The sequence below is a fragment of the Aedes albopictus genome, chromosome 1 (assembly GCF_035046485.1).
Source record: "Aedes albopictus strain Foshan chromosome 1, AalbF5, whole genome shotgun sequence".
Classification (NCBI taxonomy): Eukaryota; Metazoa; Arthropoda; class Insecta; order Diptera; family Culicidae; genus Aedes; species Aedes albopictus.
The window spans coordinates 56992589-57136767 of NC_085136.1; the positions used below are offsets into that span (position 1 = coordinate 56992589).

Below are 144179 nucleotides of genomic sequence, written 5' to 3' on the forward strand. Positions count from 1 at the left end.
CGAAACTGGAAGCATTTTCTCATTTTTTCAATTTTTGATTTTTTATTAAATAACGAAGAAATATTTTCAAAATCGGTTTTCGTGCACATGTATGGATCAAGCTATCTTCTGAATTTTTTTGAGGTGGAAAATGTTTTCCATTTTTGCAGGAACCATTTTTTTTATGGAATTTTGTCAAAAAATGGTTTCTGCAAAAACGAAAAACATTTTCCACTACAAAAAAATTCAGGAGATACCTTGATCCATACTCTACATGTACACGAAAACCGATTTTGAAAATATTGCCTCGTTATTTAATAAAAAATCAAAAACCAAAAAGTGAGGAAATGCTTCCAGTTTCGCCTTAATACATCTCGTTCTCTGTAACCAATGCTCCGATTAAGTTGAATTTGTCCTGAAATTCTCCAACATCTTTTATTTTGGCTGCAAAAGGTCGACGGTCAAAAGATCGAAGGATCAAAAAGTCGAAGCATCGAAAGGTCGAAGTAAAAATAAAAAGGGAAGATTCAAATATTACGTTACGTCCATCATTTTTCGGGTTTTCCAGACCCCCCTGCCCCCTCTGTCACGCAATTTCCATATACCCAATACACGTACTGTCACACTTTTCTAGACCCCCCCCTCCCCCAAATGTTGGACGTAATTTTTGAACGTTCCCAAATCAAATTGGACCACAGGTTATAAAACAACTACACTCCCGATCAAAAGTTTGGGTTCACCCCCTCAAAAACATGTTATTTTTACAGGCCCATATTTCCGCCAGTTTTCGCTCGGCCTCATTCAAAAGATAATAAGTCAAAGAAACTTTGAACATGATTCAGGTGAAACTTTTACAAAAATATATGAAAACTTAGATTAAAGTTGCAAAATTTTCTAAAAAATAAATAAAAACTTACGGCAGTGTCGCTGGAAATTGGGTCGACCAATTTTTAAGATGAGAACGCTAATATAACCTATTGAACTGCTTTTTACCGAGCTAAGCTAAAAAATCAAGGAAAAAAGTTATATAGTAAGTTAACTCTTGATGACATCGACCAAAAGTTTGGTTTACATTTTTTTTAATTACACGGAAAAGAATGCTGCGGTAAAAATTACCATATCAGGGGGTAAAATTGAGCGCTACCTACCAACAATTTTCAGCGGACAACAATGTCTGATCACGCCACCCACATATGCAGTTGATTTTACTATATTTCAATTGAAAGGCTTTTCTGTTATTTTTACCATGTCTGTAGTATTTTGATATCCTTGCATTTTACTACAAAAACAGTCAATTTAACAACATTTGGATCGATTTGGTGCAGTAAGTTTAACTACATTTTGTGTTATTTATAATATACGGTTGTGCAGTCGCTTTGTATGGTAATTCAGTGCAAAATTTAAGCCCCAAACTGCTGTTCATAAACAATAAATATAATGTCGAAAAAAATGTGCCCTAAATGATTTCGGATTTTATGTTTAACGGTTACGAACAGCAGCGACGGGCTTGGTGGTCTAGTGGCTACCGCTTCTGATTCGTATGCAGAAGGTCATGGGTTCAATCCCTGGCCCGTCCCTCTCATCCTACTTTGGATCTTTCTATCCACTTTCTCTCTTCTCTACATATACAATTCATGTATATTCATATGTTCATAGCCATCGCTAGAACCACAAACGAATTGCAAAAAACTCGTTCCCCTTCCTTCCAACTTCCACAGCACAGTGTATATAACGCCTACAAGTTATATGCAACCAAAGCGAACTGCGCCGCTTGACCTTCATAGTATTCACCACACAATCTATCAGCTTACGAGCACTATATACAGTATCGGACAATAAAAATGCACCAAAGCCATTTTCCCATACAAACTAGACAGCTTTGGATTGCCATATCTCAGTTATGTCTCAACCGATTGATTTCATTTTTCTGTGACGAACTACAAAACATTTCAATTTTCAAAAACCATTGAAAAAGTTCAGTGATAACTATTGATACAAAAGTTACAGATAGGTTGAATTTTGACAATAAAAATGCACCAAGACAAAAAATTGTGTAGCCTAAAATGCTGAAGTCAGATAGCTATGGTGTCTTCAGCAAATTTATTGGTCGTCACACAAGAAACATATTTGCCGAAGACACCATAGTGATTTGATTTCAGCATTTTTTGCTACATAATTTTTTGTCTTGGTGCATTTTTATTGTCAAAATTCAACCTATCTGTAACTTTTGTATCAATAGTTACCACTGAACTTTTTCAATGGTTTTTGAAAATTGAAATGTTTTGTAATTCGTCACAGAAAAATGAAAACAACCGGTTGAGACATAACTGAGATATTGCAATCCAAAGTTGACTAGTTTGTATGGGAAAACGGCTTTGATGCATTTTTATTGTCCGATACTGTATATCCCCTATCCATGGATCGCATCACCGAGCCAACGGTGACTTTCAGATCTCTCATTCCCCCCTTTCCGTCTAACAAATACCCCAATCCGTGCTGGTTGTGGGAATGCAGAGGTGATCTCGGTCTTTAGTAGCAACAACCAGCACACTCTAACATTCCTTTCCCTTCCCAACTGACGATAAGGACGTGGCCGGCGCCGTTATTGATCCAAAATGTATGAGCTGCTTAAATTGCACTTTGAGAATAAGTGGAGTGTCCCAGCCCTTATTCGTTTGGATCTCAGTGCAATTGGTACCAGCTCAGATCCATCACGGAGGAACAACTATTGACATGTATAGTCAGATTTGATCGTTTGATCGTTGATCGTTTTTTACTTAAATTATCTCACGATATGTATGACGGCTGATGATTCTGGAGTTTGCAAAGAAAAATAAGAAATTTTGGTGAAATTTGAACCGATTGTCCGTTTTACCCCCAGAGTCTGATTATGTTAAAATTATTTCCAAAACTTTTTTTTTCTAAACTATTTTTTTTCCGTCAAACATATTCTCCTACGTGGTCTTCATTGGTTTAGGGTATAAAATTTGTAATAATTTAAAAATAACTAACGAGAAAACCTTAGCCATAATAAGCACATTTTACATTATTTCCGATTTTTCACGTGATTTTATAAAGTTTTTGTTATTTTGTAGAGGTTTATTTTATTTTAATGTTCAAGAACAGCAGATGTATAATGGTTAGGGTGGCTCAAGCTTGTATGGCAAACCCACATGTCAAAAAGTTCGATGGGCCCCCTTCTCATTTTGTTCTATATGACGCCACGATACTCTGGTCAAATTTTCAGCTAAATCCGTTAACATTAGGGCGGTGCTAAACTCGTTTGAAGTTTGTATGGACGTTTATATGGGAAAACATCGTTTTTTTGCAGTTTTCTTCGTAGGGGTTCAAATTTTCCTTAAAACACGTTATCGATCCCATAGAAATATAGCCTGGGATATGCCGAAAAACTTTGTCGAAGACCGCAAAGTGATCAGACACTTGCGAAAAAAGCTATAGCCTAGACAGTACGGGCTCATTCAATGAGATTTTATTGCTATTGTTATTCCTTTACATGTTAAATGCTAAGCACCATCAGATAATCTGCACGTAATAACTTTTGTCACGAGTGTCGGATCACTTTACGGTCTTCGGCAAAGTTTTTCGGCATATCCTAGGCTGTATTTGAACGTCATTAGTTAGATCGTTTTGGACAAAAAATTTCAATTTATGAGAAAAATGCAAAAAAGCACTTTTTTCCATATATAATTCCATACAAGTTTCAATCGCAATGTGGGGTACGGGGACTAGGGTGGCCCACACTTATATGAAAAACATTTTTTTTTAAATGCCAAGTCTTACCTCCTGAATAGGTTGTTTTGGACTCCCAGAAGCTACGTTCAAAATTTGAACAAAATCGGTTAAGCCTAAGGGGGCGCTCAAAGTGCTTGAAGTTTGTATGGGAAAACGTGGCCAAATGTATGCAGAAATCTTAAGTTTTCGATTCTCGCCGCTAGGTGGCGCTGTAAGCGTTTAAGGATAAAACCCTTTGGTATTAGTGTAGGTGACTATATGCCAAACAACTTTGCCGATGTCCGCAAAGTAATCCGGTGCCTGTGATAAAAGTTGTATCCTAGGCAAAGCGAGGTAAGACTTGGAATTTTTCAATTTTTTTTCCAGGGTGTGGACCACCCTAACGGGGACGCAACCAAAAAGCTTTTATTCCAAAAAATCGACCTTGTTGACCCAGTCTCATGCTCATGCTCAAAATACTTTTGTACATCCTTGTTAGGAAAAATATATCCTTTGGAAAGATATCCCACAATATTGTGACCCCAAGCCTTAACATTTGTAGAAATTCCTGTTCTTCCACCTTTGCTTCATCAATCAAACAAAACCTGTTCTTTTCATGTAACGTTGTCATGAAAAACTTCGTTAAGTACTGTTCCTTTGAATTCCACTAAGAATTTGCATCCTTTGACAGATACGTATTTCGACCTCAACTGTAAGGTCGTCTTCAGTGTCTTGTACTTGACTCGACTACAAGACACTGAAGACGACCTTACAGTTGAGGTCGAAATACGTATCTGTCAAAGGATGCAAATTCTTAGTGGAATTCAAAGGAACAGTACTTAACGCGATTTTCTTTTACTTACAGATATTCCCCTAACAAGCCCAGGTTAATCATCATGAAAAACTTGTTTCAATTCACCTCCACATATCGGTAACGGTTGTATTGCTGGTTGCTTTTAAATACGGATTTTTGATGCACTTTAGCTATCACATTATTTTTGTGCTCGGGCACGGTTGCCACCTCCGATTTAAAAAAATACACGGTTCACAAACTTTTTCCACGAGAAGACATGCAAACGCTGCATAGCTGGCCACCCGGCAACTACTGTTAGTGAGAAAAACAGAGAGAAATTCGAACCGGAGAGTTGTCACTGGATGAGAATCAAAACAAAATCAAAAAAGAATGAGGTAAATCATACACCACGTGCTTATCTGTGACATTTCTCGACGTCAAAATGCTGTCAGTAAGCACGGTTGCACTTATCGTCACACTTTTTAACCGTCACACTTTAATACTGTGCAGTTCGATTTGGTGTGAACAGTGCAATAACCATATTCAAAGGAAGGCTTCAGAACATTTGGTCAAAATGACTTTTTGCCTTTCTCGTACACTAGCTGGGCTGGAAAGGGTATAAATTCACTCCAAAAACTTTTTTTTTGTCAGAAAACCACATTTTCCAATCAACTCAATCCGACGAAATGAGATGATGTCTGTATATGTGTATAATTAGACCTTTTCATAAAAAACATTCTGGAATTCAACCAGTCCCCCCCCCCCCCACATCTGAATTCTAATGCTAAAACAAACTTCTGGTCAAATTTTCAGCTAAATTGCCATTCCGTGGCCACTAACTTGGATATGGTTCACCATCTTGGGTTTCCAAATGGCGTCAGATATTCATTTTTAAGCTCTACTCATGAAGCCCGATCGATCGATACCCATATTGCATGGTATCATAGCTCAAACTACCATTCCGTGACCGCTATCTTTGATATGATCCGCCATCTTGGATTTCAAAATGGCGTGAAATATCGATTTTTGACTTCTACTTATCAAACCCGATCGATAGATACCCATATTGCATGGTATTATAGATCAAACTACCATTCCATGGCCGCCATATTGGATATGGTCCGCCATCTTTGTTTTCAAAATGGCGTCGAATATTCATTTTTGAGTTCTACTCGTGAAGCCCGATCGATAGATCCCATATTGCATAGTATCCGAAGCAGCATTGCCGTTAAAAAGCATATATTCTGGAGTTTTGACCGCCATCTTGGAACCTAAGCCGCCATCTTGAATTTCAATATTTTTGCTACCACCTCCACATCCTAAGGAATGTGTATACCAAATTTGATTGAAATTTTTTGACGCATTTTAGAGTTATGCCTATGTTCCGGCATACATATATACATACTCACATATATATGAACATACAAATAGATAAACATACAAACATATAAACATTCAAACGTATAAACATACAAACATAGAAACATACAACTTTTGTATGTATTGATTAACAACTCTGCCGAAGAAATGAACTGTAAATTATTGCCTTTAAAGGAACGTAAATTCATTAGGCCTTATTATTGTAAAATTGTGTAATAAATAAATGTCATTTGGAATAGGAATGAGAAGAATTAAGCGAGTCGCACAATTTCGTACAGGGGATAGACAAAATGATCGGGACAGGCAAAATTTTCACTTTCCAAAAAATGTTCAACTAGCTGTAACTTTTCGAAAAGTGCATCAAATATTTTCAAATTTTTACTGTAAGTTCTTCAACTAGTTGTGTATCAGTGAACAAAATTTGGAAAAGATCGGACAATTCTTCACGAAGTTATAAAGATTTTTGAAAAAGATAAAATCATCCGATAGCCAACTTTGAGCTGTTATATCTCCGGATTCAATGAACCGATTGCAATGAAATTTTGACCATTCATGACTTATATAATGAACTCTGGAAAACATTTAACTTAACTTGAAATTTTTAACAAGCGAAAAAGTTATGGAGGTTTTATTTTTTTCACGATTTTTTAGTAAATTGGTCTATTTTTAATATGCATCCCATTACTTTTTCAATTTATTGACGGTTATGTTGTTACTTTCCTTCAAAACGCATTTATATATAAGTCAATTAGAGGGAATTTAAATGAACTATAATTTGCATCTTGAATTTTGAAACGATGTTGATGTTTTGGATAATTTGGTGTTTTATTAGAAAAAAATTCTAATCATAATAATTTTCTTCCGTGTTAAGAATATCAAGTTAAGTCAGTGGTTTTTCAAAGCTCATTATATAAGTCATAAATGGTCAAAATTTCATTACATTCGGTTAATTGAATCCGGAGATATAACAGCTCAAAGTTGGCTATCGGATAATTTTACATTTTTCAAAAATCTTTATAACTTCGTGAAGAATTGTCCGATCTTTTCCAAATTTTGTCCACTGATACACAGCTAGTTGAGGAACTTACAGTAAAAATTTGAAAATATTTGGTGCACTTTTCGAAAAGTTACAGCTTATTGAACATTTATTGAAAAGTGAAAATTTTGCCTGTCCCGATCATTTTGTCTATCCCCTGTAGGTAGTACAATCCTAGACCGCTGTTATGAGGATTGCCTCCTGTCCCCCGTCCGAACTATAGTCCAAAGATTTGGGACTAATCTCTGACTCTTAGACAAGACTGACGCAATCCTTCAATGGTCAAGAACTGTCCTGGCCACGTCCTTGCGACTGCTGAGGGAAGAGAAAGGATGGTTAGTTGGGTACCTAAGAAAGATGTAGACAGCTCTATGATCTCTCAGGCCTCACGGGAATTTGGGTGTTGTTAGTGGAAGGGTAAACTCCAAAGGATTCATTCGGTTAACGCTCAGGCGCACAAATTAATGTTAATTTCTTGATTTTGCTTTGGCTGGCCGAGCGACGTGGAAATACGTACGCGTCTATTGGTTTCGTTTTCGCATGAGACAATAGACTCACCCCTAACAGGAGCGATGCATGCACAACAAAGAACAACACAGTACTCCTAGGATGTAAAAAAGTATTTTGAAGAAAAAGTATTAGGGGGACTCACTAAGCAGATTAATTTGTTGCGTAAGCCATGATTTTTTGCTTATTTGAAATGTTTCATGATTTTGCGAATGAAATAATCGAAGATGCCTTGGTGATCGCGACGTTTAATCAGTTTAGTCAGTTTACGATGTTTAGTGATTCCCCTTATTGATGTCGAAGTGTAATTCCATTTTTTGATAATTTAGGTGGGAGTAATTTTAGTTGCAATGTCTGACAGAGTCCTTAGAGAAACATACAGTGTATCAAACAATTGTCCGTACAGCAATTTTTTTGTCAAAATAATTTTTCATTCAAATGTTAATAACTTTTTTATGCGTCAATCAGAAACGCTGAAATTTTGACCAATCATGAATAATATATTAAAGCTTCATTAGTTAAATTTTAAGCGAGATCGAATAAGTTTTCTGAATGTCATAGAACTTTTAGTAAAACTTATAAGATTTTTGAACACATTTTTAAAACATTATATCTCAATATGTACTTGATGATTTTTTTTTCAATTTTTTTTTGTGTTGCATCTTATACCTAAGGCTTTCATATGCAGCCATGTTTGCGGTTTTATATTCACTACAAACAATATGAAAAATGTGCGTATGTAGTTGACGATGTTTTAAAATTTACCATATTTTGCACATATAATCTGCCAAACGTTTTCCACCAATAAAAGTGCATTAACTGAACGAAAGATCCATAGGACCTACTCTTCATATGTAGTTTAGTAGGTCCTGTATAAAAATATTACATTAAGAAAATTTAAAAAAGTTGAAAACACTTGGCACTTTTATTGATCAAAATATGATAAATTCCCAAATGACACTCTGAACAAATACAGATTTTTCATATTTTTGTAGTGAATATAAAACCTTAAACAAAGCTGCATATGAAAGCCTTAGGTATAAGCTGGAACACGAAAAATATTGAAAAAGTTTCATCGAGTACATATTAAGATATAATGTTTTAAAAATGTTATTCGATCTCGCTCAAAATTTTACCAATGGAGCTTTAATATATGGGTTATAATTGATCAAAATTTTAGCGTTTTTGATTGACGTATAAAAAAGTTATAATCATTTATAAATGAAAAATTATTTTGACCAAAAAATTGTTATACGGACAATTGTTTAATACACTGTAAAATAGAAGACTTTATAGACGAACCATAATAGAGTATCTTGTAAACAGGGTAATTTATGCGAAAGCTCCAAATGGAATTAAAGCAAAACTCCTGCAGCATTCTCTGGAGGTTTGTGGGTAGAGTTTTTATTCGTTCTAGAAAATAAAAATAAAAAGTTTTATCTCAATTGATAGGGATGGTTATGGCGTCTTTCCAACAGAAAACCGAAAGTTCTGAAAACAACTCCTAGTGAAAGTTCATGCAGGAATAGAAATTTAGTAGTAGAAAAGGAAATCGTTGAAAACTTTTTAGTAAAATAATGCATTCTTGCAATATTCGTCAACACTTCTTCTGATCTTCTTGGCGTACATCCAACCTGAAACAAAGCCTGCTTCTTAGCTTAGTGCTCTATAAGCACTTTCAAGTTATTGACTGAGAATTTCTACCACCAATTGCCATTTAGATCCTGAACCGACTTGGAATCAAGACCGTCGTCACCCTCAGCATGGTCATGGTGAATGCCTGTGTGCTTACCTAAATGTCATTAATTATCTTGAAAGAAACTTTTGACCAAGTATTCTAAAATCTATGTGATTTTTCATCACATTTTCATAAATAGTTTAAACAGTAGTATAATTAATTGTCAAATTTATATTATGCATTTTTAAACTCAGGGTGGCTGCACGTGGCTGTCTTGCCCCGTCTTCCTCTACCAACCTATTAGCGCGTTCACAGTGAAACGTACACGCTAAGATCAGTTTACCTTTTTTTCCAAGAAGTGCACAACCGCAAATATGCGTAAATGATACTCAAGTATAGGTAAACAGAACTCAAATATGGATAATGTGGACACAAATATAAGTAATTGTAACCCAAATATGGGTTAATATTACCTATAAATGCGGTTGTGCACTTTTCCAAAATATGAGTTCAATTTACCCATATTTGCGTAAAGTTTACGCAAATTTGAATAAAATTTACCCATATTTTAGAAAAATTGGTAAACGTGTACGAGAACGCAGCTTTGCGCCTTTCGTTATACAACGGGCTACAGCTAAAATCAAAAACTGCATATGAGGAGACTAGTGAAATGTGATCTGAGAAATAAACCCGCAATATTTAATATAATTTCGGTAATTTGAATATAATGAACAACAGATAACATTTGTTTAGGGGATTAGTCAGCTCGTCAACGAGATTGTGACAGAAATAGGGGTGATGAAGAGGGATGTTTAACATTCTTCGCGGAGATAGAGTAAGGAGGTTGTAGCCTTTACTGAGAGTGGAACAGAAAAATTTACCATCTCAATAGGACAGATCAGTGAAGTACTATATTTGTAGTAATGAGCTGAATTTTAGTATGGTGAGAAGGTCAATTCTCCGTTTCTGCAATGAAATGGTGCAAAACGCGTGGGTATTATGATTCCTTGCCTAATTCGATGCTGTTTGAGCAAAACTTTGGGCAACAATGTTGTTGTTTTCTCCGTTTCTTGCAACATAAACAACATAGTTATCCAACGTTTTGCTCAAACAGCATCAAATTAGGCAAGGAATCATAATACCCACGCGTTTTGCACCATTTCATTGCAGAAACGGAGAATTGACCTTCTCACCATACTAAAATTCAGCTCATTACTACGAATCTAGTACTACACCAAACGTGCCCCATTGAAATCCAAGATTTTCAACTTTAAATGGGTCCACGTACCCGAAACGGTAAGTGCGCGGGTATTCAACTATTCAGCAAGACCATGACCATGGTGACGGGCTCGATTCCGGGTCGGTCCGAAAACCTTCTGTAATGGAATCTTCCTTGACTTCCTTGGGCGTAGAGGATCTTCGTGGTTGCCACACGAAACGGTCATTGCCATCAGAGATAACTATCAGTTAATAACTACGGAAGTGCTCATACAACAATGAACTGAGAAACAGGCTTCGTTTTAGTCAGGACCTTACATCAAGAAGACGTTTCCAACCATACCAACCGAACAAACATAGAGTAAGGTGGGGCAAAAGTTCGACCTTAGTTGAAAATTCAACTTTTTTCAAGAAATCGAAGCAGATAAAAATAAATGAATACCATGTGGTGATTCTACCATCCATGAGCTAAAATTTTGCTGAACAAAGTTACGCCAAATGTCTTTTCTCACTAATTCCATCATTTTTAGAGATAATATGTACATTTTGCAAAATTTTAGGTTTTTACCTAAAGTTGCTACATGACTCGAACTCTTGCCCCACAATTCGAACCTTTGCCCCACTATGTGTAAAATACGATTTCCAAATCTTTTTTGCAAAAAGTTATACATGCTAAAGCATCTTCAAAATATACCTAGTTACGCCCCAAAATAAAATATCGAGTTCGATTTCATTACAATTCCATTCCATGCGTTGGAAGGACCATCGCATATTACAATTTTTTGATCAAAAACCAACATTTTGTCATAACTTTTCGAAATATTGATCAATTTTCATAATTTTTGGAGTGAAAGACTTTTTTTCAAAAAGGCTTCGAACAACCTTGAAATCCGAAAGAAATAATTTGAATTGAGCTCAAAAACTTCAAAAGAAACTCTTGCCCCACTCGAACTTTTGCCCCACTTTACTCTAAACTCATTAAATCCTAAATTGAAGCCTGACTAAGTGTTATGCTGAACACTTTTAATCACTACTTCCTTCTCACTGACTCACTGAGAGTCTCGATCCCCGTAATCACCATTTCCAAGCTTCATTGACCGACAGTAGGCCACTAGTGCGAATCCACGCAAGCGTGGCTGCGCTGCGGCCACATACCGCTCTACAGACCGAATTCCGCCCTGCGTGCCATACGCGCATTTCTACGCCCGTCTCTATTAGCGCGTCAAACCCGTTCGTTCACAAGCTTCTTTACCAGGTGTGTGTGTGTACCTGCTTGTTTGGGGTTGTCTTTCAGTGAAGTGGTCGCACAACTGAACTGGCTGTAATAATAGTTATTATTAATAATCGATGTAATTCAATTTGCCCTTAGCACTTTCGGTGAAGCGCGTCAATTTTCCAAGTGGCGTACGGCACGCGTACACGTGTTGCTGCGTTGATGGGTGATCGACTTGTTCGTCACCCGCGACAACTGATGTAGGAAGCGCTTCCGATTGATCAATTATGGGGTCCTGTACCATTTGGGCAGGTGTACCTATTTTGGGCACTTGCTTCTATAACTAAGTCAATTTCAAACCGATTGATTTGACATTTTGTATAGAGTTAGGCACGTACAGTATCTAACTCTGTACAAAAAATCAAATCAATCGGTTCGAAATTGACTTAGTTATAGCGGCAAATGCCCAAAATAGGTACACCTGCCCAAATGGTACATTACCCTACCTACCCAACTTGCTAGCTGGTGACGAACGTGATTGTCTCATAATGCCATCACCGTTCGTCTGAGGTGATCTTTGGTCGAATGCCGGGCAACTTTTTTCATATAATTCATGGGCAAAAAGTTTTTGTGACAATTTGAAAACTTGTACCCTTTAAATGAATTTAATGCTGAGGCTAGATTAAGAATAATCCCTCTGATTACCAAGCAGTACTTTGTGAAATAGGGTTCAAAAATTCCTAAAACTATCATACATACAACTAAAGTTGCATAATTAAGGTGTTGTGATGGTTTTCAGAATCTCCTTAGAACGTTTTTGATTTTTTTTTCGTTTTCTCTTCTTGCTCATTTTCTATTTCGTATTCTCTTTACTAACTAGTATAGAATGTTATCAACGGAGAGCTTACTTTGTCTTTCTAATTCATTGTTGTTGTATCTTATGTGGACTGTTTACTTCCCATTTCCTCGATAAACCATATCATACTCCTCGGTGAAGCGTCATTACCGGTGTCGCTTCTACGATCGCCAATCAAACGATAAGGTCTAGCTTTCGACGATCCATCCGGTCGGCACGGCTTGGCCGTCATAGACCGACCGGCGTCATTGTATTTACAGCTTCTAAAAGCTGTTGTTCAAATATAGTGCCTATTGTCGGTTAATTTATTGACAGAAGAGCTCCACCCTTCAAGAAAAACCGAAGGCTAGACTCACCCGCCGGTACATCATTTTCGAAAAATTAAAATGTGGATCATGGCTACAGGGCATGGCATATGGTGTGTAGCGATACATCCTTAATCAAATGCAAAACGGTGGAAAGTGGCCATGTTGTTGGCAGAACGACAAGTTCAGTGTTGAGGTTGATTTGGTTAGAACGGTAAATTCCATCACTTTCCCTGAGCATCGTGTTTGCGGCAGGAAGTGCTCGGCGCCGGCAGCCGGTTTGGTTAACACCTAATGACGCTCTAATGATTAACGATCGCGTGAAACGTACATACAAAACAAATTACACGTGTTTCGGAGTTTTTATCTAAGCACCTAATCAAATTTCAACAATCGCGCAACAATGATGACAATCCCACGAGACGCGACAACGAGAACGGACACAACACGTTTTGATCTTACTAACGATTAACCGAAATGCCCGAAACCGGTCGGCAAAAAAGGTAATTATTAATCCTTTTTAATCGTTAGTAAGAACAAAACGTGTTGTGTCCGTTCTCGTTGTCGCGTCTCGTGGGTGTAAATAGCTCTTACGTGTGCACAAACCCAAGAAATTGAGTGAAATGATGACAATGTCGCAACCCGTATTTGTTGCGACAATCCGATCAATGCGACATAAGTTTGTTCCAACTTGAACAGAATTTTTTTTTATCTGTATTAACGAGATGTTTAGCCCTAGGTTAGCTCATCTCGGGACCCACGCTTTACTTCCCTTCCGAAGGAAGAACTCACATTTTACGAGTTTTTCGGGAGTGGGATTCGATCACAGGTCCTCGGCGTGTTAGTCAAGTGTTCTAACCATCACACCAGGTCCGCTCCACCTTGAACAGAATACGATAACAATCGTGACCAACGAGTTTAGAGATTTTGAAGCCTTGCATTGCGATTTTCTAGGGGTAACTTCGCGTTTGTAAATACTGCAACGCTGTTGAAGGTCTACATCAAACAGATTCAATTTTGTGTTAGAATTAATCGATTGTTCAATGTTCAAGAGTTGAAAACTATTCAACAAATTTAACTTATGTTTTGTCACCAACAAAAAAAATTTAAGATCATGTCATTAAGAATATTTGATGATACTTTAAGAGGAATCCTTGAAGAAATCTTTGGAGGAATCGCAAGGGGGATTTCTATAGGAATGCTCAGGAAAATATCTGGATGAATTCTTGAAATGCAAAGAAATACTTGCACAAACCTTTGAAGCAATACCAACAAGAATATTTAGAGGACCCATCAGATATTTGTGTAAGAATTCCAAGAAAATTTCTCCAAAAATTTCTCTTGTATTGCCTCCTCGGGACTGCCTGATGGGTTTCCCAAGAAATTTTTGGTGAGATTGCTGTAGACTGGGATTGCAGAGTGTTCTCAAGCATTTTCAGATGGTATTTCTGCAGCTATTGTTCTTAGGAATCCTCCATGAATTTCTGAAGCATTTCTACTTAACAGGAATTGCAGAATTCCAGCAAGACTTCTTGCAGGGTTCCCAGCACGAATGCCTAAAGAAATCACAGAAGTATTCCAGGAACAATTTCAACAATTTCAAGAGTATTTGTGGGAAGCTGAAGAGAATTTCCAGTAAGATAAGAACACCTAGCTAAAATCCATGAATCACATGAGGAATTCTTGAAGGAAACCCAGCAGTAGTTTTTGATTTTTCCACCTATTTACCCATTCGCGGATATACTAGCCGATCTCGGTATTTTACCAAAATTTAATCAATAAATAAAAAAAACGTTAAGTTATAAACTTTACCGAACTTTATTATACACCCGATTCTTCTACTCGTGCAAAAAAAAAAAAAAGAAACCGGTGGACCTAGTGTGACAGACAACCGATAACATATTACCAAAGTTTCGGTAACAAATGCTAAACGTTCATCAGTTCAGATATCGGTAAAAATTACAAAACGTGACCAGCTGTTTTGTTATGTTCAAAGTTTTGCGAAGACGAGGGTAATGTAAAAACTTTGGCAGATTCTTACATTTCACATATTATTCACGATATTCTGCGCATTGTCTAATCATAATTAATAAAGAACCTTCCCTTGTCAGAAGGAGCACTGTAAGTCGGTTAATAATCGTGACCATCACCCAGTTGGAGTCTGCTGATGAATGAGCTCTTCGGCTTAGATACCAAGCCATATCGTGACACCAGCTGATAAGCTTGCAGACCAAGGCCCACTGCCATAGCCGTAGCCAGATGGCAAAAATATGGTCCTTTTCACCCAGCCGGTTGCGATTCATCCATGTTTTTGAAACCAGCATCAGTTTCAGGGCAAACATTTGATTTAGGCGTGATTTACGAGTAACAATGTTTGCCTCTTATTCAGAATCCTAATTACGAGCTAATTCATACACGTTTTCGTTAAGAGTAACAAATATCAACTGACAAAATAACTTTTTGTTACGTTTGCCCTAGTATTTTAGAAAATTATATTTTTTGTTGGGATAAATATTTTGCCTTTTTCAATTGTTTGTCCTGATTATTTGGGTACCAACTTTAAGCTGTCAGTGTTGGCTCACTTTTTTTCGACTCAGGTGACAGCCACGTGTTTTCACCAGTTTATTTTTAAATATTTTTACAGGTTGTCCTCCTGCCAATCGCGTAGCTGGTCACTGCCCATATTTGCATAGTCGATGTAAGCGCCACTGTACTTTTCAACATACTTTTGGAATTTTAACAATGAATAAATATGGATTTCGAAATTTTTACCACGTTGACATCTAACTAAGAGTTAGATCTTGTGATCTATTGACTAAAACTGGCCATAAATATGCACATGCGTTAGATATAAGCTTTTGTACGGCGGCGTTGCCAGTGGTGGTTACATCGACTATGCGAATATGGACACTGGAGAGGGGCTGGGCTCAGGAAACCAGGTCCTTGCAGTATCATTCACTTCCTTCCCCTGAAAATTTGCCATGTTTCTTTATATGAAAATGAAGAAAGACACTGTGGTTCAGTGTTATAATGACAAACAATAGTTGTAATCAACTTCAGTAAACGTGCGTAAATGAATGAGGACTCTATTTGTGCCTGGACTGATGAAAATCAGTAATATGCACCTACTTATAAAATGTCGGCACGGTAAAGGCTGGGTATGCTGCGCAATTCAGATCCCATTGTGATCCACTAGCCTCTGCCCAGCAACTCCTATCCCTACCTCCTCGCGGTACCGGCTGGAAACTATGCGCAACCTTAGGGAAGATCGGGTAACCAACCCCGGTGGGAACTTTGGCCATAGGCTGACAGGGAAGGGGGTTTGCTTCGTCAAACCTGAGCGTATTTTCTCCAGGAGGAGCGGCTCATAACAGCGTCTGATCCCTATGTTAGGGGCGGCTGATCTACGTCCGAGTGCCAGGTAAGGACTCTAAGCTCAACTGTGCACTATGGTCCAAAAATCATTGTAACGGAAAATCAGCAACAGAATAATACGAACCGAGACCAACGGCAACGACCCCAGCGAACAAAAAGGACTTGCGATTGGAAACTCGGTACGTGGAACTGCCGATCTCTCAACTTCATTGGGAGCACCCGCATACTCGCCGATCTACTGAAGGACCGCGGGTTCGGCATCGTAGCGCTGCAGGAGGTGTGTTGGACAGGATCCATGGTGCGATCGTTTAGAGGTAATCATACCATCTACCAGAGCTGCGGCAACACACGCGAGATGAGAACAGCTTTAATCGTGATGGGTGATATGCAGAGGCGCGTGATCGGTTGGTGGCCGATCGACGAAAGAATGTGCAAGTTAAGGATCAAGAGCCGATTCTTCAACTTCAGCATAATAAACGTGCACAGCCCACACTCCGGAAGCACTGATGATGACAAGGACGCATTTTACGCGCAGCTCAAACGCGAGAACGATCACTGCCTAAGCCACTACGTCAAGATCATAATAGGAGATTTAAACGCTAAGGTAGGCCAGGAGCAGGAATTCAGACCGATGATTGGTAAGTTTAGCGCCCACCAGCAAACGAACGAAAACGGCCTACGACTCATTGATTTCGCCGCCTCCAAAAATATGGCCATACGTAGCACCTTTTTCCAACACAGCCTCCCTTATCGTTACACCTGGAGATCACCACAGCAGACGGAATCTCAAATCGACCACTTTCTGATTGACGGATGGCACTTCTCCGACATTATCGACGTCAGAACCTATCGTGGCGCCAACATTGACTCCGACCACTATCTGGTGATGGTCAAACTGCGCCCAAAACTCTCCGTTATCAACAATGTACGGTACCGGAGACCGCCACGGTACAACCTAGAGCGACTGAAGCAATCGGATGTCGCCTCAGCATACGCGCAGAATCTCGAAGCCGCGTTGCCAGACGAGGGCGAGCTCGATGAGGCCCCTCTAGAGGACTGCTGGAGTACAGTGAAAGCAGCCATCAACGACGCAGCCGAGAGCACCATCGGATACGTGGAACGGAATCGACGGTACGAATGGTTAGACGAAGAGTGCAGAACGTTTTTGGCGGAGAAGAACGCAGCCAGGGCGGTAATGCTGCAGCAAGGGACCCGACAGAACGTGGAGCGTTACAAACAGAAGCGGAAACAGCAGACCCGCCTCTTTCGGGAGAAAAAGCGCCACTTGGAAGAAGCGGAGTGTGAAGAAATGGAACTGCTGTGCCGTTCCCAAGAAACACGGAAGTTCTATCAGAAGCATAACGCATCCCGCAACGGCTTCGTGCCGCGAGCCGAAATATGCAGGGATAAAGACGGAGGCCTCTTGACGGACGGACGTGAGGTGATCGAAAGGTGAAAGCAGCACTTCGATCAGCATCTGAACGGCGTGGAGAACGTAGACACGGGAGCCCACGGCGACGGAGGAAACGACGACGCCAGTGCAGCGGAGGACGGAAATGAACCATTCCCACGCTGAGGGAAGTTAAGGATGCCATTCACCAGCTCAAAACCAACAAAGCAGCTGGTAAGGATGGTATCGCAGCTGAACTCATCAAGATAGGCCCAGAAAAGTTGGCCACCTGTCTGCATCGGCTGATAGTCAGGAAACCGAACAGCTACCGGCGAAGTGCAAGAAAGGGGTAATCTGCCCCATTCACAAGAAAGGCGACCATTTGGAATGTGAGAACTTCAGGGCGATCACTATTTTGAATGCTGCCTACAAAGTGCTATCCCAGATCATCTTCCGTCGCCTGTCACCTAAAACAAATGAGTTCGTGGGAAGTTATCAAGCCGGCTTCAACGACGGCCGGTCGACAACGGACCAGATCTTTACCGTACGGCAAATCCTCCAAAAATGCCGTGAATACCAGGTCCCAACGCACCACCTGTTCATCGACTTCAAAGCGGTATACGACAGTATCGACCGCGCAGAGCTATGGAGAATCATGGACGAAAACGGCTTTCCTGGGAAGCTGACTAGACTGCTTAAAGCAGGGGTTCCCAACCTTTTTGAGGTGGCGACCCCCTTTAATAATTATCGAAACATCTGCGGCCCAAAGAAAATTTTTGGAAAAAAATATCAATTAAATTAACGAAACTGAGTTTTTTTTGGGTGCAGTGACGTAGCCATAAATTTACGGTGGTAGAGATTTTCGACGATCATTGATACGTTTTTTTTACTAGACGCTCACATTTCGTAAACAATGATGTCATGTACATTCAATTTGAGTCGTAGCTGAAAAATAGCGGCGCAGCCGAAATTTTTTTCTTCTGAAAAACGCCTTCAAAAAATTTCTTCCTCAAATTGTGGTTTTTGGGGGTGGCGGTATATGAAATAGAATAAAAATTTAACATTTTTTTTTGGTAACATCGCGGCTTCCCTGGACTGGCTTCACGGCCCCCTAGGGGGCCGCGGACCACCGGTTGGGAACCCGTGGCTTAAAGCAACGATGGACGGTGTGCAAAACTGCGTAAGGGTTTCGGGTGAACTATCTAGCTCATTCGAATCTCGCCGGGGACTGCGACAGGGTGATGGACTCTCATGCCTACTCTTCAACATCGCTCTGGAAGGTGTGATGCGACGAGCCGGGCTCAACAGCCGGGGAACGATTTTCACAAAATCCGGACAATTTGTGTGCTTTGCGGACGACATGGACATTATTGCCAGAACATTTGGAACGGTGGCAGAGCTGTACACCCGCCTGACACGCGAAGCAGCAAAGGTCGGACTGGTGGTGAATGCCTCAAAAACAAAGTGCATGCTGGTAGGCGGAACCGAAAACGACCGGATCCGTCTGGGTAGTAATGTTACGAAAGACGGGGATAATTTCGAGGTGGTGGAGGAATTCGTCTACCTCGGATCCTTACTGACGGCTGACAACAACGTGAGCCGTGAAATTCGGAGACGCATCATCAGCGGAAGTCGGGCCTACTACGGGCTCCAGAAGAAACTGCGGACGAAAAAGATTCACCCACGCACCAAATGCACCATGTACACAACGCTAATAAGACTGGTGGTCCTCTACGGGCACGAGACATGGACCATGCTCGAGGAGGACCTACAAGCACTCGGAGTTTTCGAGCGACGCGTGCTAACGACGATCTTCGGCCGGAGAAGGATGAACCACGAGCTCGCTGCACTTTACGGCGTACCCAGCATCCAGAAGGTGGCCAAAGCCGGAAGGATACGGTGGGCAGGGCATGTTGCAAGAATGCCGGAAAACAACCCTGAGGCGAAGCATTATTTTTTGTTTTTCCAGTACACGTAAAGGAATAATATCAATAATGAAATCTCAATACTTCGCCTCAATTTGCCAAGGGTATAACTTTTTTCACAGACGTCGGATCACTTTGCGGTCTTCGATAAAGTTTTTTGGCATATAGTAACCTACAATAATACCAAAGGGTTTATTCATTGAACACTTACAGCGCCACCTAGCGGCAAAATTCGAAAACTTAAAATTTCTGCATGCATTTGGCCATGTTTTCCCATACAAACTTCAAGCGTTTTAAACCTTAGGTTTACTCGATTTTTCTCAAATTTTGAACGTAGATTCTAGGAGTCCAAAACATCTGATTCAGGAGGCAAGACTTGGTATTTTTCGAAATTTTTGTTTTTCATACACACTTATGCCACCCTAATGCCAGTGAAACACACATGTGGACAGCTATTGACCAACCCGGCTGACCAGCTGAAATGCTGGTTCGAGCACTTTGGAAACCTTTTTCAAGTGTCGGTTACGCCATTAATACCTCAGCATGATTCGCCAAGGGTTCGACGTATTACCCATGTCAAAACCGAAGCTACATCATTGCAGGAGATAGAAACAGCCATCCGTAGCTTGAAATCGAACAGGGCCCCGGGGGTCAATCGCTTATCAGCCGAAATGCTCAATGCTGACCCCGTATTGAGTATCTGCACAAGTGCTGCATTCTTCGGCAACATATGGGAAACCGCGACATTTCCGGTCGACTGAATGCAAGGCGTCTTAGTAAAGGTAACCGAAAAGGGTGACCTGACTGTATGGGATAATTGGCTGGGTATCATGTTACAGTGCATCGCATAGTCCTCCGCAGTGCATTCTCAAAGTTCTCTGCAAAAAGATCCATAACCGAAGAATACAGACGAAGATTGACGCAACTCTCCGACGGCAGCAATCAGGATTCCGTCAAGCTCCGTATCATCTTGGAGCAAATCAATGAATTCCAAGAAATTCTCTACCTGGTGTTCATTGATTACGAAAAAGCCTTCGACCGTCTCAATCACGAAAACATGTGGGAAGCCCTAAGGCGCAAGGGTGTCCTTGAGAAAATTATCGGCCTCATTGAAGCACAGTACAGAGCATTTTCGTGCAGAGTACTGCACAACGGTGTTTTGTCCGATCCCATCCGGGTCGTTGCTGGAGTGAGGCAAAGATGTATACAATCACCGTTACTGTTCCTAAGGCAGCATCCATTTATTACGTAACGTCAAAATCGCAATTTTCCGACCCCCCTCCCCCACCGTAACGCTTTTTTGTATGAAAATTCTAAAATTTTTGTATGAGTCGTAACGCTAGGCCGTACTCCCCCCCTCCCCATAGAGCGTTACGTAATTTGTGGACGGTGCCTAAACGTCATCGACGAGATCCTGGTAGACGTGATTAATGTTTGATGATCTTGCCAATCGCTCCTCGGCCGCAGGGCTTACCATCAACGTCAATAAAACCAAATCGTTGGTCAACCCAAGGTCAACCCTTCCAGCTTTACGGTAGCTGGAAAAGCAGTGGAGAATGTTGAAAGCTTCCAATATCTTGGTAGCCAAATGGCGGGCGATGGCGGCCCAAGATCGACATAGGTGCACGGATCAAGAAGGCGAGGGCTGTTTTTGCGAGTTTAAAAATGTGTGAAAAAAAAAAACAACCAGATTAGTTGACGCACCAAAATCTGAATTTTCAACACGAACATAAAATCTGTGCTGCTCTATCAGTGGAGAATACTCAACGGCAGCAGTTGTTCACCAATAGATGCCTGCGGTACTTGATTCATGGTTAAATTGCATGGTGGCCTCACAATTGGATCTCTAACGTGAAGCTTCATCGTCGATATCATCAAATGCCGATAGCGACAAAAATTCGGGAGCGAAAGTGGCCACACCCATACGCGAGAGCGGGAACAAAATCTGTAAGTAAGCGTTACATTGGAACCCATCAGGACATCGCAGCAGAGACAGACCCAGAGGCTCATGGCGGCGCAGCCTCAACAACGAAATCAAGCAAGTCGACAGAAATTTGACATGGCCACAGGTCAAGTCGATGGTGGGCAATCGCCGAGGATGGAGATCTTTCAATTCGACACTCTGCACCACTGTGGGTGCTATTCAAAGTAGTAAGTAAGTAATTCGCCGGTAAAGCCAACCAGCCCTACGCTCGGTGGTAGTGTAAGCCTGACTGCCTGACAGAGTTCGTCGGCACGCGCGCTTACACGTCGTAATCGCTTCGTTCAGTGCCAGTTTAGCCACCATGTAGGCTTCATTTCTCTCCATTCTACCCTCATCAGTGCGAACTCTTGTGTTCTTCTCTTAGGTCTTAGTCAATATGCGTGGAGTTCTGTGATTTCTGGGTACAGTCATTGCACAATTATGGGTCACTCTGTCACAATTATTAGTCAGTCAGTTCACCATGCTATTCAAATGCAATTGACCCATAAATGTGCTATGACTGGACCACCAGAACACCGATCGGCACCCATTTCTCTGTAAAGTTTCGACTATATCTGCACTAGACAGATAGTCGTTGTTACCCTTCATTAGCAATTGCTGCACAATTATTGGTTTGTTGAAACTCGAGGTCAGCCATCCCCGATGGCTATGGATGAACCACGACTATGGCCGTCTTCTTCTGTGTTTAACCCTGTACTGAATCCAGATGATCACTGTGAGTGTACCCATCGTCGACCCTCCAGTCTGAGTTAGGGTTCAGACCTGGATTCCAAAAGTTCACATCGATATGGACTCTGTAGGTATATTCGTCGCCTACATTTGCGACAGTTTAGCCATAGATTCGAGTAGAACCCAGCGTCTTGCGTTAGTCAAGCAGCCACCCCACTCAACTGCCCAGGCATTGAAGTCTCCACCAATGACCACTGGGCTCAATCCCGCTGGTACACCTTGGTAGCGAAACTAGCGTGGACGAGAACTGGTCAATCAGCCACCTGAGGGGGGTGGTGGTAATAGCAACTGCAGTAGTACTCCCTATTGATCTTCGCTATTGCAAAGTCCTCGCTCGACGTGAAAATAATTTCCTGGACTGGAAACCGACCAGTTGTACAGTTGTCAGGGGGATGCGGTAGTAGGGTGATATCTGTATTTGTCTCCGAGACTGACTTCCACATCAACTGTTTTGCGGCCTCACAGTGGTTGATGTTCAGCTGCGTAACCTGTACTATCTTCGGCTATTCTGTCCTCCATGTGTCCCTGGACATATAGGCCCACCTATCGTATGGCCCTTGTTCGACTTGTAAATCGGACAGGTTGGTGCCGAGTGGCCATCCCTGGGGATGTGGCCCTCTTCTCCTCATTTCCTTACTCGTAGACTTTTGACTTTACATTTTTTTTCTATTGAGAATAGGATTTGGAACGACGAATATTTCCGAAGGAAAGACTTGAACTCAAGAGGTTATGGACCCCGCGCGGCGAGAACTAGTCTAAGGCACTCCGCAATTTTCCAGAGCTGGCTACGAAAACTGGAAGTTTCGCGTTGAAAAGTTCTTGAAATCAGTTGGTTTACTGGAATTCCTAAGTCAAGATGTCCCCCATGGCTCCCGAAGCAGCGAAGTTCAACGAAAAGGATGGCAAGGCGTCAAACTGGATAATTTCCTTAATTCATGATGAGCTACTGGACCTGATTCGTGAGAAAGAAACTGCGAAGAAGATTTGAACAACTTTAGAAAACGTGTACGCAAAGAAATCTGTGGCATCTCAAACGCTAATCCGGACGCAATTGGCGAAGCTGAAAATGATGACTGAAGGATCGTCGGTGAGGGACCACCTCAAGATTTTCGACGAACTGATCCGGCAGTTGAAATCGGCTGGCGCAAAACTGGAAGAGGGTGACCTAGTGTCACAACTGTTCGTCACACTTCCAGAATCTTTTGATCCCTTGGTAACCGCATTGGAGAATCTGGAAGAGGAGAAGCTGACCCTGGACGTAGTGCGTGAACGATCTGATGACAGATGCTGGTGATGAAGTTCGTTCGTCGGATCCAAGCAGAAACCCGAACAATTCAACGGAATCTGCAATAAGTGCATGATGCAAGGACATACAGCCAGAAACTGTAAGGTGAAGAAGTCATCCGACGAACCTGTGATCTTTTGTGGGGGAAAACCGGGTGTACTTCTGACTGACAGCATACCTCGTAGCAACTGTGAACAGGTAATCAGCTTCAAGATGGATTCTGGTGCAACAGATCATCTCGTGAAATCGAATGATTATTTTTCAACGTTGGAAAAGCTGCTGCGGCCTGTGGAGATAAGCGTTGCCAAAAACGACCAGTCCATCGTTGCTTAGCACAGAGGATCGATTGTAGGAGTCAACCGACATGGTGTTAAGATGGTAATACGCAATGTGCTGTATGCGCGAGATCTACGTGACAATCTGCTCTCGGTGAAGAAAAGGGCCGCAGCAGGTGTCGTAGAGAACTTCAAAAGATCGTCGGCGGAAATGAAACTACAAGGAAAGATGGTTGCGGTTTGTCCGTTGCAAGAAAGTTTCTACGCACTGGAATTATCAATCAGGCAGCATCTAAGAAGTTTTCCACCTGGAAGAAAGCATAGAACCACCGTCGATGGAATGGAACCAGAGGGGGGGAAGACCAACCGATACTAATCCGTGCCTCAGGATATCGTCCAAGCGAAGCAGTAAGCCTAAGTACATCAACCCCGGAAAATGGTCAAGAAGCATTAGCGCAGTGGATGATGATCCTGACATTGAAAATGAGACAGTGAAGCCGACTTGACTAAGTGGAAGATGTGTTTGGGATAAATGCAAGACCGTCCGATTAAGAGGGGGTGTTGAGAAACGTAGTAATCGATGCCTAAGCCAGGTTGCTTGGGTAGACACCTAGCAACCTGTTGTTACGGAAGCTCAATAAGGCTATCCATGAGACAGATGCGATCAGCTGATTTCTTTTGTTTACCATGTATTTTTGACATACGATGATCGGGGTGACAGTTGAACACAAAGGAATTTGTTAAGCACCGACGACACTTGACGAAACTTTGGTAAGTTGTACTCACACTATGTTTACATTTTTGGCTGTCACCCCCATCGCGAAAAGTCGTCATGGATTGCCTTATAGCATCAACCGTTTTTTTTTCTTCACTCCTGTATCAACCACCAACCCATCAAGACGTATTCAATAAAAACTTTATTTCGTTCTCGTTAAACCACTCCGTGTTTTCTCTGAACTCAAGATTTTCAAAATCATGAACAACTAAAATTCCAAAGAAATCCTCACACCAAACAATTCCGAAACAATTTTGTAATTATTAATGTCAACATCAACAACAGTCTCACCATAAACAGCAGCACGTGCTTTATCTCCACTGTACCCAAAACACGGCTGAAAAACTCCAAACAAGCTGCGATGAAGCCATTCTCTAACGACCGGATAAATGAGCCTTCACCGTCAAAGAGGTAAACGATTCTGCTCATCAGCGCCACCCGACAAAACACAATAACAAACGAACCACGGCAATCAGTTGCATAGTAGGCGTCCGTCGTCGGTGGCTGAGTTTTACTTTTATCAAGGTACCCATTTCACCAGGTTGTAACAGACCAGGCGAAACCTCGCAGAAGGCCATGCTCCACGCTCGAATCACCGTTGGCTCGGTTGAAACATAGTAGCTGCTAGCCATCGAAACAGTTTTCCACCCTGTGTGTAGTAGGCAGGGGGCACCCACGTTTTAGTCCATTTTCAACCACCAACCGAAACGGATTGCTTCGTTCGGAAAACTGCAAAAATTCGAGCAATCAACGCGCGACGATCACCGGACGATACCTATCTATCGTTCTACGTTTCCCATACATTAACGCTAGTAATTCTCACGCGGAAGTCTCGCTGGAACCAATTGGGCATCTTCTTCGTCACCGCTGGCTGTTCCGCACAGTTTGCATTTTTGACCCGACTGCAGCCTCAGTCAGTGGCGCAGCATCATCTTCCACACCGGATTGACATTTAATAAATTGTTGTACATATGATTCTTTGTTGTACCGAGAGCTCCGATCGAATGTAATCTCCCGTGGCTGCTGCGCGGTAACGATCGCGCATCGATCGCAGAACGAGTTTTGCCTATGTGGAGCTGCTGAGCAGAGTCAAGGATATATCAAAGTGACCGTTGACTGGCATCTTCGATCATCGGTTGCCTACCACCATCTCCACGCCTGCTGAGAGGATCGCGAAATCGTAAAGAATTTTCTGTTACTTGATAGCCAGCGTGGGGTGCGCTCGGAAGCGGGAATTCTTTCCGGTGAATCGTTTTCGTTGATTGTGCTACTGTGCTACAAAGAACCGTTCGGAAAAGGGCAAGATATGATCTTTGGTGCGCGGAGACAAGCATGAAGAAAGTTCTTAAACTAGTCGTTCGAGTTGGTGAAGATTTAGTACAGTGTTGTGCAGTGCCGGGATGGCCTCGAATCCGATGAAGACGGAGAAGATTGCGATGATCGTGGTGATCGTAGTGGGTTCCCTGTTGTCAGTAGTGCACAATGACCCAGTTCGGAGGTTTCAAAAAGTGACAAAGATCGAAGAAGATGAGTCCACCACCAAGATTCAGGACTTGGAGTCGAGTGTCGAGGAATCGTCGACTCCGGTTTCGGACTTCACACACAGTGAAGCACGCAGCAATGCGACGGACAATGAAGCGGACAGTGTTGGGATCAGTACAGTGATGGTGAAACTGAAGCATTTTGGAACGAAGAATTTTACGTTTCTGGAGCCGGATCATATACCGATCAGTGATTTTATGGGTCTAGACGAGAATGTGGATCTGGAGTTGCTGTTTAGCGAGCAGATGGGTGCAGATCACAAGGATAGCGGAAATCCCGTGGAAAATGTTGTGGTACGTGATGGTTTAAAAATATGATTTTATGAGGTGCCATTCAAACTGTTCTTGAGTTCAAAATAGAAAAACTACAGTGCTACATGGGCGAAAGATCCTATCACCGTTTTACTTAGTTGAGTTGCATGTCATAAGCTTATCATATTTTGAAACTAATGTAAGATCAACAGACACTGCAAGATGCCTTAAAGAGGTTTTGGAAACCCCAAATTGTTTTGTAGTCCAGAATCTTAAACCTTTTCTTTCCTTTCCTTTATAAATTTAATAAACCGCATAACTGAGGAGTGAAGTTTCCCGTAAAGAAGAGTGGTGTTGAATCCAAATACTTAAGCTTCAAATCTACGTCAGAAGGTATTGCATCTAAAAGCAATTTCGCCCTGTAGATTATAGATGTTAATAAGTATCATCGGAGAAGTTAAAATCTTCCAAGGCTGGTGAGGAAATAATCAACATACCTTCAACTGTACCTTCTCCATTAATAAAATATAGAAAAATAATTGACAAAACTAACTACAGAAGTAACTAGTTACGAATTTCTGAATGTGTTATGACAGAAGCTAAAAGAATGTCTTGGAAGATTGCTAACTAACTCCTGAATGTATTTTTGACAGAATTTCTTTCAAAATGTGGCTTAACTTTATTGAGAGGTCTTAAGAGAAAAAGTATTATTTAGACTTCTTGCAAAAGCCCGATATGAATTTATATTACACGGAAAACAATCGATGTAGTTTGAAACAACTAACACGTTTGTTGAATTTCAAACAAAATAATTAGTCATTTTTGAATAAGATTTTGTTGTACTAAACCAGAAATTGTCGTTTGAAACAAACAGGCAGGTTTGTTGTTTCTACCTATAGAAATTACCACAAAACAACAAACTTCATCGATTGTTTTGAACCAAAAATTAGTTGTTTGTACCTCTCCTAGTGTATTTTACTGATAATCTTGGCCTAGTAAAAAGATACCAAGCTGGCGTCATTGACAAAATCGTACAAATATTGAGAGCAGCTTACGTGAAAAAAAAATCCGGTACGAAATCATCCCACTAGATCCCTTGCAGGTTTTCTTCAGGGATTTTTTCACAAATACCCACACATCCAGGAATTTCTTCAGGATTTCCACAGGATGCCTTCAAGGATGTTCAAGCAGTTGCTTCAGGGCTTCTACAAAATTCTCACAAAGAATTCCATCATTAATTGTTTCAGGGATTCCAATACGGGTACCTCTAGGAGTTCCTCCCGGGTTTCTTTCAGATATCAATACAAGAGCACTTTCAGTAATTGCTCCCGAGGTTCCTCCAGGAGTTTGTCTAGGAAGCCCACTTGATATCCCTCCGGGAATTATTCCCGAAAGTGCTTCAGGAATTTCACCAGCTATTCATATAAGGATTCTTACAAAAATTCTTCCCAGGATTCATCCCGGGATTCCAACAAGTATCTCTGCCAGGGTTCCTCCAGGGATTCTTCCCGAAATTTCTCCAGAAGTTCATCTAGGAAATCAAATTGAAATTGCTTCGGGAATTCTTCCGGTAGTTGTTATAGAAAATACTTAAAAAACTAGGAATTTGTATGAGGATTCTTCCAGAAATTATTCCCAGGTTTCCTACATGAATTCTCCCCGGGATTCCTACCTAAATTCTGAAAATCTCAAATTTACATACGTTATAACCCTCACGTAAAAAGACACACTGATATTTACATTCCATTTTATAAGATTTACATAAAAGAATATCGTACGTAGAGGGTACGTTGAGCTGATTATGGTGGAGGTATGTATCCCATAATATCCCGAGCAGAGGAGAATAGCAAATTAATAACTGTGAAATAACATAACCTGTTTTTATATCTTGTTTGTTATTATTATATTATCAAGACATTGCTTCTTCATAACATCTTTTGTTGGACAATATTACTTTGTTATGATCATGGTATTGGCACAGACAAACAGACGTAACACTTCGAACATTTTTCGACTCAAATCATAGTCACGAAAACATATTCGCCCAATGCTAAAAGGCCTATGTTTGGCCGACCACCAACTAGGTGGCGGTAATGAGCAAACGTCAAGCTCAAACAAAAACGATGCGAGCGCCACGGTTGGGCAGTTGGCCAACTATCAAATTTTGAAAATGACCGTTAAATCGGTGTACGATGTGAATTACCAGAGTGTTACGTCTGTTTGTCTGTGGTATTGATATGCATTCATCGAATAACATATGAATAATATGTTTTGTTGTAAAACAAGTTTAGTTATTATTGAACCATTGAAAGTGTTTGAATCATTGCAATCTGTGATGTGGAGCTTGTGCATATTCTATCATCAGTTACACTTTCTCTTTTTTGTGGCATTACATCCTAACTGCAACAGAGCCGACTTCTCAGCTTAGCATGTTATAAGAACTTTGACAATTATGATCTGTTTTTATTTGTTTTTTCAGTAACGAATACAGATACAGAGTAAACATAAATCAGCGGAGATAAATCCAAGCGAACTTTCTCCAAAAGAACATAATGACACAAAGAGACGAACCAGCTATGGGCTGAAAGTCTCTTAAAGAAAGACAAATCAATCAATCAATTAATGCCACGATTCCAATAACGCCAAAGAGCCATTTTTGGAGACATTTCAGGCCAAACATGTCTAAAGGTCCTATCTGCAGAAGAGAGGCTCTCTTTGGTTACCCTCACATTCGTTAATATCTCAGCTGTTTATTTGTATTACGATTGACTCCTTGCATTGAACGATGGTCAAAACAATCGTCTTTTGATTTGTACTGCAAAAGTAGTTGAAACGTGTACCATTATATTGCAATAATTAAAAGAGAAAGTGAACAAAGAGAGCCTCTCAAATGCAGATAGGACCTATTGAAATGTTTGGCCTGATTTGATCAATTGAATTCCAGAAGGAACTTATTAAAAGTTTTCGTGGAAAAATCTCACAAATCGCAGAATAATCTTCTGAAAGACTTCAAACATATTTTGGGGTGAATTTTTCAAAAATAGCATCCAGGAGCTCTGAAATATTGCTTTCTGGGAATCGGGGTCTTTGAACCGCATAATCTGGATTTCCACACAAAAATATATATAGCTAACTAATTTTGTTTTGGGATTATTATCAATAACGTTTAAAGTTCAAAATTTGTTATTAAAATATTTTCCACATTCATTATTATTGACTTGTTATTGAACCAACTAAACATGTTATTAAATTGGTCTTCCAGAAACTTTTTTTTGTTATGATATTTGTTTTTTTGCCGCTTATGACAGACAAGTTTATAACATAATATGTTATGGTAATAACATAAAAACAACTGATTATATTATTCAGTTATTTTGCAAAAATAACTCATTTTATTATGCTGTTGTTATTCCCTTCTGCTCGGGTATTTTAAACTTTTATTTCGTAAACAGCAATGAGCAATTGTATCCCTAGTTTAAAAATAGCGGCGCAGCCGAATTTTTTTTTCGCCAGTAAGCGCTTTAGACTGAAAATTTGTTCTAAAAATGATTGCATGGGGGGGGGGCGTTTGGGAGCTTCTTAAACCCTAAGCCCCCCCCCCCCCTCGTGTCTACGCCAGTGAATGTACATCAGGGTGCTTACTATTTATAGAGATGGTGTCTACGGCACAGTTATTTCGCATCATGGGCCTCTATAGAATAATAATAATAATAGAAACTAGTGACTTGTGATTACATGGTTGAGTAATGCAATTAGTTTGTGTTTTATAGTGAATTAAGAGTGTACCAATAGAATATATCGACACATAACCCACCCATTATCCTTACCAAAATGATGCGCTCATTCTCGTTGGCTACACGAATTCACAAATTTATGGGATACAGTTATCTGCACCCAGGAAAGATTATAGTGTCTATATAACATCAAAAAAGGTATCCTTGACCGTTGAAAACCCCTCCCAGAGACAATTTCTGGCTACGCTACTGTGTACATTAGATATAAAATGTGCATGTTACCCAATGGTACGCCGTCCAATGGAAGAGTTTCGAATCGAATGGCTCATCAACTGCAAATTTTCGACCTACCAAACAACTTTGCCAAAGACAGCACGTTTCCACGTAATTAGGATTCTTAGGATTCGTCTACAGAAGTGAGATTTACCTTATTGTTTGGATGCGTCTTGTCCGCAGGTTTAGGAATGTTCCATCCTTCTGATTAGAGGCATTTATGAATGTTCTGTAGCGGCACCTAGGCCCTAGCGGAAACTTTCCGAACTAAATTGATCATCATTGCATATGCCTTGACTTACTTAACATCTTTGCTGAAAACATCACTTTTTATAAGTAGGGATCACGGAATACGTGTGAATATATGTGGATTCCAATGGACTCCAGCGCCCCAAAACGAACCTTCATTTAAGGTACATATTATTTTAAGGGTGAATAATATAACTGAAATAAGTATAGCCCGGCACAAATGGCTGAAGAAAGTGTACGGCACAAATTTTCCAAATGGAGGAGAACGTGCCTCTGAAGCTGACCTACTGATACCTGATGAAGTATAACCCGGATTCGCTGGTTGGGTCACGACTGCGCCCCGATTAGCGAACCGTGTTCATTCGTTGGGGCAACTGTCAACTGATCGAAATGCTCTAGACTAGACACACGCAAGTGACGAAAATTACGTCACTAAACACTCACATGCTTGCACAAACGTTCTGTATATAGGAGCTGCTATGCGACAGCGGTCAGACGTCGAACTCGTTTTGATATCAATTTTGACATCGACAATGCTTTTTAGTTGGGTTTTGCCCCAACCAGCGAACATCCAACTAACGAACTAATCGGGACTGTATATGGAAACAATAAAGAGTTGCCACTGTAACACCCTGGACCACCCTTATTTCACATTTTTGAAAAAAAAAATGTTCGAAAAATATGAAGAAACTTGCCCGAAGACAGCATATAGCGAAAATTAAAAGTTTTAGTTTCTAATCGAATTTCCTTAGAAAAAACGGTTTTCGTCCAATATTTTTTGATTGGATGATTTTATCGGAATATGTACTTTGTTCTGAACACTTTTTATTGTACGTAACCACACGTTTTTGTCGAAGACGACAAACTCGTATTTCTTATATTTTCGTTCTTAGGGCTCCTTTTCTATAAAAAAAATGTCTTTTTTTAAATTTAAACGCTTTAAACAAAAAAAACCCTTTTTCGTTTTTCACCATTGAAAGGTGAAAATTTGATCATTTGATCAATACAAAAAGATTGGAAATCGACTGGCGCCATTTTGAGATATTGAGTGTCAAAAAAGGCCATTTTTATAAGAAAACCATGATTAACTTTTTCAATTGAGGATATGAAATTTTGCTGCCTTTGGATAAAATGTTGCATATTAAATTGCTCGGAACATTTTTTCTGCGAAAAATCAATGTATGATAAATTATTGAAAAAATGCTTTTTTTGGAGTGTCACCCTATTTTTTCTTTAAAAATAATATCTCTGAAACCATAAGCGATATCAAAATGGTATTATTTTTGGGTAAAGCTGTTCAGAATTGAGTAGTTTTTAACTTTGTAGAACATTTTATTGCTCTATATGGAAACAATAAAAAGCTGACATTGTGATCTTGAGAAACATTTGGACCACCCTAATTACACATTATTGGAAATTAAAAAAAAAGTACGAAGAAACTGGCCCGAAGACAGCATAAAGTTAAAACTAATAGTTAAGCCGTAAATACTTTTTTCCAGGTAAATACGGCCCTCGGACCATTGTGCATTGTACACTGCCCAAGTAACACACATGTTATATATTAGTTACGACAGCGCAAGTTTTGGTTGTAAAAAAGTTAATTTAACGTAATTCTAACATTGTGTTAAAATAACGTCAAATAAACTTCTATACAACCAAAACTTGCGCTGTCGTAACTAATATATAACATGTGTGTTGCTTGGGTGGATCCCTTTTGAAAGCCATGGACTTTTTGAAACACTGGAACGTCTTTAAGGCTGCTGGAATCCCGTGAAACGCCCCTGAAATGTCTTGATATGCCTCTGAAGCCCTCCAAAATCTCTCGTCCAGTTGGCTTTCAGACAAACTTCACCATAAAATTTCCTAGCCATTTACCCTCCTTAACCCTTAGGGGCTGTCGATTAATTACGTAAGGAAATTTTTCCGATTTTTTCGACACCACCTAAATATTTTTGTATGGCGCGTAAGATTTTCCAAACCCCCCCTCCCCCCATAGACCCTTACGTAATTAATGGACAGCCCCTTATGGGTCTGGCAAAGTGCTGGGTACCTTTTTCGATTTCAAATCTCGATATTTAAATGATTATTGAGACTAGGAAGTAGAAACTCTGCTAGATCTAAGGACTCGTGAATATATGTCTATATATAAAAATGCAGTGGCATACGTGGGACCACGCATAACTTGCAAACGTCCGATTTGAGTCGGGTTTGTTTTGTTCCGTTAGTTTTCACCCAAGGAAGGTTTATGAGGCAAAAAACATGTAAAAATTAAAAAAAAAGCTAATTCAACTAAGAAACTCATTATCTACGATAACAGATTTGGTTGGACCAATCACCGTGGATTTTGGAAAATGCGCATACTGGGGAGCATATTCTTATACCATATTGAAACCCACATTGCTGAGTCTAGGATACCTTAAAATGTTTATGGCCAACTATGGCCCCATGGGAAGCGTATTCCGAAATTTCAGCTTCAAAGTCAACACGTTTTATAATTCCAGGCTGGTCAGATACTATATGCTGAAGCAATTTTAGGATGATTGGTACCGAGATTGCTGCTAGCATACCGAAATGCCCGTGCATCGTATTATATAAAAACATGGACCCGGAATTTCGGTATTTACGGTTACCGGACCGGTCCAACCGAATACTTTTTCGATAGATAACGAGTTTCTGAGTTGAATAAGCCAAAAATAAATAAAATAGGTGAAAAATTAAAGGAGATATGATAATTTCAATTTCGTGGGTACCCGGGTACCCTGCCAGCATTCTACGGGTGTTTTTGTTTTTGCTAGCCACACTACAGTTAAGCCATGTGCTTCCATGACAACCCATGACAGCCATTATTCACGGATGAATCCGTGGAAGAATTCCTAAATGAATTCCTGCGGGAATAGCTGGAGAAAACCCTGGTGGATTCCTTAGAGGAATCCTGAATTTCTGAAGAAACCTCTTGAGGTATTCCTGGAGGATTCCTAAGAGACATTTCTGGGGAAATTCTTGGGAGAATCCCTGGAGCAATTTCTGGAGGAACCATTGGAGGAATGTCTGGAGAAACTTCTGGATGAATTCCGGTCGGAATCCCAGGAGGAATTTCTGGCTGAACTTCTACACAAATTCCTGGCAGTATCCCAGGAGGAACTTCTGAAGAAATCCCAAGATGAAATTCCGTGGAACTATCTCTGGAAGAATTCCTGGAGGAATCCCTGAATAAATTCCTGGAGGAATCTCAAGATGATTTCTGGGGGGAATCCCTGCTGAAATTCCTAGAGAAATTCCTAGAGGAATTCCCAGAGGCATCTCTGAAGAATCTTTGAAGGAATACATGGAAGAATTACTGGTGGAATTTCTGTTGAAATCAGTGAAATAATACTTGGATGAATCTCTGGAGAAATCCCTGAAGGAATTCCAGGAGGAAAAATCCTGTACAAATTCCTGGAGGAAACCCGGACAAATTCCCGGAGGAATCGATGGAAATTCCTGGATGAATTGCTGTAGGAATTTCCGAAAAAAAAATCATAGATCAATTTATTCCTGGAGAAATTCCTGAAGGAACTCCTGAATAAATACCTGGAGTAATTCCTGGAGAAATTCTTGGAGGAATTCCTGGAGAAGTGCCAGGATAAAATCCTGGAGGAATGTCTAGAGGAATACCTGGAATAATTCCTGGATAAATTAAGGGAGGAATTTCTGGGGAAATTTCTGAAACAATCCCTGCAGAATTTTCTGGAGGGCTCTTAAAGAAATCGGTGGAGGAATACCTAGAGGAATCTCAGGAGGAATGCATGCAGTAATCTTGTAATAATTGTTGCTGGAAGCATTCCTAGAGAAATTTCTAGAGGAATTCCCACAGAAAATCTCTGGAAGAATCCTTAGAGGAATACCTGAAGGAATGCTTGGTAAATTACTGCAGGAATTTTTGTAGGAATACCTGGAGGATCTCCTGAAGAATTTACTGGAGAAACTGCCATAGTAATTGCTTAAGGAATTCCTTGGAGAATTCCTGAATCAATTCCGAGAGGAGTTTCTGAAGGAATTCCTGGAGTAATTCATGGCGGAATTCCTGGGGTGATACCTGGTGAACTTCTTGGTATTCCTGGAGCAGACCCTGAACGAAATCGTAGATGAATGCCTGGAAGTATCCCTATAGGAATCCCTGGAGGAGCTCCTTGAGGAATACCTGAAGCTATTCGCAAAAGTATTCCTAGACCAATCCCTAGAGGATTCCGTAGAGAAATTCCTGAAGGGATGCCTGGAAGAACCCCTGGAGAAATTCCTGGAGATATTCATTTTTTTTCATTTATTTAGTTAACATCAAATTCATGATAATACTGAATCAACAATTTGCCGCCATAATACTCGATTTGCAGCTGCAGCTCTCCAACGTCGGTCACACCCAACACTCGCCAGATCACGCTCCACCTGGTCCGCCCATCGTGCTCTCTGCGCTCCACGCCTTCTTGTACCAACCGGATGGTTAGCAAACACCAACTTTGCAGGGTTGTTGTCCGGCATTCTTGCAACATGCCCTGCCCACCGTATCCTTCCAGCTTTAGCTACTTTCTGGATACTGTGTTCGCCGTAAAGTGCAGCGAGCTCGTGGTTCATCCTTCTCCGCCACACACCGTTCTCCTGAACGCCGCCGAAGATCGTCCTTAGCACCTGTCGCTCGAAAACTCCGAGTGCTTGCATGTCCTCCTCGAGCATCGTCCACGTCTCGTGCCCGTAGAGAACCACCGGTCTTATTAACGTCTTGTACATGGTGCATTTGGTGCGGGGGTGAATCTTTTTTGACCGCAGTTTCTTCTGGAGCCCATAATAGGCACGACTTCCACTGATGATGCGCCTTCGTATTTCACGGCTCACGTTATTGTCAGCCGTTAGCAAGGAACCGAGGTAGACGAATTCTTCTACCACCTCGAAAGTATCCCCGTCTATCGTAACATTGCTGCCAAGGCTTGTCCTGTCTCGCTCAGTCCCACTTACCAACATGTACTTTGTCTTAGCCGCATTCACCACCAGTCCGACCTTTGCTGCTTCACGTTTCAGGCGGGTGTACTGTTCTGCCACCGTTCCAAATGTCCTCCTAGCAATAATATCCATGTCATCCGCAAAACATACAAGTTGGCTGGATTTCGTGAAGATCGTACCCCGGCTGTTGAGCCCGGCTCGTCGCATAACACCTTCCAGGGCGATGTTGAATAGTAGGCAGGAAAGTCCATCACCTTGTCGTAGTCCCCGTCGAGATTCAAATGAACTGAATAGTTCACCCGAAATCCTTACGCTGTTCTGCACACCGTCCATCGTTGCTCTTATCAGTCTAGTCAGCTTCCCGGGAAAGCTGTTCTCGTCCATAATTTTCCATAGCTCTGTGCGGTCGATACTGTCGTATGCCGCTTTGAAGTCGATGAACAGGTGATGCGTTGGGACCTGGTATTCACGGCATTTCTGGAGGATTTGCCGTACGGTGAAGATCTGGTCCGTTGTCGACCGGCCGTCGATGAAACCGGCTTGGTAACTTCCCACGAACTCATTTACTTTAGGTGAAAGACGACGGAAGATGATCTGGGATAGCACTTTGTAGGCGGCGTTCAAATTCCTGGAGATATGCCTGAAGAATTCCTGCAGGAATCTTTAGATGAATTCCTTGAGAAATCTCTGCAGGACCTGGAGGAATCTCTGGTTGAATTCCTAGAGGAATTCTTGGACAAATCTCTGTAGGAAGTTTTATAAGAATATCTGCAAAAAAATCCCGGAGGAATCCTGGGAGGAATTTCTGGATGAATCCCTCGAGGAATTCCTGGAGGAATCCCAGGAAGAATTCCTGAAGAAATCCAAGCTTCAATTTCTGAGGAGATTTCAGGAGAAGTTTCTGAAGAAATCCCTGGGGAAGTACTGAAGAAATTCCTGAGGAAATCCTGAAGGAATCCTAAAAAGAGTACGTACAAGCACTCTTGAAGGAATCTCTGCGGCAGCGTCTGAAGGCATCCCTGGAGGATTTCCTGAAGAAACCCCAGGAGGAATGTCGGAAGCAATCCCAAGAGGAATTCCTAAGGAAATCTCTAAATAATTCCTGGAGGAAGTTTAAGATTGATTACAGGATGTCCCTGAAAGAATAACAGAGGGAATTAACGGGTGATTCGCTGGAGAAATTCTTGGAAGAGTTCCTGAAAAAACTCCAAGAGGAATCTTGGAAGCAGTCCCATGAAAAATTCCCTTGTACATTCCTATATGAATCTCAGGAGATCTTTCTTAGCGAATCCCTAGAAAAATTTCTGTAGGAATCCCTAGATAAAAAAAATCTGAAAAATCCATGTCTGTAGTAATTTCTGGACAAATTTTCGAAGAAATACTTGGATGGACTCCTAAAGATTTTTTTGTACAAAATTTAAAGCAATTTCTGAATAATTTTTTAACAATCTCTAGTATTTTTTTTAATTTAGAGACATTTCTGGAGGAACCTCTAAAGATATCCCAGAACAAATCCCTGAACAAATGTCTGGCGGAATCACTAGATGAGTTCTTAAAGGAATCACTGGAGGAATCCATGATGGAATCACTGCAGAAAGCTATGGAAAAAATCCTGGATGAATTTTTCATGCTCATATAGTTTACGAAACTCGGAACAAAACTAAAACAGTCATTTTGGTTCCTCAAAACTGCAATGCCGATTTGTATATTCAAATATGCGGTGCCATGGCCATCTCAAAAGTAATCTCAAGTCAGCAACCCCCCCCCCTTGGCCCCTTTCAGAAAAAAAAATCCTAGCTACGCCAATGATTATATGACATTTTGCGTGGATCCGCGTTGTATATTGCTCTCAACATATTTTTTTTTTGTTTAAAGTGCCAAATATTCTTGAACATCTTTGAAGACATCATTTCAGTCCTACAAACCGTATTCGAGTTACAACTTTTGGAAGAAAATGTGGTGTTTTTATGAATTCTTTACAAATGTTCGACAAAAATGCATTCTTGTATTTGCTGTGCTACCTATTGTCTAATCCTTCACGATTCACTTAATAAAAACAGCTCGCAATCCATAGTTTGATAAACGCTGGTGTAGACCACAATGGCCCTTTTAATTCCGTACCTGACAAGTTAAGTTAAGCTTGACATCGGTATTGCCATTCCAACGTACCATAGATTATCAGTTAATTGATCGCATATTTTTCGCAACATGGGAGGAAGCAATTAGCCAAAATATAGAAACGCATGAATTATACATTGGGTGGTCAGCGAATAATTAACTCTAATAGGTTAGAACGCTAATTATTCAGAACAGTTCAAAATTAAATTCTCCGTATCAGAGTTGATGGAATTGCGGAACCGGTAATGATTCGCCCAATTCGATTCGAAGTATTAATTATAGCGTTAAATCATCATGGCAATAACATTTTTCATAATGTTTCACATCACAGTTCACGCAAGATCTGATACCTGAAATAATAATTTCCATCTATTCCAGCTCCAGATCGAAGACTACGATGACGAAGGGAACTCTCAGAGCTATTTTCTTCACTCTTCTCCGTACTCCGAAAGTAAGTAGGCACAAAGTAGGCTAATTACCGAACCACAGGGAGGAGGAGGCCACGCTTGACCGATTCCGGACAAATAGACACACACCGGGTACGGTGTTGGATCGAAGGAGTCTTGCACCATCACGTAACTCTTGTAACACACGTTCGCAGGTGGTGTGAAAAGAAAAAAAAACCCTACAAACTGGTGCGGAGTTGTACTTTCAGCACCAATTTCCCTTCAGGCGGAGGTGTCTGGGTTGCGCCACTGTCACTATCATTGTACTTCACCCACATATTATACCACGTCTCTGTATCACGCATGTATATAAAACCGCTTCACTTTCCGTTTCTCTTTGGTGGCTGAATGGCAATTGTTGGGTCTTTCTATGCTGGGACACCCTAAGACCCGTCCAATGAAACCTCACCCTGTTCATCGACATCGACCGTCTCCTCGCGAGTTACAGGCTTCTTCCGGGACGTCCTTCAGCGGCTAGGGGTGTACAAGTACATCATGGACTACCAGGAGGATCAACAGCGAGAACCAAAGGTGCCTCATCGATTCCATTCGCATTTTATCGACACACCGAGTGGCGGCATCCGTAATCTTCCGAATCATTTCGTTGACCAGGTGACTCCATCGTCAGGCTCCTCGACGAAAAAGCCTCCCAAGCCGCACAAGGCCCACGGTGGAGGGCTGTTCAACCAGTTCAAGCAGCGCATCAAAGCGATCTATCCGGGCACGGTGTGGTGCGGCGATGGCAACCAGGCCAAGAGCGAAAACGACATCGGGTTCTTCTACCAGACCGACGTGTGCTGCCGGGCGCATGATCTCTGCCCGACGGCCATCTCAGCCGGGGAGCAGTTCAACCGGCTGAAGAACAATGGATATTTTACCAGGTGGGTGTGGGGTGGTTACAGGGGTTAGAGATGGACATACTGTACTGATGGTTCTCATGGGTTGGGACCATTTGGGCAGGGAGGCCTATTTTGATAACTTTTCGCTATAACTCATTCTAACACATATTAAATGACGTGTTTTTTTTTCTACATAAGTTCCTCCAGGACTGCTTTTGAATTTATTTCGGTTGATTTTCTTTAATTATTTAAGAATTTATTTAAAATTTTTACAGATATTCTACAAAGGACTTTTCAGGAGCCTTCCAAAGATTTCAACCGTAATAAATTGTACAAGAATGGGTTTTTCATAAGTTATTTCATGAATCTCTCAAGAGGCACTTCCGAAAATTCTTCCAGAAATACTTCTAAATGTTCCTTGAGGAATTCTCGAAAAATTCGTCCCAGATTTTCTTCTGATTTTTTTTTTTCAAAATACTTAGAAGTATGTTTCCAAAGATTCATTGAGATATTCCTCCAAAAATTTCTCCAAGTTTTTTTTTCAAAAATTCTTCCGATGTTAACTTTGAAAAGTCCCAAGTAACAATGAATGCTGAGCAATGAGAGTATTAACTGGCTGGTTAATAGTGTCAATGGCTGAACACAATGACTGCTGAATATTAGTCTGAAGTATGGCTTATTCAACCTCTTCAATCAGCAATACAGAGATGGCTGAATATCAAGTTGAATAGAATATTTTGCATCTGTTTTTTTTTTTTTGTTGGTTTTAATTGGTTTTTCTCGGTGATGTTGAATGTCATTAAAAAAAAACATATAACGTTTCAACCTACTTTTTGGTTTTTTCGGTCATTATCAGAAAAATTCCGCCGCTCGTTCGTCTTCCATGATGACGACCGATAAAATAAAAAAGTAGGTTGAAACGTTAACCCTTTATAAGGCAGTGGCAACTATATTGCCACCTTATATGCAATTTTTTTTCTGTACGTTTAGAAAATTTTTACATCTTCTGTTTTAACTGATGGACACATTAGGCCTTTGTGAACACTCATGATTTTTTGAGCCATAACAAATATGAATGGGCTTTTTTAGAACAAAATGTCTCTCCAAAAACTGCCATTTTTGAGTGCATGAAGGTTTATAAGCTCGAAATTCTGTTATGGTGAGCGAATTGAAAATCGAATGATGGGGAATGAAAGGCCTATGTTCCTTTTACTTGTGGACAAAATTTCAACTTGATTGCTTCATTACTTTTAGAAACTCAGCCTTTTGAAAAAATGTACTATAATAAATGGGCATGTACTAAAATTGCCATATCGTCCAAAATAATTGACCAACCGAGTTCAAATCCACACAAGTAACTCATGAATATTAGGGAATAACCTGTCAAAAAATCAGCATGATTGATAAACGCATCACAAAAAAAAACAACATTTTAAACTTTGTTGACAAAAAGTTGAAATTTAGACCTTTTTTTTCATATAAAATCGACCATCGAATTTTTTGAAAATGAAAACGTTTTTATTCATTACACCACATGTACTGTATATTCCAATGTAGAACGAGTGGGTTCCGTGCCTGGTTCTCTCGGCCTTATAAAGGGTTAAATGTTTTTTAAATGACATTCAACATCACCGAGAAAAACCAATTAAAACCAACAAATAAAGTAAACGACGATCAAAACCAATGAAAGATTATGCATCTGTGTAACCAGTTCAAAACATACATCAAAATGTAGTATTATTCATCTGATGTTTAACCTTTGATCAAATAATTTTTGACAGCTAATCCAAGCAAGTTTTCGTAGAGTTCAATTAGCTTCTTCAGCCTCAATACAGGCTTAGTTCAACTTATGTTCTTGATTACAAAGACGCAACAAGTTATGCTCTCATATGCGAAGACATGTATACGTGAGTGGTGTAGGTGCTAAGGTGAGTGACTATCCATCAGGAGGTCCGAGTTCAATTCTCAGTTTTTGCACAGATTGATGTATACAACCCTAAACAACTCTTCTGGAAATAGAAAGCAACAGGGTGGCCACTCAACCGGGAATTCCGGGAAAACCGGGAAAAACCGGGAATTTGCTTAGAACATAAACCACCCTTAAAATTGAAGGTCCAGGATAATAATTTCTATTGCATCTACATGAGAATCATTATTTTTTCTTAAACATGGTCAATATTTTTGTAATCTAAAGATACTATATCGCAGGTACTAGATGCAGAGTTCAAAACTTAATCATAAGAGTTATTTTAGATTTTTCTTATATTTTGATTTTAAATCTTGGACTTTTTTAATAGAACTGTTGTAGAAAATAACATTTGTTTTTGAAAAAGCTAAGGTATAAATGGAAAACTTTAAATAATTTGTCTTGGGTAGAACAGTCAGTGTATTTTATCATTACAGAAAAAAATATTGCCATATTAAAAAAAATACCTTATTTTACCGCAGTGTTCCTTTACAATTACAAATGTGTATGATTTTAGAAATTCTGTTAAATCGATCGCCTTCAAGAATTTCATAACTTTTTTCCAGTATTCCATGTTGGACATGTTCTTTAGATAGTATACAATCGATTCTTCCAGGTTGCCTAACATTTCTCTTGATGATAAACCAAGGTTTTCTTCGCAGATTCTCCTAGAGATTCCTCCAAACGTTCATTAAGAGATTTAACAAGATATTTTCCCAGGGATTGCTTGAAACGTCTTACAAGTAACTTTTCCCAAACAATTCAACCATATCAAGCAGTGTTACCAATAATTTCCTTTTTTTTTCAAGAAAATTATTGATAAAATTATAAACAATTTCTAAAGACGTTCTTAAAGATTTTACATGCTTTTCGTCAAATACAATTCCAACTATATTTTACCTATTTGAATCCTCCCAGGGATTTCTTCAGGAGTCCCTCTTTCATTAGTATACTGTCAAGCATCTCAACAGTAAACATTATCAAGGAATCCTTTAATAATTATTCCAGAGAAACAGTTTTTACATTCCAAATTACCTTTACAAGTTTCTTCAAGAGATTTTTCGAACAATCTCCCAGGGATTGCTCCAGTAGATTCTCGAGAAATTGATTTGAGATTTTATTTTCAAAAATTTCATTTGGCATTTCTATTAGAAATCTCTACCCTAACTTTTAATAGAGCATATCTAATATGTATAAAATTCCGAAAATACTTTCTTGAGAAATATTTTAAGTTTTTAAGACTAGAGAAAATATTGGCTTCTTACTAAATGTGGCCTATATTGGATTTTGTTTTTCCACCAAAGATGCTCTAATAGCAGGGCTCATTCGCTTCTAATTGTTAGGCATGGTTTAGTTTTCGCTTTGTTCGAGATTTTACTAACGTTTTCTGAATTTTGAATGTTGATAACTTGCACATAACAAAAGAACTTTAGGTACAAAAAATCGCATTCAAGTATTTTTATGTCATTTTGAGCGTTAAACAGTTCAAGCTTAAATCATAAAATTGAACAGTTATGGTGTTATGTTGTTGGGGAATTCAAAAAATATATAAATGAAAATTTATAAAAGCCGCTATAAATTGTCAACCTGCTAGAACGCGATCAATTGAGCCAAAAGTCTACTTCACTTGGGCTGTTTATGATGAATGATATTTTTTGACATTGTTAGACCTTTGACAATGGTGCGCTTCCAGTAAGGTTAAATTGTTTACAAAATCAGAAAAGTGAAAAAATAGAAAATAGCAATATCAGTGTTCCGATTTAAGCATATAAATCAATTTCTAAAAAACCGGGAAAAAATTTTAGGTACCGGGAAAAACTGGGAAAAAACCAGGAATTTATTTTACCGAGTTGAGTGGCCACCCTGAAGCAAATAGTAAAAATGGGCTTACGAAAGTGTTTTTTTTTTTTCATTTTTACAGAATAAATAAATTTAATGCATTACTGTTTAAGCGCATATTTAGTCTTAAATCAGCCTTTCAATGAACCTTAAATCAGCTACATGTTGAATTAAATAACCAAAATTGAATGTTTGGGAGCTGAATGAAGGATTGTACTTCTTGTGCTCAGCTTTTGTTCAAATGAAGGCTGCTTTAAATTAGATGAAAACACGTTTGTAAAGCATCAAATTTTTACCTGGGGTATTCAGCAGTTCCTCCAGGATTTTTTTTGCGAAAATTTTTCTTTTAATGAGCAGTTTTTCTGAACATTTTTTAAGAAATACTTTCAAGAATATTTCTTAAACTCTTCCAGAAATTCATTCAGCAATTCACTCAGGGATTCCTTTAGGATTTCGGCAGGAATTCCTCCAAACATTCTACCAGTTATTCTTGAAAAAAAAAATCCCCAAAAATATTGTCAAAAAATATTTTGGATTTTATTCTAATGACTCACCAGAAGTTTTTCTAATAACTGATCCAGTAATTTTTCCAAATACCTCTACAGAAATTCGCCAAGAGCTCATTTTGCTTAGGGTTTCATTCCGATAATTGTTCAGATAGGCTTCCAAAGCACTGCTTCGGGAATCCACCAGAAAACTTCGACGGTTGTCACCAAGATTTCTTTAGAAAATTATCACAGCAATTCTTCGAAGTACTTTAAGAATTAAAAAAAAACTATCCAGCGGTTTCGGCACGGAATTCAAAGATTGCATTTGAAATCACTTCAAGGAGATTTTTGGATCTTTTCCGTGAGAGAAATACTTGATGAAATTCTTGAATGTATCTCAGAGAAATTTTAAGAAGAATCGTTGCAGATATTATTGGAGGAATTATAAAAAGCTTTTGAATAATTCTTGAGGGAATTTTTAGAAGGATTTCAAATGAAATCCTGAGACGGATTTCTGGAGAAATCCTTGAAGGCATCAATAAAGAAAGCCTTACAGAAATACCTGGAGGAATCTGTTAAGAACTTCTTGGAAGAAATCTTGAGGGAATTCCTGAAGGAGAATCTGAAGCAACTTTTCCTTGAGAAATCTTTGAGAACACGATTGCACAATGTCCGCTTTTCATTTCGGGTCGGGTAATACAAATTTAATCGTTTGGGTTCTTTGGACTGAGAAAGATAGAATCTCCATAGCATACCATTTCCAGTCGAAAACCTCCATCAAACAATATGTTTAATATACATTCTTCTAAGGGAATCCTCCAGAAATTCAATCTGAGGATTCCATCAGAACTTCCTGCAATGGATTCCTCCAGGAAATCCTTCTGAAGATTCATTCAGAAACTCCTTTGGAAGATTTTGCCAGAAATTCTGACAATTCTGACAGAAATCTATGGATTCCTCCAATATTCCTTTTGAGAATTTCGAGAGCAATTCCGTGTGGGAAATCCATCAGAATATTTCAGGCCAAACATGTCTAAAGGTCCTATCTGCAGAAGAGAGGCTCTCTTCGGTTTCGCTCCCTTTCGTTAATATCTCAGCTGTTTATTTGTATTATCATTGTCTCCTGGCATTGAACGATGGTCAAAATAATCTTCTTTTGATTGGTACTACAAAAATAGTTGAAAATGTACCATTACATTGCAATAATTGAAATAGAAAGTGAACACAGAGAGCCTCTCAAATGCAGATAGGACCTATTGAAATGTTTGGCCTGATTTGTCTGGGAACTCCTGCACAAGCTGCATTTACGGATACCTGCTGGAATAGCGATTTTTAAAAGGTATCCTCCAGAGTGCCTCTCGGAGTTTCTTCCAGAAACTTCTTGTAGGGATTCCTCCTTAAATTCTAAAGAGTCAAACCAGTCAAGGGCTGAAAGTCTCTATAATATAGCTAAATCAATCAATCAATTATTAAATTCTATCTGAAGATTGCTTCAAGAATTTCTTCTAAGGATGTCTCCAGAAACATTATCTGGGGGTTTATCTAGGAAGGCCATCAGGAGAGAGCTTCAGGAATTCCTACAGTGAATTCCTCCACACTATTATTCGGGAGATTCCCTCAGAAGGAACTTCTGGAGGTTTCTCATAGAAGACTCTCTTAGAAGATTATCATGAGAAGCTCTTGGCGGATTTCCAGGAGTTCTGGTAGGTATCACAGTATAATCCGGGAGAAATGCTTAAGACTATTCTGGAGGGAACCCAGCAGAAGTTCATAGATAATTCTCAGATGGAATCTTAGAGGAAATTCCTGTAGGTATCACAGGAAAACTACAGAAGAAATTATTTAACAAAATTCGGAAGAACTTCCTAAAAGAATAGCAGAAAACTCCGAGTAGATTCTTAGAAAAAAAAAACTCCTGAAATATGCCTTAAGGAAGATCAAAAAGAACTTCTTTAAAATCCCAAAAGAAACTCCTGAAGTGTGCCTAGAAAGATATGCTGAAAGAATTCCAGAAGGAGCTTATGAACGAATCCCACAAGTAACTCCTAGAACATTTTCACAAAGAGTTCCAGAAGAATGCCAGGAAGGCTCCCAGAAGGGACTTACATAATTTATCCTAATTTATGGAGGATTTAAGAAAGATTTTTAGACGATTAGAAGATTTTCGGAAGGAACTCCTGGAGCATTTTCAGAAGAAGTTCTCCGAGGGAGGAATCCCAGTTGAAAAATTCGTTAGAAGATTCTGGAGGAAATCCAGTAGAAGTCCATGGATAATTCCCAGATCGAATCCCAGAAGAAATTTCTGTAGGAATCCCAAAAAGAGCATCGGCAGAAATTCCTGGGCGCATCCAAGAAAGATTTCTAGAAAGTATACCAGAAGAAAAAACTCTTGAAAGAATAAAAAATAGCTTTTTTTGAGGAATTGCAGGAAGAATTTCTGAATAAGTCATTAGTGATTACATGAAATAACTCTATAACATTAACTAAAGGAATCTAAAGAAAGCAATGTATTAAGTATAGAAAAAACCTGTACAAAGGGGGGAGGTCAAAAATTCCCAGTTTTGGCGTGACATACTTAATGAATGATCCCTTACATGAATCTAAAAATGAACTCCTTGAGATATTCACGATGGATTCCCGTAGTAGAAGCTTATTACTGAAGGAATTTGAGGAAAAAAAACATGTGGATGAATTATAGAAAGTACTTTTGAGGAATCTTAAGAGAAAACTCTTTGAAAGATACCTTAAGGACAAACGTCATGAAATCCCGCTTCAACAGTGCATCAGAACTTAAAACGCACAAATTTCTTGAAGCAAGTTTCAAACAACAGTGCATTTTATTATTCGGTTCTTGTTCACTTGTAATAAGCTTGAAATAAGAAGCTCAGGTGCGCTGATTTTGTTTACGAAGAGATTTGTGCCCTCAAAATCGTGAGTAGGTGTCAAAGTCGGCCATTGTGGCGACCATTTTGGGATTCTAACAAGTCTGACCTTAAACGTCCATTAACTCTTTTGTCCTTAAACTCGCCTTAAGTAAGTTCTCCAGCTCCTATGAATACAGTTGAATTCTATGTATGTAACATAACCCGAGCAGAAACGAATAACTGTCAAATAACTGCAGCATACCAAAGTCAGGTATCATACCAAGACAAGGTATTGGTCGGTTATCCAGATATTGAAAATAACATATGTTGGTATTTTGTACGTGTTGATAAAATACCTCAAAAATTATTGGTTTGGTGTTGAGGGTTGCTTGAGGTATTATTCAATTGTGGAAAAATCGCTATTTGTATGGAACAATCGCCGATTATTATTTAGGTCTTGCCATACCTGATGTCATTATTCACAAGTTATGCACAGAATACACACCGGTTATTATTCTAGGTATTTACGTCTTATGCAGGGATTCTTAATACCTCATTCAGGTTGTAGGTATTCGGTTTTTCATACCTGAGTTTGGTATTCCTCAGCTATTTTCTCCTGCTTGAGTATTCAATAGAATTCACTCAAACGGCTTTTAACTGAATGAAAGATTTAGTTTTTTTAGTTTTTTTCGTTGGAATGAACGGTTAGATAAATCGAAAAAAAAAAATCTGGCGATCAAGGTTACAGGTAACATGTCACTTCAAGAGGTGGAAGTGCAGTAAATAATTTCTAACATTGTAAGGGTAGTTAATGTGACTTTGGTGTTATTTTGACATTTGTGTTGGGTTTGCCAGCATTTCGAAATAGCAGTTTACATTGAGCGCGAATCACTTTAGTTCGATTTGTTATATGATTGTCATAACCTGATCAAAATTTGGAAAATCACCCTATGTTGTTTATTTTTTGGGTGTTCTTTTTTAAGAATTGTTTGAACAATCACACCGAGAACTTTTTCAAAAAGAACCTGAGAACTTCTCTTGGAATTGGAGAATCTAATGTTGGAAATATTGTTTTTAAAATTCCATACAAAAAAGCAATTTCAAAGAGCTGGACTGCTGCCCTAATGCTTGATTGTTTCACCCAGTACCAATCGCTCCCTAACAAACTAAGATTTTATCTTTTTTTTATTCCCGCGCTTATGGGCACTTTGATTCGAACCTTGTTTGTCGTGCAGATTTGAATATGCAGTTGTTTTTATACAACTGAAAATCCCAAAAGACTCCTACGGAAATTCTTCAAAGGATGCCTCCAGAAATACTTCCAAGGATATTACCTTTTTTTTCGAAGAATTCTACAAGCAATTGCTCTACGAATTCCTGCAGGAATTTTTCCAACGATGTAAAACAAATCCAAGAACTTCAGAAACTCTGTCAAAGATTTCTGCAGGAATTTTCAGGAAGCTTTTTTAAGCATTCCTCCAGAAAATCCTTCATGAAATCCTTCATGATATTTTATATCAAACATTTCTTCAGAGATGATTTTAAAGATTGTTTGGAAAATCATTTACTCTAAGGATTTCTCCCACATTTTTTCCAAATATTCCCTCAGAAATTCTTTCAAGGATTCCTACAGAAATTCAGACTTCTCCAGTATTTTTTTTTATTTCTTGCCTCAGCGCTTTCTGTGAACATTAACATTGAGCAATTCCTTTAAGCGTTCCTGCAGCAACTCTTCCAAGATTTTTTCCAACAATTCTCGCGAAAGTATTTCCGAGAATTCTTTGAGAATTTTTTTCTATAACTTCCTTCTTTCTTCTTTCAAATTTCCTGGAGTTTGAAAATAAAAAAAAAATAACATTATCCGGGATTTTTTTTTCCGAAAATTATCCCAAGTTTTTGTTGAGAAATTATTTTAAAGACTTCCTATGGAACTCATTTCGGAGTTCCCTCAAGATGTTTTTGAAATCCTGTGGGAGTCCTTTAAAAGACTCCTTCAGAAGTTATGCCAAGGATTCCTCCAGGAATTTACATATGGGCTTGGTCAAGATTTTGCAGGTATACAATAATTTCTGAAAGAATTCTTCAAATGATTCCCTAAGAAATACATTCAAGGTTTTCCAGATATTTTCAAATATTCGTGAAGCGTAGAGAGAAACTGGAATAATATTGATTATTTTCGCTGAATTCCTCGGTCTAGGTACAGCCAAAACGACTGTAGGGCAACACAAAACAAATCGTATTGAATGTCCCTTGACTGAGAAAGCTAGCAAAAATAATCAATATTCGTAAAATTTGCGTAGACTTTACTAAAGATACTGTTAGAGATAACCTTTGAAGAAAACTTAGAGAAATCGCTGTAGAAATTTTTGGAGAACACATTAGAGGAATTTCTGGAAGAACCCTTGAGTTGGTGTTAAAAGCACTCTCCTGAAATCCATGATCAGAGAATTTTTAATAGAAATTCATGAACAAATACTTTAGGGAATCTACTAAGAATTTTTTGAATGAATCCTCGGGAAAATTCCTGGAAAAAAATGCGGAGAGGATTTTTTTCATAAAAATCATTTATAGAATTCTTAAAAAAAGTGTGTGATGCATTAGCATAAATTGCATTTAATTACGATAATAAAAACTAACTAAAATTTTCAACAAAAATTTTGGGCCATTCTTGAAAAATTTTAGCTGGAATTCTAGTAAGGATTGATGCATGAATCCTTACCTAATTTTTTGGAGGATCTCCAAGGGAGAATTCTTGTAAATCTGGAACCTAAGGGAAATGTGGAATTGCTTGTGAAATTCGCGAAAGATGTTAGAAGCATTCACGAAAATCCTTGAAATAATTATAGAAGAAAACATTGAAAGAAGTTGAAAGGATGACGGGCTTGGTGGTCTAGTGGCTACCGCTTCTGATTTATATGCAGAAGGTCCTGGGTTTAATCCCTGGCCCGTCCCTTTCCTCCTACTTTGTATCTTTCTATATACTTTCTCTCTGCTCTCTACATATACAACTCATGTATATAAACATGTTCATAGCCGTCGCTAGAACAGAAACGGGTTGAAAAAGCCGTTTCCCTTCCTTCCAAACTTTCACAGCACAGTGGTCACAATCCTATTAGAAAACGCCTACAAGTTATGCAATCAAGCGAACTGTGCCGCACATCTTCAAAAATAATAAAAACACACAATTCTATCACCTTACCCTGGTATCCACACACCAATGTGTGAACCTTCTGCCAACCAATTCCCACCAACACTCCAACATCCGCATGAATTTGTGCTGGCGCAGAGGTATATTCGGCCAGATGTGGATACAAACGATTGCAATCATCACTTCCTTACCCCTTCCCCACATTGACCTGCAACCTGACGTGGCAGGCGCCATTGTCGCCTAAAAATAGAAGATCACCAACGCTCACACACTGAAGATGCCTGCTAGTCCCGGCAGTTATTCTCATTGGTCCTTGTGTGAGTGTAGCTGGTCTGGCGATACTGGAGTAGCATCCACGGGCGGTCAATCAAGCTCAAGCTCAAGAAAACATTGAAAGAAGTTCTCGAGAAATCTGAGAAACTCCAAGACGAATCATTGAATAATCCTTGAAGAAATACTTGGCGAATTTCGAGGTGGAATTCTTGGAGAAATCCACGTGAGGAAACCTAAAGAAAAACAGAAGTACATTGCCGAATCCATTGGATAAATTTCTTGAAAATGGAAGGAAATCTTGGATGAATCCTTGAAAGACTTCTTATTCTTCTTCTTATTAGAAAAAACTCGGAATAACTGATGCAGAACCTCCTGAAAAGTTTCTTGGCCAAATACTTTCTTTTTCAGGAAGAATTGCCTGAGTAACTTCCAGTAGAAATTCCGGAAAAATACCCGAAGAGGCATCTGGAAGAAATCAGTGAGGGATATCTGAAAGAGTTTCTGAATAAACTTTTTAAAGAGTTCCTTGTGAAGTTTCTAAAAGAAATTCCGTGTGAAATTCTGGAAAAGTTATCGACAAAAAAACTTAAAAGAATTCTCGACTGATCGAATGAATTCTAAGAAGAGGTCTATAATGATTCCAAATAATTTTCTGGAATAAACTCTGAATGAACGTTTAGAAGCATCGCTGAAAAACGTTTAGGAATTTGAAGGAAAAATCTCCAACATTTTTTTTTTGAGAATTGCTGAAAAACCTGTTCATCAATTCTGGAAAATAAAGAAAAGTTCTAGGAAGGATACCTGGAAGAATTCTTGGAGCAAGTTTGTCATATTTTGAAAAATTCCAGGAGAACCTTCTGAAAGAACCGTGGTTTTCTAAGAGAATTCTAATTGCGGGACCCAGAATCAAAAGGGTGTAAGGATCATTTTGTCGATTTAAATATATGCTGAGCATATAGAAACATTCTTGAGTTTTCAAGCTTTCAGGAACTTTTTTCAGATTCTTTTTACGATGATTAGAAAAATTACTATAAATCGTGGAAAATTGGGTCGATTTTGAAACTCCATGCATTTTCAAACCTCAATTACTTGAAAGTGGGTTTTTGTCTCTTACACCCTCTTGCTTCTAACCCCCTCAATTGTAATTGTGACAGAGTGACCCATAATTGTGCAATGACTGTAAGTGATGCGACTCATGCGACTCATGCGAACCATAACACTTATATTTATGTTGACTGAAACATAATTCAAGTTGACGAACGAATCACAGAATTGTTTTTTGAACAAGTAATTATGTGAAACATGAAATGAGTAAAGAGGCCGACACTTGAACGTTCCAACAATTGTTAAATTTTTTTATATAAATATTTAATCCTTGAATTCATCGAGGAACAAAATCGAGAGGGACAATGATAATGGGCATTAGTTGCCATAGGAATTAGCTAGATTGACTTCTAATCAAGTGATTCAATAGATAATCTATTGTTTAACTTTTCTAGTGCACCATGATGGGAACATCTCGCTGGCATAGTGAGGGCTGAATTTTTATTAAAAATGAATCATGAAGAGGAAACGTTAAATGCACCAACCTGAAGGTGGTGGGAGCATAGAGTATTTTCGAGCCTCCCACATCATACAAATGCAAAATTTTAAACGATCAAATCGTAAATGCAAAATGGTAGTTAAGATAGAAAGCTCTAAGTTAATAACTTTGAAATGACCTTACAATTACTAAACTGAGTAGCAGTTGGAAGTTCTAACTTGGAACGTTAAACCAAGGAGAAGAATTCATTCTACCAAACATTCAATAATACTGAAAAATATGTGATCGAATAAAAGCCGCGGAAATAAAAGCGTAATAAAATGACATTCACTTTTTTGTCTTACAGATCTCATTGCGACTGCGATAAGCAGTTCTACAACTGTCTAAAAAACGCCAACACCTTAGTATCAAACCAGATCGGTTACACCTACTTCAACCTGCTCAAGCCACAGTGCTTCCGTCATGAACACCCAAAGGTTGCATGCTCAAAAAAGTAGGTATCCCAAAATCGTTAGACTGGTTCGAATTTTAATAGTTTTCCTATTTCTTTTAGGGTCAAGGGCAAATGCCTATCGTACGTGGTGGACGAAACCCAGGACAAGTTGTGGCAGTGGTTCGACAACCTTACCTACTGATGCAGTTACAAACTAACCATTCCTTTACAGGGTGCATTACAAATTTGTGTGTGTGGATGTGTGTGCATGCACGTAATCATACACAGCTACGTCTGAGACGTAGTCTTATTTATTAAAACTATAAACCGTGGACTCCTCCAAGCAGGGAGTTCTACCCAAACCCAACAAAACGTTCCAGTAGACTGGACTAAAAAAGCAAAAAGTGTGCAATTGTGATACAAAACCGAAACAAAGCAAGTGTTGCCAAATATACCGTAAAGTAAGCTGTGGAGCTGGCATTTCTCATTCGTCCAATTAGATGGCAGATGGCTTGGTGTGTAGTGTTAAGTGCATTGCGCAGGATAAGCCCTATTTATGCTGAACAAGAACCGCCAGCACATGTGCCGTCGTTCGTGTCCACCGAGCTACTAAGTTGACGACTGGTTATTAGATTATGGTTATTTACGGTTGGCAGTCAGTGGGGTCGGTTGTTTGTAAGCAACAAAGCGTCAAGCGCAAGACATACTTGGCGCTCTTGCATGTTGGGGTGTAAAAAACGGAGGTAGCATTCCGTCACTTTCATTATCATTACCACGGATGAAGAATCGAAGCAAACGGCACGCATGCCCCACCCGGCAAGGGTTGAAAGAAAGGTTATGTAAAGCTGTTCGTTCACCTGATAGGAAAACCGAGTTTGATGGGCAATGACGGAAATTTGACGGTAGGGATAGGGTAGTTTTGAAATAATAAAAGTAAACACAAACATTTACTGTACCCATCATAGTTTCAAACTATGATTAACCCTAGAATCAGCGGATAAACATAACTAACTATGCATTGAAGAAACATTGAAGAAACTAGTTTCTTTACTTTCTTCGTGGAAGGAAGGGAATGTTAATTCAGTGTACAAATAATATCCTTTCCACGCAGAAAATTAGCCGACCCCGTTTGGAAGCAGTCCTATCCATCGCTAGAACCAAACCGACAGTTAAATCATATAAATGCAAAATATTGACTAGGATTCATACTTTTCTTTCAATTCAAGCCAACTCATGATTAAGGTACACCGGGGCAAGTTGAAACGGGTGGGGCAAGCTGAAACAGCGGGTAAACATGATGTTTTCTAATGATGATAAACAGTTTGATCGCCATAACACAATGTTTTTGATTCAAACAATCTTTTAGGGAAGGAAAAAAAATCCAAATGGTATTGAAATCTATTTCAAAACTTCGTGTTTCATCCAGAGTTGATGTACACGTGCTGTAGTCCCATGTACAGGAGCCACATTGCAGGCAAGCTCCCAGGAGCACAGTACATTTTGAGACTGAAAGTGGTGCGCCTCATTTTTCTCAAGATGTGTTTCATGAGCTACGTCTCATGCGCTGGTTAAATTAGAAAATTTCACGACAAAAACTTCCTAAACGAACGAGAATTGAAACCTTAACCTTTGCATTGAGAGTCCCTAGTCGTATCGCATAGACCAACTAGACACTTGCGTTGTGTACGGAAAAAAGTTGTTGAGGTTCTTCGTTACCAAGAAGTTGTTTTTCATCTTAGATACCAACAGCTCACGCAGCGCATGAGACGAGCTCCCCGTGAGCAATGTGCCTACCCAAGTAACCAAAAGTTCAGATAAAAGGGTACTTTATAAGCTAAGCAGCTTGTTCAAGGTTGCTCATTAGCCTTCTAAGCAGCTTCATTTTTAAGTAATTTTGGAACTTGAAAGTTCACATAAGCACGCTGGATAGCCTTCTAAGCAGCTTCTGACAGAACTTTGACAAAATTCATGCAGAAACAAATATGTGTTTTTCAGAATCTCAACCCTGTTGGTGGGTTTGTGATTCACGTCTGGAAATTGCTTCTGATAATTATATTTTCACACATGTCGCTGCTATGTAGATTTGAACTGGATCCTCCTGCGTGATAACCTGCTGACTTACCGCTGCGCTGCTGAAGACACTTGACAAAGTCAAGCTAACTTCACTACTGTACAAATGTGCAAAACTAGCTGCCGACAGAAAATCGATTCAAGTCAGACTTTACCTGCTGTCCACTCAATCACAGCTGTAGTACTGTGGTAGAGCATAGGGTTCTCACGCAGCGACTATCGGTTCGAATCCGATGGGCGGCATTTTTTTTTTGCTTAAGCCTAGTATTTATTGATTTGATACATTCATATTTGTCTTTTATTCGTTTATGCTTAAAAAGTTGTTTTCTATAAAAGAAATAAATTTAATCCTCATTGAAACACAATGCTACTGAACTGAACTTCTATGAACTTGAAAGTTCCGACAAAGTTCCGCGTAGCATCTTAAGCAGCTTTAAAGTTCCGCGAAGTTCAGATAAAGCTCCGAATGGAACTTTCTGGCTGCTTAAGAGGCTAACAATGAGCCTTGCCGGAACTTGTGACCGAAGTTCCAGCAAGGCTCATCGTTAGCCTCTTAAGCAGCCAGAAAGTTCCATTTGGAACTTTATCTGAACTTCGCGGAACTTGAAAGTGCATTTTGTCATGGGAAGCGGAATTTTTGGTTACTTGGGTAGCTCACACCCACCAGATTTTCGTGAGACTCCTAGCAGCGCAGCACACTGCGATTTTGAAGAGCTGGGAGACAATTTGGTGGGAGGCTCGCTGTCACATTTATGTACACATGAGCAATGGGAAACTCTGGTTTCATCTTGCCCCACCCGTTTCAACTTGCCCCGGTGTACCTTATTCGAGTTCCAGAAAAATTCTCTCATGAAATAAATTATTTTGAAAATCTGGATTTTATCCATAATTATCAAACGTTTCATTCTCGAAAAGTTTTTCTCTGAGAGCGCCACTTCAATCTTATCTTAAAAGATTTCTCCAGTGCTTTTTTGACGTTTCCTTTACATTTTTTCAAGGATTATTGTAGGAATTGTACCAGAGATTCTTCTAGGTATTTCTTCATGAGATTTTCCATCAATAATTCCACTAGCGATTGATCCAATACTTCAAACTGAAATTATTCCAAATATTTCCGTAGGAATTTCTTTCAGTAAATTTTACCGGAGATTATTCAAGAAATTAATTCTGGAATTTCTCAAATATTTTGAACCAAAAATCCTTTAGGAATCCATCCAAGGATTCTTTCAATGGTTCGTCCAGAAATTACTAAAGACATGCATTCCTTCAGACTTTTTCCAAAAAGTCCTACAGAAATTCTTTAAAAAAGTTCTCCTAAATTTTCCTAAGGATCATGGAATTGCTTCCAGAATTTTTCAAGGATTTTCTGCAGGAATTCCTCGAAAAACTCTTGTAATTGTTCCAGGAAAAACTCCAGGGATTATTTGGAACATTGCTTGTGATTTCTTCAGGTTTTCCTCCTGGCATTCTATCAGAAACTCATCCAGGAGTTGATCCAGGACGTCCCCCAGGAATTCAGGCAGGGATTTCCTTAGGAATTCCTCTTGGGGTTTCTCCAGGAATTTGTCCAGAGATTCTTCCGGGCACTGCTACATGGATTCAATGAGCTTCTCCACGAACCCTTATAAGGATTCTTTCAAGATTTCTCCAAAAATTGTTTCTACGAATTCTTCAGTATTTCCTCCTGGATTTTTTTTTTTCAAAAACTCCTCTAGGAACTTCAGCAGTAGGGTTGGGCTTATTTAAAAAAAAATCTCCGGGATATGATTTCTCAAGTGGAAAGTGGGGATCTGGAAGAATTCCTGGAGGAATCGCTACAGGAACTCCTGGACAAATCACTACAAGGAATTCTCCAGGAATTCTTCTAGCGATTACTCTAGAAATTTCTCTAGAGATTTGTCCAGGAGTTCCTTTAGCGATTCCTCCTGGCATTCCTCCAGGGCATTCCTTCTGGAATAGCTCCAGTGATTCTTCAAGGAATTCCTCCAGGAATTTCTCCAGGGATTTCTCTGGGAATTCCTCGAGATTCCTTCAGGCATTCCTGCAGGGGCTCCTTCAGACATGCCTCTGGGGAATAATGTAGTGATTGTATAGGGATTTCTCCTGATATTCCCTTAAGCATTCCTTCAGGCATTCTTCCAGGAATTCCTCCAGACATTCCTTCAATTTTTGCAGGAATTCATCCAAGAATTTCTTCAGGAATTACCCCAGGAACTCCTCCGCGAATATCTCTAGAAATTCCTACAGAAAATCTACAGAAATTTCTTCAGGAAATCCTGCAGGGATTCCTTCAGAAATTCCTCCCAAAAATCATCCAGTTATTCCAAGAGATTTTTCAGAGATTCCTCTAGGAATCTCCTACACAAATTCCTCCAGGAGCTCCTTCAGGAGGTCCTTCGGGAATTCCTCCAAGAATTCCTCCAGAGGTTTCTCCAGGAATTCCTCCAGGAGTACTTTCAGGAGTTCCTCCAGGTGTTCTTCCAAGCATTACTCCAGGAGTGCTTTCAGGAGTTCTTCCAGCAGTTCTTCCAGGAGTTCCTTTAAAAGGTCCTCCAGGAAGTCCACCAAGAATTCCATCAGAGATTCCTTCAGGAAATGCTCCAGGAAATCTTTCAGAGATTCCTCCATGAATTGCTCCACGAATACCTACAGAAGCTTTTACAGGGATTCCTAGAGGAACACCTACAGGAATTCCTCCAGACATTCTTACCGGCATTCCTCTAGGAGTTCTTTCAGGAGTTCCTGCGGCAGTTCCTTCAGGATAGTCTCTAAGGTTCCGGGTCATTTGGCCGAACACCGTTTGACCGAATGCCGTTTGGCCAAACGCCATTTAATCGAAAGGGTCTTTTGGCCGAACGCCATTTGGCCGAATGCCGTTTGATCAAAAAATAAATGGTGAACTGAAGTGACCATGTCACATTCCGCATCAGTATAATTAGCAAGGACAGCCCATGGTTCAAAGAAGAAAAAATCTTAGATGAAATATTGGCAGTTCCAGCGCAAACTAATCTCTGCATGTCAAAACTAGAAAGAATAGCCTATGATTAAAAGAAGCAAATATTTCTGATCATCATATTGGCAGTTAAAATGTCAAGAACTTCCTCTAAATTCCTTTGGTCATAATTCGGTAAAACGACCCATTCGGCCAGATGACATTCGGCCAAATGGCCGGACACCGTCTGTAGGCATTCCTCTAGAATTTCATCCAAGAATTTCTCTAGGGACTCCTCAAAGAATTCCTCCAGGAAATACCCCAGGATTTTTTTCACGAATTTATCTAGAAATCCTTCAGGAATTTCTCCACGAACCTACTCCACTAGGATTTTTTTTCAGTAGGAGTATTTCGAATGAGATTCCTCAAGATTCCTCCAGGTACTCCTCCAGCAATTTCTCTAGAAATTCCTCCAGGGATTCATGCAGAAATTCTTCTAGGAATTTGCAACGGAATTTCTCAAAAGATTTCTTCAGAAATTTCTCCAGGGATTCCTCCAAGAATACCTCTAGGGATTCATGCAGGAATTCCTTGAGGATTTTTTCCGCGAATTGCTCCTGGAATTTCTCTTGGAATTCATCCAGGGATTCATCCAGGAATTCTTCCATGTATGCTTTCAGAAATTTATTGAGAGGTTTCCTTCAGGCATTCTTCAAAAAAAAACTGGGGCATTTGTCATAATAGATCTAAAAACTGGTCGCAGTGACTTATATACCCAACCCAAGGAATAAATAAATGCAATCTTGCAGGAATTCGTCCAGGAACCCCTTCAGGAACTCATCCAGTGATTCATCCAGGAATTCCAACAAGAATCTCTCCAGAAATTCTTGCAGGGATGGCTTTAGAAATTCCTCTAGAAATTCCTCCAGAAATTTCGCTCTTTATTCAAAAAAAATTTCAAAGGTTCTTTTAAATATTTCAGAAATAATTTTATTATCTTTTCCACGAAATCAAGCAAGTCGACAGAAATTTGACCTGGCCACAGGTCGAGGCGATGGCTGGCAATCGCCCAGGATGGAAATCTTTCAATTCGGCCCTCTGCACCACCGTGGGTGCCCAAACAACATTCCATTATCTTTTCCAGGGATACACCCAAGAATTTCTTCAGGATTATCTGCAGATATTTTTTCGAATAACTTCAAGGATTTCCAGAGGAATTTCTCCAGTGAATTATATTGATATTTTTTAAGACAATTCCAGAGGGATGCATACAGAAGCCAGGGAAATCTCCCAGAAGTCATTCATATTTTTTTCACAATTATCTCCAAGAAATCTTATAGGAGTTCATCCACGGATTTGTTCAGGAATCCATCCATGAACCCCTTCAAGAATTTCTTCACAAATTGGTTTTGCGATTCTTTCAGGAATATATTCTGAAATTCTGTTTTTCTCCAAGAAATCTCTCAAGCAGTTTTCCATTGTTTATTTTTCAAGAACTCCTTCAGAGATTCATCTAAGAGATTTTCCTGGGATGTTTTGAGAGTGTTCCTCTAGAAAGTTTTCCTTCAACAATTGTTTTAGAGCTTATCCTAGGATTTCTTCAGGAATTTCAACAGGGATCTCCTTAAAGGGTAGGGATTTTTCCAAAAATTCTATTGAAATTTCTCCAAAAAGTTGCTTAAAAAATTCCATTCAGGAAATCTCTCCAGCAGGTTCTTCAGGGATTCCGCTAGAAATTCTTGCAATAAATCCTCCAGGAATACTTCAGAACAACACACATGTCACGATTGTGCGATATTTGCCAAAAAACCGTTCGCCAGGAAACCATTCGCCAGAATGTACCATTTGCCAGAATACTATTTACCCGAAAGTACCATTTGCAAGAATGTACCAACCCCCAGAATTTAATATTTCCTAATTTTCTAAGAATGAATTGAAACCAAAAATGTCTATTAACATAAAATATGTCGGCAGTTTCAATATTTAACACTAATTCAATTTTTTAGAGCAGTTAATCACTTCGATGTAATTAGGTTATAAGTGCATAGATTCATACATCTTGTACGGTGAAAAGACTGCAGGCCGAAGTCTAGTTGACTGAATGGTCAATGGGTAGAATGGTGATCACGAATCGTTATTTAGTAGTTACGGAACAGAAAACGGAAAGGTTTTTAAATTTGTTAGGTTTTCCAATAATTAGCTAATATGTACTTCTACAATATTAGTATTGATTTATTATTTTACCGTAATCAACAATTAATTACAAACATGAGTCTTACAATGTAACTAGGAAAAACAGCCTATGCTTAAATGAAGGAAAAATGCACTAGTTGATCATCAGCAGTTTCGGTGCAATAAACAATGTTTCTACAGTGAAACTAGTAAATCTAGTTTAACTGTAAAAATAGTTTTCTGTTTTCTTCTTGCGATGTTCAAATAGCAGGGTGTCCATTCAAATTCAGTTTTCCGATTCCCTGATTTTTCCCGGGTATGGACAAACTTCCCGGGTATGAACTATCGTAAATAATTGTTCTAATAGGACACTACTCAGTGCATTTTCATACACATAACTTCTATAACTTGATACCAATTTTGAAGATTTCGTGACTCCAAAAATTATGATTTGAAGAAACTAACAAACTACACAATTACCGACGTTAATTTTGATGGAGATACAATCGTAGCAACTCAATGTTACTGTTACCATGCATCGTTTACAGTAGCAACTATTGATATCAGCATAATAATGTAAAATTTGTTTAATAAAGCTCATTCTCAATTGTTCTCTCAACCCGAGTAGAGGTTTTTTCTTCAAGCTAGATATATCTAACAAATTTACCTTTCTTATGCGAACATTGAGATAGAAGTTGAAAAGGTCCTTCGTATAACATATTATTGAAATTAATTTCTGGTCTTCAAAGAAAATTATGTATCAATTCGTCCCCTTAATGCTAGATCTAGGTAACTGGTTTGGCGAAATCGCAAGCAATTTGTTTACATCTGAACCTAGATCTGAACGAACACCACGATAAACAAAAGTTTGCCAATTGATACTACGAAAACACATATTAAATCATCTTTTAAGACCAACAAAGAGATTGTTTTATAGCAGGATAAGTTTTACCAGCAATGTTTACCCGCACTTTCCAAAACGAGTTACCTAGTTCTAGCATTAAGGGGGCGAATTTTTTTATACATTTTGTGATAATCTTTATGAAAATTTTTGTTCTGCTTCCATCGTCATTTTAAACAATGTATTTGCTGAATCTAAAATCTTTTGACACCGATTTTCTCCGAATTTTATAGAGAAACTTTTGAGTTCTTCTTCAATAATATCACAGAGAACAGACATCCAAGTCCAGTTCCGAAACTGTGTAAGGAAACTAACGACCATTTGAAATCGGGAACACAAGTAGCAATAGCGTGGCGCTGCAATCGGTTAATTTCCTATACTAATTTAATGCACCCAAATGTTTCAATTCACAATTGACTGTGGCAATATGGTGTTTGGTGGCGTTAATGTTGTCATCGTGTATTGGTTTGCAACCTTACTCAAGTAAAGATTAAAATCTGTACACAACTTTCCGAATGAAATTTGTTCTAGCCTGGATGTCTGTTCTCTGTGATAATATCTAGAGGATATTCAACAGTTCTTCCTTCAGGAAGTACTTCATGGGTTCTGCCAAAAAATCTCCCGAAAGTTGCACCTGCAACTTCTTTTAAAAAGTTGTGTTTGCCTTAAATATATTGCCGTAAAAATATCAAATTAGAAATTTCTAAATGGATTCCATCAGAGAGTCTTCCTGTGTTGTACTTGCTCTTCAGATTTTTATTTGAGTTTTGCCTACAGCTTCTCCAAAACTCTGTATAGAAGCGGATCGGTACAATCAGTCAGGCATTTTCAAGAATTTCCTCCTTGATTGCTGAAAAAGAGATAAGATTCAAACCCTTTGGAGCCGGAAGGGACATGACCCCGGCGATGAAACCGACGATAACAAACGTTTTCGATACCGGCGAGGTTACTGCAGCAGTGGCGGAACTATACGGCTCCAAAGGGTTAAGAGATCTGGCAGATTATATAGAGTTTCACTAAAAATGTCACCAGAATTCCTCCAGGAACTGACATATTTTTTTCTTCACACGTAAAAATCGCTTCCTCTACAATTGGCTTTTCTGTCCGGATAAATTATGAGCGGGGTGATTCTATTACATCCGACGTTTCGGCCTTTGGTTTGGGCCTTCTTCAGGGAGGTTATAGGGATACCGCTACTTGTTTGTCGTCGGTTGCGATACCCCTATAACCTTCCTGAAAAGGCCCAAACCAAGGGCCGAAACGTCGGATGTAATAGAATCGCTCATAATTTATCCGGACCGAAAAGCCAATTGTAGAGATATAAATTTTGCTGATCATTCGAGTTCTTCATCAGTCGAGAAGTTTCCACAATTAGCGTAAAAATCTTTTTGCCGGAGGTACCATCTGCAGGTTTAAAGAGTTCTCCCGGAATTCTGAGTGGGCCTGCGTGGACTTCTTCGGTATTTTGCTAGAATCTTGCTGTCAGGATTTTCCTAGCAAGACTCAAAAAGTTCTTCGAGAAATCTTTCAGAAATCTGATAATTTCGCCTAGGAAGTATACAGATTTCTTTTACATGAATTTATCGAAATCCAACATAAACCACCAACATTCCTGAGAAGGCAGCCTTTAAACAAATGATCAACAGGAAACTGTTAATGTTGCTATTGTTGCTGGCAACACTGCCTGCCGTATATCACAGCGGACGACTGGATATGTCAAGCGCACAAAATGATAGGTTTTTGGTCTCAATGTGATGAATAGAGAGATGGCTGAAGAAGAACGCGGATTCAGTTGTATTTGCCGTTTATTACTGAACTATCAGAAATGTGTAAACAGTTTAAAAGCAGTGTTTGAACCTATTACTAAAGTTGATCCTAAATCTAAAGTAGTTACAATGAATTCTACATTAACTTAAATACTATATCACAGTGAGTAATCACAGTTATTTATCTAAGCGTAATTGAATTAACCTAACGTTATATTGTAGTCAAACGAAAAAGATGAACATTGAGGCAAGGGACTGAACCTACAAGCTCTAAACCGATAATTGTAAGTTTAATGAAACTCATTTATGGAATTCTGTTAAAATGCTATTTCTAATAAACTTTGCAGCTTTTAGCTGCTTCGCACCCGAGCTACGGAGATTGCGACCTGCTCATTAGAAATCGGAGAAAATCCCCCCTCTTTGTTCCCGCAACACTAAAAGAATTATCGGCACGATGAGCGCTATGTCAACGGACAGATATTCGACCGAACATACGATACGAACGGGAAGCTGCGTCAATAACTCGCGCCCCGTAATAACTCGGTTCGACGGGAACCGCAACACTCATTATGCGGTAAATGAAGTCAACGAAAACAAAATCTCCGCTCGTATGGCCCTCCTATTAAAACACCACGAAGAGCAGCGCGCACTTCAGCGACGCGTGTGGGAAGCGGAAAGACGAGCCTTAGAGCAGGAGAAACGATTGATTAAGAAAAAATACAGTTTGCTGATGGAACAGTCCTCAAAACGACGAGGTACGAGCAAACGAAGCCAGGTAGCCAATACCGCCGTAGAGGCAGCGTTGCCAACCTTCCAGATTTATCTGGATTTATCCAGATTTTTGAGGTCTCATTTTGCAAAAATCTGGAAGATCCAGACATTTGTTTTCGGGATTTGTAAGGTTTTTCTCGGAATTTGTAAGGTTTTTCCCGGAATTTGTAGGTTTTTTTACACGATCCAGACTTTTCCAGACAAAACTTCCTAAATCATCCAGATTTCTCAAAAATTGACCTGGCGACCCTGCGTACACCGATAGGATTCAGCAGCGGAATACCAGCGCGTCTCCACAATCGATTCCAAATGATGATAACATAATCAACGACAACGGTATATCACACGCAGATACCCCAGCAAGGACCAAACCAACCGTCGTTTCTTCCACTCCGCCGGTGCCCCGAAGCCCATCAAGTTTGAAGACTAAACAGATGAGTCTGAACAGTCATAACTACGATCACCATACCACACCTAATTTATCAGCTTCGGAAGAAAACAAATGTCGTTTATCGATAGAAGCCGAAACGGGCTGCAGTACGGATGGGAAGCTATTGAGAGCGCCTCCCAACTTTGTGGCCCCGAATGTGCCTGACCCAGCTCCTCCTCCCTCACGGTTAGAAGAAGGTTTGACATTTTGCAAGAGAATCTGTGACTTGGATCTATACGCAAAGGTGTTAAAACTTAATGGTTTGTTGTGTGATCAATTGCTGCTTAAGAAAAGAAATGCGGCGTACCAATGCAGACGTGAGAGCGACGGTGAATATCATGTTCGAGATGACGATTCGGTTGGAGCAGTTAGTAACCGAAGGAAGATGAAAATCGCCGGGCTGTACCATCGTTACTCCAACATGCAAGCTGGATCTCATCACAGATCAATCAACATTTCGGGGGACACTTTTCCTCGTCTACTGGACCTGTCTAACGATTACCTTCGCCATGAAACGGATCAACACAAATCAATATGTGCAGTGCTAAATGGATCAAATGTTCTCCAACTGCACTGTATCGTAGCTCCTTTACGAGGTAAAAAAGGTAAATTCTGCTTTCGTTGTCACATTCGCCGTCATCAGCCCGACTGCTCACGAAAATGTCGTCAACGAAATCAAGTATTTTGTTATGTCCACGTACCATATCACATCAGCCACAGGCACACGTTGGAGAAGAAATGTGAATTTTTGGGAATTTGTACAAAGCACTTGAATGGTGAAGTGGAGTGGGGCATGTTGGGCAATAGAGCGAGTCCTCCTGGGATCAAGGACAAATTGGCATGCGCTGCCAACAAAAGCCATGACCTTTTCGTGTATGCTACTTTCTATGCAAGCACACTATCGACGATGAGCCTGGTGTTGATTTCAACTGGTCCGGGGCATTTGTTGGGTGTCGGTGCCGATAGAATGCTGCCACGTTCTTCGAATCTCAGGACCTTTCCGAATGTATCAACAACAGGTTTAGAAAGGATACTTGGTGAAAACTTGGATCGTCGTTCCTATCACAATCGACGTGCTATTAGAAGGTTTATCATAGATTCGATCTGTAGACATGGTAAGAACGAAGATGAGCAAGAAGGAGATGACGATCGACAGCAATATCAACAACGATTGCTCAATACCAAACACGGTGATGGTCATAAGAGTCGTCGAATTACTGCCAGTTACAACTGTTGGAGGGACAATAAGAATGAACAGTTGGATGATAGGGCACCACAGTACTTTACGAGAACTATTGATTATTGGTGCACCAGTAAAACTAGATATTTGGGTGAAAGTAAAACTGGAACAACTGCTGTGGCCAGTGTTACGGGGAGGAGAATGTTGCTGGCAACACTGCCTACCGTATATCACAGCGGACGACTGGATATGTCAAGCGCACAAAATGATAGGTTTTTGGTCTCAATGTGATGAATAGAGAGATGGCTGAAGAAGAACGCGGATTCAGTTGTATTTGCCGTTTATTACTGAACTATCAGAAATGTGTAAACAGTTTAAAAGCAGTGTTTGAACCTATTACTAAAGTTGATCCTAAATCTAAAGTAGTTACAATGAATTCTACATTAACTTAAATACTATATCACAGTGAGTAATCACAGTTATTTATCTAAGCGTAATTGAATTAACCTAACGTTATATTGTAGTCAAACGAAAAAGATGAACATTGAGGCAAGGGACTGAACCTACAAGCTCTAAACCGATAATTGTAAGTTTAATGAAACTCATTTATGGAATTCTGTTAAAATGCTATTTCTAATAAACTTTGCAGCTTTTAGCTGCTTCGCACCCGAGCTACGGAGATTGCGACCTGCTCATTAGAAATCGGAGAAAATCCCCCCTCTTTGTTCCCGCAACAGCTATCATTGTATTCAAAACTTGCTTGGCATTAATGCAGTACAGACAGACACCATAAACATTTTTCCCGGTGCCTTTTACAATTTCCCGTGTTTTTCCCGTATTTTTCCCGGTGATTTCAAATTCCCGGGTTTTTCCCGGTTTTCCCGTATTCACTGTAGGACAAGCTTTTGGCATTTGTGGTTGATTATGTAAGATCAATAAAGCAACATTAGTATTGTAGAACTAGAAGTAAATTATTGAAAAAATAACATATCTATAAGTCAGTTCCTGTTCCTGTATTTACAAGAAGGAAAAATTCATGGGTAAAACACAGTTGCTCCAATTCCAACAATTATTATAACAGTCTAAATAGAGAAAACGAAAAAAAAACATGACCATTCGGCGTAATTTTTTTGACCTAAAGACCTTCGGCCAAATGCCAAAAAAAGCACCGGGGGAGCGACACTAGTTGCCAAGCCGAAAAAAACCCAAAAAAAGCCAAAAAAAAAGTCGAAAAAAGCGGTAACACCCGCAAAACTTTTGCTGGTTTTAGCGACTTTTTTGGGCTTTTTTTCAGCTTTTTTTGAGGTTTTTTGGCTTGGCAAAACTAGTGTCGCTCCCCCTGAATGATACTAAAATTCTATAACAGTAGTCCGAGTCGGCCGAATCGTTAGGCCGGATGCCGTTTGCCCGTACCATGATCAAAAGAGTTCAAGGAAGTTTTTGGCATTCTAACTACCAATATGATCATCAGATATATTTCCTTTTTTAATCATTGGCGTTTCTTTCTAAAAATGATTTTCAGGGCTTAGTTGGCGTTGAAACTGAAAATATTTCATCGAAAAACTTTCCTTTCGAATTATAATGAGACGGAGAACAGTAGCATGGTCACAAGTATATTATTCATTTTCGGCCAAACGGCATTCGGCCACATCACCCAGAACCGCCCAAGCGCCACTAGCCGTAATACCATAAGCCCAAATTTGCTAAGTTCACATGTTACAATCACTGTCGTAAGGGCATATATTGGTTCGAAATGGCACAAATAAACTAGAAAATTCGTCTAGAAAGAACAGCAGATGATTAAACGAAGGAAAAACTCTGCTGGAATTATTAGAATTAATTTCCCCAAGAACAAGCTTTTCATAATATTCAGTAAAGGGATATTCGGCCTTATGACACATTCAAGTTTGTGACATTCGGGGTACTCGCTTTCGGGCAATAAAAGTCGGGCTAATGATGTAGGTAAACCGTCATTTAAGTTATTATTTCTATGTATTTTAAGCGATGATCCAAAAGCATATTCATGATGATGCGTTGATCAAAAAAATCACGTCACGACAAGCTTACTAACTCTATTGTTTATGATTCTCGATTGACTTAAGTGTGTGATCAACAAATTCTGGGTAATTTTATTATTTGGCATAAAAATTATGATTTGTAGTGATCATGTTATTGATCCATAATAAGAATGAGCCTAAAAGAATCGCTTTCAATTGAAAGAAGGAAATCTTTGCAAAATATAAGAAAAGCCGAAAATTCCGTATCAATAAAAGCTGGAAAAACAGCCTATATTTTGAAGAAGGGAATCTTTGATCATAAGGCCTGTACTCGAAAAATATGCACCACTGAAAATAGTGTATAACTTTTGATTGAACGCATCCAAACAGCTGATTTTTGAAACAGTTACTGTATAGTATGTGTAGATGATGCCATGAAAATCGGTAAAGTATTGGCGAAGATATCTCAGACGCAAAAAATGAGATTTTTTTAATTTTGTGCGAACGAAGATTTAAAAAAAATATTCTTTTTTTACATTTTGAGGTAATTTCATTCATATTTAATCTGACCTATAAAATGTTGTGGTCGTATATGTGGCCAAATATCGCAATAATCAAACATGTTTTCTCTTGTGACATATGAAGTAAATCAGACCTGAATCATTCGAATTTGAAGTAAATTAGATCTGAATCATTAAAATATGATGTGATCCAGATCTGTTTCACTTGAATATGAAGTAAATCATACCTGTATCACTTGAATATGAAATTCAGACCTGGATCACTTAAATATAAAATGGAGCAGAACCAGATCACTTAAATATGAAGAAAATTAGACCTGAATCTCTTGAATTTGAAGTGGATCAGATATGAATTACTTGATATTAAATTAAGACCTGGATCACCTAAATATGATTGAATCAGACATAGATCACTTAAATATGAAGAAAATCAGACCTGAATCATTTGAATTTGAAGTGAATCAGACATGAATCATTCAAATTTGAAGTAAATTAGACCTGAATCATTAAAATATTATGTGAACCAGATCTGTTTCACTTAAATATGAAGTAAATCAGTCCTGAATCACTTGAATATGAAATTAAGACCTGGATCACTTAAATATGAAACGAATCAGACCCAGATTACTAAAATATGAAGAAAATCAGACCTGAATCACTTGAATATGAAGTTAATCAGACCTGAATCACTTGAATATAATGTGAAGTAGGCTTTAATCTCATGAGTATGATGTCAATCAGACCATAATTACTAATGAGTGGATCAGATCTGAAACATTTGAATATGATGTGAACCAGACCTGCATCACTTGAATATGAGTTGAATCAGACCTGGCTCGTTAAAATATGAAGTGAATCAGACCTTAATCACTTGAACATGAAGAGAATCAGACCTAAATAATTTGAATATGATGTGAACCACACATAGATGACTTGAATATGTAGAGAATCAAACCTGAATCACATGAATATGAAAAAATCATATCTGGATCATTTGAATATATGTGAACCAGACCTGAATCACTTGAATATGAATTAAATCAGACCTGAATCTCTTGAACATATCACTTAAATATGAAGAAAATCAAACCTGAATCATTCGAATTTGAAGAAAATCTAATTAGACCTGAATCATTAAAATATTATGTGAACCAGATCTGTTTTACTTGAATATGAAGTAAATCAGTCCTGAATCACTTGAATATGAAATTCAGACCTGGATCACTTAAATATGAAATGAATCAGACCCAGATTACTAAAATAAGGAGTGTATCGGAAAGTAGTTGAAAATGTTCAGGATGCTCTATCTCGAAGCTGGGTTGGTCTTTTCATTTCGGTTCTTCTATGAAATCTTCACAATATAGTTAAGTTTAGAACAGCTTGGAAAAATTTGGGAAATGTTTAGTAATATTGAAAATATGGTTAAATGAGTACACCTCACAAAATAAAAATCTGCACAAAATGCAATTTTGTTAAGATTTTTCAACATTTCAAAAATGTGTAGTGAATAAAATTTGTACGATAAAAAATCTGAAAAATATTGATGCTTGTTAACAATTATGTACACATAACATATCATTCAACACCGACTTTCAAAATTCATATTTTCGATAGAAAAATCTCCTATATCTACAAAATGGTCCATTCCAAAAACGTATATTTTTTGGTCAAACTTTGAAGCTCTGGTTTTAATATCTTAAAAGGTCATATATTTCCATTTTTTGCTCTAACTTACTCGTCCATAATATAAAAAACATACCCTATTTGAAAAAATGCGAATTTTTCATTTTATGTATTTTTTATTTGCGTAAACATGATTTGGAGGAGTATATAAAAAAGGGGTTCCTCAAAAATGGCCTTTTCTCATTTTTAAGAATTGTACTTAAATGCAGTGGGGATTTTTCTTGAAAAAAATAATTTGCCTATATCATGAGGATTCTGGAGCTTATTATATTTGCACAAAAAAGTTAACAATTTTCGAACATTATCGAACTTTTTTCGCAATTTCAATTTTTAAGAAGGTGTGCAAAAATTTAAAAACATGTGTTCAGTAATCAAGGTTAAAAACCCAATTAAAAGAACATTTTTAGAAAATCATTAAAGCCATTTCTTTTTTCAAGGATTTATACAGTATCTCCAAAAATAAAATTTATTAAAAGTTGTATTAAACTATTTTTGAGGCTATTGTAAACATTTTCAACTACTTTACGATACACTCCTTATGAAGAAAATCAGACCTAAATCACTTGAATACAATGTGAACAAGACTTGCATCACTTTAATATGAAGTAAATCATATCTAAATCACTTGAATATAATGTGAAGTAGTCCTGAATCTCATGAATATGAAGTGAATCAGACCATAATTACGAATTAGTGGATCAGATCTGAAACATTTGAATATGATGTGTACCAGACCTGGATCACTTGAATATGATGTGGATCAGACCTAGGTCACTTAAATATGAAGAGAATCAGACTTGAATCACTTGAATATGAGGTAAATCTGACCTGAATCACAAGAATATGAAATTATGACCTGGATCACTGAAATATGAAGTGAATCGGAGTGAATATGAAGAAAATCGGAACTGAATGCTCACCACCATCACCTAGCTACAGAATTGCGAACCAAACTGCTTGTCTTTACGAAGCAAATGATTTTCTGAATAACTTTACCGAAGTATTAAACTTTCTATCTTTTCTGGATCCCGAGATAGAGCTGGTTAAAAATGCTCATTTTCACATGTCCACTAGTGTCACCTAGTGGCAGAATTGTGAACCGAACTGTTTGTCTTTAAGATGTCAACGATCTTCTGAACAACTTTGCTGAAGACTGAATCTTTGCTAACTCCACAAAGCATTTTACTGATTGAGCTAAAATTGTCTCCAGAACTTTTAATAAAAGGTCCTTCATAGTGAATATAACTATGACGGTAACTGTTTCAAAGACTTTCGAGTGGTTTTTAGCGGTTTAATCTTTTCGGGGGTTAAAAAACAACTAGGTATGTGTTCTACTTCCTTCTGTAAATCACTCTTTCTTTCTTAATAAACGTTTTAACACTAAACTTTCAATTCTGGAAACTCACGATAAATGAATGTGTAGTGGGTATTTTGTTTTTTTTTTCAAGCTCTGTTACTTAACTTAGGTCCAAATTTTTCGCTTAAATGATGATTTTTTTTATAAATTGTTTCCATTGAATAGACGCAACATATATCCTCTAGAAAAAGAACACAATATTGAGGTCCCAGGGCCGCCATGTGAGATCTTTCAGCCTTCAGCAATTATGCAAATGATCACTCGAAAAAAAGTTTCACCGTTCATTTGAAGATTTCATCAGAAAATTTAATATTGTTTATGCAACAAGCTATTTTTTATCACATTGACGTTTCTTCTCCATGATTATTTATAAATATTCTCTTTCCACCATAATATTCTCAACTACATTAGACTAGTTCTGAAAACTTTTCTAGATGCTGAATTTCATCAATAGCAATCTTCTGACGGTTGTTAACAGAGATTTCTTCAGACAACAATTTAGAAACTATTCCAACAATTTCTTCAGAAATTCCAGAAATACTTTAGTAGTATTTAAGTTTTGGTAGTTTTGTGTGATAAGAAGACCCCAAAAATTAAATTTTTAGACCATCATGACCCATTTTCTTCGCCTAACACTTCTGGAACAGTTTACACTACTACACTCTAACTGCGATAATACCTCTACCAGATGTCTCCACGTATTTGACAAACACAGCCGCCAACTGTACGTAAACTGCAACTCATTGAACCGGCAAAACATAGCACTGACTGACTGACTGACCGAACAGCTTCTAGACAGACGAACGGACGAAGGGAACGACGAACGACGCCATTCATCCACAGGCTTGTTTCATCAGTTTAGTTTAGTGTTCAACTGCCACTCCCGTCAAGCGGACGTATCTATCCAGAGGCATCACAACTTCCGACGAGAAACCTCCAAGAGTGCTGAGATTAATCATTCCAAGATGAAACTATTCGACAACATCAACGAGGACGTCTACCGGGCCTACGTCTTCTGGGCATCGGTCCTGGTCGTCAAGATGCTGGTCATGTCCGTCCTGACCGGAATGCAGCGCTTCCGCAAGAAGGTGAGTCCATTTTGTGCCGGCGGGTCAGGTTGAGTTTTTGTCGTGTCGTCCTCGCTAATTGCGGTGGACGAAACTCGGTGGATGGAGGTTTTCAACGTCCAACGTGGCCGAATTAGTGATAATCGTTATCGAAGAATTCGTCGAGAAGCGAAACTGCCGCCATCAAGCGTGCGAGGGCGCCCTATTACGCAACAACTCTTGATTGTGTATGCAAACAAAGATGGCCATGACCGTTGTGCATTGATGCCGTTGTTTTTTTTTTCTCCAGCGTTTCACACAGCCGGTTGGCTTGCTTCGATCAATTTATGCGAGCTTTCACGATTCTTTTAACGAATGCTGCATGCTCGGGCTCAATAGGCTCAATCGCTTGAAATTGAGATTTGATTGTTTTAGCGATACAATGATTATACGTTTAATCACGCATACTGTCATCAGAGGAGAAAAAAACATGACTTGCAAGTTCATTTAGCAGCGTCATCCTATTGAAGCTGTTCTCCTGGTGGAATTCTAATAGGAATTTTCTTTCAAAACGCATTACAGGCTTTCGTCAACCCGGAAGATATCGCCAGAACGCCCAAGCTGAAGCTGAAGACTGATGATCCGGATGTGGAACGTGTGCGTCGGTAAGTAACCATATTCATCGAAAAAGTTTAGATTTTGCTGATCTCAGTTAACAGATTTACGAGGAATCGGAAACTTTTTCACACCGAATCTAGTTACCTGCTTTAGCTCTACCGAATTACACAGTCCAATTTCCTATTAGGATTTTGATAAAAGCTTGACAGTAAAAATTTTAGTGATTTTGGAAATAAATCAATTTAGCTGCATCAGCTACAGGGATATTGCCAATCCGTTTACTGAGATCGATTCTATTGTTTGAATATACAGTGGTTCAAGGAGAAACGGCAAAATTATAGAAATTTTTTTCTTCCAGCGCCCACTTGAACGACCTGGAGAACATCCTGCCCTATTTCGTGATCGCCTTCTTCTACATCCTGACCAACCCGGAGCCCTGGATCGCTGTCAACCTGTCCCGTGCCGTTGCCATGTCCCGTATCGCTCACACATTGGTCTACGCCGTGGTGGTCATTCCACAGCCGGCCCGTGCCGTTGCCTGGCTCATTCCGTACGCTTCGAGCTTCTACATGGCCTTCCAGACGCTGTTGCATTTCCTGTAAAACTGCTTCATCCATCCAAGCAAGCTGACTAGTTTTAAGGGTTTATGGTGTCATAAGAACCGTTTAGATCTAAGGTGCGTGTGAATTCATTCTAAAGTCTTAACATTTTCGTCGACAAGATTGAAGCGATAACTCAGGATACGTGTGTAAGGTAATTTGTAATAAATAAAAACGGAACAAACAAACCTCCCAAGTCGTATCATTTCAACATTAAGCGATAGCGGTGGCACCAGCTGCTCGATTTGTGCTGAATCAGCAGTCAAAGTGTGCTTAGATTAGCATCCACATACTGTAATCGCTCCGGCATTTAGATAGTAGGAATTTCATAGCGCTGATCAAAGCAAGCGATAAGCAAAGCCTACTTTATAGAAGCTTGAGCGAGTGAATCGACTGAATTTCACGCTATGCATTGAAACATGAATTGATCACTCGAACTGAGAAGCTCTGAAACATCTTAACCGGCTAAGCTACACACACAGCTAAGCCAAGATAGGAAGAAAACGAAAACACGCTTTCTAAACACATAAAAATTCATGCAACCCCCGAAAAATCTCTCCACTTCCGAGCCACATCTTTCAGTTCGAATCCACCTGTTGTGCGTTAAACAGCCAAAATAAGAAACTCTAAAAAAATACTCGGTATACTGTACATACTAGGAACACGTCACCATGTCGAATCTACTGGATCAGGTGAATCCGGAGCTGTTGCGTACGTACGCCTTCTGGAGTGTGATTCTGGTGGCGAAAATGCTGCTCATGTCGCTGTTCACCACGATGACGAGATTCAGGAAGATGGTAAGTGATAATTGTCAGATATGCACAATTGGAAACAGTTGAAGTGGTTGATATATTCTCAATCATTTGTGGTATTTTTTTTATAAAATCACGAGGTGAATTCAGTATCTAGGTGAATATATTTACAGACCACAATGGTTGCATACTAGAGGGTGAGAAATGGTGAAAACTAATCTTACATACAAGCTTTCAAAGTCAACGAAGACGTCTTTCATGCAACAAACTGTGATGTTTTCTAGGTTCGATTTTTAGGAAATCGATGCCTTGTTACTATTAAAAATTAAGTTATAATTTTCGAGGCAGATTTGATGAAGTTCGATTACAAACCAAAACACCAAAGTAGAATTGGAGATAATAGCGCTGGTTTTGCATTGGAGCGACAACATCTTCGCACTTGCAAGGGCAAGTTATAGTTTTTTTGGTCAAGCTTGTGCCCCTAAAGTTTCTATTATATTTGGATAGGTTTTATCAGATGTGTAAAGCTTCCCTGTCCGATAAATTAAAAGGGTCAACGAATAACTTCAAAGTATTTTAAAAATCCGGCAAAATCATGAAATAAGTAGCGTCATCCGGGGTAATATTGATCAAAATGCTCGATCTATCTTGATTGATTCCCTTGTTTAAGCAAACGTTACATGTGTTATATTTCTAAAACAAGTACTGACCCTCTGAGTATGTGTTAAGTTATTTTTAAGCTAATACTTTATTTTGTTGATTTGGGGTAACATTGCATTGATTACCTAAGTGAACAATGTTCATTTGTGTTGCAAATATCCTTACCTACTTGTAGTGTTCTCACCAAGTTCCCAAACTTTTTTTTTCGGAGCAGTCAAGATAATTCAAATCATCAGTTCTGTAGCCATACACAAAACTTACCTTGCTTTCCGTTCATATTTTGAAACCTTCAATTCATAAATATCCAAAAAAATAAACACAGATTTCACTTTTATAACCACAAACAATTTATTCACCAAACAAACCGTTCTACTTTACCACGTCCGATCGCGCCAAACATCGTTCACAAACTGCTGGATTACCGTTCCACTGGGCTGTACCTTTCCGTATCATTTTTCCTCTTCATTCTTTTACCTTCCTTTCATACTCGCCTTCCTTTTCTCCCCTCCGAGTCGTCGTCGGCGCACCGTCGCTCGTCGTCGTCGAGTCGGACCGTCGCTCGTCGTTGTCACAACGACGCATCGTGCTTTTCGAACACCCGCATCGATACCAGAGCGCGCAATGTTCGAAAACTCAATAGGGCTGTACACCATGTACACTCAATAAAATAAGAACAGGCGAACTATGTTTTTTCAATCAAAACATTTTCTCTACCCAATCTATATCACTACAATCGCCTTCTTCTCCATAATCTTCAGTATAATAATAAAATACAATCAACAAAGTAAACAATATATAGCATTTTAATATTTTTTTTTTAAATCTGAAATAACATACACCTAATGCTAAAACATCTGAAGTTAATCTTCAATGCCAGTAATAACAAAGATTAGAGCCTTTTCAGTATGTTTTTCGATATTATAAACTCGATGTTACTTCCACAGCATGTGAACAATTATGTGCCTGACCAGTAATAAAATAATACAAATAGACAAAAAAAACTATCCAATGAATTATTTGTCAAATAACATTTTTTTTACATAATTTATTAAAACTTTTAATCAACAAGCCATTAGTATTTGTGGAAGCTTCTTGCCTTCTACTAACAATGTTTGTGCATGTTATCAATAAGAATGAAAAGACATAACAAAAGTTTTATATTATTTGCAACCTAAAATGTACAAAATCTATTTTTTTCTTAACATTGAAATATATTTTCTTGTTATTAAGCAAAGTACAATAATTCATTCATAAATAAAACAAATATTGAAGTTTTAACTTTGCGGAAGCGAAACTAAGAGATCCTTTTTTTATTGTTTACACATTGAAATAGTGAGACAATGGTACTACTATTGTGCTTTATTATTTTTCAAAATCAGAATGGAATGGAATAAAAATACTGTAATAGGTGTGACACGCCAATCTTCCTCGTAAAAGATAAACCAAATGAATCACATCCAGGCAAAAGTATGGTTTAGCAATCCAGAACTGTTGGTAACGCTGGGCCTCTAAGCACCAAAATTCAACCCAACATAAGAACTACCTAGAATACCTTATTCATTTATGAACCTAATACGTAATTTATCAAACCTTTTAAAATTCTTCTACATTATGAGCATTTTTCAGATTTTGAAATTAAAATAAATCTTCAATAGTCGATTCAAGTGATCGTTGTTTTTTTTTTTTAACGATTATAATTTAAACTTTAACTTTACGAAAAATTAAATTTTTAGTCTGTTTCCGTCATGGTTTTCCCCGAATTACAAGTGGCATTTTTTTAACGTAATTTGTCCTGATTATAGGAACCCTAATCTGGGAAAAATGCATACACGTACGTGTAACATCTGATAGACCATTAGAATAAATCCAACGCAAATCTAAATTTATTAGTTCTTTTCCAGCTGCGACACAGATACAGGTTTTGATTTGATATTGTAATGCAAAGCCCTAAAAATTGTATTTCTTTCACATTTAAATTCAAATTTATTGATAACATTAATTCCAACTCGGTATAAAATGCGATGCTTGATTAAGTCATATACATTAAAGAAGAAGGGATTTTTAGATAGAAATCTCTTATACAGGGTGCGGCAGGAAAAAATGCGAAAAGTTCAAGGCACTATTGCACGCTAAATTTGGGATATATATGACTATTTTTCCATGACAGTGTATCAGTCAATGTCTATATTCTAGCACTGCAAAATAAAAATAAACATATTTGATGTTTAACATGTGATAATGTAAGCCTAATAAGCGGGTATCAAAAAACTGCGCGCCCAATGGTCATTAAACAAAATGACTATAACAGTAACAAAATTTGCTTATATTCGATGAACAACCAGACCAAACTGATCCAGAGCCATGTAGTTTCACATACTAGATGAAATAAGTACATATATTTGATGATATTGTAGAGCAAATTAAAAATTTTGTTTTGCCAGATACGAAATTTAGCGACCTGTGTACTTTTCTGCGGTTTTAAAATTTTGATTGTCTTCAGCTTCAGGCGCCGCCCTGTAAATGTTAGTGACCAAAATGGAAATTTTTTAAATTTATTTTTCAGAAAACTAGCCTATTAGAGATCATGGAACGTTGAAACATAGATTGGTTAACGTCAAATGGACGAAAATGAGGTTTGAAGTTGAAAAACACTTTCGCATTTTTTCCTGCCGCATACTGTAAATATTAGCTTGCAACTTGATAAAACTATTATTTATTTCGAATAAAAGAACACAACTTAAGTTTCCTTATAAACCGAAGCGATCGATTGTTCTACATCTAAATTTACATCGCGAATCAAATTCGAATATCATCAAATTTAAATTTAGTTCACATATAGTCTACATAAAATTTGTCTTTCTTTAAAATCAATTAATGCCAAACACAAAAGCACACAATAAATACAATATTATCGCTTATACAAATGAGGGTATCATTTATTAACAAATCTCAGTAGATGTAGTTATTTTTGCATGACTGAAAAAAATATGTATTCTTACATACATGCAGAAACCTTGCATAGCTACTGCGGGAATAATTCACATATTTCGAACAATGATTACAAATAAAGCTATGTAATAGAAATTTACTCACCCTTTTTGTTTTTTTTTTTTTTACAAAACAAATAATAAATTGACATGCTGTTTTTTTTAAATCACTATTTTTTCTGAACTTCCACACATATATATCAAACTAGCTGTACCCGGCAAACTTTGTTTTGCCTACTGCGTTTTTTTGACGTTTCAAGTTTCTAGCCAAGACCAAGTCCCCGGTAAAAATGTATGGAAGATCGATTTTCAAAAACTCGCAATTTTTCCATGTTTTTTTTTTGCCTCATAAACCTTCCTTTGGTGAAAACTAACAGAACAAAACAAAGACGACCCAAATCCGACGTTCCATTCGTGAGTTATACGCGGTCCTACGTATGCCACTGCATTTTTATATACATATAGATATATCTTCGCAATTCAATATAAATGATAAATATTAGTAAATTAATAACAGTAGGAGAGGCTGTTCTTATGGGGCTTTGAATTACGAACTTCACAAATGGCATATGTAGGTATTGATTTAGTACACAAATTTGAAACTTCTAACCCCATGTAAATGTCGACTTGAAACAAGGCGCCTAAGCAATCAAATTTCAATTAATGTATTTGAATTTTTAACAAACCATTAACATTTCTGTCCTACTATAAAAATATAAAACACAAAACGCCATATCTTCTCTTGAAATTTAACAATTTGATCGTCATAAAAATAAATTGAAAGTGGTATTCATCACCTATCCTTTATTTATATGTTCCTAAAATATTGCCTAACCTCATAAAACTAACAGTAAATCTTAATTAAAACCTAATACATTGACTTGGATATTGTGTTTTATTTCCAGCTGTCATGTTGAGAAAACTGTTACTTGACACTTGCTCTATAACTGTTACTTTGTTTTTTTTTTACCTCAGTAAGCTCAAAATAAATATTCTTTTACCATGAAACAAATGCAGCTGATATTAATAATGCTCGTATTGTTGAAACTTTCTAGGCTTCAGCAAATCAAATAATTTCAAGTAACCCTCTGGTCCGTTGAAAGTTATAACAAGCAAAATAAGTCATGTACCAACAAATTAATGACAGGACAGTTACAGTTAGACGAAACACAAGACCAAAAACGACCAAATTAGTTTCCCCCTGAAGAAGACACTAACCCCGTGTCGAAACGTTGGGCAAGTAATAAACATCGTTTGCTGATTTCAAGTAACGTAAAAACTGTGTTACCAAGATATACCTCTACCTTTGTAAACTTATGCATTATACTAAACAAAAGACTATTTTCGAGGATGAAACATATCACGCAAAAATTATACAACCAGTATCAAAAAAAAAGGCTGGCAAATCTCCATCACTTAATTTTCTATTGTACACAATTAACGCATTGCACTCTGAAGTGAAGTTTTTTTGGGCTCCAAAAGTATGTATCAAATGTCATGTTCGTCTCTCAGGGATTCAAATCTGTTCATTTTGAGTGAATGGAGTGAGTTAATTATCAAACTAGCTGTCCTGGAAAATTTTGTCTTTTCAATATTGTGGGGGCTTTACATTTTTTGAGTTCATTGCAGCACTACAATCTGAAATTTTATTGTTTCATTTTATGCTGAATCTCTTCCAGCTCATTAAAAATTAGCACTTTAACAAAGTTTCTACTTTTTCAGATGATTTTTGTAACTTTTCTACATATGAACACAGTTTTCCTGAAGACAATGCTGATCGGTTCATCAGTCTATGAGTTGTATTGCCTCAAAGGGAATTAAAAAATATTTTTATACATACAGATTTATCATTATCTATAAATTTACAACTTCAACTGTTTCTACAATTTACATAAGCTGATTTGGAGACCGCTTGTATGGTGGAGATTTTTTTTTATCATGTGTCATATCAATGAATTACCAACAAATATCTCAATTAACATATTCTTCTTTGAAGTACTCCATCAATGCTAAATTTTGGATATGTTTCGTGTCTGGACCGTGTGAGACCCCGAATTTGTTCAGCAAGTGTTAAAAATTCAAAGATGCATGTTGCATTTCATCAGCCAATAATGAGAATGTTCTGAATGGTAGTGTTTGCCATACTTACATTAATACATATTAAGAAAATCCTCTTTAAGTTAACTGTTTCTCATTATACAGGTTCTATTGTCAAAAATCCATAACCATAATTTTGTAACTGCAACTCCATAGACTAATTTCATGTATTTTAATTACCACAGAAAATCGTCTCATTTTTAAGGTCCATTTGTGTACCCAGAAATAGTGATTACTGTGTATATTTTCTGTTATTTATCCTCTGTACAAATTGAATTAAACGTGCTACACGGCTAAACTAGTAACTGGCGTAATAATAAATTATCTACAGAACATTGTTACCATTCCAACGTTAGTACCCCTTTTAATCTTTTTAAAGTCCAGAGGGCGAATTCCACTGAACGACCTTATAGAAAATTGTGTTTAAACCTGCTTCCATCACAAACCAACAGTTCTTGTGTCTATATTTCTTCCCATAAGAAACCACAGTAGCTGATATTGAGACTGTATCTACGAGTGAAATTGGCAAGGCTCCAAATACTTTTATAAACTGTAAAAAAACATTCAAAAGTTCATTTATCTCAAGAATTTGTACAAGATAATCTTCCTTCAATATTATTCTTAAAAGGAAACATGTTAGACTACAAAATTATTGATTAGGTCACAAGTCATCCAAAGTTTTACATTATAGTATCTAAAACTTGGAACACTTTATTTTAAGAAAGCTTTGCACGGTTGAGTTTCAAATTCAACCGGCATGCTCTATCCAAAAGTAACCGCAACAGCTTATATTAATACTGCTTTGATGATCGGAGAATGCAAGTCTCCGAAAATATCGACAACGCTTACTAAAAACAACAACAAATCCTCTTCTCCAATTATTTTTTTTACCCCTATTCTACTCTTTTGTTCTCTTAAGAATAGTCTATTTTACGAAACAACAGCAATGTTGATATTGATATTCACGGGCTTAGACGCGACCTCCTGTCAAATTTTCATACATGAAAAGAACGATCATCTGATCAAAACGTCTCGTAAAATGGTTCAAATACAACAGCACCCTAAATTACATGCTGTTCCATCCAGCTGGCCAGGTTTTGAAATTATTTATCAAATAAAAAATCAGAAAGATATCAACAAATATTTCTGAAAATAGGGTTAAGTACTGTTCCTTTTAATTCCACTAAGATTTTGCACATTCCACTAACACACTTAGATTCATTATCATCATATATGTCTGTTTCTGTCATATTGATCCAGTAAGATTCGAATATTATAAATCATGTTAACGGTTTCATAGTTGGAGCTTGCCAGGCTCCAAAGTATCTATGAAGCGTTAAAACAAAAAACAAGCAAACATCAACCATGCCTTACACTTACACACATACAATGCACATGAATACACATTAAAAAAATATATATATTTATAAATCCTTATGTCTAATCAATCACATATTTCACGCAAAAGAAACCACTGATCTTGATAATGGTTTAATGAGTGGAGTTTGCCAGACTCCACTGGTAACCATTGAGATTAACTAGGGTAGTTTTACGATAATTGTTCAGTAATGTAGCTTTTTTTTTTGCTACTTTTCCTTACGTTTTTTCTACTTTATAACCATCAGATCCAACTCTCATAACTATCGCTTTGTTGTTTGTACTTCTGTGAGACCTAACTCATAATGAGACGCTGAACATAATCATTGCTAGAAGGCTTACTTGTTTTACTTCGTTAAGCTGGTTTGTTATTCGTTTGTTAGATCTAGCTCTGTTGGATACCCTGCACAGGATCCCTGAAAGCACTACTTGCTTTACCTTTTTAGTTGTTCTTTTCTACTTCTGTGAGACCTAACTCATATGGAGACGCTGCACAGAATCTTCGTTAGAAGAATCACTTCCATCTCTCCAATTGGACTGTTTATTTTAATTTTGCTTTTTTTTTTAATTTCTGTAAGACCTAACTCTTATGGAGACGCTACACAGAATTATTGAGAGTGCAACTTGTTCACAATCCCTTTTTTTTGTTACTTTTCTTCTTCTGTGAGACCTAACTCATATGGAGACGCTGCACAGAATCATCGTTAGATGAATTGCTTCCATCTCTCCGATTTGTCAATTTATTTTATTTTTGCTTTTCCAACTTCTGTGAGACCTAACTCTTGCGAAGACGCTACACAGAACCATTGAGAATGCTACTTGTTCACAATCCTCTTTTATTGTTACTTTTCTTCCTCTGTGAGACCTTAATCATATAGAGACGCAACACAGAATCATATGTAGAAGACTTACTTGTTTCTCTTCGATATGCTTGTTTTATTTTTGTTTGTACTTCTGTGAGACCTAACTCTTATGGAGACGCTGCACAGAAACATTGAGTGCTACTTACAAAACCTTGCCTTTTTGTTGTACTCTTTCCATCTGTGAGACCTAACTCATTTAGAGACGCTACACAGAAACATCGGTAGATGATTTAATTCTTTCTCTTGTTGCTTTTTTTGTGAGACTATACAGAAGAACACGGAAACACCACAGAGGCTGGAAGTACTATTCGCTATATAGAAATATTGCACAAAATCGTTAGGCGTGCTACTCGTTTCATTTTGCTTTACGTACCTTTTCTACTTCTGGGAGATACAACATAACAGGCATTGAATACACAGAATTATCTCATAATGCGTCAAAATGTATTATATTAAAATTAAAACTTTATAGATAACTAGATCGTTGAAACAAGGCTAACACAATCCAAAATTCTAACTATATTCTCAAATATTGGTACATCCTTTTCTACTGCATCTGAACATATTTCTTGATTCAAAGCCACATCACACTCGAGGATCGTTATAGTAAGAATTGCTATGTACTTGTATATTTTCAGTTCTGTGCCCCTGCTTTGGTTTGTTATATTCGAAAACAACCAAAATAAATCGTCAAACAGTCGTTTAGTAAATCGAAATCAATAGAATTGAGAGCCCTGTAATACAATCAATATCATATCGAAAACTTATCCCAAAACTCATTTATATTGAAAATAAGCTGTCCGGCAAACTTTGTCTTGCCAAAGTGTTGTGATTTGACAACTGCTGAGGTCATTGATACACCGCACTCTAGATTGGCTTCATTTAGATCGTGTTTATTTTCCTACCAGTTTAAAAAAAAAATAGAACTTTATCAGTTTTCTTTCTTTTTGATGCTTTTCGTATCTTTTCTACTTATAAACACAGCCACCACGAATACGACTCGAACCATGCAAGAGTCCTGCTGATCGGTTGATCTGTCAAGAGTTTTGTTGCCTCAAAGGGAAATTTTTATTCAAAATGACACGTACTGTCTCAAGTTCAATTCAAACCAAACTTCGTTTTTAAATTAACTCTCATTCAAAAACCAAGCACTTTTCATTTGCAGTTATTAGACATTCAACATTAACATATTGTGTGTTGAGTATCCATACATACATTTCCACTCACACTTTTCTATATCCGTCATATCCAATCCACTAAACATAGCACTCAACTTGATTTAAACCACCATTAAGGTAGACAAAAGTATCCAATTTGATTCAAACTCAATCGTTATTTATAACAGAAACAACAATCTTACACTACAATCCATATACGGTTACAATGCACCTCAGTAGTTCATGTAAAGAATTGTTTACATTTAACTAGAGAACACAAAAAGAACTATCCCATACAATCCGGTCGGCCAATACCTCTAATCTTAATGAGAATACTCAAAACTTCGATCAACTCACACTTTCCAGTTAAACTTTCCTCAAATGGTGTGCAATATATTATCGAAGTATTTGAATTATTGCTCTGGCTCAACATAATATACAACCCGCAGCAAAAGTCACTACATCACAGCATTGCGCAACTTCTTCATTTTCCCCTCCAGCCAAACAAATTTACTACCGTCTGCGCCATGTAGTGTTCTCACCAAGTTCCCAAACTTTTTTTTTCGGAGCAGTCAAGATAATTCAAATCATCAGTTCTGTAGCCATACACAAAACTTACCTTGCTTTCCGTTCATATTTTGAAACCTTCAATTCATAAATATCCAAAAAAATAAACACAGATTTCACTTTTATAACCACAAACAATTTATTCACCAAACAAACCGTTCTACTTTACCACGTCCGATCGCGCCAAACATCGTTCACAAACTGCTGGATTACCGTTCCACTGGGCTGTACCTTTCCGTATCATTTTTCCTCTTCATTCTTTTACCTTCCTTTCATACTCGCCTTCCTTTTCTCCCCTCCGAGTCGTCGTCGGCGCACCGTCGCTCGTCGTCGTCGAGTCGGACCGTCGCTCGTCGTTGTCACAACGACGCATCGTGCTTTTCGAACACCCGCATCGATACCAGAGCGCGCAATGTTCGAAAACTCAATAGGGCTGTACACCATGTACACTCAATAAAATAAGAACAGGCGAACTATGTTTTTTCAATCAAAACATTTTCTCTACCCAATCTATATCACTACAACTTGGGGGCCCCGATTTCGAATATGTTGTCCGAATTCTTACAAGTTGTTTACTTATTGAATTATTTTAGGACTAAAATTCTCTAAATCTCGAATAACGCCTCAATGTAGGCAATGGCTTAAGGAATTGAACGCCTACTTTTAATAAATCGTATATTTTGTTGAAAAGGAGCACTTTCATAAAAGTTTTGTTTATGAAATTCGACTCTGGGATATCATGTTGAGCCTGTACAGTGATTTCGAACTTTATATTGTATCTAACAATCATGCCAAGCATGAATATTTGAGAATGTATCTACAGCTGTGTTCATAAAAACAGCAGTGAAAGCCGTTTTCCATACAAAAAGACCAACTTTGGCATGTTGTAACTTTGTTCTCCTATGAGCGATTGAGCTGAAAATTTGACAGCGAACTACAAATACGGTGAATACTTTAATAGCAAAATCTAAGAATTTTCAAAGCACGTTGAAAAAATTTAAACACTATGTGAAATTGATCAAAATAATAGCACACGCCACTTGGGCGGTGGCTTTAATATTCGTCTGTTTGCCACTGAACCAATTGACTGGAAATGTTGTACACGGGTAGATACTATACCTATCTCACTGCATTCCAAAAATTGTGTCAATTGGTTCAAATTTGACTGTGTTATAGCGAAAAACAGACGAAAATAGAAGCCACATCCCAAGTGGCGCGATTCCCTAGTTGTCAAAAACAACAAATTATTTTCCACAAATGAAACAAACTTTGAAAATCTAAAAGATTTAATAATCATAATGACTTCATCTATTTATTAATTTTGGTCAAACCTGAATGTGATAAATACACTTTGAGCCATGCAGTTGGTTTGACGTTTACACACGATAAAAATGAAATGGGCAGAAACGAAATAAATCGAGTCGATTTTTCACGCCTAAAATTTATCACTTTTGTGTGGTCGATTTGTTCCAAGATGCCCTTCTCTTCTCTGCCCCAATGCACAACTAGGGTTAAATAGCAAAAGTTTCCTGTAAGTTTAATACTTGCAGATCTGCTGATAGGTTTGTAGGGGCCCCTTCGTTATTATTAAGGGTTTTTGGAATGGGCATACAGATAGCTCATTTGAAGTCCTCTTAATAACAATTGTAAATGTGCTAACTTTATTCAAGTAGTTTAGTTAATTTAGTTTTGATTAGTTTGATGATTACTCTTTGTACCTACAGAGACCGCAAATTCAAGAAAAAATGTGCTAGGAAACAAAATAAAGTTTTACGAAATTCAGTAAAAGTAAAACTCATGAGTACCGGACCAGAAGCACCTAACAAGATAATAACAAAATTATAACAACCGTTGTTATAAATAGCAGAAGATGATATAGTTTTGTTGTAAGGATTTTCAATCATGACAGAATCGTAACAAAATTTGATATTATTTTAGAAACAAGATTATAACAAAACTTGTTTCATTTATTCAAACAGATGTATAACAACATTTGTTATACTAATGCATTATAATATAATTGCCTCTAACATAATTCCAAAACACATTTACTGTATTGGGTTTCTCATTAATGTTTAGACTACTGTGATAATATGAGAATCCACTAAATCATCATTTCCCAGCGGCATAGCAAACTAATCAAACTATTTTTGTTTAACCGTTGTGCATCCGACGCCCCTGTTATGAACTCTACCGAACTTGTGTACGCTAGCCGCTGCGAAGTCGTGTGCGGAATTCGACTGTGATAATAATGAATTTGGGCCGAGTCTAAATGGGTGCAAATGTCGCAATAATCTTTGTTATATTTTTTAGCAAATAATTCAAAATTTGTTAGATTTTTTGTGTTGTCCCGGAAAAGGTTGATATTTTTTGTTATTTTGGTCACTCGAGCCAAGAAATTTATAACAAAACTTGAAATAAATTTGTTTTGAATTATATAACAGAACTTGTTATAATTTTGTTATGATTTCACATATCAAGTCTAACAAAATTTGATACAATCTTGTTATGATTATATCTCAACTTGTTATATTTTTCTTTAAATTGGAACGAGTTTTGTTAGGTTTTTTGTTATTTAAAATACTAATAGTGCATGTTTTAAAACAACCCTTGTTATAAAAAATCATTGTAACAAAATAACACAACCTGTAATAATTTTTTTTTGCACATCCAGTCGGGTATTATGACGACGTCCAGACATAGCTTTTGACTTAGCTTAAGGTAGCAGCTGAAATTCAGAGGCACCTTTTATGAAAATTAAGATCTGAACATAATAATAGTTTGTCGTTTTTTTTGCTCTCGTATAAAAAAAAATAAGTGCAATTAACGTAATCCAACTAGGTATTTCTTTCAAAGTATTTTTTTTTGTTACATTCCTTGAAGGGATTCCGCGGGAATTCCTTCGGGCAAGGTAAATGCTTACCTTGTCTTCGGGGATATCTTTTATGATTTATCTAGCAGTTACTTCAAAGACTTATACGAAAAAACCTTTGAGATTAACTTAAGAACTTTTTCAGGGATTGCTTTGGAAATTCTTCTAAGTTTTGATTTAGGAATACTTACAATAATGATTCCTTCAGGAACTCCTCCAAGCATTTCTTCAGGAACTTTTGAAAAAAGCCTTCAGGGATTTTTTTCAGGATTTTTTTCAAGCATTCATTCAGGAATACCTTTTCGGATTATTTTATGAAGTCCTTCAAGGAATCCTTCACATGAACCTTATGAAATTTCTCCAAGAATTCCTTTAGAGATTTATCCAAGAAGGAATCTTGCAGGAGTTCCTCATGGAAAATATATTTCATGAATTTCTGAGATTATCCTTAAAGCTATAGCCATACCTGAAAGGATCCTTTTTTCTAAAAGATTTTCCAAAGGAATTATAAGGAATAATTAATTATACTATCAACTTTATAACTATATTGGGTTGCATTCGCATTTTATTACTGTAATAGTTTTCCACGCTATTTAGGTCAGGAAAGGACTAGCCAGCGATTAATACTCATTCAAAATATTCATTACCATTATATTGATATTTCCATATTTCAATGCTATATTCCATCACAACAAATTATACTATTGACTATATAACATAACTACGCGGGGTCGGGAGGGTGCATCAGGGCATCATTACAGTTGTAACTGTATGACGGAGTGGATTGCCAGTCGGTGTGTGGTGAGAAGTAACTATAACATCCTTGTAGATATGTTCTTCTATCCCAACAGTTGCAATGGATTTGACGCGCCCTTCTTGAAACAAACCATCCCGTAGAAAGCCTAACAAGTAATGTGAATTTCATTATTCACCCTGCTGGATCATACTGCTGGAAGGAGATTCTCTTAAACCCGCGGATTTCGCGTAAGTGTCTCTACTTACGGGTCCGCCACACCCCCTTTTGGCCCTTCATACAGCGGTATGTTGAAATCAGAGTGGTAATGTAATTTGATCTTTACTGTTAAGTGGAACTGCATGCAGAGCAAGACTCAAGCTAGGATGGTGGCTACATACATACATACATAAGATTTTCCAAAGAAATTTTGGAGGAATTCCTGACGGAATCCTTTTAGAAATGCTTTCAGGAATTGTTTGGAGGAGTTTCTAAAGAAATTTTTGAGTAATGAAGATAAATTCCAAGATGTGTTCTGAAAGAATTATTGGGTTGATTTTGGAGGTATCTTCAATGGTATTTCTTGAAGTAGTACTAAAAGTACTAGGAGTACTTTGAGGATTTACGTAAAGGATTTCTAAAGAAATTTGCGGAAGAACTAATGATAAAAAGCCTATATTATTTCTCAAAGAAATCAATGGCGAAATCCTCAAAAAAATCCTCTCAAATTCTCAAATCAACAAATAATCTTTAAAAAAAAAATGCCATTTTTTTCCTTGGGTGCCCAAGAAACAGAACTAGTTGAATAACAGTTTCTTAAACTAAAGTTTGCTTAAGAGTGGTTTGTTCCACTCCTGTACAGCTTAAATGTTTGTTGGGTGATATTCTGCCAAAGGTCTTGGGGGATTTTTTGCGGGGTCCAACAAATTTGTGCAGGAATCCTTTGAAAGTTCCATGAACGAATCTTTGCTACGTGACAAAGAAAAAAACCTTGGAGTACAATATTAAACCTTTACTGAACTTTCTTAAAGGATTCTCGAACGAATTGTGAAAGAGGACTTGAGAAAATCACCTAAGGAATCTTTGGACGATTTCCTACAGCAATTATTGGAACAAATTGAACAAATTCGTAAGAAATCCTTGAAAGTGTTTTAAGAAAAAACGTTTGAAGCATTGGAATTCTTGAAAAAAAAAATTCTCGAAGGAATGTCCAAAGGACTCCTCTTCGCTGTAGCAACTTTCGAAGCAAATCTTGGAGGAATTTGTAAAGAAGTCCTTGAAGTAATTCCTAAATAAATCGCAAAAGGTATAAAAGAAAGAGTTATTGGAGTTCCTTACTTGGAACAAATGCTTGATGAAAGCGTAAGAAACATTTTTAAAAGTTTCTATTCATCCATCCGATCCAGACGTAACGGGTGTTATGGCTAAAAAATATTCAAATTGCTGATGGAAACCTTGGAAGAATATTTAACCTTCCGTAACTCGCGCGGTTGGCCACCACCGTCAGCACCACGCTAAGGCTGAGTACAAAAAGCGAGATTTTTTCAACGTGTTGTACAAAATGCAACGGCGCGTTCGCTCGAGGATTAAGGGATTAATTGAAAGAATCCCAGTAAAATTCTTTAGATGAATTTCTGTGGGAATTCTTGACGAAATTTTTACATTTTTTTCATAAGAATTTCTAAAGTATTTCACTGGCATTTTTTTTTTGATCTTTTTCAATAATTACTTTGGAAATCCTCTTCAGCAAATACTCTGAAAATTTCCTTCGGGAATTGCATAAGCTATATTTTTCTGAATTCTATCTGCATTATTTTTAGAAAATTTCTTTGACAATTCTTTTGGAAACTGTCTCAGCTATTGTTTTGTTTCTTATTTTCTCGGAGATTTTTCTAAGCGTTTTTTTGTAGGAATTTCTAGAGGAACCATCAATAAATCTTGGTGAAATTCTTGACTGAGGTGCTTGATGGAACCTTTTTCAAAAGGTTTCTCGAAAGAATTTTGAAGGAATTTAAACAAAAATCGCAATAGAAATTTTAAGAAGAATTCCCAGAGGAATGCGTGGCAAAAATTTCTGAAGTAATCCTTGGGAAAACTCCTAGAGTTGATGAGTATTAAAGAATTCGTTGGAGGAATTCCAGAAGTATTTTTCGAAAGGATTCCTACAGAATTTTCTTAGAGGAACTTCTGAATTAATACTTGGATTTTTTCAAAATTATTATCCAATGGATTCTTTGCAAATTTCTTGGAGAATTTCTGGAATGAATGTCTTAGTGAAACCTTAGCGAAACTTCTTGAAGAGTCCTCACGGATTTTTTTCGAAAACAAAGCGTTGCAGTAATTTTTGAAGGAATCCTTAAAGGAATTTCTGAAGGAATCTTTGAAAAAATATAATAAATTTTCAAAAGAACGCCAAGATGAGTGATGAATGCTAGAGGAAATGCCAAGATAAATTCTTGGAGAAATCTCTGAAAGAGTTATGTGAGGTAATAATTGAGAAATCCTTGAAAAATCAGTGGAGAAATAGTTAACTTCTGTGGAAAAATCATCAAAGAAACATTTGGATGATCTCCTGAAAAAACCATAAAGGAATATTTGAAGAAATTCTAGAAGGACTTCTCTTCATCTGGCGGAATTCCAATATAATTTCTTGAAAGAATTATTGAAAATTTTGTTGTAATAATTTCCTCTGGAATTTCTCAAGAATACTACTATAATATAGATGAATCCTCAGAATTATTATTAATACAATTCCTGGCGAACTTCCTGAACAAATGTTTCGAAGTACTTTTGCAAACTTCCTCGAAAACAGCATTGTAAGAATTCCTGAAGGAGTGGTTAGAGAAATACTGAATGACATGCTTGCATTACCCACTTAAAATATTCTTGAAGACAAATTATTCTACAAGAAAGATTTTTTTTAGAAAACGGTAAAGTAATCTTTACAGGAATTCCTAAAGGATTACTTGGTGCAATTTGTAAATAAATTGTTAAAAAAAAATATGACATAATTTTTAGAAAAACACGCAGAAAAAACTATGTTAAAATCAAAAATAATTGAGGTTAATTAAACTAAATTGTCAATTTGTTCAGACCACAAAAACAAAACTGTATGGAACAAATCGAATTAATTAATTGAAGGGCTTTCTTTGCCTGCCATTCCATGAATTTGTATATTGTGAGGCAAGTACAATGATACTCCATGCCCAGGGAGTCGAGAAAATTTTCCCGACCGGAATTTCAATTCCCGACTTTTTCCCGCATTTCCCGAAATTCCCGAGTCTGTGGCCACCCTAATGTATGCATCTATTAGATAACATACGCTCCCGAAAACAACGGGATTTCGTGGAGACATTCAGTAAACCTTGCCTTTTTTGTAGGAGGAAATCTTGTTTGATGTTGCAGCTGGAACTTGTGAGTTTTGTTTATGTTCTCGACGGCAGAACGGAGGGCTCCTCAATGGGTATTGTCGAAACAAATGTGTAATTGAGTTAGTTTACAAAATTAAAATTTTAGTTTTAAACATTTTCTCAGTTTACCGAATAAACATGAATATGTTTGTTTCAAACGAGCAAAATTTGTCTCCGTGATTGATGGAACACCGGGATGCATCGTTGCATAAAGCCCCGAAGAAATTCATAAAGTAATACAGAAAATATTTGTTTACCTTCCGTCAGTCAGTTGGCCACCACTGCCAGCAACACACTAATGCAGAGTACTAAAGGAATGAACTAAAAGGCAAACATCTGTTTGATAATACAATCCCAGGGAGTTTGTTTTGGGAGCATCATCTTCTCCAAGAATTTTGATATGCATAACAACATCATAATTTAACGGTACAAATTATGATCCGATCTCGGTCCAGTCATACGAAACAACATCGTTCTCCACGAATCGCTTGAAAAAAGTTCAACAAGTGCCGTTTTTTGTGACGTCCGTGTATAGCTGATAACACTTTTATGACATCTTTAATGATGATTTCATTCCCTATGCAAGTTTATCTACACAGTAGGATGCATTTCACCGACACCACGGAAATTTTTCGCGAGCCTCATTGCCGAGTTCATCTCTAAAATTAGTCCATATCGTCGTTCAGCAATTTCTTATCACTTTGCGAACTTTGTGGTGGCCATTGGCCAGTCGGGAATCCTATCAGATCCAATCAAATTGTTGGAAGGTGCTTAACAACACCACACCCAAAGCAAACATCCCGCTTCCGGGGACATAGTCACGGAATATTACGTGCGCCGATTGCTCGGTATTTGTGGTACTTTGACTGCTCCCTGGACCCAAACAAGGCCATAAATATTCCAATCCAGTGGCGGTGGCGCCCGTACTGATATTGCTTTTGCATTTCGTCATAAATTTGTTTTCGGCGATTTTTTTTGTCGCACGTGATGATGACGAATGACAACTCACCCTTTACGGCTATACGATTCGCCGTTGTTCGTGAGAGGGGATAAGAGATCTTTGCGTAGGTTTAAGCCACACGCTCATCATGACTCTGCGGATTCAATCGAACGGAGATCTCGTTAGCAGAGTTGGAGGCAAACTGCGGAAAGTAGGACCAATTAGCAAGTTCTTTTTCTAGATTGGGTACAGAGGATTGTAACTTTGGACTGATCTGATGTAATATTGATTTAATCCATTTCTTTTGATCATATCGAAAGAAGAGAGGTATGAAAAAAAAATGATATTAGCTGGAGATGTACAACGTAATTAAACAGCAGAAAATAAAAATTTATCCAGTCCAGTATCTATTTAGTCTAGTAGTTAAGGCTATGGATTACCGCCACGAGTGGTCAATCGACCAACTACTGAATATTTGAATCAACCGTTAAAAAGGTGATCGATGGGAATCGATCGGAGTATGACGTCTGTTTTTCTGTGTTGATAGTTTCACGAATTAGCTGCAGCCCTGAGAGCTTATGTATTAACTTTTTTACAGTTTTATATCGGAGACATGGGATGATGATTGTTCTCCGAAAAAATGTACGTTAAGACAGCATGGGTTGCATTGCGTTTGCCAACAGCAATCAATCTGCATGGACAACAATGATCATTACAGGATGCTTTGGATGCTTTGGTATAGCCGGTGGATCACTTGGTTAGGTAAAACAAACGTCAAGTATTTTAGCGAAAATTTCTATAATTAGTTAGCCAATGATGAAGGATGCTGATGTCTAGTCTAGTCTAGTCTAGTCTAGTCTAGTCTACACATACACAGCCATTCATTGAAAGAATCCTGGAAAATGATAGAATCGACTACTTCTATAATTTTTCTTGTCATTATCAATGCTTGCAGCACATCGGGGATGTAATACAAGAATTGAAGCGGCCAGGCCTACTGTGCAGCGTTTTTTTGTGGATATTGATACCACGATAATGCTATAGAACGGGGACATCTCGTACCAACCGCTCAGCATAGTATATAGTATAAACGTGAAGTAAATTCGTTGGGAGTGACTTTGCTAAGAAAGTTAATGTCACTCCGTCGATGGTCTTCCTCCTGGGATGGGACATAGGAATTTGACCCTCATGTCCAGGCTCGAAAGCCTAGGCTTAAGCGCCATTACTCGCTCTCTGAAACGAGAAAAAAGCAGTGTGGCCCCTTCCCCTTCTAATAAAATAATGCATCTAATAATTGTGATTATGGTATGGACAACAACATGATTTAAATCAGAACGAACTCACCAAATTCATCAATTAGAGTGCGTCGTTCATCAGCTACAGAAACGGATTTCGTTTTCTTCTGATCAGCCAAACTATTTTTCTTCAAAAGAAGCTGAGAAAATGTTACATTTATCCGCTACCAACAGCATCTTCGGCAGGCATGTCAGGTTCCAAAAGGTTTTGGTGTAACTTCTCAGTGCTTTTACTTTAACGGTTTGTCTTTTCCTAGCCCGCGATCTTTGGTAAATATTTAAACACCCATAAAAACACAAACAAGGGAAAAAAATATCCGGCGTGAAAAAAAATACTGCAGGAAATGCTAACACGTCGCGCGCATTCACTGACTATTGCGATCCTTTGCACTGCCCTTCAGACTTTTCATGCATAAACACTTGAATTTTCTAAATAAACTAACATACAATCATTTTCATACAAATCATTTCCACACATTCACGCAAATACACGTTTTGTTTTTAACGCAAATGCAATTTTCGAGTCTAAACGCACATCACAACTTCTACAACAATTACCACTTTACTTAAATTCCCTTCCTACTTCACTCTTCATTCATTTCTAATCAACATATTCCATTGACCGAATCCTCCGCAAAACATTTCATCAATGAGTCGTTTTTCAACAACCCGGGCCATCCCTTACTGACCACTTCCTAGAATCTTCTCACAGCATTTCCGGCAGAATTCTATTTGAATTATTTCATCAAACAGCTTTCCCGGCGTGATCTGAAGGCACCAAACAACCAAACCAGCCGCATCACCACCTTGTCGGTCGAATGTAAAAGCCCGCGGGTGATGATTTTGGACTTTGGATACTTTTTTTTCGTCCCACTGGTAACACTTAAAGGGCACCACGATAGAAAGTAATTGAAAAAAAAGGCAGTTGCAAAAAAAACTATCCGCCGAATTGATCCATAACCAATGATGAAGGATGCTGATGTGGGTCTAAATTCTAGAATTTCCAATATGCTTACTTTGAGTTCTTGGGATATACACCGTGGTGCATATTTTTTTTCTGTTCGGACGAGCCACTGCGACCAGTATTTAGATCTTTTGTGGCAATACCCGTATCTGTGTGGAGCGGACCTGGTGTAATGGTTAGAACACTTGACTATCACGCCGAGGACCTGGGATCGAATCCCACTCCCGACAAACTCGCAAAATGTGAGTTCTTCCTTCGGAAGGGAAGTAAAGCGTGGGTCCCGAGATGAACTAGCCTAGGGCTAAAAATCTCGTTAATACAGATAAAAAAAAAAAAAAAATACCCGTATCCTAAGTATTTAGTACATGTCGTACTACTCCATTGTCATTGAGAGGCAATGGAGCATCGATTTCTGTACAGATCTAGTTTTGTTACCTCAGAGATTCGAGAAATCGAATGTGATGAGAAAGTACCGTTTTCACAGGGATATAAATCCCAGCGAAAGAGTGCCCTTAATCACACACAATCGATTCGATTTCTGAGAAAAACAAAACGGAAGAATTGATATTTGTCCATGCATCGGAACTCTGGCTTCATCCATGTATTGCTTCTAGTACAACATTGAAAAACCCGGGGCCTTGGGCTAGTTGCAATAAATTAATAAATGCAATTTTAGAAACTGTCACTAGTAACAAGGGCTTTGTACCATGAATCCTTATTACCAAAACGCATTTCCCTAGCTTAACGAGTTGGATGTCACCAGGGTTCAGTTTGCTAAATCTTACTCCGTAACGCAACCCAAAAGGGAGATCTACCCACGTTACGGGCTCCGTTAAAGGTCGAACATGTTTTAAACCCCCTCAACCATTCATCCCTCAGCACGGGTCGCCTGACACTTTGGATTGGAGTTCCCTGTTTGGTGGACTTTACCCCCGGAACAGGGGGTCCGTAGTGCTATTCTAAGCCGGCAACTACACGGGCAGTGGTGCATAATTGATCGGACAAACATCGATTTTCATACAAAATGGCCAAGTTTGGGATGCTGTAACTTTGGTTTGCGTTGATGGATTGAGCTCAATTTTTGACACGAAACTAAACAGCGGCACGTGTGTAAATCAAAGGGGTACCGCTGTCCGATAACTTTTGCACATTTTGAACGCCTTGCCACGCCTAAACCTGTGAACGAAAACATTTTGTACTTAGTATACTTAAAATTCAGCATATTAGTAGTTCCGTGTCAAAAATTGAGCTCAATCCATGAACGCAAACCATAGTGTCCGATCAATTATGCACCACAATGTAAGTAATCTTGGCGAGTTTCCAGAAGCGGTTTATCTGCCAAAACTTGTTGAGAAAATAGCTGAAATAGTGGAAGACCTTTGACAAACTTTATGAAGGAATTAACGGCGAATTTCTAAAAGAAATTTTACTCAAAATGGTTTCAATATTCCTGGGGGTTATGATGATAAGGTTTCTGGTGGGTTAGAATATATACAGTAGACCTGTTCACTTTTTTTGACCTACCCGTGTCACATCAAATTATCAATCCACATGCAAAAACAAGTCTTCCGTCCAAAAATGAGCCAAATTGATAAAGGTTTAGAGGTGTATCAAATCGATTTTGTGTTTTTTCGAGCATTTTCACGAAAATGTACTCCAATATCCAGAAAATTGTACCGAAAACATCGTTAAAATATAGTTGGAACAATACTCTACAACTTTACCGAAGACACTACGGTGTTTAAATTGCTTATTTCAAAGGTATTCAACAATTTTCGTTAAAAAATCGCGAAAAAATACAATATTTTTACGGTTTTTCATGTAAGTCATGTAAATTTACATTGTTTTACGTGACTAATTTAATTAGCTATTGCTCCTATGTGTTACGAACATTTCGTCCATACATCATTTTAGTGTAGGAATTCGTTTTCATTGACTAATTATCAATAGTATGTCACGTTGATACTAAAAATCGCATAGAGTTGCCAGCACAAAATTAAACAAAGTTACCCATGATTAAAACGTCATTACATTTCTTTGTCGCATCTGCATCAGTTTCAATTTGGTGTAGATGGTTGAGCATGAGACGGCCGATTCGAAGATTCAAGGTTCGAGCCCTGGAATAGGATTTTTTGCGTCTCGATCCAGCTATAAGTTAATGAGACTACGCTCTGTATCTCATTGCAATTTGGCATCATAGCCTTGTTTCTAAACCGTAGAGTGCATAGTAAGAATGAAGTTTCCCTTTATCGTGTTGTAGTTGTGTTGCTTGTGGTTAGATAGATGCAAGTAATCTCCACAGTTGTATGATAAATTTTGCATCCAGAAGCAGTTCCATCATCGTATTGAATTGTTTTACCTAAATTAATCGGTACCAAACAGATGTCCAATATTTCGTCCAGCTGATCTCGTCGACACGATTACTTGTCAACAAGTAAACTAAATATCTAGCTAGTCCTGGAATGGGCTTAATTGGCAGGTCCCGATCATCATTATTTGGGAGATGGCGTGTAAGTCATGGCAGATTCATCATCCTAACTGCTACAAAGAAAAAATAATATTATGTATTTGAGCTTGAACCTGGGACCTTCTGATCCGCAGGCTCGAGCCTTATCATCTGCACCATTTCTCTCTCTCTCTCTTCTTGGCGTAACGTCCTCATTGGGACAAAGCCTGCTTCTCAGCTTAGTGTTCTATGAGCACTTCCACAGTTATTAACTGAGAGCTTCCTCTGCCAATGACCATTTTGCATGCGTATATCGTGTGGCAGGCACGAAGATACTCTATGCCCAAGGAAGTAAACACACTTAGAATAAATTACAGTATTCGGTGAAAAAAATCACCGAAACTGGTCTGTAAACAAGCAAACTACAGTGTTACGGCGAAATCGATGAAATTGCAGGAGAAAATCGGTGAAATCTAAGAAATCACCGAAGAACCGGTGAAATCAGACAAATTTACAGGAGACCTGTGAATATTTTACCGAACAGATCGGTGATGGGACTATTTTACCGTACTACTGTAAAATGCGTTTGACAGCCACGCCGACAGTTTCGAGCATCAGTTCTATTACAATTTGCGCATCATCTCCAAGCAAGACTCTCTTGTCCAGTGGCAGCAAGTGTGGTTCCTGATCAGAAGGTCATATATTCATTCCCATCATCGACGTTTTTTATGAAAATATTGTTTTTTGTGCTCGCATAAAATCGCCGTAAATTTGTAAAATTTACCGTACGTTCAGTGATATTGAGAATTCATTTGTAAACAAACATACCGAACGTTCTGCGATTTTTACGGTTAATTTGTAAAAAGTACCGAACGTTCCGGTAATTTTGACAGATGCATTTTCCTGAGATTCGCAGTACGTTCGGTGGTTTGAAAAATCACCGAACTTTTTACCGTACGTTCAGCTGTTGATATTACGGTAATATTTTACCGTAATCCGTCATTTTTTCTAAGTGTGAAGGAAATTTCCTTTACGAAAAGATCCTGGACCGACCGGGAATCGAACCCGTCACCCTCAGCATGGTCATGCTGAATACCCGTGCGTTTACCGCCTCGGCTATATGAGCCTGCACCATTTCTGATACTTAAATCAAAAGACATTAGAATACGATGGCATGACGTCTTAATCATGGGTAACTTTGTTTTAATTCGTGCTGGCAACTCTACGCGATTTTTAGTATCAACGTGACATACTTTTGATAATTAGTCATTGAAAACGAATTCCTACACAAAAACGATGTATGGACGAAATGTTCGTTACACAAAGGAGATATAGCTAATTAATTTAGTCACGTAAAATAATGTAAAATTACATGACTTTTATATGTAAAATCGCAAAAATATCGTGTTTCTTCGTGATTTTTCAACTAAAATTATTGAATACCTTCGAAATAAGCAATTTAAACACCGTAGTATCTTCGGCAAAGTTGTAGAGTATTGTACTAACTATATCCTAACGGAATTTTCGGCACCCTTCCGGAGCAATTTTCTGGATTTATGAGTAAATTTCTGTGAAAACGGTTAAAAAACACTAAAATGATTTGATACACCTTTAAATCTTTATCAATTTGGCTCAATTTTGGACTGAAGACTTGTTTTTGCATGTGGATTGATAATTTGGTGTGTCACGGAGAATCGGAGAAAAAAAGTTTCAAAGTGAACAGGTCTAATATACAGGGTGTCTTGGGTTTATTTTGCTCCCATTAATAGTTCTTTCCGAGAATTGTTCGGAGTACCTTCGGAATTGATCCTAGATTCGATCCTAGCATTTCTTCCAAAGATTTTCCCGATATGCTTCAATTTCTCGCTGGATTCCTCCCGGAGATTCTTCCAAAATTTATGCAAAGCTCCATCAGGATTCTCTCCTAGTGGTATATCGGGATAACTTTCCAACAGTTTCTCTCGGGATTTTTGCAGAAGTTCTTCCAGAAATTTTTCCAGGTGGCTCTCCAATATTTTTCTTGGATTCTTTACGAGATTTGTCTCACAGGCTTTCCTTGATTACCTTAATATTTCCTCCTGAAATTGCACCCACAACTATTTTTCGAGATATCTCAGGTTTGTCAGGATTTCTTCGGAAGTTCTTCACAAGATTTTCAGAATAAGTCTCTGCGGAGATAATCGCAAGATTTCACTTGCACTCTTTCCGACATTTCTTCTAAAATTTCTTACAAGGAATTTCGTTAATTATCTCCGGACATGTTTCGAGACAAACTTATTGAAAAATCCCTGTAAGAGCTCCAAGTGCAACCATTAAAGGAATCCCTGAACTAGTATCAATAATCTCAAGACTTTTGCGGGTAGGGATACTGGGAAAAAATCTGGGAATAATCCCGAAAAAGTCTGCAAAAAATCTCAGATTGTCAACTGACACAAATCCGGTAAACAACTACGCAGAAAAGCCTGGAAAAATCTCTGAACATAAAAAAAACAAGAAGAACTCTATGAGAAATATCAGCAATGACTCCAGAAGAAATCCCAGAAGGAAACAAATCTTAGCCCGGTCTGTTGATAAGGCAAATAATAGAGAAAAGTCCCGGAAGAATTCTAAGGTGGAACTTTAAAAGAAACCCCGCATGAACCTTTAGGAAATATCAAAGCAGTAACTCCTGTAGAAGTCCAGGAAGAAACTCTAGAAGAAAGCTCACAGAAATTTCGGAGAAATCTCGGAAGAAAATCCCGGGAGGGCCATGTGCAGCGCAGTTGTTTCAATGCTAATAAGGATATGTTAATAAATAGAATATGGGACACCTATGCTGTGCACGGCAGTGTGGAAGCAATATCGGGAAAACCTCTGGAAACAGTTCTGAGCTGATCAACAAGAAGTAAAGTAAAGTGTTCAAGATTTTCCCTGAGTATTCCAGGTTTTTCCCAAGTTAAATAAAATTCCTTGAGAATTCCTGGTTTTCCAGGTTTTTCCAGGTAGTAGACACCCTGAATTAATATCCTGCAGAATCTGAAGCGATGTTTTTTTACTTTTTTTTAAAGAATTTACTTCGAAATCCGTGGAGAATTCGCGGAAATTAAGTAGTGGACAGATCATCCCAAAGAATATTATAGGAATTACATGAGGAATTACTCCAAAAACTTTGTTTTGAAATTCCTCTTGTCGTTCATGACTAACTGGATTTCTCTCAGTAATTAATCATCCAGCTCATCAGCAATCTTGGAATATTCTGGATCTCTTTTCCTCTAAGAATAAAACTTCAGTTGTATTGTTCCGAGTAGGTACATCCTTGCCGGAATTTCCCTAAAGAAGATTGCATGTACACAAATACTGGCTATACTTATCTCAGAGCATAATCCTATACAAATGTCCATTGATGTATTCCCGGAAGGATCCTAGGGATAATTCTTGAAGGTATTCTCGCAAAAGCCTTGAAACTTTCCTGATGTAGTCCCTAAGCAACTTCTGAAAAAAGTGCTGGAAAGTTCTTGGACAACTTCTTGGAGAAATACCAAGAGAAATTTCAGGAGAAATCCGCACACAAAACTCGGAAGGGAATCCCTGGTGAAATTCGTGAAGTCCTAAAAGAATCGTTGGAGGAAACCCTTGAAGTATTCCCGGGGAAATTTATGAAATAGTCACTTGACACTTTTTGGAATAATCTCTTAAGGACTTTCTGAAGGAATATCCACAAAACGTCTCTGAAAAAACCACTATAGGAATCTCTTGAGGAGGTCTTGAAAAAATCAGTGTATAATTTTTATGAAAGACTCCTTGGAAAAAAAAAGAACCTCATGATATATGCCTGAAAAAACCGCAGGATGAGTTTCTGAAGGAGTTGTTTTGCAGTAGCTGCAGATGATATTCTTGTAGGAATTCATGGATGCATTCCTGTAAAAATCCGTGGATGAACTCGAAAAAGATTTCTTTGAGATACTTGTGAAAGGATTACTGGATGACTTCTTGAAGAATTTATTGGCCCCTTTTTTATTTTTTTTAATTCGTGAATTTCCACTGTAGCTAATTCTTTACAATTCTGGACATGCATCACTCTAAAATTATCTCAAATAATTCTAATACAAATTGCTGGAGAAATTCCTTTAGAAATTCTTTAAGTAATAAAAATATCTTCATGTTATCCTGGAGAAATTCTTTGGTGCTCCCCTGGAAAAGATGATGGAAGAATTTATGGAACTTCTAAAGAAACCTTCGAATAAACATTTAAAGAGATCCCGAAATTACTTTCTGAAGGAATCACTGGAGAAATTCCTGGAGCAATACCTGAAGGAATCTCTGGAGGAATGTCTAAAAGTACATCTGGAGGAACCCCTGGAGAAATTCATGGAACAATCCCTGCAAGAATTCCTGAAGGATTCCCTAAGAGAATTCCTGAAGGAATCGTGAGAGAAATTTCTGTGGACATCTCTTGAGGAATTCCTGGAGAAATTCTTGGAGGAATCCCTGCATGATATCCTGGAAGTATCCCTAAAGATATTCATAAAGGAATGTCTGGAAAAAATCATGGAGGAATCTTGAGGAAATACTGGACAAATTCCTGGTGTAATCCCTGGAGAAATTTCTGGAGCAAACCCTGGAGAAATCCCTGAAGGAATCCCTGCAGGAATTCTGAGAGAAATTCCTAGAGGCATTCTTGGAGAAATCACAGAATAAATCTCTGGAGAAATTCTTGATATATATTAGGAGGAATCTCTAGAGGAGTTCCTGGTGAAATTCCTGGAAGAATTCTTGGAGCTCCCTGGCAAAAATTCTGACGAAATTCCTTGAGAAATTACTTAATCATTTTATGGCTATATCGGTCTTTTTCTACTCATAGTGTAAGGGAGTAGAGATCAAAGTGGATAATGAAATGATAGATATGATAGTATTCGCAAGGTAGCGAACAAGTGTGAAAATTTATAGATGGCGAAATTAGGCAAGTAAGCCATGTATTGAACGAATACATCGAATGCGTTAAACTTCTGCCTATGTATTGTTCTGTTTACATCACAAATTCTATCCATCGGTAGCTTTTTCGGAATTCCAGGAGGAATTCCTGGAGGAATCCTTGGTGGAATTTCCGGATGAATTTCTAATGGAATCTTAGGAGGATTTACAGGAGAAATCTCTGGATACATTCCTGAAGAAATCTCTTGAGGAATTCCTAGAGAAATTTCGGAAAGAATCTCTGGGTGAATTTATGGAAGAATTCTTGGAGGAACCCCTGGAGAAACCTATTGATAAATTCAAGGAGGAATCTCTGGAGGAGTTCCTGCTGAAATTCCTGGAGGAATTCTTGGAGGAATCCCTGGCGAAATTTTTGACAAATTCCTCGATAAATTAAAAAAAATCAAGAGGAGTTTCTGGGGGGACTCCTGAAGGAATCTGGTGGAAATACCGAAGGAAAGTCTGGAGGAACACAAAGAGGAATTCCTGGAAGAATCTCTGGATATATTTTTGAATAAATCTCTTGAGAGATGCCTGGAAGAATTCCTGGAGGAATTTCGGTAGGAATTGCTGGAAGAATTCCTGGAAGAATTCTTGGAGAAATCGCCTGAGGATATTCTGGAGGAATCCCTGAAGCAATTCCCGGAGGAAACCCTAGAGCAGTGTTCCCCAAACTTTTAGGAGTTATCGCCCCCTTGGAGCTTGAGAAGAACATTTTCGCCCCCCTGCCCTAAGTGAAATTTATTTTTTTTTGGAAATTTACTTAGTGGAAGCCTTTAAAAGCTCACTATTTAACACTACTGTGGCAAACCTGGTATTTAGTGTATCTAAACTAGTACCGCTCTAATTTTCATTGAGTTTTTTTTTGCAAATGCATTGATTGTTTACATTAAAAACAAACTGCACTATTGCATGTAAAACCAATACGTTTTGAAATTATGTTTGTGCTATACATATTCTTGAACAAAATCGAGCAAAATCCAAATGTAGTCAGCATTGCTCAGTAAGTCAGTTTTTTTTACGCGGGGGATACGTACCGTGTAACAAAAACACAGTTCAAAATTAAAAAAAAAACCGCGTAAAAAAGTCTCACCATTTCTCGACGAATCATGCAAAAATTAGACGATGATTTTTTTTGTATGGAGATTTCATTAACACTACGCGGCCGCGTAAATGGTAAGAAAAGACCTGACTGTAATTGAAAAATAAAAAAAGGAAATGAGGCGAATTGGCGAGCTGTCTATGAATTGAAAAACTTTTTATTATCGAATAAGAAGACATGCATCGGTTTGAAGGAAATCCAACGCTGAATTTGTGGAAAATTTTCAAAATAGCTCCTAGTAATAAACAACGTTTGGAATTCCTCCGGGAAGCCTCTCTGAAATATTTTCAAACAATGTGTGACAAATTTCATCGGAAAAGTGTTCTTAGACTTATTTTAAACTTCATGTTTATGATTGAAGTTTCCATGAAAAACAAACCACATGTAAATTAAAAACAAAAGTTTCTTATCAAGTAAAAAAACCTGTTCCTTTCATAATTTGGACAAAAATCAATCATGGATTTTCCCATAGAAGTTTCTTATTTATTAGATTTGGATTTCCAGAACCGCTAGGGATTCTCTCGGAAATTAATATAGCAGTTTTATTTATGTTTTTCTTTCTTGGAATTTTTCCAAAAAAGCCACGTAAATATCAAAAATTCTGTAACATTTCTATCTCGAAGTAGTCATTTTTCAATAATCCTAGAAACAAAAAACTTGAAATGCCAGGGAGTTTTAATGATTCTTTTGACATTCAATACAATACATTTCAATACTTTTAATATTTCAGCCAGCCAAGGGCTGAAAGTCTCTATAATAAAGATGAATCAATCAATCAATTGATATTTTTCAATCATTGGAAAAATCGCCCCCTATTTTAGTATTTTCGCCCCCCAATTTTGGATTTTCAAATTTTCGCCCCCTTCGGCCTGATTTTCGCCCCCTGGGGGGCGATTTCGACCACTTTGGGAATCACCGCCCTAGAGGAATGCCTGAAAGAACTTCTGGTCAAACTCCTGGCGCAATCTTAGGAGGAATTCCGGGTGGAAACCCTGGACGAATTCTTATAGAAATCCCTGAATGAATTTTTGGAGGAATCGCTCAAGAAATTTCTGAAGGCATACCTGTAGAAATGCCTGGAGGAATCTCTAGATGAATTCTTGGAGAAATTGCTGGAGGAGCCTCCAAAGGAATTCTGTGAGGAATGCCGGGATAAATTTCTTAAGAAATTCCTTGTGAAAGTCCTGGAGAAATTCCTAGCGTAATTTCTCTAGAAATCCTTGGTGGGAATTGTGGAGTAATTTCTGGAGGAAGCCCTGAAGGAATCCCTGAAGAAATTCGCGGAGAAATCCCTAAAGGAATTCCTGGATGCATGTGACGAAGAATCCTTGGGGGAATCCCTGGAGGAATCCCTAGTGGAATTTTAGGAGGAATCCCTGAAGCAATTTCTGGAGGAACCTCTGGAAGAAGTTCTGTAGGAATTACAGGAGGAATCCCTAGGGGAATTCCAGGAAGAATTCCTGGAGAAATACTTGAAAATCTCTGGAAGAATTCCTGGTGAAAAACTTGGGGGAATGTCTGGAGAAATTCCTGAAAGAACGCATGGAGGAATCCCTGAAGAAATTCATGGATAAAAGAATTCCTGGAGGAATCTCTGAAGCAATTCTTGGAGAAATGTCAAGAAGAATCCCTGAGGGAATTCCTGGAGGTGGAATTCCAGGAGGAATCCCTGAAGCAATTCCTGAAGAAATCTCTGGAAGAATTTCTGTAGGAATTGATGGATGAATCCCTGGAGGAACCTGTAGAGGAGTCCCAGGAGGTATCTTAGGCGAAATCCCTGGGGGAATCACTAGGAGAATTCTTGGACATATTTCTGGAGGAATCCCTACAGAAATACTGGGGGAATTCCTGGAAGAATCCTTGAGGAATTGCTAGAGTATCCTTGGAAGTATCCTTGGAAGAAGCTCCTGGAGGAATTCCCAGGGGAATTCATGGAGGAATTGCCGGGAGGCATTTCATTCCTAGAGGAGAGATTCCTTGATAAATTCCTGGAAGAAATTCTTGGAAGAATTTCTGAAGGAATACCTGAAGGATTTCTAGATAAATTATTGTAGAAATTTCTTTTGTAATTCCTGAAGGAATTCCTGAACCAATTCTTGGATGAATTCCTAGAGAAATTCCTGGGGTAAACCCTGGAGGAAAAATACTTAAAAAAAACATCCAACGGAACTACAAAAGAAACTCTGATTAGAACTGTTCGATCTAACGAACGAAACTACTGGTAGACATTTACGTGAAATTTTCAGTGAAATGCTTGTAGACCTTTCTCGTTTCCGGTCAGTGTAGGGTCTTTTCGTAAAGCAAATATTCTTAACTGGGCTGAGAAGCAGACTCTACCCTAGAACAAAAGCTACCAATTTCAAATGAAATCAAACGATTTTTTTTTTCAATCTTCTTCCAAGACAAAAACCGAAAAACCAAGAACATTTTTCTGAGAAATAAAAGGTTTCTGTATAATACTAGGTCAAACATTTTCGATCCATCATTTCAGGCCTTCATCAATCCTGAGGACGTTAAATCAATCAGCCCCAAGCTCAAACCTAAACTGGACGATCCGGACGTAGAACGAGTTCGCAGGTAAGCATTCAAAAATCTAATAATTTCAATCCAATCTTTATACCGTTTATTCACTATCCCACAACAGAGCCCACCGCAACGATCTGGAAAACATTCTGCCCTTCTTCGTGGTGGCCTTCCTGTACCTGCTGACCAATCCGGATCCGTGGCTGGCCACTCAGTTGATCCGTGTTGCGGCCGCCGGCCGGATCGTGCACAGTCTGGTCTACGCCGTGATGCCGGTGCCGCAACCGGCGCGACTCTTCAGCTTCGGAGCCACCCTGCTGGTGACGGTGTACATGGTCGTCCAGTGTGCTTTCTACTTCGTGTGAACTGAACAGTTGAACACGTTTTACGAGTTTCCGGGGAGCGAATCATAAATGTATTATAGGCTAATAAGTGGGAATTCTGGATGATACAGTCATCATCCATCGGCGAATTGGTGCCGACTAGAGATACTGAATAAATTTCGAAAATGTCCATAGAACAAGAATCCAGTCCTTATAGATTTATTCACAAAAAAGACGTATCACTAAATAGCAAGTTGCGATCGGAATCCATCCTGTCACGAAAACAACCAATGCTAATCACGCTGTGTTTCGACAAGCTCTCACTACAGGTACATAGTAGTAGTGAGCAAACGATAAACAGAAAAAAAAAATGCGAGCGCCGTGGGTGGGCGATTGACGAACTTCGGTGTATTTGAGTCAACGATGCTAGATGATCGATAGACGATTGCAGCGATTAATTTTGAGTTTACTCACCCCGAGAATGTTGACACTACTGCAGGGTACACTCTCAAACAATTACTACTTAGAAGTATGAGAGCAAAATCCGCTTTTGACATTTTTTATCGTTATTTGGCATAATGTTGCATTCAAAGTAAAATATTTGCCAAATCGTCGAATGTCAAAACGTCGAAAAGACAGAAAGTCGAAGGAACAAAAGGTCGAAAAGACAAAACGTCGAAAAGAAAAAAAAATTAAGGTCCTTTAAAAGAAAATCTGGGACATATGGTGGAAAGACATTTGGTCGAAAGTACATTTGGCTCGACGGACATTTGGTCGAAAGGCAGGCCAACTACTCAATTTTTAATTGACCACAACCCCAGAATCAGTTAAAGCTCTCCGACGACTTATTACCGGCACACGTGCTTCAATTGAGCATCAGCTAGCAAGTATTAAGTGTGGTGTCGTAGGTTTAAAGCTTTGGTCAGACCCGACATAAACCTATCATTGATCATATTAATAATTTTGTTTTGGCAACTAAATAAAAAAATAAACTCAACAGTTCGATATGGGTCCAATAGAGGCCCAACATTCAACAAAATTTGACCCGACATCCGTTAATTTTCACAGCTTCAGAAGTTGAAAGCAGCAGTATTTTCAAATTTATGTTTTTGCTGTATAGTATGGTTTTATTTATACATATTTATTAATATCTGTAAAAATAATCAGACCGTATTGAGTTTGCAAATCTGATTCCATCGATCATAATCAGTAATTATCTTAAAGATATATCGTCTAGCTCAAACCTTTGTAGGGGTATGTGGCGGGACCATCATCATCATTATCATCATCTTAGCTCTGAATTGGCCCTGGCCCCTGACACATCTTAACCGCCTTGAAAATACGCACACAGCTACGCCAAGATAGAAAGAAAATGAAAACACGTTTTATAAAAACATGCAAATTTTATGCTACCACCGAAAAATCTCCATTTCTGAGCCACATCTTTTAGTTCGAATCCATCTGTTGCGCTTTAAACACCCGAAAAAAAAAGAAACTCTAAATAATACTCGTTGCCGTACTAGCAACACGCCATCATGTCAAATCTACTGGATCAGGTAAATCCGGAGCTGTTTCGTATCTACGCCTTCTGGAGTGTGATTTTGGTGGCGAAAATGCTGCTCATGTCACTATACACTACGGTGACGAGATTCAGGAAGATGGTAAGTGTTAATAGGCAATTTAATGCAAAGCTAAAAAGCGTAGGTGGCGCTTTCCTAAAACACATATTTACGCACCTCAGGACTAATTACTTGCGATACAAATGGAAGCCTTTTGCAATTATTGCAGAACCTAGCGAGTTCCACACAATGCAATGTATTGACCATGACCAGAAAAAAGATTTTTTTGCTTCCAAAGTTGGATAGGGTGGTCAAACAAATCAAAATTCCACATTATGCGCGGCAGAGCTCAATGAACTGCTCGAGTGCGTGGTCGAATGGACTGATGCCGTGAGTCACACATCATCTAATGCAATGAAAATCTGGTAAGCACGAAGCGTCCGATGTTGAAACGGTATTAGTAAGAGGATCTACCACATCCACGAGACGTGACAACGAGAACGAACACAACACGTTTTGTTCTTACTTACCCAAGAAATTGAGTGATCTACCACATCATCATTTTTTTCACGGAGATCTGAAAAAAATCGTATGAATGAGCATGAGCATGAGCATAATTGACCGCACAATTCGTAGTTGCTACTCCGTGATTGACCAGAGCAATCGAAGGAACCGACGAGTAGGGCTTGGGACTAGCTTACTATTCTCAATGTGCACAGTTCGAGAACTCACAATTTTTTTTTTAGTGTCTCCTCGATTGTCTAGGGAAGGATTTTTTGTTAGTAGGGTAGGAGGTACATTGTCATTCTAGGAGTCAGCTATGGTTGGTGATCTGATCTGGCAATGGATCAATAAACACTAAGTTTCGCGCACAACCGGCTACTTTTCTATACGAAAGCATGTCTAATAAAACAAATTCTGCAACTCAGTGCACATTTTCTTACCTCTGAAAATAAATTGAAATTATTTAAAGCCTTGATTTTTTCCATTTTTTAATTCATGTGATTTTTTGCTACTTCAAGCTTCGGCAAATGCCATGAATAAACTCCGTGTAGCCTTGAATGCCTGTGTGAGATATGTTTTCAATCTGAGGCGTTATGATCATGTTTCACACTTGCAATGTAAATTAAAAGGATGTTCTTTCGAAAACTTTGCAAAACTTCGAGCATGGAGAAATAATTTCTGACGGATACTCCGGTGAGGAAGATTCTCAAAAATGAATTGCTAGAGGATTTCTTGGTTGATTGATAGTGAAAGAAATTGTCAGAAAATTCTCTGAAGGAACTACACTGTAGAATTCCCCGAGGGAAACCGTCGTAGGAAATGAACTTGTACAGTGAGGATTTTCGATTCCTCTAGCATGCGCGTAACTACCCAAGTAACAATCTTGATTCTATTTGGTTTTATTTGTTTTTATGATAGTTTTATCGGAACATTGCATATTCTAGTTGATCTTATTGGAGTTTCAGCTGAGCACAACTATTCTTCGTCAATATGTGGCTTTAAAAACACCTCCTGAGGTTCAGTTCATAAAACCATAAACACAACAAGAACTGTTGAACTTATTTTCAGTTTTATAAGGCTCTTGAGTTATCTTCAATCATCCGTTCTTGATCAAGAGCAACTGTTCTCGCATGAGAACAGTTTAGTAGGGGTATTAGGGGCATAATAAACACCCGGGGCGAAATGGACACCCCTGTTTTTGCCGAAACCGTTGACTTTTATGTAAAACATTTGATGCATAAGTATAAAGGAACAAGTCATGGTTCAATTTTGCAAAAGTATTATATATATTGTTCCAAAATAACCAAAATATCATTGAAATTGAAATATGTTTTTCATATGGTGAAATTCTTATAATTTCGAAGCAGCAGCAAATAAGGTGTTTCGAGTGTTGGATTGTGTCCACCATAAAACAAGCGATTTAGCGCAATGGATAAAGTATTTTATTGTTGATCAGAATTTACTTAAAATAACAATTTAAATGTTGTAGTCGATTCGGGGCGAAATGAACACTGGCAATTACAAATGGATGTACGAGTATTGCAAATTGTTAAGCGTTTTAGAAAGTTTGGAAAAAATCAATCCGATTATTTTAGCCTAAAGTATATTTAATTAACTTTGATGTTATGTAACTCGTCTAAGATGGAGTATTATATCTGTGGTATTGATCTGCATAGACAAGTCACTGAACTGGTCGATGTAACCAAAGAAATAGCGTAAAATATGCAGGGGTGTCCATTATGCCCCGATGGGTGTCTTCGCCACGTACCTTTCCTGCCAGCCTTGAAGAACACACGGTTTACAATTCATTATTTCTTCACAATTCAGGGCCTTGGAAGGGAACCTGGTCGATTGGGAAGCGAAGGTGTTCCGGGTCCGCATAGTGATCCCGATGAACAAATTCGTGAAACCACTCCACGAGGGCCAAATGAAGGTTAAGACGTTCTGGCGGCCCATATAGCCGAGGCGGTAAACGCACGGGTATTCAGCATGACCATGCTGAGGGTGACGGGTTCGATTCCCGGTCGGTCTAGGATCTTTTCGTAAAGGAAATTTCCTTGACTTCCTTGGGCATAGAGTATCTTCGTGCCTGCCACACGATATACGCATGCAAAATGGTCATTGGCAGAGGAAGCTCTCAGTTAATAACTGTGGAAGTGATCATAGAACACTAAGCTGAGAAGCAGGCTTTGTCCCAATGAGGACGTTACGCCAAGAAGAAGAAGAAGAAGAAGACGTTCTGGCGACAGTCTAGTACCAAGCAGAATCATCAGGGCCCCACACTGACACCATACATGAGTTACCCGTAATTACGGTTGTAGTAGGGCATATATTGGGCCGAATAGACGACAATAGAAATCTCCTTATAAAACCCGTCAATCCAGTTCATTGTTTTGCCCCTTCTTACGAAGCTTCGGCAGAAAGAGCTGACCCTGAGCGGGCTGGGGGTTCTTGGGACTGAGCTCACAAATGCTGATTACGGTTTCTCGGTGTCAACTGATTCTACAGCTGAAGGTGGCAGACAACGATCACAAACCTAAAAAGAAAAAAATTTTGAAAAATAACACATGTTACCACTTACGAGCCTGAATAAAACAAAGAGGAGAAATGTCAAAATTGGAACAGTCGATTTTCTATCATCCTCATAGTTCCAATCGAGCAGGAGACCTGTCAAAACGACAGGGATTTGCCACTTTATTTATTTATTTATTTCGTCAACCGACGTAGACTAGTACATTTACATATACATATTTTTTGTTTCTTAATGCTATAGTTTAGTCTAAGAAATACATAAAAAATATTAAAAAATTAAATTAGGATAGGTAGTGTATTTATAATGTTTTTAGGTGTTGGGACTTCGAAGACTGTAAAAGTATTTTCTAAGGTTATGCCGAGACATTGTAAAGTCAATGGTTTCGCAGTGTTGATTATAAATGTCCATCATTCGATTAAGAGGCCCAAATTTGGCGTAGTTTGTTCTACGGTGGTTTGTTATGAATATGTTTCGATTTCGTAGTTGCCGAGAAGGTATGTAAAAATTTAATGAGGATAAGATTTTTGTTGAATCAATACGTTGTGAAACGATATCGTTAACAAAAGAAACCATTGCAATTTCACGCCGCTCTTTCAATGATTGTATGTCGATAAGCTTGCAGCGTGCTTCATATGATGGAAGTGGAAATGAAGTCCAACCTAATTTACGAAGAGCATATAATAGAAATTGCTTTTGTACTGATTCTAATCTTTCTTCGTGCGTGATTGAAAAAGGAGACCATACAATGCTGCAATATTCCAGTATTGATCTTACATATGCAATATACAGAGTTTTGATTGTGTATGGGTCATTAAAGTTGTAGCAGAAACGCTTAATAAACCCTAGCATGTTATTAGCCCTGTGAATTATTGTGTTGTAGTGGTCTACGAAAGTAAGCTTAGAGTCTAAGATTACTCCTAAGTCTCTTACTCTTTCACATTTTTCCACATTTTGATTTCCTAATGCAACTGAAATGTTTGGTGTTGTTCTTTTTCTGCTAAATGATATTAAGTTGCATTTTTTTACATTTAATTCTAAAAGGATTTTTTTTGCACCATACGTAGAATATGTGAATTTCATTGTGGAATACATTGATGTCTTCATCATTTCGTATTTCCAGAAAGAGCTTCATGTCATCGGCATAAATTAGAACTTTTAGTTTGTTTAAAATGAAGGAAATGTCGTTTACATACATAATAAAGAGAAGAGGTCCTAAATGAGAGCCTTGGGGGACACCTGAAGTGACTTGAATTGGGTTTGACTTGTTTCCATTGAATTTAATTATTTGTTGACGGTCAGTAAGGTATGATTCAAGCCATTTCAGGAGAATTGGCTCAATTCCGATTTTTTGTAGTTTGAAAAGTAGCATTGGTATGTCAATGCGATCAAATGCCTTACTAAAGTCCGTGTAGAGAGCTTCCACGTGGTTTCCATTATTCATTGCGTTTAATGAATAGTCTATGAATTGCAGTAAATTTGTTGACGTCGACCGACCTTTGAAGAAGCCGTGTTGCATATCAGTAATTCTGTTTTTGATTTGGAGAAATAGCTTTTCGTTGACAATTGCCTCGAAAAGTTTCGGAATGCAAGAGATAATGGCTATACCACGATAATTACGTACGTCTGATTTTCGGCCAGATTTGAAAATAGGTACTAGAAAAGAGCTTTTCCATGGTATAGGGCACTGCATGAAATTATCTCCTTCTCGTTCACTCTTACAGAAATTGGCTTCTTTAGTGGTGTTGAGATAATTCCATATTCTGAAACTGCATGCCAAACTGAGCCGAAATCCAAATTTTCATCAATTTTTATGGCCGGGAACCTATTTAAAAATCAATTTGAAGTTTGTATGGAAGCGATTTGTCGAATCACCCCTCGTCGCATTTTGTACTGAGCGGAGCTGTCAAGCATTTGCTCAGCTGTCAAAAGGTGATTTCAAAAAATCTGTTTGAAATTGATTTTAGGTACCAAAATAAAGGTCTAAAAATCTGGAAAAAATCATAGCGTCTCAGAAAAAGGTGCTCTTTCGTTTAAAAATAAAAAATCATTGAATTTTTCTTAATTTAAAAACCCAATTTTGTAAACAACAAGGCCAAGAAACGTCAAAGTCCCATACAAAATCAAAACAATGCAGTGCCCTATACTCGAGACGCTTAAGTTACCACTTATGCCTGGTTTAGACGGTGCAAGTGACTTGATTCCAGTCAGTTGAAAATGCCCAATTGAATACGAAATACTGAACATGTAAACAGCACAATGGTTCACTGCATGAATTCATGCTGGCCTGCTTACTATCGCAGAAAATTTAACGTTTGAGAGTAAGCAGGCCAGAATAAATTCGTGCAGTAATCCATTCATCTCACTTGAGAAACTGGCTTGACTTGAACGAAAGTTGAACATGTTGAACTTTTTCGTTCAAGTCAAACGAAATCATCTCACTTGCACCATCTAAACCCGCAATTCATGTGAGTTGAATTCAAGTCATCTGTCAATTGAGATGAATTCAATTCAGTTTGTTTACGCACAGCACGATTTGAACAATGTAAAGACTTGCTTCAACTGAGATGCATTCAAGAGCATTCAAGTGAACACTCAAGTCATTTGCTCAGGCTGAACACAGCATTCCACTGGGTTGAACATTTTTGAGAAGCTTGCAAGTGAAATGCTCGTGTCAATTGAACAGTCTAAACCAGGCATTACTGAAAATGTTCGACAATAGGGTCCTAAAATTAAAGACGAAATCTCGCTTATATTGAATAATACGATCAAGCATGGTATTCTAATCGGAATTGTACTTTATTCGAACTTGAAAAACAAAGGAATAATGAGAAAATTCGAAATAAGTAAAATGGTAAATAGTTCTACTTTGACATTTGAGGTCAACCTTATGTGACTGAGCTCGACATTTTTCGCACTGGGATTTCAAAAATGTTCCTATCTGACATACACGGTGAAAAAAATCACTCAAAGTATGTGTTATAAGCTAGGGACGAGACAAAAGACTAAAAAAATAAAAATTATATATTTTCAACTACGGTTAATAAAAACGTCAAAAAATGAATACTTTATGAGCTCTAAACTACCACATCTCCTTTTCATTATAATTAAATGTACCTTTTATATGTGAAATGAAATGTTAGAATAGTTTAGCTTAAGGTGAAACTGGAAGCATTTCCTCATTTTTTTGGTTTTTGATTTTTTATAAAATAACGAAGCAATATTTTCAAAATCGGTTTTCGTGCGCATGTAGAGTATGGATCAAGGTATCATCTGATTTTTTTTTTTGAGGTGGAAAATGTTTTCCATTTTTGCACCATTTTTTTGTGAAATTTTGTTCAAAAATGGTTTCGCCGGATTCGAACTTGTAGCTTCTTGTTCCGTTGGATAATCTTGTCACAGTAGGTGGACTTTTGTGGATGGATTCCCTCGTGAGACAGCTGGTGAAACTTGCGAGCCAAGTACGTTCCGAAGGCTTTGTCACTTTGGCTGCATAATTGTAGGCTTTTCATTTGGTATGGACTTTGCTTCTCATTTACGTCTAAAACGTCCTCGTGAGCTCTAAACTGCCACACATGGGAATTTCCTTGCCTGAATCGCCCAAGAAATCCTTTTTCTTTGAGCGCAGTACGCAGTTGCGAAGAAATGACAATTCAAATGGCAGTCACTGAAGAAAGCTTTGCCAGGAATCGCTCAAGAAATTTCTTGGCCGATTTCTTTTAAACATGAAACTGGACCTAAACCATGATTATCCGATTATAGAAATGTTCCATGGAAATGCGAATTAACCCTCTAATACCCAATCCCGCCTCTAGACGGGGTATAGTTTGAGCATTTTTGTAATTTTTGTTTCGTGGAAAATCATTTTTTTATATTTTTGGCTAATAGGGTATTGGTTCCCTTATTAAGTATGTGGCTCCCATTTTCATCCTACGAAAAACAAAGGATTGAAGCGCTGTTGGTTTTGTTTCTTATTTTTGTATTTTTTGTTAGAAGTGAGCACCCATGAAAACAAAAAGAACGGAAGCAATCGGTGCCGTTATCACTTGTTTTCGAATAGGATGAATATGGGAGCGTGAGATTACTGATGGCACACATACCCTATTTTGGACTGTTCTGTATATCTCAAAATGGTTTTGGTGTATTTTAAAGCGTATTTATATTTTTTTAACTCATTGGAAAATTGATGTTTCAGTCACCTTTTAGAAGTCATTGTTTACTTTGTATTGAATCGCTACAATTAACATATTTTCAATTTTTCCCAAATCATTCTATCTGTGTTTAATAGTTTAAGGGAATCGAATACACTCTAAAATTATTTTCATTAAAATTACACGGAAAATAAAATATTCTGTGAAAAAAATTTAAAATAATAATATTTCAACAATAATCATAAAATCTCAAAATGTTTAAATCTCAAGAAATCCGTTCCCCAAATTGGCTTCCAGGAAAAATATAAAAATGTGGGGATGTTCAAAAATAAAAATTAGAAAAATCAAAAACTGAAATTCACGAAATCGAGAATTAAAAAGAATCATCTTCCAGAACATGTTTAAATCGATTTTAGATGACGGAAAATGATATTTAGATCAAAATCAAAAATTTGGGTATTACAGGGTTAAATAATCCAAGATTGCCTTGGTGATCGCGACGTTCAATCAGTATAACAATTACACAGTGCAACATTTTTTGTCTCAAGAGCAAATTTATATGTCTTTGACAGATTTTGGGTCGCTGAATCCGAATCCGGGCTCAGATTTGCTCCAGCACGTCAGAATTTTGAGCTATACCTCAATTTTTAGCGCAAAATATTTTGTTTTACTAAACAAATTTTGATAGATTTAACCCTCGAGCAGTCGCGTCTTTGACTACCTGCAACGACCCCACGCTCGCGCTCTGTACCGAAAGCGTGCATTTTTCATGGTGCGTATACTCAGTACACGACGCGACCACTCCCGGGCTAAGCACTTTATGTTAGTTACTAAACTTGTATGGGAAATATCGTATCTAACATAAATCGCCTAATACTATTAAATTTGATTTGGTAAAAAGAAATATTTTGTATGAGTCGTTGATTTGGACGTCAATTGACCATTTTACCTTTTGATTACTTAAAACAATATGTCCATGCTTAATGGCTTGCAGTCAAAAAAGCCCAAAATCGCATATTTTGCCCTAGAAATTGAGCTATAGCTCAAAATTGACACGTGCTGGAGCAAATCTGAGCCCGGATTCGGATTCAGCGGCTCAAAATCTGTCAGAGACACACAAGTTTGCTCTTGAGACAGACCAAAAGTTAGTTTTTGTTACGCTGTGGCAATTTATGAAAAACAGATTTTTATTTCAACGATATTTTGAGGGGATGTAAATGGTACATTGAATAAATATAACGATGACTTGTTCCTTTACCCGTCTGCATTGAGTTTAAAACTTAAAATTCCACGGTTTGGACAGAAACAGGGGTGTCCATTTCGGTCCGGGTATTCAGTATGCTGCAAATTCCCCTACTTTGAATCAAAGTTTTTTTTTTAATATTACTAGGTAAGCATTTTACATATATCATCATTTCAGGCATTTATAAATCCCGAGGATGTTAAATCAATCAGTGCCAAGCTCAAAGTCATATTTGGCGATCCGGACGTAGAACGAGTTCGCAGGTAAATATCTTACAAAAAGCAAATTATGTCAATCCAATTTTAACACCATTCTTTCGCCACTTCGCACAGAGCCCACCGCAACGACCTGGAAAACATTCTGCCCTTCTTCGTGGTGGCATTCCTGTACCTGCTGACCAATCCGGATCCTCGGTGGGCCACTAAGTTGATCCGTGCCGTGGTCGTCAGCCGAATCGTGCATAGTTTAGTCTACGGCTTGATGCCGGTGCCGCAACCGGCCCGACTCCTCAGCTTCGGAGTCACCATGCTAGTGACGTTTTATATGGTCGTCCAGTGTGCTCTCTACTTCGTGTGAACTGAACAGTTGAACACGTTTTACGAGTTTCCGGGGAGCAAATCATAAATGTATTATAGGCTAATAAGTGGGAATTCTGGATGATACAGTCATCCATCGGCGACATGGTGCCGGCGGAGATAGTGCAGCCATAGAATATCCCTAATAAACTTTTTAAAGTTCCATAATAAAAAAAATCAGTTTCCTAATGAATTATTCGTAGACAAACAGACGTATCACTTGAAATAAGTTGTAATCGGAATCATCATCACGAAAACATGACCATCCAATGCTAATCACGCTGTATTTTGACAAGCTTCCACTAGGTGGTGGTAGTGAGCGAACGTTTAACAGATAAAAAATATGCAAGCGCCGTGGGTGAGCGATTGACGAACTACGGTATATTTGAATGAACATTACAGTTGAACCACCGACGAACCGACGTGACAGTGGTGATTCAAAACTGTCCTCCCTCAATTCAACAGTCGACCAGCAAAGCGAGCGAACCCTTCTGTCAAATTAGCGCAGACGTGAACCTCTTCCTATATGAACACACGGGGGTGTGGGGTCAGGCTAGCAAATCAACGCGAATCGTTATAGAGGTGGCGGTAGTGTTCGGCTATTTTTCATCATGGCGTCGCGGACAATAAATTTGAATTTGTTTGTTCTAGCTGTCATGTCGGTTCGTCGGTGGTTGAACGAACGATAAGAAGTGAGAATAGTCAGACGCCTGTTCGTTTGAAATATCATGTTATTTTACTCATTAGCTATGACAGTCCATGACAATACATACTGGTGAGGCTGAAGTTTGTTTCAATGCTTAGTGTAGTTAGGAACTGAGAACTTGCTTTGCTTATTGGGCATTTTGTATTCAAAGGAAGACACTTTTTACTTTTAAGTCTTATATTAACGACTGCTTGATAAATCTTCAAATGTCGTGAAATCTTTTAGCCTCCGTCTAATCGAAAGTTTTTTTCAACAAGAATTCAATCGAAACAAAGGACCAGCGCATGCGTGGGTGATGTATCACCGTACTGACCCTAGCAATCAGCTGATTTGATCGTATGACGAGAACGTTCGACCGCACGAACAGAAAGACGTACGGCCCTGCATCCGTTTGCTTGCGCACATAAAAGTACAAACATTTCGAATGATTCACGCTATCGCAAAGCGAAAGCACGTTGCATCACTCGGCGGAACAATCTGTGTTCCAGGTAAACGTAATTAAGTAGCCTACGTTGGTACGTGGTATGAAATCATCCAGAAACAATTGGTTCCTTCTTACGATATTCTAAACTATATTTTTAACGGTTTTGGCCAAATCTAACGCTCAATTCATCCAAAAATTCAACAATGCCCTCGAAGATCCCTGTTAGTCATTGGCACGATTGGACAAGCTCGTTTCATGATTTGCAACCGTCGTCTTCATCGCCACGCCAGTCATCAAGATGCAACCACCAATCTACCAACCGTTCAAACATACCAACAACGTGTTCGTTCCCATACATTGATTCATACAATATTTTCGATTCATTCATTAATTCATTTCCTTCTTTTGGCTGGTGCACGTGGTGCGTCATCGTAGGAAGCCGGCGCCGATTTTTTTTTTGTGCAGATGAACTCCACGCGAGCACGTCATCAATTTCCGCAATGATTATATTGGTTAGGGTGGAGGAGAATGTGCAACGTTCATCGTGATTTGGAGTTCCTCCTCCAAAGGCGATGAATTACTATTTGAAGGTTTGTGTGTGCGAATGAACAAGCAGGTGTTGCCAGATAAACTCGTCAATAGTGTTGCATTATAGATTATATGAGGATAGAGTAATTACGGTTCGTTCCGGTTTTGTAACTATCCGTTTTTGTCACTATCCGATTTCGTCAACATATTGTTCCATTTTTGTCAACACTCAAAGTTTCATCAAAACTTTTTCCTCGAATACTTGTAATTTATAGTTTAACATTAATTGGGAGGTTGTGCATCCACAAATGATTAAGAAGTAAACTTCGATGATGACATAAAAAAAAACTATGCGCCACAGTAGCTTACAACACACTTATTCAGCTGTAAATAAGTAGTGCGTGATTAAGCTTTCTCTCACGCATAATTATATTTTTTTTTTCATATCTTAGACAAACTAAATCAATTTATTTTTCAAGTGTGGAACAAGTAGCAGGTGGAATATGCATATACAAATATCACGGGTCAGACTCGGTTAACACCCCAAATAATCAAGCCATTATTTTCATAGCATTAGCTTATTGTGCTAGAATTTCTTCATTTGTGTTTCTTCCGGGGATTTCTCCAGGGTGTCCATGTGAATATTCCTCCAAGAACTTCTTCTGTAGATTATTACAGAACTTTTATCCGAGATTTTCATCTACACGGTGTTCAATAAGTTTGAATACACCATATAACTCGAATTAATTTCAAATCTGTAATTAAGATTTTCAAAGTAAATGTATTTATTGAAAGGCAGAGATGGAAAATGATGAAGATTGCAGCTGAGCAGACACAAACCAAAACAAACCTACTCGTGAACAACAGGGGCCCGAGAATACTCGCGCTTCTTTACTCGTGAATAAACGAAGCCGGCCAGCACTCGCCTGCGAAGCTTCTCTGAGCTTTTTGCCTTTCGACTAAAAACGCATTTTCACGATTGGCATTCCTGTTTTCCAGGAACAGAAGCATGAAGCATTAGTTTAAGATGGATAATCACTGGATTTGCTATTATAATCACACTAAAATGCACTTTCCGCGCCTCCACTAGTTCTTCATGAACAAAAACTCATCTTTGCTTTTTACTTACGAAGTAGGAGGGTGCGAATAAACTCATACAATGTTTACTCTCGGAATCATGAGTAAGCATTGAGTAGGCTTTTTACTTGCGATTGCTTCATGACTTTTGACTATTGAATGGTCATATAACACTGATCTTAGAGGCGAATGAACCAGAAGGTTTAAAACCTCTATTAAACATATGCTGATCAAATACAGCATTTGATTTTGAATAACGCCATCTTCTACTTAATTAAAGCCTTACCTGTATTTAAAGTTTGTTAGCGGTGATAATGTTTTCGAAAAGTTTTCCAGCAATACTGCTGTACCAGCAGCTCAAAACGTTGAATTTTGAGTTTAAATCTCCTAATATACTAAATTAATAGACAAGAGCTATTTACTGCTACTTCAGTGATGATATGGCGATGAATTTTCAAGTAATGTCAACTTGTGCTTGTTTCTATGAAAAAATATATAAATATATTATATAAAGCAAATTTAGGTCAAAATTTGCCACAATAGGATAATCACGTTTTGGAAAAGATAATTACACTAGTTTACAAAATAAAACGAAAGTCGTGAACTTCTGCCAACGACCAAAGTTTTTGAAGCACAATTTAGTGCTGATTTCGAAACCGTGCTTCAAAAAATTTTAAGTAGAACAGTTTTTGAGTTTTAACTCAATATCGAGTTTTACAACTTTTTAAAATTTGGAATTTACTAAAACTCAAATATCTTGCATTTTGTTCAACCATTTTTTAATCGTTTTCCATAAATTCAAAGCTGAATACAATACCATTCGATCATCTGAATGCAGGTTTTGCATCAGATTGATGAAATTCAAGATATTGGCGAGTTTTTGGGACAATCTCCTTAAATTTTAGCAAAATTTCCAAAAATTTATGATGAAATGTATTTTTTTTCAATGAGAAAAAAACAATTTAAAAATTCTTTCTCAACGTTTATTTGACATATCCTATGTAGGCGAGTTACAGTAAAAAATTCAGCTCAATCGGAGCATTGATAACGAAGAATGAGATGTGTGAAGTGAGCGACTTTGCTTAAAAATAGAACAAAAATCGAATTCAAATCATCATCCTTGTATGGAAAGTCGAAAAAAATCCGCTCTTCTGTAATTTTTTTCCTTCGCGTTTTCGAACTCAGAACATGATTCTGCACCAAAAATGATCATCAGCTTACCGAGTTCAAAAATGCTGTAATACTAGTGTTATGGGTTAAACAGAGATATGACACAGCCTTGCTTTTTACACGGTAAAACTCATTTAAACAGATTCTTCTTCTTCTTCTTCTTTATGGCTCTACGTCCCCACTGGGACTTGGCCTGCCTCGCTTAAATTTAGTGTCCTTTGAGCACTTCCACAGTTATAAATTGAAGGGCTTTCTTTGCCTGCCATTGCATGTATTTGTATTTTGTGAAGCAAGCACAATGATGCACTATGCTCAGGGAGTCGAGAAAATTTTCCCGACCAGAACGGGAATTGAACCCGCCGTCTCCGAATTGGCGATCCATAGCCTTAACCTTAACCTTAACCACTAGGCTAACGGGAGATCAAGAGGATCAAGATAAAATGACTCCGTACTTCAAAGAATCTGAATCTGCTAGATTTTATCGTTTGGTCATAATGGATACCACTAATGCTGAGGACAATAACCTAATTTTATTTACCTTAACATCATTACTCAATGAAAACTAGATGAAATACCAATAAAACACTTGCTTGTCGGCCGAAACGGACTTGAGACACATTGACAATTATTGCAACAGGATACAGGACAGTTCATTTCAAAGCATATACTGTAATTGATCAGTGTTATGTGAACTTTCAATAAATACATTAGGGGGATTCACTTAACAGCGAAATCTGATTAAACTGATTAAACGTCGCGATCACCAAGGCAATCTTTGATTATTTCATTCGCAAAATCATGAAACATTTCAAATAAGCAGAAAATCATGGCTTACGCAGCAATTTAATCTGTTTAGTGAGTACCCCTATTTATTTTGAAAATATTAATTACACATGGGAAATATATGCTATATGGTTATGTATTTAAACTTATTGAACACTGTGTAGGAATATCATCTTACGATTTCTCCAAATGCAATCTTGGATTAGTTCAGTAACTCCTGCTAGGGATTCCATCTTGTATACCATTTGGAAATTCCACCAGGTTAACTCAATGGGTTCCTTCTGAAAATTTCTTTAAGAAATACTTCTAAAATAGCTCTAGGGAATTTAGTAGTTTACTGTATCACGAATTCACGGAACAGTAGTTTAGTCTGGGATCCACAAATATAATCTAGCGATTTTTAAAAGAACTCCTAAAGGATCTTGTAGGTTTTCCACAAGGAACTCTTGAATAATTGCATAAAAAAATCTCAAAAAAGGATTCATAGAACGAGCTTCTGAAGGATGCCCGCAAGAATCTCATGAGTGTTTTTAGAAAAACCCCACAAATAACAAATTCCTAAAAAACTCCTGGAAGATTTCATTAACGAACACCAGGGAGCTCCAAGAACGAACATCTGGAAGATTTGCATAAAGAATTCCTGTCGAGGACTCCCAGGCGCAGCTTCTGGAGGATTGCTAGAATAATCTCTTTGAGAATTTTCAGAAGAAACGCTGTAAGAAATCCTAGCGGAATTCCCAAGACAAATAAAGATAGAATCTAGCAAAATCACTTGGATGTATTGAAAATCAATGTTCCAGAAGGTATCCTGCTGCAAAATTTTGAATGAATCCCAGAAGGATTTCCTGGAAAATACTAGAAGTTACTCTTTGAAGAATTCCAGAAGGAATCCTGAAATCCTAGAAAAAATTGAAGGAACCCCAGGAAGACGTTCTGAGGGAACCTCAGAAGAAACTCATGGAGGCATATCAGAAAGAATTTCTGAAGGTGTTGAGAAATAAAATTGAATAAATTTCCGTAGGAAATGCTTAAGAATAGGAGGAATTTCGGGTAAAAATCCTGTTAAATTTCAAAAGCAACTATTAGGTGAAATTTAAGATGATGTCTTCACGTAGAATGATGATTTACCGAATTCCCATTCCTGGTGGATTTCCTGAAAGAATCCCCGTAGAAACTCCAGAAGGAATCAAAAAAATGACGTATGGAATAACCCGATAAAGAACTAAAGAAATAGTCCACAATTGAGGAGTTAGAAAAAAAAAATTGCAGATGTTGGTTTGCGCTAAAAAGTTGATCGATAATGTGTAACTATACACAGAATATCTAGCTTAATTTGATGATTGTTAATTGTTCGAGATGCTAATATAAATGGTTTAAAACAAACTCCTGATGAAATCCCAGGGGTCAGCAACTCTATTCTAGAAAAGTTTAGAAAAATCTCATGAGGAACTTCTTATGAAAACCTAGAATAAGATTTAGATTAAGTTTTGGAGAAATTGCTAGATTGCTTAGGAAAAAAAACCTTGACATTTCTAAAAAGTATCCTGGAAGAAACTTCTGCAGGAATCTGTGAAGGAATATCTGGAGGAATCTCAGAAGATACTCGTTGAATACATTCAAGCAGGAAGGAATTATATATGTATCCTTCTTTGGAGATATCAAAATCGCGTTCCGGGAGAATGATAGTGGAATTGTGTCATTCTTGAAAGCGGTGATCCCGATACTGGAATTGTAATATGCGCCATTCTTGCAAAAAACTAAAATAGACAGATACAAGAATTTAAGTTTCTTCAATTCCCAGATGCCTCCGGAGTTACAAAAATGTGGTCGAAATCTCTTGCCGGTGTTAGTAAAAGCCGGTAAAATGTTACCTGTGTTACCATGATGTGCTAAACACGTTAATGGAATAGCATAATTTTGCTTTAGAAATATGTTTTGTGGTAAAACTGTCAGTTCGTGTCAAGATGTTTCAAAATAATTTGTTTAAGAAAATTATCCCGTTTTTTCACTATTTCGTTTTTGTCAACTGAAAATGTCTGACCATGTTGTCAAAAACGGAACCAACAGTATTGAAAAACTTGAAATCTTCCAAAATTCAAGTTTTATTCTGACAGATTTCAGGCAGAAGTTTATGGTTAAAGTTTTGGGGGATTTTTTGCCAGATTTTCTCTATTGGAATTTGAAAAAAAAAATTAGGAGCATGTAGGTAAAAACATATAACAAAGTCTCATAATGGTTAAACTATTTCGAGACAGCTTGTTTCACCGCTACTGCCGCAACCTCGATATTCTTTGTTATGTTGGATTTCATCGCCGGGATCATGTATGACCGTTCTAAAAGGGGTTATGGGTAAATTCTTGTATAATTCTAGACAGCTTCTCTAAAAACATGTTGTATTTTGAATGTTTTATATGTGCAATTGCACGGTATATTCGATAAAACTCATAATACGAGATAAATTTACTACTGACATTAGCTGTAAACGTTCAGAATGCTCTATACACAGTGGCAAAGAAAAATTTGTACGGTAGAAAATCCGGAAAGTATTAATTCTTGTTAGCAGTAATGTGCTCATAACAACCTCAATACCAACGTTAAAAGCTTTTATTCTCGATAAAAAAAAATCTTCAAACGTTCTTATTATTCTAAAAAAATCTCCTTGACACCTCAATGTACATACAGGGGATGGCCAAAATGTTTGGGATAGGCTAGGGGCGGGACAGCGTCTAATACCGGCTCTAATACTGCCTAATAAATATTAATGCCCTAATCTTCACTATCCAGAGAAACATTTTTTGAGCAGCATGTCATGACTTTTCATGCAGCAACCAACTGTCACAAAGACGCGAGGTAAAAATTCGGGTTGTCCATAGGTTTGTCCGTAGTGTTTCTATAATTTGTTCGATTGATAACTTAAATTTCTATTGATTATTTATTTTAGATGTGAAAATATTTTCTGGCGGTGTGACCCAGCAGTGTATCAGATCATTAGATCGGAAGCTCGGAAGGTTAGGACACGTAGTTCGCAGATAAACTTCTGGGTGACGTACGTACGGATACTACTCCCGTTTGAAGCACGATAATAGAGCGATATTTACTATAGTCCTATCGTCATTGTACCTAATACCAAATACAGCTCAGCAATAAATAGTGTCTACTCTACATGGCAGGATGACCTAAAAATCAATCATTTCTTCGTCAAATTAACAATCACATAAAGAACCCTGGCCCGTTAACCAACCGGCCGATTCCGGTTTCCTAGTCCTGATTTATTTATCCATAAATTTAAATCGATGAAAATATAACGATCATTTTTGGCAATTTCTTTGGTTGACATTTTAAATATATTGATTTGACATGGCTTACTTTGTTCAGTTTCGGTTTGACACAGGTATTAATGTTTCCTAATACTGCTAATATCGCTAATCAATATTAGAGCTGTCCCGGTTCACTGGTTTTCGAGATATGACAGCTCAAAAATGAGTTGTCTAAAAAATAGTGTTTTACGCGAACAGTTCTAACTTTGCGAAATATTAATCAATCGAGCCCAAACTTGTACCAATGATGCACATATAGTAGGTTGACAAAAAGACAAAATTTGAGATTTTTTGATGCGCTCTATGAAAAGTTATAGCATGTTGAACTTTTTTGTGAGAGAAAAAAAGTTGCCTATCCCAAATATTTTGGCCATCCCCTGTATCATCAAATGTTAGTAAATTTTGTTCTGTGCTTAAACTACCTCGTCAATTTACTTTAAAACATATCCAATTTGAATAAAAGGCAAATTTTCAACTTTTTGAATTTTTATTTACATATTTTTTATTTGATTTTTTTAAGAATTTACACTAAATGCAGTGGAAGTTTTTATTAAATCATTGCCTATATCATTCTGGGAAGCCACATTTCCTCAAAAAATGAAACATTTAGTACATTTTCACAAAATTTTTAACAATTTTAAATTTTTGATAGGTGTAGACTTTAAAAAACAAGTGTTTGATATATGAAATGAAAGTCCAACTTGAATGTTTATTTTTAGAAAACCAGCTCTGTATTTTTTTTAAGTATTAACATAGTATCTCCAGCATAAAAAATATAATTCAAATAATTTTTACGACTACATATTATGAATGTTTTCAACTAATCATCGTGCCACTCCTTACAACTTACATAATTGCTAGTTAAGTTTCTTGTCATTAACCTATGAAATTCCTAGCAAAATCTAGGCAATTGTGCTAGTATAACTGCATAAATTTTTAAGAAACTTGGCGGATGCTGTTTCAGGAAATTTTTGAAATTCAGGAAATATTTGCAAGCGTTTCTTGACAAAAATCAACGGCAAATCTTTTAGACCGCATTTTGGAAATAATTTTGGTAGAGCTCATTTAAAGGTTTTCGAAGAAAAAATGAATTCTTTTGAAAGCACTTATCAACGTTAAATTTTGGCCACCTGAATCTCGAAAACGACGTTACAAACTTCAAATAACATATCATTCAAACATGATGTTAAGTTCGTAGAAAAGTAGAAAAAATATAATACATTCATAACACAGCGCAATATTTTTTGTCTCAAAATCAAACTTATGTGTCTGACAGATTTTGGACCGCAGAATGCGAATTCGGGCTCGTCACAATTTTGAGCCATACCTCAATTTATTGGGCAAAATATGCGATTTTGGGCTTTTTGACTGCATTTTAAGCATTATTAACGAGTCATGCAAAATATTTCGTTTTCCCAAATCAAATTCGATAGATTTGAGCATTAAATGGTCGGGGTTCTGCTAAACCGAACTAAAGACCATTTTTTGAAAAATTGAGTTTTCTTTGCCATTGGATGAAGAAATTGATGATCCTCCTTCCATGTAAGAATGCAGTAATTCTGACAGCTCTTCGTGGAGTAAATTCAAAATTTCTGTTTGGCAGAACATACAAAAAATAAAATTGCATCCAACCAGAGTGAACTGTAAACCATTCCATAGAATCAGAGAAATGTTTTAGTGTTGGTCCAGATGAAGAACATTTCAAGTTATGCTCATCGCCGTCAAATTTCTAACTTCCAATCGACTCATAGTAACTATCTGTGGGAGAATTGAGCACGTTATTAGAAATACGGATGATGGAGGATACAATTATGTTGCGATGGTGCTGATCGCCATTTTTCCAAATCACATTCAGCCAGACCGAACCAAATCCACTGCATTTTAGAAACTATTCATTCTCAACAATATAAAAATCAACTGGTTTTAAATACCTGCGCTATGTCGACACACCTCATACTGATAATTTAACACAGAAGCCGTCATTGAACAACAAGGCTAATAAGAATAATAAAGCTTGAAAAAAATCAAACACTTGGTTCGCTTTGGCTGATCGAAAAATGGCGTTTTCACGAAAACCATGCTAGAGAAGAATGTTTAGAACTTGATTCAGACTTAACGACTGACCTTCAGCTAGGCAAAATGACCTAGAGGTAACGTGCTTGGTTATCACTCAAGTGATCCAAGTTCGAATCTCTTTAATATTTTCGATTTTTTTTGTCTTAGTTCACTTTGGCAGATCATTTTCATGGTTTTCTTCGACCAATATAAATTTGAAGTACACAAATTGCTCCATTTTCACATCTCAGGACCTCAGCACTTGCAAAGACATCATTTTACATAATCACTCTTGCTCTGTGCCTGCACATGCACCGCCTATAAAAAAAAACATAGGTGGGAAGGGCTTCCGCCGTTCATATTTCAAACTATTTTGAGACCTCCATGCTACCATAATATACGTGTCCTCTCTGATTCATGTAAAGAATTGTGAGTGAATATCGATTTCAACTTCATGGACGATGAAAAATCTTTTTTTTTTTTTCACAATCCGAATGGTTTTCTGTGAAACAAAGAAACACAGTCAGCCACACTGAACTATAAACCATATTCCAATGTTTTTGTTCAGCCAGAGTGAACTGAGTGCGAAGTACTGAAAAATTAAATGTAATTATATCAATGATTTCAAATAATTTACATGTATTCTTCGTCTCTGATGATTAATAAAGGCTTGTAAGTTACATGTGTGTGGGAAAGTTTCAAATAATCTGAGCTGCTGTTTATTTGTGAGTGGTTGAACTTTAAGCTTAATTATCTCGGAATAAAGTTTTTGGCGCTTAGTTCGGTTTAGCAGAACCCCGGCCAAATATTAGTATGTAAACTTGCATGCAACTTTTGGAGGGTGACTTGTATGGGAAATATCGTACCTAACATAAACGGCTTAAAACTATCAAATTAGATTTGGTTAAACGAAATATTTTGCATGAGTCGTTAATTTAGATATTTATTGATCAATTTGCCTTTTGTTTGCCTTAAAAATATTTCCATACTTGATGGTTTGCAGTCAAAAAGCCTAAAATCACATATTTTGCTCTATAAATTGAGGTATAGCTTAAAATTGTGACGTGCTGGAGCAAATCTGAGCCAGGATTCGCATTCAGCGGCCCAAATTCTGTTAGAGAGACATAAGTTTACTCTTGAGACAGCCAAAATTTATTTTTTGTTACGCAGTGTAATCATTCTGACTGCTATGCATTTTCGCTCATGTTTTTGGTTCTTGAATGTTTTTCATAACATAAACTTCTGATTCACATCGAAGGAATCATCCGTTTAGTTTAATTATGCACAATTAAAAGATATACAGTCATACCTCGATATAACGCAACTCGATATAACGTAAGTTTTTTTATCTTCCTTTTGCTTTTGAAATAATAAGCGTGATTTATAGAATAGTCTATATGATATTACACCCCTCTAGAAACGAAGCCTGCTACTCAGTTATACGTCATACGACCAATTTTGCAGTTTTATGAGAATTTTTGAAGTCAAAGTTGAACAAGAAATGTTATTAGGCTCTTTAAAGCACAACCATTCATCTTCTACTTATTCTTGACATTCCATTCCTACTGGAACATAGACTATTCCAAACGACATGACAATGGATAGCAGTGGAAACGAATTCGATTTTATGTGATAGTGGGAGTGAGAACGCCAGTAACGGAAAAGTCAGCTTAGTCTTAGGGGAAACTCTACAGAAAATCACTAGATAAATTCTCTGATAAATGCCTGGAGGAACTTTTTGCGACATCACTGGACGAATCCTCGAAGAAATCCCCAGATGAAATCTTGAAGGAATTTCTTCAGATGAATCCTTAATCATTGGTGGAACTTCTAGAGAAACTCCTGAAGAAATTCAGTAAGATATCCCAGGAAAAATTTTTACCGCAGTAAGAACAGATATTCCTAGTATACTTCCCAAAGAAATTCGCGAAATAATCACATGTGGGATTTCTATAGAAATCTCAGGAGAAGTCTCGGCAGAAATTTCTGAAGAAGTTCGAGCACTGGAGGTCCCAGAGAGAATCCATGAAAAAAAAACTCAGGGACAATTTCAAAAGTAATTATTCAAAAATCCTTTGGAACATCCTAGAGGCATCCCAGGAAGAACTCCTGAGAAAGTACAAGTAACGATTCCTCAAAAAATCTAACCAATAATCTCTGGAGGAATATTTGGAGAAATTCCTGGTGGAATTCTATCAGGTATTCATGGAGAAATCTTTTTAAGAATTTTTGAAAGAATTTTACCGTTGTATCTCTATTGTGTAGGATAAGTTCCGGCAGGAATGCCTCGTGAATCTTAGCAAATACTCCTGGAGCAGGAATAGATGAATTATTGGAGCTTTTTTGGATGGATCAAAGCAGGAATGACTGGAGGCATCCCAGTGTAAATTTTAAGGAGAATGACAGAAAAAAACAATCCTTGAAAAAATCTTGGAAATTAAAACTTTTTGGAGAATCCTAACGAAATCACTTCAGAAACTACAGTGAAAATTCCTGGAGGAATCATATCAAGAATTTGTTGGGCAATTATAGCAGGAATTCCTATTCCAGCAGATTTAAAACCCAGAAAGAATAAATGGAGGAATCATAGAAGACAGAAATATCCTTGGATAAATCTCACCTTAAAGAAATCCAGGATAAATCATAGGAGGTTTTTCATGAAGAACTCTATCTGGAACTCCTGGGTGAATTCTCGAATAAATTCTGGATGAAAATTATTGGAGCCATCATCGGATAGAAAATGTTACATTTTCCACTGCGGTAAATGGAATGGTGTACACCTCCGCGCCAAATACTGGGAAGATTTCTTACTTATAATCACACTAACAGGTAAAGTTTGACTAGTTCCACATGTAAAAAAGAAGAAGAATCTTACTTTATATGCAACTGGTTTAAATAGCCAGATATTTATAAAGAGGAATGCTATGAATTCGACTTATGTGTTGTAAGAACTTTTGAAAATACATAAAATTCAAAAAAAAATATATAAGAAAGGCTGAAAACCACTGTTGGGTAAATAACATGACCTTTACGGTAAGTTTTTATTCAAAATATACAAGAAAATCTAAATTCGAGATTTTTTTTGCTCCGATATAACATAATGAAAATGCAGTTACGTTATATCGAGGTATGACTGTAATCACTATTATAATAATAGAATACATTTACGTGATTCGACAAATTTTTGGCAATTCACAGCCAGTGCTGAAAATGTCATTTCGACATATCTAGATTCAAACACCTACAGCTCTTTTCAGAAGCTGAAGCTGAAAATATGGTATATGAAAAACTTGTGCGGTTAAACCAGTTCTAGAAGAAAGTTGCAGAAGAAACACTTAATATAAAATATCATCGACTACACTCAGTTGCAAAAAAAGCCGAGCTGATTTTTTCTACTAAAATGCGCCATGTTCAATCTGCTGCAACTTTGGCAATTATCAATATTTTTGGCAGAAAATTTTACCACTTCATCATCAATATATTGGTCATGTATGGACAAAATGTCAAATTGATAGAAATTATATATTTTGAGTTATAACAACTTATATGAAAAAATCCATTTTTGGACATACCTTTTTCAAAAATCCGTATTTCAGTGAAAAATTTAAGTAGCTTCATGAAAATTTCACTGCAGCGTCAGTAAACATAGGATATGTTGTGGTCAAAATTTGAAATCTTTTCATCTAGCGGTTTGGGCCACAGAATTTGTCAAAGTTGAAGTACCATGTGAGTGCCTACAGTTTTCACTCCATATTGACCACGCTGAAACACCGGTGCAGAAAAAAAGCCGAGGTCAATTCGTTCCATTAATGTTTAGATCTAAGCTTTAATAAACAATCCATATTATATGACATATTTTTATAAATTTTCGTGTGGTCTGCTAGTTGTTTATGACATTCTACACGTAACACATTGTGCGTTACGCGTTACACGTAATGCGTTACAAACATACGTATATTGATGAATATACAAGTAGTTTGTATAATTTACAAATTTTGGCTACTGTTGAAACCTTATCATAAGCAAACAAGTGATGTTACATGCCTTTCTTTATCATACTTTGTGATTCTAAATTATACCCCACAACTTGTTTACTCATAATATTTTTTTAACAGTTGCCAAAATTTGTAAATTATACAAACTAGGGTCTGGGACCATTTGGGCAGGCGAACCTATTTTGGGCACTTGCTGCTATAACTCAGTAAATTTCAAATCAATTGACATGAATTTTTGTTCACGGATAGATACTGTGCGTATCTCACACTATCCCAAAAATCAAGTAAATTGGTTCAAAATTGACTGAGTTACAGCAGCAAGTGCCCAAAATAGGTCCGCCTGCCCAAATGGTCCCAGACCCTACTTGTATATTCACTAACATATGTATGTTTGTAACGCATTACGTGTAACGCGTAACGCACTATGTGTTACGTGTGGGATTTCATAAACAACTAACAGACCACACGAAAATTTATAAAAAAATATGGCATATAATATAGATTGTTTATTAAAACTTAGATCTAAACATTAATGGAACGAATTCACCTCGGCTTTTTTTCTGCACCGGTGTTTCAGCGTGGTCAATATGGAGTGAAAACTGTAGGCACCCACAGTGGTACTTCAACTTTGACGAATTCTGTGGCCCAAGCCGCTAGATAAAAAGATTTCAAATTTTGACCACAACATATCCTATATTTACTGACGCTGCAGTGAAATTTTCATGAAGCTACTTAAATTTTTCACTGAAATACGGATTTTTGAAAAAGGTATGTTCAAAAATGGATTTTTTCATATAAGTTGTTATAACTCAAAATATATAATTTCTATCAATTTGAAATTTTGTCTATACATGACCAATATATTGATGATGAAGTGGTAAAATTTTCAGCCAAAAATATTGATAATTGCCAAAGTTGCAGCAGATTGAACATGGCGAATTTTAGTAGAAAAAATAAGCTCGGCTTTTTTTTGCTACTGAGTATACCTTCGAAAAATGCCAATTAATGTTCATCATGAATATCAATTTGCGTTTTTCGAAGATTGTCAATGACACTGACCTCAAATATTAAAGTGAGAGCGTTTTTTTTCGTGAACTTCTTGTAGAATTGGACTAGTCACACAAGATTTTCATATACCGTATTACCCCGTTAATACGACACCGACTGTTGTCGAATAACCGGGGTAAACTTTTAAGGCGACAACCTGGTCACCCTACACCACCATGCTCGTTGAAATTTGGCAACTCTATTTTTGTTTTGATTTCCGGATTTGTTATGAAACATTATTTCAACAGATATTGCGGGGGTGCGAATGAAAAGCTTGTTCTTTCTACGATTGTTGCCATCATTGGTTCATTCCGGTTGGTCTCCAGGCGGTTTAGGCGTCGAATAGCACCAACTCAGAACTTCCGGAATTAGCGGCCGCAAAGGAGCTGCTGCGGGTGCGAGTATAAGCGCAATTTCAAACTGTTTTGCATTTACAGTGTACATCGCTATGACATTTGAACACTTTTTAATTCGACACTTGGGTACGAATTAAAGTGTCGTATTAAAACGTGTCGAGCCAACCGGGTAAGACGGTACCATATTTTCAGGTTCAGCTTCTGAAATGAGCTGTAGGTGATTTCTGGAGCTCGATTAGAATAGGTCGTATGTGCTTTTGTCGATATAAAATTCGATCAATTTATTTTAGTCATTGTAGCAATATGGCAGATATTTTGCAAACTTTTAATGATGGAACAGAAAGCCTATTTTGTGAGGATTCTGCTGTATGTATCAACTTTGCTCAATTTCAACGGTTTTCGCTATAATAAGCGAATCCAACTGATCGAATTTTTAATCGACAAAAGCACATACGACCTATTCTAATCGAGCTCCAGATTTAATCTAGATATGGCGAGATGACATTTTTAGCACTGTTTACAGCGAGCATATTTCTGGAGCTCGATTTGAATAGGTCGTATGTACATTTGTCGATATAAAATTCGATCAGTTTATTTTAGTTATTGTAGCAATAGAGAAGATATTTTGGAGATTTTTAATGGTGGAACAGAAAGCCTGTTTTGTGATGATTCTGCTGTATGTATCAAGTTTGTTCAATTTCAACGGGTTTTGCTAAAATAAGCGAGTTCAACTGATCGAATTTTTAATCGACAAAAGCCTATACGACCTTTTCAAATCGAGCTCCAGATTTCGTTTGAGAAACGTTGATACTGTTTCAAAATGTCAATTTTTGGAGAATATTCTTTCCGTTCCCCCTCTGGTTTACGTGGTATGCCAAAAACACATTTGTTATCATCATTAATGTGTGAACAATCTTGCGTATTCTGCTTTTCATTGCAAACAGACATTTAAATTTACAAACAGAACTTACAAAACTGGCAACAATATCTCCCTAAAAGGAATTCATCGTCCGCCAACACAAGTTCACTGCAAGGCCGCAATGAATGAACCACAACCACTTTATCCCACAAGACTCTTCTCACATACTCTCCTACGTCACTCTGCTATTAACAGTGCGATGACGTACCTCACTCCTTCTACGATAGCCAAATAAGTTCTCCGCTCAATGAAAACAACCGCATAGACATAGACGAAAATCGCTTGATACGCTTCATACGCACGACACGAGCATCGGCCGACGCGCGACGTCTTCGGGTCCCCCATTCATTCATTCACCATTCACATATTCGTGAATGCACATGTTGCTCGTTCGCGTTCGCATTCGCGACGCGTCTATCCATCGCTGGCTGCCCTCAGCGAATCTATATAGACGAGCATCAAGCCCGGGGTCGGACGAAGTCTTGATCCATCCCAGAACCGGTGCAGACGTGTGTGCTCTCTACGTGTGATTAGTTAGTGTTTTAGTAGTGTCAATCGAGATGATTCGACTAAGATTTGTGAAATGTGCATTGTGTTATGATAGACATGAATTTCACGTGAATAGTGCAATAGTGCAATCATATGACGAAGGTCAAGGCTGTGTCGGTGTTTTCTGTATCCTTGGCCGATCTCGGAGACATTGGTTTATCTTATCTGTCGAGGCAAGTTATTTTACCGGATTGTGTTTCTTTTCGTGAGCAATCACCACTATCCAGCTCTTCTTGTCGACAGGGAGATAAATCACTGACATCCGATGGTCCTTCATCGAAGGAGACAGTGTGACAGTGTTAGAAGTGAAAACAAAGCAACCAGTGAGTGACGATTGCCGGAAATTGTGAAATAAGCCTACTGTGACCTTTCGTCATAACGTAGCATGAGTGGATTCTCGGAACACAAGGTGAACAACAGTGTGATTCACGTTCATTTCTCCGAATCCATCAACGATTAGCCGTTGAAAAACCATGAATCATCGCCCAACACGTACATAAATGATGGGGATTTTGTTTGCGGCCCACGATGCCACCCGGTTGGAGCATGATAGTGAAAACCGCAGGGCAAACAACGGTCGCGGCGTATGACGCATCCGACGCGAAGTTCTAGTGAATCGTCCCTGTTATCTCAGCAGGCTGTATTTGTCGCAAACAGCAAACCATTTCGCCTACTGCGCGATTCGCGATTGATTGTCGCATGTGTGGAATTGTCAGCGCCTCCTTCCCCAGTCTTATCCAGTAGTGCCTACTGCTAGAGGTAGTGAATGTCATCAGCCATCGGCGGCCGTATTGTCGTCGTCAAACGAGAGCAAACAACAAATACAGCTTGCTGCCTTCTCCGACACTTTATTATTTCGCCGAATTGCATCATTTCCAACGCGCGCGAATGACGTCAATCCATCACCGACGAAGTACAGTCCCGATTCGTTCGTTGGAGGCTCGTTAGATGGGCTATCTCGATGGTTGAATGTTCACTGGTTGGGGCAAAACCCAACTAAAAAGCACTGTCAATGTCAAAATCGATGTCAAAACGAGTTTGACGTCTGACCTCAGTCGCATCGCAGCTCCTATATACAGAACGTTTGTGTAAGTATGCGAATGTTTCGTGACGTATTTCGTGTCAGTTGCGTGTGTCTACAACATCTGGATCAGTTGTCAGTTGCCCCAACAAGCGAACACGATTCGCTAATTGGGGCGCAGTCGTGACCCAACCAGCGAATCCGGACTGTAGTTGTGTGGTGGTCAGGGAAGTCATAAAAGCCAATGGTTACACATAGGGCACAGGCACGCGGGCTTGGGAATTTCCAAGCCTAGGGAAAAGTGAACACTTCGTACACAGTGTACACTTTCTGAATTTCTTGGAAGATCGTGCTGATCGTCGTAAAACTAAGCTCTGCGAGAACACGTCTCGAAGGGGCTTTTGTAAGCATCGGCCAAAGTAAACTGGTTATGGTTACGAAAAACAAACGGATTGGGATTCCCACTGACGCATTCGTCATGGTTGTGGTATTTCCGGAGCATTCCATACGACGAAAGACTTCGTCCAAAAAGAAGAGAAAAATGTTGCGAATTCATTTCTGCAGCAAACCATGCCATCCAAGCAAACAAAGACAAAACGCGAAACTTGGCTGTAACAGGCAGGTAAAAACAACCGACTAACGAAAACAACAACACGGTCGGACGCGGATCGCCGCGGGGCCGTCCGTCAGCCAATCGTTTGGAAACAAGCACGGACACGTTGCCACCAACTCTTGCAAGTCATGCTGTAATATATAGTGAAGAGAAAATTCCCCCTCTCGCTCGCGCACCCTTTCCCTACACACCCGTTGTTGCTCCGTTCGTTCGTAACTCACTTACATGTGCCACACCGCGCGGTGGATGACATGCGGCGGCCACCGGCCCAGACTAACGACCGAGAAGAAAAAAAACCCCGAATCATGAACTCGGGCCATCGACGTCGAGTGAATCGGATATTCATCAGGTTCATGCAAGAGGGGAAATTCAAGCTTCTCCGAACGAGCAATCAATGCTTGTGTAGGTATAGTAGGCTGGTGAAATAAGTTCTTTTTCAGCGGTAATTTGCAATGACTCATTAGAAACGCTGCGCTGGGAACGTGCTCAGAAATGTGATTATGGAAAAGTGGATGATTAAATAGTGGAGGGTTGAACTGATCTAAATATCGGTGAATCACTGAATAAATTTATTTAATATCCCGCATAGAAAAATACGATCAATGGAATAGTTCATATCATAAGATATTTGTTCGTGGAATGATTATTATAAATGTTGTAATAGTTCAAACATTGGATTATTGAGATTAGCAAATTGGCATTATTCAATATTTTTTAGATATCATATTACTTATGATAATGATACGTCAAACAGTGTATTAATCTACTAGAAAAACTTGAAATTAGAAGGCACGACATGTTGCTAATTGGCAAATTGAGAGATGAAATTTGTGAGAAAAAAAAAACGCGTTCTGTTGGGATTTGAACCCACGACTCCGTATTCGCTAGACCGGCGCTTTAACCAACTAAGCCACAGAACAGGTAATGGAATAGAAAGCCAAACTGACTCCGAAGCCGCACCGCGATGAGTTTGTGTAATAGGAGTGTTCACGGTGCGGCTTCGGAGTCAGTTTGGCTTTCTATTCCGCAGAACCATTACCTGTTCTGTGGCTTAGTTGGTTAAAGCGCCGGTCTAGCGAATACGGAGTCGTGGGTTCGAATCCCACCAGAACGCGATTTTTTTCACAAATTTCATCTCTCAATTTGCCAATTATTAAGAGGATTATTAATTGCACTCATCTGAGCGGCAGCCCAGCATGCAAAAGTCGAAATTTTGGTCAAAGGTTGACCGGTTGTTGATACCGGGCACTAAACTCCAAATGTTTTTCATTATACTAGAGGATTCTCTTATCACAAACTTCTGTGATTCCAAATCTTTCCGAAACGCTTCTCCAGGTGAAGAACATCTTTACATTTGAAGCAACCGCGAGCACTGATCCGGTTTGGAGTAGTGAATGAACACCGCGCGAGGAGTAGTGGAAGCAACAATCGAAATCACACAACAGTTCGATTCCCGGTTCAACAAAATACTTAATAAAAAAAACAAGAAACTGAAAAATCTTTCACATAATCGTAGACAAATTTGACAGTGCTCGACAAATGCACGCAGGGGTGTGCTTTTTTTCAGTCGGCAAAACAGATTTGATGAAATATTTCCGTTTTGTTTTTATTATTCGTTGTACCATAATGTCGATGCTAATATCGTTCTAGAATGTTCTGGAGCATCAAACTTCTTAATTGTTTGAAGTATGTACTTTGTTGTATACTTTCAGGCGTTTTCATTTCTAGAACATTCTTCCATTCAATGAACAAAAACACTACCAGAGTCGTCTACAATCAAAAAGTAGATACATGATAGAATAAATTCTGGCGCTTCTGTGAGTCCAATTTAGAAATTGTTCCAGAAATTTCCACGAGTGCTCGAGATTTTTATTTTTTTACAAATACTCGAGAGGTTTTCAAGCATAATGCAATATTCGAAAGTTCTCTGCAGTGGATAACAAAAAACTTCTGGAGCTTCCCAAGAAGAGGAAAAACATATTTCTAGAACGCTCTTCGAAGGAATGAATAGAATGAAATAAAGAAATTTCTGGAGCTTTCCTGTGAGAAGAAGATAAAGATACGCATGATTTTGGGATATTCTTAAACATTCTTAGATACATAAAAATACAATTATCAAACATTTTTGAAAAATAATGAAATATTAAGAAGCTATCTGTTCCAAATGCGAATAAATTTTGGGAATATTCCTGTGAGAATCAGAGGATAAAATCAAAGATTTATGAATATTCTCGAACATTCTTCGTAGGAATCAAATGATCGAAAATTTACCACGAAAAATAGCGTATTCAAAAATTTTCTGTTTAAATTCGGGCGAACCTGGCAGAAGAATACAAAGAAGGTAGCAGGATATTCTGGAATACTTCAGAGGAACAAATATGGTTTTTTGAATAAAGTTGAAGATAAACTTAAAACACATCAAACATTTTAACATTAAGCTATTAGGACAATTCTCAGAATTGCGAAAACGTGGCTAGCCACGTAGGGTCAGCTAGTTGAAACAATATTAAAGTCGAAAAGGGCCCCATTAAAATCAAATTAATGCCACATATTGCAGCACGTTGACAGCCATTGCTAAAGCCATTGCTGTACATTTGCATTTACACATGCAAAATACGTGCAACACGAAAACCCAAAATAATAATTTATTTTTAGCAAGGTTGCGACCATTCATTTGCAAAGATTTACATTCATTTGCTATTATCTCAGTTCAGAAGCATGCTATCGAAAAACAATAGGGGTACTCTCTAAACCAAGGTAAGTATAAGGAAGGTAATCCAATATGCCAAATTACACAATCCGCCATATTGGAAAAGTGAACGACAGCTGGCAAGTTTGTTTTGGTTTTGGACTATTTGAAATGTAGCAAGCCATGATTGGAAATCTGACAGTATTTCATCGGGGATTGTAGAATGGTACGAAAACTTCTGAAAAGGTGGATGAACGAAATATCTATTGGTCCGCCTTATTAGAAGGTTTCGTAAAGAAATCCTATTAACCAAGAAAAAATGCTCTCACTGGGCAGCAATTCGAGGACAAATTCCTCAAGGGCTATTCCCATTACGCCGGGCCGGGACCGTGTCGAACCCCGGTCAACGATTTATAGCATACGATTACAATGACGTGTTTCACATCACACCGTGCCGGGGCTCGGTCGAGCCCCTGGCGGGCTAGATATTGTTAGAAAGAAATCGATGATCGTGTCCCGGCCCGGTGAAGTGTGATGAGCGCCTAATCCGTCGTTACGTGTAACCTGCTGGGGGTCCTGTGCATTTAACTAGACGTGTGTTTTTGCCGTGACCACTGGAAACGCTGGGTTTTTAACATTTCGATAATATACACTTATTCTGATCCTCAACAAGTTTGTAATTCCGATAGTTGCTTTTTCTGCATACATTATCAACTCAATATCAGGTAAAACCAAGTTAAACAGCTGCTAGTCTCTGCTGGCTTGTCCTTGGTTTTTTTTTTCAATTGATCTGAGATAAACAAACAATACCTAGCAACCTTAGCAACCCCATCGACAGCGATAGAGCGCAGTGTACACAAACTCGCCAGCTGCCAACTGCCACTACCCCGCTACACACCTCTCCCCTCATCCACTGATTGCTGATATGCTTGTACCTTCCTTAAACTTACCTTGCACTAAACAGATTAAATTGCTGCGTAAGCCATGATTTTCTGCTTATTTGAAATGTTTCATGATTTTGCGAATGAAATAATCAAAGATTGCCTTGGTGATCATGACGTTTAATCAGTTTAATCAGTTTACGATGTTAAGTGAATTAAATGGATGAATTTTTATTTAAATTAAAAACCAAAATGTACCAAAACATATAAAAACTGCATGAAAAGTGAGTTTTCGATAAAAGGCTCGAAGTTTTTGGCATTTATTAGTAATGCTCGCTAAATAATGAATGAACCATTATCTCGCTAGTTCTTTACGATGGAAATCTTTTGTCTCCAAAAATGTGTATGGTTGATACAACAGCTAATATTTTGAGTAACGGACATACACATTAACGTTATTTGCATAAATGTCCCAAAAAATCAAAAAGTTCAGAAAAGCATTCAGGGATGCCTTTGAAAATGTCTTGGAGGATTTACCCTGGAATACGAATTGCTTCAGAGATTCCTTCAGGAATCCCTTCTGAAATTCCTCGAGGGATTCCTTTAAGATTATTTCAGAAAATATTACATGTGTTCCTAAAGAAGTGTCATTTAATCTCACAAATCATTTCAGAGATTGTTAGAGAAGTTCACCCAGGGAGAAATTCCTCTGGATGTTTGTTCAGAAATTTCTCAAGGTATTAGTTTGGAGAATCTATTGGAGATACCTGTAGAAAATCTACCAAAAATTTCTAAAGAAATTCTTCTAAAAAATCTTTCCTAAATAAATTCTTTCGGAAATTTGTCCGAGTAATGGCTGAAAATTTCCTCACAAGTTCTTTCAAAAAATCTCCTAGGGATTGAGTAGGAAATTTTCTTCATTGGTTTGCTTAGAAATTCCTCCTATTCTACTAATTCAATGAAGAATTTTTTCAAAGCATCATACATGATTAATTTCTGAAATGCCTCTATGTTTTCCAAAAAAAAAAAATACGTATTTGAGCAGAAATTCCCCCAGGGATTCTTTCAAAAATTCGTTCAGAAATTCCTTCGGAAGTTTCTTTAGCCATTTCCTTAGAAATTTCTCCAGAGATTTCTTTAATAAAAATTTCAGTGATGCCATCCCGGATAAAAACTAACCATAGGGTGTTTGGTGAAAACCATTCATGCACCATACAGTGTACCAGCTACAATAATGTATATTGTAATGAAATGGTTCACTAAAAACTTCGCACATTGTAGCTACTATACATTTACAATCGATTTTTATGTAACAATATATTATGCTGTTTTTCTTACGTTTGAACCATTCACTTTTCCGAAACATTATTTTTCCGTGCATTATTAATTATTTATTCAGTTTTAGATTTTTTCCGTGCTTTGTTTTGTTGATGTTTGTGACTTTTTTGATGCAAAGGAAAGGAAAGAAAAAAAGTGAATAAGTTGAAACATCAATTTAAAAATAAAAATAAAATCGCGTTAAGTACTGTTCCTTTGAATTCCACTAAGAATCAAAGGAACAGTACTTAACGCGATTTTTTTTTACTTACGGATATTCCCCTAACAAGCCCAGGTTAATCATCATCATTAATTTAAAGTCAATAAAGACGGGCTTGGTGGTCTAGTGGCTACCGCTTCTGATTCGTATGCAGAAGGTCATGGGTTCAATCCCTGGCCCGTCCTTTTCATCCTACTTTGTATCTTTCTATCCACTTTCTCTCACTCTCTCTTCTCTACATATACAACTCATGTATATTCATATGTTCATAGCCATCGCTAGAACCAGAAACGAATTGAAAAAAGTCGTTTCCCTCCCTTCCAACTTCCACTCACAGCACAGTGTATATATAACGCCTATAAGTTATGCAACCAAAGCGTGCTGTGCCGCTTGACCTTATTCACCTTATTCACCACACAATCTATCACGAACACTATAAATAACCCTATCCATGGATCGCATCACCGACCCAACGGTGACTCCCAGATCTCCCATCCTTTCCGTCTAACAAATATCCCAGTCCGTGCGGGTTGTGGGACGCAGAGTGCTCTCGGTCTCTAGTAGCAACAACCAGTACACTCTAACATTCCTTTCCCTTCCCAGCTGACTATAAGGACTTGGCCGGCGCCGTTATTGATCAAATATGCATGAGCTGCTAAAATTGCACTTTGAGAATAAGTGGAATGTCCCAGCCCCTTATTCAGTTGGATCACAGTGCAACTGGTACCAGTTCAGATCAATCACGGAGGAGCAACCATTGACATGTATAGTCAGAATTGATCGTTGATCGTTGATCGATCATTAATTTAAAGTCAATAAAATGTTTAAATAAGTAGTAAACCAGATCTCTTAAGAACTGCAGATCCAAGAGATATGGTGGACTAGGTATGTAGAGTGTGATGAGAGGAATACGATTGACGTACTTTATCGTAGAGCCATCTTTAACATATGGACTGGACTGAATACTGAAAGAAATTCTAATATAGGTTCGTCTGTGGGTTCGCTTTTTAACCTAACTTATACTTGAATCGAACTTGACAGTTTTCTCATGATTGATTGATTGATTGATTGATTTATCTTTATTTGAGAGACTTTCAGCCCTTGGCTGGTTCGTCTCTAGTTTTCTCATGAGTTGTTATGTATTTCCCCGTGTATTTCAATCTTTGGTCAAACTGGAGCCTCAATATTGCAAAAACGGTTAAGCACGCTGTAATGATATTTATGTACCTCGTCACCCACTTCATGCAACTACATTAGTGGTCTAATGATACTTAGCGTGCTCGGCATAGTTCCATCATGCCGCTCAAAGTGTTGCCACAAATAATGCTTAGTTTGCGAAACCCAGTTATCTGGCTGGTAGGGCAAGCTTCAACTGTTAATGCAATCAGAGACTACTCAGACCTCGACTCAGACTTAGACGTGGGCGATCCAATATGAAGGGTTATCCAAAACGCTCTGGAGAATTCCCAAAGCGCATTCTCATAATGCTAGTAAGCCTAAGATGCCATTAACAGGCGGAAAATGACAAGATAATATAACATTATATGGTTTATGTAATGTAAATCCATACAACATAACAAAAGAGAACCATTCCAAAACCATTTAACTAAATGTATAACCAGTAGTGAAACTACAATTGAAAACAATATATTTACGGTACATTTTATTGTTTGAAACCATATGTGTACCATACAATGTACGGTTTATTAAAACCCACGTATCAGTATTTATAACAATTAATTTACAATATATTGTATGGTTTTGCAAAAAAATATATATGGAGAAAAATATTTTTTTATATTGTTACGATACTTAACCACCCGTATAGTATATTGTAAAAATCTTATTTACAATATACTGTATTGGGTTCTACATTACATTTTATTGTTTTTGTATTTTTATTCTTACAGTGGTGTCTATTGTAAAAATATGGTTTTAAATAGTACTGTTACAATACAACGTTCGGTTTTTCTACTGTATTTTTTATTCGGGATCAGAAACTATTCTAGAGTTTTTCGAAATATATTTCAAAAGTAACTTCAAAAATTTGTACTGTAGTAACTTTGGAAATTCTTCACAAGATTTAACCACAAATTCCCACAGCAACTTTCAAATTCTCCAGAAATTCCCACAAATGATTCCTCCATAAGTTTCAAAAAGAGTTGTGTAAGAAAGTTGTGTATGAGTTTCTGCAGAAATTCCTTCAGGAATGTTTTTAGAACTACGCTAACGCTAACGCTAATTCCTTCAGGAATGTTTTTAGAAAATCCTTCAGAAATTTACCCTATTTTTTGGGACATCTCTAGATACTTTTCCGGAAAATCGAAAATTCCTTTAAACATTCTCTCAGACGATCTTCCAAGTATTTATTCCAATACTTTCTACGGGGTTTGCCTTAGAAATTGATCCAGAGATTTTTATTGCAAATCTGAATTTCTGTCAGCAAATCTTCCTGAGATTTCCTTAGAAATTTCTCCAGGGAAAATTTATTAAATTGCGTGAGATTCATTTGAGATTTAGGGTAAATCGCCAATTGTTGCACGGCTAAAAATTCGCCAATTGTTGCACACCTCATAAGAATAACATGGAGTGTGCAACAATAGGCGAGTTTTTAGCCGTGCAACAATTGGAAAATTACCCTATTTGCAGGAATTCCTATAAAAACTCCCCTAAGGGTTTCTTCGCAAAATGTTCGAGGGATTTTTTAAGAAAATCTGTCTTGTATCATAATTTTGACTAATAATTTCATCAGAAATATCCCCAGATTTTCCTCCAGCGATTTCTTTACAAATTTCTCCAAGCATTACTTTTAAAAAAAACCTTAGTTTTTTCATGCAACGTTGCTGAAATCCATCGGAGGATTAAAAAAAAAACTCACGAATTCCTGAAAAAACTCCCAGGGGTTTTTAAAGAAAATCTCTACGAGTTTATTCAGTTTTTTTTTCATGAAGATTCCACCAGAAAATTTTGGAAGCATTCATCTAGAAAATATTCCACGAACTTTCTCGAAAATATTTCATGGAATTTTATTTAGAAAATGATTTACGCATATATTAGGAAGCAGATATTCAGAACTCCTTCAAAACTTTTTCAGAATTTGTTCCGAGGATTGCTTTAGAAATTTTTTAAGAGTTGTTATGGAAATTCCCAAAATTTCTTCACATTTGTTTAGATATTGTTTCAAGACATTTCTTTTCCAGAGATTGCACCAAGGGTTTCTTTAGAAAGTATTAGAAAATCCTCCAAGGATTCCTTTAGAAATTTTTTTACAGATCATTTCAGAGATTCTTTAAAAGGATTCTTACGCAAAGGCTGGAAGACATTCTTGCAGAGATTCATGCAGAAGTTCACACAGAGATTTCATTACAAATTTTGCTGGTATTCCTTTATGTATTTTCTCAGAAATAGTCCAGGGTTTCCTACAAGCGTGCTTCTAGGAATTTCTCTATGAATTCATCCAGGAATTCAGTAAATAAATGTTCAGGATTTTTATTAGGAGATTTCTCCAGGTTTTTTTTAATATTTCAAAGAGGTTTTCTTGGTGTTCAACCAGGAGGTTTCAAGTGTTTCTTTATAGGTATTCTTCCTAGGATTTTTCAGAAAAATCCATCTATGAACTCTTAAAACATTCCTGTTTTTTTTTCGAAAATTTTTTAGGCATTCATTTAGTTTTTTTTTCAGATACACTGAAACCTCCATTTAAGTCGAAGCACGGTTGATCGAAAATAATTTTTACCGTGCAAGCAGTGACTAAACTATACAGTTTTATATTTTTTGACAAATCTCCTTTGTCATGCAAAGTGTTAAAAAATATAAAAGTATTTAGTTTTGTCATTGCTTGTACGGTAAAAATTATTTTAGATCAGCCATGCATCGACTTAAATGGAGGTTTCAGTGTATTTTTAAATTCGTCCTGAAATTTCTTCAGCGATACTTTCGGAAATATCTTTAGAGACTTCTTCAACATTCCTAGAATTACTTCAGAAATTTCAACAGGGATTTCTTCAAAAGTTGTTCGATGGTTTCTTTCAGAAGTTGTTCCATCAGTTCCTGCAGGAATTGCTCAAGTGGTTCCTCCAGAGATTCCTCTAGGACTTCCTTCATACATGGGAATGTGCCAGCGAAAGGACGCTGAAATCGGGTTACCTAGTAATTATTTATCACACATCTTGTCGAAGCATTAAAATTACCTTTTTATGGAATTTGATACACATTTTAGAATCCAACCAGCTAAGTACATGCCAACATAGTATAAGGCATCTACCAAAAATATCAGGAATATATTGTAGTTCTCGGTGAGGACGTCATAAGAAGTCTTGGATAAAGTTTGTTTGAAAGCTTTGAAGAAAAGTCTGGCGAATGAGCAGTGCATTCACCAAAAATGTTGTCATTGCTAAGGGATCTGTAAAAAATATCGCCAGACAATCACCCCACACATACCGCTCATCTATCTAAATATATAAAAATGAGTTTGAAGCTCCTTTGAGGCAACAAAACTCACGAACGGATGAACCGCCCAGCATGATTCTTGCACGGTTCGATTCGTATTCATGGTGACTGTGTTAATATGTACAAAAAGTTACGAAAATCAACTAGAAAAGTAAGAAAATTGATAAAGTACTGATTCTTCATGAGCTGGGAAGGAAATCAACACGATCGAAATGAAACCAATCTAGAGTGCGGTGTTATTTTGAGCTCAACAGTTGTCAAACCACCACAAGACGGCAAGGCAAAGTTTGCCGGGACAGCTAGTCGTGTATAAATATTATGAGTTCTCCACATAACAATGCATTGATATGAAGTGCTCCGTGTGCCAAAAGGTTAGAAACCCCTGCATTTTCAGTCAAAATAATATAAACTGCAAGTTTAAACTGATTGGATATAAAAAAAATTATCATTAAAAAAATGTACATAAAATCGAGGTAAAATGTACATAAAATCGAAGTACATAAAATCGAGGGTCCACTAAATCGAGGTATACCTGTAATAAGTATATACTGGTTTGCAACAACTTTGAACAGTTTGGGGACATTTGGTGTAGGTATTTAAGCGATATTGTCCAATCTAAACAAGGATTTATTTTGGAATTTCTTAGTATAAAACATCAAATCGAGATTCCTCGAGATTCCTCCTAGGGATTATTTTAAAAATTTGCCCAGAGGTGCAGAATGGCCCCAGAATTGTATTGGCATGTGATAACAGCCAACAAAAAAGAGAAAAAGTAATTTTTAAATAAGTTTTTCTGAAAAAAAAAAGTCGTCGATCGTTGGTTTAAACGGGGATTAAGTTGATCGGGAGTCGAAGCAGAAGTGTTGATGAGCGCTAGAGTAAAGTTGTTCACTCTTCTTGGTTTCATTTGCTTACCATTAGAGTCAAGCGTTTATAATTGTATTGTTAGAGCAAACTTTGCTAGTTTGTACATTGCATTTATTCAGTTTTTGCAGTATTGAATTATTGAATTATCGTATATCATCTTTTAATGCACCCTAATGTAAAGAAAATTGTAATGCATCATTACATTGATAATGTCAATCTAAAGCAGGGATGCCAGATGATTTTTTGAAAAATCTGTATCACCAGATTCAAAAATCTGTGTCCCATACAAAATTTTGGTAAAAAATCTGTATCTCATACAAAAATAAAATAGCCCCTCTAGCTCAAAAATCTGTATTTCATATAAAACGAAATCTGTACGCATGCTCAAAAATCTGTATAATACAGATAAATCTGTATATATGGCATCCCTGATCTAAAGGATTATTGCATGAGAAGCGTGGAATTACTGCATTTCGCATTGCAAAGGATGATATTCAGTCCATTTCGTGCGATGATATAATGCTTGTGGTTACTGTCACCTACCGTGGGTACACAGTAATGGATCACTTAGTGGTATTTTTGACCTCCAAAATTCAATAAAAAATAAAAGAAAGCAAAAACTAAGACTTTGAAAGTAGTGTTAGTTATGTTTTGATTGAAACTTTTGATTTCCGAACCATTTGAAGTATAATTGCAAACCATATTCCCGCAAAAAAAGAATATTTTACTGTTTACCGAATGCCCTATTATGGATCAGCTCCACAGAGTCCCACATATTATGGATCAATTTGTGCCATATTATGGATCAGTGCGTAAATACCCTCAAAATTCCAACTCTAATATTAAATTTGCGTTGGTAAGGCTTAACTACGCAGTGTATTCATTATTTCATTGATAGAGTACCCGATATTATAACAGGAATAAAGAGAAAACATCAAAATGTCCCACATCCCTATACTACGCAAGAGGTACGCCACTAGGGTTTAGCGATGTTCTACATCATAAGTATATTTATTACCATGCTGCGTTTCGAAACACCTGGTGTTCAAGGTTCTATGTTTTGAAAGGATGATTTCAGTAACAAATTTTGAAAACGACGTATAATCAATGCTACACCATTGATTATACGTCGTTTTCAAAATTTGTTACTGATTTTGACAC

The 144179-nt window shown here is 37.8% G+C and overlaps 4 protein-coding genes and 1 long non-coding RNA gene across 8 annotated transcripts; all 5 read left to right on the forward strand.

Annotated features, from left to right (window-relative positions):
• The first annotated feature begins 24745 nt into the window (after positions 1–24745).
• Positions 24746–51881, forward strand: LOC115264855 (uncharacterized). 4 transcript variants are annotated; one of them, XM_062844585.1, is made up of 6 exons: positions 24749–26270; positions 37952–38024; positions 38468–38550; positions 38632–38900; positions 51326–51472; positions 51533–51881. In XM_062844585.1, the coding sequence occupies exons 1-6, from the start codon at positions 25836–25838 to the stop codon at positions 51612–51614; spliced, it is 1089 nt and encodes a 362-aa protein (XP_062700569.1). In that variant the 5' UTR covers positions 24749–25835; the 3' UTR covers positions 51615–51881. The 4 variants fall into 4 exon arrangements, with proteins under 4 accessions (XP_062700568.1, XP_029724746.2, XP_062700569.1 ...); XM_029868888.2 differs by having other exon boundaries at positions 24751–26270; positions 38408–38550; XM_062844584.1 differs by having other exon boundaries at positions 24746–26270; positions 38468–38900.
• An 18115-nt stretch (positions 51882–69996) lies between these two features.
• LOC109427517 (microsomal glutathione S-transferase 1) lies at positions 69997–71644 on the forward strand. The gene is made up of 3 exons (XM_019703070.3): positions 69997–70280; positions 70821–70903; positions 71215–71644. Exons 1-3 carry the CDS (start codon positions 70158–70160, stop codon positions 71456–71458), a joined length of 450 nt encoding a protein of 149 aa, XP_019558615.3. The 5' UTR covers positions 69997–70157; the 3' UTR covers positions 71459–71644.
• A 149-nt stretch (positions 71645–71793) lies between these two features.
• LOC115256453 (microsomal glutathione S-transferase 1) lies at positions 71794–103684 on the forward strand. Its single transcript, XM_029855079.2, has 3 exons — positions 71794–72252; positions 103119–103204; positions 103272–103684. Exons 1-3 carry the CDS (start codon positions 72127–72129, stop codon positions 103513–103515), a joined length of 456 nt encoding a protein of 151 aa, XP_029710939.2. The 5' UTR covers positions 71794–72126; the 3' UTR covers positions 103516–103684.
• A 1218-nt stretch (positions 103685–104902) lies between these two features.
• Positions 104903–115980, forward strand: LOC115256454 (microsomal glutathione S-transferase 1). Its single transcript, XM_029855080.2, has 3 exons — positions 104903–105134; positions 113638–113723; positions 113793–115980. Exons 1-3 carry the CDS (start codon positions 105009–105011, stop codon positions 114034–114036), a joined length of 456 nt encoding a protein of 151 aa, XP_029710940.2. The 5' UTR covers positions 104903–105008; the 3' UTR covers positions 114037–115980.
• A 14469-nt stretch (positions 115981–130449) lies between these two features.
• On the forward strand, positions 130450–131417 carry LOC134284980 (uncharacterized). Its single transcript, XR_009996041.1, has 2 exons — positions 130450–131138; positions 131209–131417. It is a non-coding gene; the product is annotated as an uncharacterized LOC134284980 (long non-coding RNA).
• Positions 131418–144179: the final 12762 nt, after the last annotated feature.

What these genes read in the sequence shown, in the direction of transcription:
- LOC115264855 (XM_029868886.2), top strand. Translation starts at nt 25,836, where the DNA reads ATGGCCTCGAATCCGATGAAGACGGAGAAGATTGCGATGATCGTGGTG. An exon ending in AACAATGGATATTTTACCAG is followed by an intron (nt 38,901 to 51,325) that starts GTGGGTGTGGGG and finishes TTTGTCTTACAG; the next exon opens with ATCTCATTGCGACTGCGATA. An exon ending in AAGGTTGCATGCTCAAAAAA is followed by an intron (nt 51,473 to 51,532) that starts GTAGGTATCCCA and finishes TATTTCTTTTAG; the next exon opens with GGTCAAGGGCAAATGCCTAT.
- LOC109427517 (XM_019703070.3), top strand. Translation starts at nt 70,158, where the DNA reads ATGAAACTATTCGACAACATCAACGAGGACGTCTACCGGGCCTACGTC. An exon ending in TGCAGCGCTTCCGCAAGAAG is followed by an intron (nt 70,281 to 70,820) that starts GTGAGTCCATTT and finishes AACGCATTACAG; the next exon opens with GCTTTCGTCAACCCGGAAGA. An exon ending in GATGTGGAACGTGTGCGTCG is followed by an intron (nt 70,904 to 71,214) that starts GTAAGTAACCAT and finishes TTTTTCTTCCAG; the next exon opens with CGCCCACTTGAACGACCTGG.
- LOC115256453 (XM_029855079.2), top strand. Translation starts at nt 72,127, where the DNA reads ATGTCGAATCTACTGGATCAGGTGAATCCGGAGCTGTTGCGTACGTAC. An exon ending in TGACGAGATTCAGGAAGATG is followed by an intron (nt 72,253 to 103,118) that starts GTAAGTGATAAT and finishes CCATCATTTCAG; the next exon opens with GCCTTCATCAATCCTGAGGA. An exon ending in GACGTAGAACGAGTTCGCAG is followed by an intron (nt 103,205 to 103,271) that starts GTAAGCATTCAA and finishes ATCCCACAACAG; the next exon opens with AGCCCACCGCAACGATCTGG.
- LOC115256454 (XM_029855080.2), top strand. Translation starts at nt 105,009, where the DNA reads ATGTCAAATCTACTGGATCAGGTAAATCCGGAGCTGTTTCGTATCTAC. An exon ending in TGACGAGATTCAGGAAGATG is followed by an intron (nt 105,135 to 113,637) that starts GTAAGTGTTAAT and finishes TCATCATTTCAG; the next exon opens with GCATTTATAAATCCCGAGGA. An exon ending in GACGTAGAACGAGTTCGCAG is followed by an intron (nt 113,724 to 113,792) that starts GTAAATATCTTA and finishes CACTTCGCACAG; the next exon opens with AGCCCACCGCAACGACCTGG.